This window comes from Stegostoma tigrinum, chromosome 39 (assembly GCF_030684315.1).
Source record: "Stegostoma tigrinum isolate sSteTig4 chromosome 39, sSteTig4.hap1, whole genome shotgun sequence".
Classification (NCBI taxonomy): Eukaryota; Metazoa; Chordata; class Chondrichthyes; order Orectolobiformes; family Stegostomatidae; genus Stegostoma; species Stegostoma tigrinum.
Window position 1 is genome coordinate 10,973,613 of NC_081392.1, and position 110,431 is coordinate 11,084,043.

Sequence of the window (110,431 nt, forward strand, 5' to 3'; positions counted from 1 at the left end):
TGTAATGACTTCAACTAACTTGTGATTTAAATTTCACCAGCCGTAACAGTGGGATTCGAACCCACATCCCTATGGCCTTTAACCTGGGGGTTCTGAGTGACTAATCTAGTAACAGGACCATCTCCCCTGTAGCATTTCCAATGTTGGAAAATGGTCAAACTGAGTCCCAGGAATCCTATTCAATAACATTTCACACCAAGCCATGTGAGAAGGTTACCTGAACCTAAAACACAGAGGATCAATGGATTCGAAATGTTAACTCTGTTTCTTTTCTTCGCTTAACAGATGTTGAGTTTCTCCAGCAATTTGCTGTAGCAGATGCTGAGTTTCTCCAGCAACCCTATTTGCTGTAGACTAGACCAGGTAAGGTTGGTAGATTTCCTTTCCTGAAGGGACGTAAGTGAATCAGATGGGGTTTTTACAACAATCAACATCGTCAAACAACCCTTCATTCCAGACTTTTTTTTTAATCAGATTCAAGTTCCACCATCTGCCACAATGGGTTTTGAACTCTGGTCCCCAGAACACGACCTCAGTCTCTGGGTTAAATAGTCCAGTAGCAGTATCACAAGGCCATCGCCTCCCCTTAAACGATGAAATGATGGAAATCGGGGAAGTGTAAGGGGCCAGGATTGTAGGAGGGCTGATGCGCTGGAGAATTTTGGGACTGGGGGAATGTTACAAGGAAATGGAGGGATTTGAGCAAACTGACAAAGCCATTTGGCAGTGGGCCAGGAACACTGTCTAAGGCCTTTCTGCAGAAGTTTAATGAGGGTCCGTTCAGTTATCAGACCCTTTCGTCACTTCAATGTATGTGAATAGTGTCTTGCATAAGTAAGAAATGTCTTTGTATTTTGCAACTGCAGATATATCAAATTCCAAAGTCTGGCTTTCTTGAAGCACAAAGACTGTACAGAATGGTTTTAGAACCGTCAATGTAGATTATTTTTAAACAAATAAAGTGTATTTTAGCAATAAAGAAAGGCTGGTCTCCTCTCTTCATCAGAGATGGTCATCAGGTGTGAGGCACTGTCTCTGTTGTTGCATGTGGCCCTGGTCTGGCCTATTCCCTGAACCTGCAGCGTTGAGGTCACCCAAGCCATATTCCACTTCATCTAGATGGATCTTGTCTGCAAGGACACCATGGACAAAGCTCCGAACAGAATATATCCAACGCCGCTCTCATCCTGATGGGCCCCTGTGTGTGAAGCCACATTAACCTGTGCGTAACTCTCATTACACAAACACTGAGTGTCACCACCTACTGTGGTTCCTACTCGTCCCCGCTGTTGCGAGGGATGGGACTGGCCTCGTTGCCACAAGATGCTCCAAGCAGTTGGACTATTCCATATCACCTATCGATCATGGAGAAATTTGCAAAGTAAAGTACCTTTGACCACAGTCTATCAGGAAGTGGTCAGTGTGTAACATCCTGGAGACCTCGTGGGAAAAGGAGAGGGTGGATATTACCGAGGTGATTCCCGAGCAGAATGTCAAAGTCATTTTGGCAGAATGCCTCATTGCCAGAAGTTTCCAACAAACACCAGGACATGGATTGGCTGGTGGTGTGGGAAGGGCACTTACCTGTGAGATCCTTCATGTACATCTTGACTCTCTGTCCCCCCTACACTCTTATCCTCGAAACAGCTGCAGGAGGGTGTGAGACACCCACACATCTCCTGCAGGAGGGTGCCTTTGCGAAGGAAGTCTGCAGAGAGATGCACTGGCTTTTGTAGAGGTTCATCCCAAGCAGGTCTATGAAGCGGGACTCTGTGCTCTATGGGCTGTTCGCCAGGACGCACACTAAGACAAATATCGACTGCGCCTGGAGGACCATCAAGCTGTTGAAAGACTCTCCTTGGTCTGCCCAAAACTTGTCATTCTTCCAGAGCAAGGAGTTGATCCTGACCAAGTGTAGCAGACTGGCACACCCCCAGGTTCAGGACAATGTTCCAAGGGACACACTAAAGCCTGGACCTTGGGGTGTGGGGCAGTTTCTTGGATAAATTAAAAGTCCACCCTCTCAGCTTGACATAAAGGATCGCAGGTATTCACTGCAGTGGCCATTGCATATCACTCAATCAACATCACTCCAGCAGACTACTTACATGCCAAATAGCGAAAGCAGCAAGTGAGAGACAGAGCTGAGCAATCCCACAATTAATAGATCAGACCTAAGCTCTGCAGCCCTGCCACAAACAGTTGTGAATAGTGACGGACAATTAACTACTCACTGGAGGATGAGGCTCCACAAAAGGGCAGTGGGGAACGGCCACATCTTTTGGTCAAAGTGTAACGAGGGGCCCTTCAGTTATATAGGAAGCTGTGGTTGCCTCAACACGTGTCGAAAGTGTTGCATGAGTAAGAAATGTCTTTGGCTTTTGCAACTGCGGGGAATGACAAATTCCAATGTTTTGTTTTTCTTCATTCACAAAGACTGTACAGAGCTGCTTTAGCACCTGTGAATGTGGAAAAAGTTTTAAGAATAAAATTTATTTTTGCAATAAATTCTTCAGAAGAAGGGTCCAGGCCCGAAACATCAGCCTTCCTGCTCCTCTGCTGCTGCTCAGCCTGCTGTGTTCATCCAGCTCCACATCTTGTTATCCTCACATGCACATTCTCACACAGGCTGATCGTAGACATAGTTAAGGTAAGAATGTGTTGCATTTGCCAGAAAGTGTTCCACATCAGAAACTGCTCACTGCCCAGGCTCATCCCAATCTCGAGAGGTGATGCATATAGCACTGGGCACACAGTGCACAGTCTCACTCACGTATTACAGCCTGATTGGCCCTTTCACCAATGATAGCTCTCTGTGGATCAATGCAATCAGTCCCCTAACTGACAGCAGAGGATGTCAGTCACACGCAGCTTTCGTTGAGAATTCATTAAGTCCGACTGGGCTCGGAACAGGAGTAGGCCATTCTGGCCTTTGAGTCTGTTCCACCATTCAGTAAGAGCATGGCTGATCCTCTATCTCAATGCCACAATCCTGCTTTCTCCTCATACCTTTGGTATCTACAGTTTTAATCAATCACTTACATCCTCAGTGACCAGGCCACCACAGTATTCTGTGGTCAGCATTCTTTAGTTTCCTCAGTGAAGAAATCATAGGAAGTATGGAAACAGGCCATTCAACCCATTGAGACCACAACGACCCTCTGAAGAGCCTGTTGACGAGACCCACCGCCCTGTCCTAGACATGAAACCCTGCATTTCCCATAGTTAATTCACCTAACCTGCACATCCCTGGGCACTATGGACAATTTCCCACGCCAATCCACCCCAACCTGTCACCTTTGGACTGTGGGTGGAAACCAGAGTACCTGGAGGAAACCCACGCAGACACGGGGAGAATGTGCAAACTTCACACAGACAGTCACCAGAGGCTGGACTAGAACCTGGGTCCCTGGCACCGTGAGATTGCAGAGCTAACCACTGAGCCACCGTACCGCTCATTTCTGAATCAGACAAATCACAATCTGGTGTCGTGTGATTTCTGACCTTCACGAGATGATTTCCAGAGATGAAAGGCTTGTCTCATGAAGAGAAATTGAGTAATTTAGGCCGTTAATCTATAGAGTATAGAGAAATGAGAGGAGATTTAATGGCAGTCCATTAGGGCGTTGACAAAGTGGACGTAGAGAGAATGTTGCTTCATGTGGGGCAATCTAGAACAAGAGGTCATAGTTTTAGGATAAGGGTTGGCAGATTTAAAACTGAGGTGAGGAGAAATTACTTCTCTCAAATCGCTTGAATCTGTGGAATTCACTCCCCTGGAGTGCAGCAAATGCTAGGACTTTAAATAAATTTGAGGAGACAGACAGATTTTTATTGAGAAACAGGTTAGAGGATTATGGAGAGCAGACAGCAAAGTAAAATTGAGACCAAGATGAGATCAGCTATGATGGTATCACATAGCAGGGCAGGCACAAGGGGTTCACTGGCCTATTCCTGCTCCTAGTTGTTATTGGGATAATGCGATTCTATCAATTAAGGCTGAATGGGAAGGGGGTAGTTTTGATGATTGAAGTATCTGAGTGAAGGGACAAAATGGGTCAGGGTTGAGTTATCTGGAGTGCGACACTTTCATCTGGAATTTCTTTAGTGTTCGATGCAATGGTTGAGAGACGAAATCTGTTTGGTTTCAGTTGCCAAAATAGCCTGGAGGAAAGAAAAGTTTAATTTGAAATGAAACGCATCTGGCTAAATCCGTTACAACATGTTGCAACTAACTGCCCCTCTCCCGGACAGCTTTCCATAACTCACATTACGAGATTTATTGGAATCTGAGTAATTTTTCACAACAGCTGTTCCAAAACACATGGTAACCCTTGGTGGGCCATGCAAAATTTGAGAGGTGGGGTGAACAGATACCCCTGCACTCAGAACACCACTTATACATGAAATAAAATATGGTTAAATCAATTACAGAGTTATATAGTGTGAAAACAGACCCTTCGGTCCGACCAGTCCATGCCCACCATAATCCGAAACTAAACTAACCAGCATTTGGCCCATATCCCTCCAAACCTTCCCTGTTCATACACTTATCCAAATGTCTTCTAAACATTGTAACTGTACCCACATCCACCACTTCCTCTGGAAGTTCATTCCACACATAAACCACCTGAACAAAGTTGCCTCTTGTGTCCTTTATAAATCTTTCTCCTCTCACCTTAAAAGATATATGTAATTATAAATTCCAGGCCAACAGGCCTGTCCCTTTAATATGACATCACAACATGTGACCTTCTAGTACAATAGTGCCCACTTCACCATCAGTCATTCCCTCTCATGATGTCACAGCAGTGCCTTTGATAAAATAACATCGGAGAGTTCAGACCTTTTGTGTCAGCCTTTGCTACACCACAAAGGATTAAGATTAGGCCCTTCGGCCCTTCAAAGCTTGGTCTGCCATTCAATAAGGTCACACTTTAACTTCAACTCTATGTTACTGCATATTACCAACAACCTTTCATCCCTCAATCATGTCTTAGCTGGGTAAATGGGTCAGTGTCATAAATAAACTCCAAGCATCTATCTCAAGCAGAACCTGGCTGATCCCTCAATCCAGCAAAGCCTCAATTTTGGTCCTTGCTTTTGCAATCTCTCCATGGCATTGAGCGCCCCCCATGCCCCACTGTCTCTGAAACCTCCTCTAGCCCCACAGCCATCTGAAAAATTGGCAGTCCCCCCATTTTGACCTCTGCAGCATCCCTCATTTCCAATTCATCACCCCCCTGGTGCTGGCCCCTCCATCAACCACATCCTCTTCCCCTTTTGAGGACCATGGGATGCCCTGCAGTACAGAAAGAGGCCATTCAGCCCATTGAGCATAGACCCAGAGGAAACCCACACAGACATGGGGGAGAGAACATGCAAACTCCACACAAATACAGGGGGTGAGTTTGAACCCAGGTCCCTGGTGCTGAGAGGCAGCAGTGCTAACCACTGAGCCACTGTGCCACCCAGATCCTCCTATTCATCCTAACTTGGCCCCAAGTGGCTCTGGCGTTCTGATAGCCATATGCTTGTTGAAGCAGTGTGGACCAGGCAGGATCTCAGCAGATCTCATGGGAATTGTGACTGGAGATTCCAATGGGCATTGCTCTGGCCTCTGGAATTTTCTGGAAGAAGTCGAGAATTTGGAGATTTCCAATCCAATGAAGCTAATAGTTGCCTGGAAAATGTTCTCTTGTGTAGGTAATAAATAAGTGCCCAACTGGCATTTCACAATTTGCCCCCACAAGCCACGTACCCTCCCTCCCATTCACCCCCTGATGGCATACAAGTGGCAACCAGACCCCCAACCACCACTCACTCAACATGATTTCAGCTTCTGTACTCGTCCCTCTAACCCTCTCCACAGGATCTGGCATCTCCCGTCAATAACCAACTCCACTCCCAGACATTGCACCCTTCCCTGAAACCAATATCATCTTTTCCTGTCAGCCCTGATATCCTTCCAGACCCCTGTCACCCACTACCCATCTCGCCCTAACCCTAACCGGGCACCCTGTACACCTACCAAAGTTTGAGTGCTCCCTCACCCACTAAATCCCAATGTCCAACACACCCTCCGCCAACCTGACAGCCCTACCCCTGCAGTGATTGCCCGACCTGGTACCACTCCACCCTACCAGCTTGACCTTCCCCAACCCCTACCCATCCCTGGACCCAACAACTCACCCCCTTCCACGGACTGACACCCACAAAGTCCCACCATCAAATCACTCCCACAGCCTCCAGCCCTGAGCTAACCAGAGCACACCATGCCTTACCTGGTACCTTAGTTTCATTCCTGCAAGTGTCAGGAAAAGGACATTATTTATTGTTGAACACTAAAATAGAGCCACTACCCATGGTGTATGTGGACTAGTCCCAGTTCTACCGAACATTCCCTTACTTTGCTTTTTCTTTTAAGACAATTTTCCAACCAACCGATCGGAAGTCACATGATGCCAGGTTATAGTCCAACAGGTTTATTTGAAATCACAAGCTTTTGGAGTATAGCCAGGTGTGGTCAGGTGAAGTGAGACAGAAGCGCACAGGCACAGAATTTATAGGCAGAGAGATCAAGGGCAGAGAGACCATACAACCGAGTGGAGTGTCAAATAACCCATCTCGTTCACTAATGCTCTTTAGGGAAGGAAACAGCCATCTTTACCTGGTCTGGGCTACATGTGACTCCAGACCCACAGCAATATGGTTGACTCTGAACTGCCCTCTGGGCAATAAATGCTGCCTGGCCAGCGACGTCCTCCTCCTGGTAATAAATAAAGAGGGAGAAAACATAAACCTCTGCAGGTGATTAGAAGTGTCAGATGAATGTGGGTCAAGTGTCAACAGCTGAATAACAAGTTGAAGGGATGACGTAAAACCTGATCAGTTGAGGCAGAGAGATTATTACTAAAAATTAAAAATAAGGTGATGCTGGAGACAAACCAAGTAGCTGGAATAACATGAGATAACAAGGTGTGGAGCTGGATGGACACAGCAGGCCAAGCAGCATCAGAGGAGCAGGAAAGCTGACGTTTCAGGTCGAGACCCTTCTTCAGAAAAAAAGAAGGGTCCAGACCCAAAACATCAGCTTTCCTGCTCCTCTGATGCTGCTTGGCCTGCTGTGTTCATCCAGCTCCACACCTTGTTATCTCAGATTCTCCAGCATCTGCAGTTCCTACAATGGCTGGAATAACATGATAGGTATAAGAGTCTCATGCCGAGGGTCTAACCAAAGTAGTAAATAATTCCAAACTGTACAAACCAACTGGTTCAAAGATGCAGTTGCAACCTTCTGGAAGAGATGGGACTTAGAACCCGGGCCTCCTGACTCACAGATGGGGATACTACCACTGTGCCACAACAGCCCTGCCCTAGGTCTGCTTTAATTTTTTATTTTATACACAGATGTTTAATCACAATAGGTCTGCTTTATTACTATTTTCCAATCAACCTGTTCAGAGATGCTTTCACACACCACTGCAGCAGGTGGGACTTTAACTCAGGCCTCCTGGTCCAGAGGTGGATACACTACCACCAAAGCACTTGGAGGATGAGTTCCACCTGGGGCAGGCCCATTCCCAAGGGCACCCGTACTCAATGAGCTCCAATAGGGAGATTAATTAGTGATTGCCCAGGAGCCGTGCAGGGGTTATCACAGCAACCCACTTGCCCAGCACCATAGCAAACTGACACGAAACCGGCCTAGTGCCTAACTAACCTTGCGCTGTACCAATGGGCCCTGCCACCTCACCAATCTGACCCTGCACTTACCTTCCACATTTAACACTTCCTCCGGCACTGCGCTGGACCTTTTGGTTATCGGAACCACAGCTCATGGACTGCCACAAAACAGACTCTTGGTTTCCACTTCATCTCCCCTTGCTCCTGGATGCACAGTGTTCCCCAGCAAATGTTCACCCCATGTGGGAATCCCTAGCCCAGAGGCTGCAGGCAAGCAATGGCCCAGTGGCATTATCGCTAGAGTATTAATTTAGAGAACCCGGTAACATCCTGTTTTGGATCCTGCCACAGCACATGATGGAATTTGAATTCAACAAAAATCTGGAATTAAGCGTCTAATGATGACAACAAAACTTTCATTGATTGTTGTAAAAACCCATCTGGTTCAGTAACATCCTTTAGGGAAAGAAATCTGCCATCCTTGCCCGGTCTAGGCCTACATGTGACTCCAGACCCACAGCTATGCAGTTGATTCTTAACTGCCCTCTGGGCACTTAGGGATGGGCAATGAATATGGCCTAGCAACATGCACACCCTGTGAAAGATTTTTTAAATAATCAACAGTTAAGTGGGGAAAAGAGGGTTCCTAACACTGGTGGCTCGGTGGCTCAGGGGTTAGCACTGCTGCCTCACAGCATCAGGGACCCGCGTTCAATTCCAGCCTTGGGTGACTGTCTGTGCGGAGTTTGCACATTCTCCCTGTGTTTGCATGGGTTTCCTCCGGGTGGTCCGGTTTCCTCCCACAGTCCAAAGATGTGCAGGTTAGGGTGGATTGGCAGTGCTAAATTACCCTGCAGTGTTCAGGTGGATTACAGGGGGATGGGTCTGGGTGGGATGCTCAGAGGTTACATGTGGTCTTGTTGGGCTGAAGGGCCTGTTTCCACACTGTCAGGGATTCTATTTCAGTCCTTGAAGGGTGCTACAGAAATATAAATTATTGTTGTTGTCTGCATGAACAGCTGCTGTTTAACTAAGATCCCACAGAGGGGGTTAGCAGCAGGACTGTAATAAAGGGCTGAATGTACCTGACTAAGACTGGTTGCCTTCAGGGGTGGGAGAGGGAAACAGAATGACTTTGACTGGGTTTAGGTGATGTCAGCTGCAGCTGGAATGCATCTCATTAGTTTGTGGAATGAGGTTTTTTTAATGGATCCTTAGACCTCGGTCTCTGTTTTCCCTCACACTCGCCCTTGATGCTGTCCAGACCCCAGAGCTGATAACAGCTGAAGGCTTTTAGCTGCTGATCCTGGGCTTTGGGCAGCTTCGTCAGGGTCAGGCTGCGTGCCGAGACCTGGGGAGGAAAGCTGCTTTGCACAGCTCGAGTCTCATACCCCTCCCTGCCAAAGAGTTTTACTCCCTGTGCCAATTTTCTCACCTGACCATAACACCCCACCCCAACCCCCACCTTTCCCCTTCCTTTCGTTTAACCCACTAGCCACACCACGTTTGTTCTGAAGGCCAGCAGAGAGACAATGACTCAACAACAACTTGCATTTACATGGAGCCATAGGCAATTCTGGTCACCCTGCCTTAGGAAGGACATTATTAAATTGGAGAGGGTGCAGAAAGGATTTATGAGGATGTTACTGGGATGGGAGGGTTTGAGTTAAGAAATATTTGGACACGTGCATGCATGGGATAGGTGTGGAGGGATATGGACCAAATGTAGGCAAATGGGACTAGTTTGATTGTGAAAACTGGGCAGCATGGGAAAGTTGGGCTGAAGGGCCTGTTTCCCTGCTGTAAACCTTTATGTCTCTAAGAGTTCTAAGGAGAGGCTGAATAGGCTGGGACTTTTTTGGCCTGAGTGTAGGATGCTGAGTGGTGGCCTTAAAGAGGATTATAAAACTATGAGAGGCACAGATAAGGTGAATAGCAAGGCCTTTCCCCAGGGCGAGAGAGTTCAAAACTAGAGGAATAGGTTTAAAGTGAGAGGAGAAAGGGCTCTGAGGGGCAACTTTTCACAAACTTTTTGTGATTGGAATGAACTTCCTGAGGAAGTGGTGGATGCAGGTGCAGTTACAATGTTTAAAAGACACTTAGGTAAGGACATGAGTAGGAAAGGTTTGGAGGGATATGGGCCAGGAGCAGGCAGGTGGGACTAGGTTAGTTTGGGATTATGGCCGGCAAAAGATCTGTTTCCATGCTGTATGACTCAATGACATCAGCGATCTGCCTCGGAGAGATGTACTGAAGTACTTTACCGCCTTGCGTTCTCTCTCTTTTTTTCACATATCCTTTCTTTCTTTACTCTCTGTAAGTTGTCAGGATCCTCGATTAAATCTTCATTGTTTCCTTTACAGCCATTTGTCAACCACCCTCATCCCTAAACCCACTTTCAGAGCCTCCTCACTCAACTGGCCTTTGATTTCTCTCTCTCTCTCTCTCTCTTGCTTTCCAAATAATGACACTGAGCCCTCCCACGGTGTAGGAGTTCCCAGTTCCCACCGGGATCATCTTCCTGGCCCGCTCCCCTTGTTCCCACTCTTGACCTTTGCCCTGCCTTTATCCTAAACAATGAGGTAATCCTCTTCTGAAGCAGGCGCTCTGGGTAAAAGGAGATGCCAGAGTTCACGGGAGTCATTCACGAAAGCAGTCCAGCAGCAACTTGGCCTCGTTGTCACAGTGACTGGACTCGGTTTTAACCACTTCGATCCTTCCACGTGCTGAAACTTATTTGCCTGGCAATGAAGGCCAGCAGACAACCTAACGGCACGAAACACAACCCAGCGACTCAGTGGTTAGCACTGCTGCCTCCTAGCCCCAGGGGATCCAGGTTCGATTCCACCCGTGGGCGATCACCTGTCCACGTTCTCATTGTGTCTGCGTGGGTTTCCTCTGGGTGCTCCGGTTTCCTCCCACAGTCCAATAAGATGTGCAGGTTAGGGTGGATTGGCCATGCTAAATTACCCCATAACGTCCAGGGATGTGTACGTTGGAATAAAAATGCAGGGCTATGAGGACAGGAGGTCAGGTCTGGGTAGGATGCTCTGCAGACGGTTGGTGTGGACTCAATGGGCTGAATGGCCTGCTCCCAAAGTGTAAGGGTTCTATGATTTGATGAAACACTACCCCTCCCTTCTCCAATCCCAAACTAATTGATTCCTACCTGGCTTAGGGGACCCTCTGAGCCCAGATCCACATCCCAAGCCAGGAGAAGCACTGAGGCCTGTGATTTCAGTCTGTGCACTGGGGTACACCTGGAAGGCACTGAGATTAGAAGCTCCTTGGGCTTTGGAGTACAGGTGACCCATGCACAGGATTATAAGATATGTGGCTTTCAGAGCACAGGAACCAGGTACAGGATTACAAGTTACAACCTGTTTTGAGTACAGGTGACCCAGGTATGGGATTACAAACCCACACAGGGAAAACAGACAGAGGATTATAAATCACATAGGCATTGGGAATACAGGCAACATGGACACCGCAGACTACATGTGTACTGCAATATGCACCTTTCATACAGTCAGCGTGGATACAGGCCAAGTCAGCACAGGTTCCATGGTATTGGGGTACCAGGAGACATGAATGTCAAGGGGGGAATGAGGCCACAATGTACAGGCGGATGATGTGTGCTGTGTCAACGTATCCTTTTTACAGGTGTACTGCACTCTGGAGCTGTGCCTAGTGATGGTGGAGACTCCAGCGTTCTTTCCATTCCATTGCTGGCCTGGCATCTCTCCTGCTCTTACTCCTGGCCTGGGTTGGAAGGGCTTGCAGGTTAAACCTTGACCTGTTTGGCTGCAGTTATGAACGTACCTTTCTTAGGTCACCAAATCCTGAAGCCGGAGCTGAACCACAGAATTCTGATTCAGAGGCAGGGCCACGACCCAATGCCCCGCAAACAAATACATCTTCAAATCAGAGCTAGGCCATTCAGGAGAGACATTGATTACCCTTGAGCTACAGGGCATTGCGATGGCTCAGCGGTTAGCACTGCTGCCTCACAGCGCCAGGGATCTGGGTCCAATCCCGCCCTCGGGTGACTGAGTGGAGTTTGCACATTCTCCCCGTGTCTGCATGGGTTTCCTCAGGGTGCTCTGTTTTTCTCCCACAGCCCAAAGATGTGCAGGATAGGTGGATGGGCCATGCTAAATTGCCCAGAGTGTTCAGGGGTGTGTAGATTAGGCGGGTTAAAGGGGGAATGGGCGTGGGTAGGATGCTCCGTGGGTCAGTGTGGGTTAGCCCTGCCAAATTACCCATAGTGTCAAGGATGTATAGTCGAGGTGGATTAGCCATGGGAAATGCAGAATTGCAGGGATTGGCTAGAGGTGCAGGTCTGGGTGGGATGCTCTTCAGAGGGTCGGTGCAGAATTTTTGGGCCAAACGGTCTCTACTTGCAATGACAGGGCTCTGTGGATTGAGTGATAATGCTCTTATTGGACTTGAGCCGACTTCCTTGTGGTTTCCCACTGAAGAGAGTGGGAATTATCTTGCCTGAAGTAATTCCCTCCCTCTTCCCGATATCGGGTTTCCCTTTCATTATTAACACTTCATGGTTGCTGCTCCTCACACACCACAGAGACTTTTCACACAGGACCGCTGGTGAACTTGGCTACCACAGAGCCTTGTGAGAAAGTTTACTTGAGTCTGATCCCCGTCAGTGGGAGGAAGGCAGGGGGCCACAGGCAAGAAACCTGTCACAGGTTCTGATGTACTACATCTGTGTGTACGAGAGAGAGAGAGAGAGAGAAGAGTGTGTGTGTGAGACAGGGAGGTGACTGACAGAACAGGGGTGGGGGCGAAGGGGAATTCCTGCTCTATGGCGACCAGCTCAGCTGAGGCTAGTCATCATCAGCATTGAAAGAGGCCATTTGACTCATCATCCCTGTACTGGCCCTTCGAGCTATCCAATTCGCCCCACTCCATCTCATCCCCCTTTGGCCTGTAGATCCTTAACTTTTCAAATGTTTATCCCAATCTCTTTGGAGAATCACTATCCCACAGCCCCTTTCAGCCCGTTCTACTTTGTCACATCTCAAATTTTCATCCACCCCTCCTGGCTATCTTGCCTCCTAACTTGTCCCATGTCCCAAACATCTGTCCTCCTGATATTCACTGACTTCCATCGGCTCTGCTCAATTTTACGCACGCTCTCAACTTTAATTATAAATCCCTGCCATTTCCACACTCTTCCCCTCTCTCTGGAACCTTCTCCAATCCCACAGTGCTTGGAGAGACCTGCTCTTCTCCAAATCCTGCCTCTCAAGTATCCCCGATTTTAATGGTTCCATGACTGTCTGGACTTGGCCAACCTCTGGGATTCTCTCCCCAGAACATCCCTGATGCTCCACCTTGTTTTCCCCCTGTAGGCTGCTGTCAACATTGGCTCAGTTGGGTGGTTTGCACTGTCAAGTGATCCCAACAATGCCAGTTCAATCTGTTGTTACCGTGACAACCCTTACCCTTCACCTTTCTCTCATTCTTTCACGGGATAAGGGTGTCACTGGCATTTGCTGCCCTTCCCTAATTGTCATTGAGTCAACCACATTGCTGTGGGCCTGGAGTCACATGTAGGCCAAAAACAAAGTTTTGCTGGAAAAGCTCGGCAGGTCCAGGAACTCCGTTTCTGTTCATGATTTACAGCATCTGCAGTTCCTTCGGTTTTATTTCGCACGGTACCCAAGCCAGTTAGGAATTTCAGATTCCCTTCCCTCAAGGACATTCGTGAACCAGACAGGTTTCTTTGACAACTGGTTTCATGGTCGTCATTAGATTCTCATGGAATGAGCTGCCAAAGTCAGAGATAGAGGCAAATACAATTACAACATGTAAAATACATTTGGACAGGTACATGGATAGGAAAGGTTTGGACAGATGTGCACCAAATGCTGGCAAATGGGACTGGTGCAGTTTAGGGAAGCTGGTTGGCATGGGGAGGCGATGGCTTAGTGGTATTATTGCTGGACTGTTAATCCAGAGACCCAGGTAATGTTCTGGGGGCCCGGGTTTGAATCCTACCATGGCAAAGGGTGGAATTTGAATTTTAAAAAATCTGGAATTAAGAATCTAGCGATGAGCGTGAATCCATTGCTGATTGTTAGAAAAACCCATCTGGTTCACTAATGCCCTTTAGGAAAGGAAACTGCCATCCTTGTCGGGTCTGGCCTACATGTGACTCCAGACGCACAGTGATATGGTTGACCCTTAACTGCCCTCTGGGCAATTAGGGATGGACGAAAATGAAGGCCTAGCCAGCTTCGCCTTCATTCTGTTAATGAATAAACCTATGGACAAGTTGGGCTGAAGGGCCATGCTGTACAACTAACTGGAGTGGTGTTACCCTCAACCCTCCGTCGAGTGAACCGGATACACCAAGTGAAGCCATCTTTGCGATCTCTACAAACCCACAATGAGCACTGGCTTACAGCCTTTAATTAGGCCCTCATCTAACATAGTGTCAGGTTTCACAACATCCTCCCTGGTAATTTAACACTGGAAAGCTGTAAGAATTTCTCTCCCCCCTCCCATATTAACACTTCATTCAGTGTCTGTACAGAGGATGGGGGGCGGGGTGGGGGCCCTCACCTCTGATCTCTGTGTGTTCTCTGTTTAATTACCCCGGCTTGTAGTCACAGCTAGCTTGTGATGGGGAGGAAAAACAATCAAGGCCCCGGGAGAGGCCTGTTTATGTTCAAACAGGATGCAGTGAGCGATAATGAGTAGCTTCTCAATCATTGCACACTCTCTGATAAAGAAAGGGTCTTAAACAAAACCCCTGCCTTGAGGGGCCCAGGTGACAAACCTCCCATTATTTTCAAGGAGGGACTTAGTTCAAACAAGCATGCACAGGAATAAGTGAATCTCAATCAACAGACACAAAAGAGCAGTTGGAAGGCAACTGTTTGCATTTCATTTGTTGGTTTTATCCAAAAGGTTGCTTGTGTGTGCCTGCCCGTATTTCTGCACTGTCCCCACTTTGGCTGGATTTCTCCCACCTTTTCCACCCTCTCTCCCCACCTTCCAACATTTTCTGTCACCTCCTCAGGCCTGGCTAGCCTTCCAAGAGTTCCATACCCCCTACAAATTCCCAATGCTCTCTCATTGGCAGACCTTGCCTCTGGCTGCCTGAGCCTCGGTCTTCCCCCCACCCCCTCCAAACTCTCCATGACTTTTAAGGGAAGAGCAGCAAGCTGGATGTGCGCAGTTAGATCCCATAGATAACCCTGTTGGGGGTGGGGGTGTTGTGCAGGTGTAAGTGACCCTGGGTCACCTGGTTTCAATTGAGGGGTTTGCCATCACCTTTGCCTGAGAAGGGGCCGTGGATTACCGCTTGACGGCACTCCCTCTCTGAAGCAGGCCACTCAGCCCATCGAGTCCACACTGACCCTCCACAGAGCATCACACCCAGACCAAGACCCCTTCCCTATTCACTTGACCCCGCACTTCGCACAGTTAATCCACCCTAACCCGCATCTCTTTAGAATGTGGGAGGAAACCGGAGCACCCGGAGGAAACCCACGCAGACACGGGGAGAATGTGCAAACTCCACACAAACAGTCGCCTGAACCTAGTTTCTTGGTGCTGTGAGGCAGCAGTGCTAACCGCTGAGCCACTGTGCAGGAGTTCCTCAGGGTAGTGTCCTGGGCCCAACCATCGTCAGCTGTGTCATCAATGACCTTCCCTCCATCATCAGGTCAGAAGTGGGGATGTTTGCCGATGATTGCACAGTGTTCAGCACCATTTGTAACTCCTCAGGTACTGAAGCAGTTCATGTTCACATGCAACAAGATCTGGACAATATCCAGGCTTGGGCTGATAACAGTTGGCCATATAAATGTCAGACTAATGACCATCTCCACCAAGAGCAAATTCAACCATTGCCCCATGCAGCATTGTCATGACTCGATCCCCCACTATCGATGTTCTGGGGGTGGGAGGGAGAGGTTATTGGGATTACCAACAGAACTGCACTAGCTCAATAATATAGTGGCTACAAGGGTAGGTCAGGGTCTAGGAATGCTGCAGTAAGTAACTCAGCTCCTGGCACCTCAAAGACTGCTCACCTACCTACTGTTAAATTCAAGACTAAGAAGTACTTGTGATGCAAAGGTTTAATGGTAAGGACAGGGGCAAAGAGTCAGGTTTAGGATTATTGCTGTTTTCAAGGCATGTATGTGGAGTTTGGTCACAGGCCAACCTTGCTCAAATTAGATGGGCTAGATGGCCTCAGCCATTTAGATGATGAAGTAGTGGGAGGAGAAAGATTTAAAGGAGACTTTGACGGCCAATGTTTTTGCAGAGAGGGTGGAACGAGCTGCCAGAGGAAGTGGTAGAAGTGAGTACGATTACAACAAATAAAAGATATTTTGGACAGATGCATAGACTGTAAAGATTTAGAGGGTCAAACGCAGTCAAACAGGATTAGTTCCGTTTAGAAAATTTGGTCAGCATGGACAAGTTGGGCCGAAGGGTCTGTTTCCGTGGTGTACAACTCTATGACTGTAAACCAATTACAAATTCTTGTAAAAACTCAACTGGTACATGACCTGCTCCATATCTCATTCCTCCCTTAAGATGCCCCTTTGGGGAAGGAAATCTGCCAATCTTACCAAGTCTGGGGTCTACGTGACTCCAGACCCACAGCAGCTGAATAGGCTGGGACCTTGTTTCTCCTGGAGTGTAGGAGGCTGTGGGGTGGCTTTATAGAGATTGATAAAATCATACGACGCACAGATATGGTGAATAGCAAAAAGTATTTTCCTTAGAGTGGGAGAGTTCAAAACTTAGGGTCATATTTTTAAGGAGAGAGGAGAAAGATTTAGAAGTGATCTGAGGGGCATTTTTTTCACACAGAGGGTGGTTCATTTGTGATAGATGCAGGTACGGTTAGAGTATTCAAAAAACATTTGGATAGGTGCATGAATCGGAAAGGTTTAGAGGGATATGGGCCAAATATAGGCAAGTGGGACTAGTTTAGTTTGGGAAGTTTGGTCTAATTGGGTTGAAGGGTCCATTTCTATTCATACGACTATATGTGTCTTAACTACCATCTGGGCAATTAAGCATGGACAATTAATACTGGCCCTGCCCATTTCCCATGGGAATTCTACTTTAAAAGTCTGTGGATTTTATAGATCTTGAGCAACTGAGCAAACAACAGCCAATGTGGTGTAATTAAAATTGGGGATGTTTTACAGAGGAGTGTAGGGGGACCTGGGGCTGGATATTGGGATTGACAAGGCCTCAGTTGGGTTGGAAAACAAGAATAAAGATTTTGATGTTGAGGTGCTGCTGGATGGGGAGCTTTTGCAGTGCTTGTGAGTTCAGGGACAACAGATAAACCGCATGCAAGCACACATATGTTTCAGGAAACCTCAATCTTACTGAAGGTGCAATGTAGGAGGGAGGCTGGAGGCTGTTGGAATAGTTCTATTGGAGAGGCAGCAACGATGCGGGGTGGGCAGCTGAAGAGTCAAGGCAGGAGCGGAATCGGGTGATGTTCTGGAGGCCGAAACAACACCGCTCCAGGAATGTGCTCAAATCTCTGGATGTGAAACCACTGACTCACATCTTCAATCTACCCGTGGGCCAGGCTGACACATCAACGAGTGTCCGACAGAAGATAACACAGTGTGGAGCTACAGGAACACAGCAGGCCAGGCAGCAATACAGGAGCAGGTGTTTTGGGTCTGAAGAAGGGTCCTGACCTGAAATGACAGCTTTTCTGCTCCTCTGATGCTGCCTGGCCTGCTGTGTTCCTCCAGCTCCAAGCTGCGTTATCTCAGACTCCAGCGTCGGTAGTTCCTACTATCTCTGACAATGTCTGGTTGAAGGTATTTTTCTCATTTCAGAAGGCAAGTGCTATTAGTCATCATCTAAAGTACATGAGGAAGACGCAGAATTGCATCAAAGTTTCCAGCACTGAAATAGGCCATTCAGCCCAATTCATTTAAGCCAGTGTTAATGCTTCACCGAGCCACCTGCTATCCCTCTTCAGCTCCTTCTATCCTTTGGTTACTTTACCGAACCTTCCCTTAGAGAGATACAGACAAAATTGGAACTACTCTATAACTATTCATCTCAAGTGCTCACTGTAAGGTTAGATGATGGCATAGTGGTGACATCACTGGGCTAGTAATCCAGAATATCGGGTTAATCCTCTGGGGGTTGTGGCTTCAAATTCCACTGCAGCAGCTGGTGGAATTTAACATTGATCTAATAATCTAGAATTGTAAGTCATCTGCTCTGCTTACCAAGTTTGGCCCATCCGCGATTCCAGACCAATAGAAACACAGTTAACTCTCACCTCTGAAGTTAGCTAACTAGCTACTTTGTTGAAGGGCACGTAGGGATTAGCAACAAAAGCTGGCCTGGCCTATTAATAAGAATCAAATGGGAATAAAACTTGTTGGGAGAAAGATTCACTTTCTGGCCGAATAGGATGTTCCTGAATTCCCAATAAGATTAATTTATGGCTATCTTAGGTCAGCATTTATTGCCCATCCCTAATTGCCCAGAGGGTGGTTAAGAGTCAACCCCATTGCTGTGGGTCTGGAGTCACATGTAGGCCAGACAGGGTAGGGGTGGCAGGTTCCTTCCTTAAAGGATGCTACTGAATGAGATGGGATTTTACAACAATCAATGAGCATTTCATGGTCATCACTAGACTCTTAATTCCAGATTTTTTTTAACATTGAATTATCTGGGTCTCTGGATTAACACTTCACTAAGCCATTGCCTCCCCCTATTTACTAACTCTTAGGAGATACTTCCTTTGATGCAGTTAACCAGTCTTGTGTAACCTGTGATCTTAGAACAGGTTGTTGTGATAAACTGCCTCTTGTTACTTAACTACATGCCCAAAGATTTATTCATGATTAATCCTTCACCACTAAGTACAAGTGAGCTTTGTAAACTAAACTTACAAGACGGCTTGGTATCAATCCAGAGAAGATCTCAGCAGAACTCAGGAGCCAGCAACAGGCATCTCTTGCAACAAGTGAGAAAGGTGGCATTGGGCAGGGGTTCAGGATGCATGTCAGGCCAGAAGACGTGGGCAACAAGCATGGGTAGAATTTCCACAGTGTGGAGCTGGTTACTGAAGCTCATTTCTGAAGAAGAGTCCCGACCCAAAACATTGACTTTCCTGCTCCTCTGATGCTGCCTGGCCTGCTGCGTTCCTCCAGCTCCACACAGTGTTATCTCTGATTCCAGCACCGGCAGTTCCTACTATCTCTGGGATAGAGTTTCCCTTGCTTTTCCAGTGGCAGGAATCTCCAAAACCGGTCAGTATGCCCACTCTTAAAGCAAATGTAGAAGGTTGTAAAGGGTCCTCACAGCGGTTAACTCTCAGTCAGGTCTCCGTTGTTGCCCCAGAATTACTCCTGTTCCGATTTCTTATGGCCTTATTTATCACCCCAGCCTCTTACCAGTAACGTCATGCCTACCGCCTGGGAACCCCTGTGCACACACTGCCTGTCCCTGTTCTGGTTGTGTGGCTTGGTTACAGGGTGTGACTGGTCTATGCCATTCTGCACTATTGATTGCAGAGGTTGGTATCAATAGGCCAAAGAATCCTCTCATGGTTCACAAGGTTTGATCACATGAGATCCAGGGAGTGTTAGCCAATTGGATACAAAATTGGTTTGTAGGTAGGGGGAGACAGAGGGTTTACTTTAGAATTCGACCCCCTGCTTTCCCTACCCCAAGGGTGTTGGTGCGGCGGAAAAACAAGAGGGGGGCTTTTTTTTGTTTATTTATTGACTCTTGTTTTTCCAGAATTGAAGGCATTTTCATTGTGGTTTGACAGTCGAGGAAACTCTCCCTTCTGATTAGATAGGGTAGAGGAAAGTTTACTTTCTATGGTATCTGCGCTGTCCCCATCCCTGGAGTGTTTGATGGAGGTGGTTTCAGGGGGTGGTCTGCACATTTTTTTTATTTCTATCCTTTGTTTAAAAGAGTAGAGGGTTTCTATTTGGAGTGGAGGCCTGAGACCAGAAATGTTCCACAGCAATCAGTGCTGAGTCCACTGCTTTTCATCACTGATATAAACAATTTGGATGAGAATTTGGGAGGCCTGGTCAGTCAGGGTGCAGATGACACCAAAACAGGTGGTGTAGTGGACAGTGAATAAGATTATCTCAGAGCACAATGGGATCAGGGAGTGGCAGATGGAATTTAATTTAGATAAATGTGAGGTGCTCCATTCTGGTAAAGGTAAACCGTGCAGAATGTATACACTTAATGATAGGGCCCTGGGAGTGTTGCCAAACAAAGAGACATGTGCATAGTTCCTAGAAAGTGGAGTCACAGATGGAAGGCATTTGATACGCTTGCTTTCACTGGTCAGAACATTGTGCTTAGGAGTTGGGACGCCATGTTGCATCGGTACAGGACATTGGTGAGGCCACTTTTGGAATACTGCATACAATTCCGGTCACCCTCCTATGAGATGGATGTTGTTAAACCTGAGAGCGTGCAGAAAAGATTCACAAGTATGTTGCCTGGACTGGACAGTTTGCCTCATAAGGAGTGGCAGAATATGCTGGGGCTTTTATCCCTGGAGCGTTGGAGGCTGAGGGATGACCTTATAAAGGTTTATTAAATCATGAGGGGCATGGAGAGGCTGAATAGGCAAAGTCCTTTTCCTCAGGGTGGGGGAGTCCAAAACCAGAGAGGCATAGGTCTAAAGTGAGAGGGGAAAGATTTGGAAAGGACTTGAGGGGTAACTTTTATACACAGAGGATGGTGCTCGTAGGGAAAGAGCTGCCAGAGGAAGTGATGGAGGTATCTAGATGGGTATATGAATAGGATGGTTTTAGAGGGTTACGGGCCAAATTCTGGCAAATGGGATTAGATCGTAATGGGATATCTGGTGGGTATATCCAAATTGGGCCGAAGGATCTATTTCCATGATGTATGGCTCTATGACCCTCTTATTACACACCTACCCCTCTTGGTGCAGGTTAGATTGCCTAAATGCCCTCAGCATGAAAATCAATAAGGTAACCATAATTTGGGTTGGCAGTGTAAGACTTCATATTTCAGGTAGCTTTCCTCAACATTGCACACTCCCAGGTCAGGGTTCCCTCTACCTTATCAAACATTCCTGGGGCAGGTCCAGGCTCAAAGACAGTTCATCATCTACAAGTCAGGAGCATGATGGAAATACTCCCCACATGCCTGGATGGGCGCAGCTCCAACAACATTCAAGAAGCTCGACACATCCGGGGCAAAGCAGCCCCCACTTGATAAACACTACATCCACAAAGATCCAGTGATACACAGTCGCAGCAATGTGTACTACCTGGAGAATGCACTGTAGTAATTCACCAAGGCTTCTTCAACAGTACCTTGCAAATCTTTGACTTCTATCACCGAGAAGGGCAAAGGCAGCATTAACAGTGGAGCAGCACCACCTAAAAGTTCTCCTGCAAGCCACTCACCATCCAGACTTGAATATATGTTGGCATTACTGGGCCAAACTGTCTCCCTAACAGCATTGTGGGTCTCCCTATGCCACATGGACTGCAGCGGGTGAACAGTGTAGCTCACCACCACCTTATCAAGGGACAATTAAGGACAGGCAGTAAATACTGACCCAGTCAGCAAAGCCCACATCCCGTCAAAGTACGTGAGAGAAAAATTGCTGGCTCCGCATTCACAGTGAGAGTTGACAGGACAGTTTCAATCTCAGCTCCCACTGTTCAGCTCAATTAGACACAAACCCCGTGGCTCAGCACTCATGCCATGAACTTACAATGGAAGGAGTCGCTGTGGTTAACACTATTCCGTAACCGTGCCAGCAAGGTGTCATGAAAACAATGAAGGACCCCGAGAGGTCGTTAGCACTTTTGCCTGACTGAGTTTTTCCCACATTTTCCCAGCTCGATTTGTCATGGGCTGGGGCATGAAGGTGATTGAAACTATTTTGTGTTACTTAATTAAAAGGGATTTCCATTAATCGGTGCCTTCAGGCCAGTGCATCGCCTGGTGTGTTGTTCAATTGCACACAACAGGATAGGCCGCAGGCTTTTAACTCCTAATTTTCTTTCTTTCTTCTCTGTAAGGGCAATGACTTTCAAGTTTTCAAGATATTAGGGAACACTAATGAGGTAGATGGAGGGAAATTGTTTCCACTGGTTCCAAGACCAGGCTGATTAAAACCAGGCCCTTGCGGACAATTGAGAAAATATTTTTACGCACAAAAGATGGTTAAGTTGAATACTTCACCAATTAATGGCAATTTTTCTCAATCAATCATTAATTTTAAATCAGATATGTCACGTTTTTGTTTACCAGATGTATTGAGGAATAAGGGGAGATGATAGCGTAATGGACTAGTAATCCAGAATCTCCAGACAGTGCTCTAAGGACAGGGTTTCGAATCCCACCATGGTAGATGATGAAATTTTAAAATTAGAATCAGTTTTATTCTGACGTGTAATTAAGTTACAAAAGAAAAGTACAGTGAAAAGAGTACAATATCACAAACACATGGCACTATCTTTGATTTAATAATAGGTACAAAATATAGAGAAAATAAAGAAATACATTACACCACATTACAGATATACATTGTCATTTTCTGCAAGGTCTGATTTAATTAATACAATAAAAGATTCAATACAAATCTGGCCTAAAGGTGACCAAGAAACTGTTGTCAATTGTCATAAAAACCCCTGCTGGTTCACTAGTGCTCCATAGGAGAGGAAATCTGCCGTCTTTTTGGGCGGTGGTTTTAAAGTCCACTTCAGTCTAGAAGAAATGTATCTAAAAGGAAACCTCCCTGGACGCCCCAAATTGTTAAATCCCAGATGAGGAGGGACAAATGGCCTCCCCACTTTGTTATTCACACACCTGCCCTAAATTGTTTGTGATAAGGTTAATTCAGAAAGGATTCCTTCCTTTGTGAACTCTTTAAAAATTCATTCACAGGACGAGGGCATCACTGGCCAGGGCAGCATCTATTGTCCATCCTTAATTACCCAGAGGGCAGTTAAAAATCAACCACATTGCTGTGGGTCTGGAGTCACATGTAGGCCAAACCAAGTAAGGATAGCAGTTTCCTTCCGTAAAGGACATTAATGAACCACATGGGTTTTTTTCTGACAGCCAACAATGGTTTCATAGTCACCATTAGATTCTTCTTTCCAGATTTTTACTGAATTCAAATTCTACCATCTGTTGTGGCAGGATTCAAATCCGTGTACCCAGAAAATTACCTGGGTCTCAGGATTAACAACAAAGCAAGAATTCCAATTGGCCAGAACCTCCCCGTGTACTGCTTTTGTCATAAAATGTCCCATATGGAAATTCACAAGATTGTAATCCAAGCCACATTAGGACACATTAGGAATGTTTAACTTGATGAGGTGAAGTTATGAAGTGAAGGGATCCTGTGATGACAGTTCCATTCAACAATCTCCTGAGGCTGAGAGAATAAATTGGCATTTTGTATTTCCACATGTCAGAAAGATTACATCACCTGTATCCTGGGTCTCGCCCTTTTGCTGAGGGAGGTTGGGGACGGAAGATTGTTGAATTCAGAGAATGTGGTCTCTGCTCTCCAATTTGCAAACAGTAAACTCTTTGCCGCAGCCCCGGGCCTCTATGTAAAATTCGCCCATCGCTGCCAACCTTTGTTTGTAATCCTGTCTGCTCGTTGAATGAGGAAAGGAAGGCTCAAGATTTCTATGAAGACCACCTAGGCCGCAGTCAACTTCCATCTCACCTCCCCTCGTTCAGCGGCCTGGGGCTGATCTAAATCCTTTAAAAGCTCTCCAAAAGGAAATGTTTTTGATATTTCTCAGACTAGTCGTCCTGAGGTTTGAAGACAGATTCTGTTTATTGCATTAACAGTTCAGGGCTGTTTTGGCCTTAAAATGGTATCAGCTATCGGTATAGCACCTCAGCCTGTATAGGCTGTATAACATTTTCCACAGTGATTTTGATATGAATTTGATTTTATTGTGATGTGTACACAAGTACAAGGCGTGCAGTGAGAAGTGTATAATATCGCCACACAAGGTACCATTTCAGGTACAAGTATCTGGGTACAGAATCTTAAGAGTAAAAGTAAAAAGAAAGAACAAAGTTAAAAGCTAAACATTGGAGCGATTATAGTGCAGTACTTCATAACTAAGAAATGTTACTGTTCTAATATAGGCAACTATGCAGCCAACTCCAGCAAAGGAAGTTCACACAAGCAGCAACGTGATAACTGTTGTAATTATTTCACAGGACATTGAGTCTAAAATGCGCAGGTTTGGGTGGACTGGCCATGCTAAATTGTTCCCAGTGTCCAGGAATGTGCAGGCTAGGTGGTTTAGCCATGGGAAATACAGGGTTACACAGATGGGGTGGGGGGGGAGGTGGTGTGAATCTGAGTGGCATGGTCAGTGTGGACTTGATGGGCTGCTTCCAAACTGTAGGGATTCTATGATTCTATTTGTCGCCCGTCCCTAAGTGCCCTTTGAATCGAGTGACTTGTCGGGCCAGTTCAGAGAGCAGTTTTAGAGTTGTAAACCACAAAATCGCTGAGGGTCCAGAATTATGTGTAAAGCAGACTGGGTAAAGGCAGCAGATTTCTCTCCCTGAAGGGCTTTAGTAAACCAGAGGACTGCTTTTTAATGGCAGCCATTGTGCCAGAGAGGATGTGTCACGTGAAGGAAGGTCTGGCCACCTGTCGAGGTGGAGCCAGGTTCAATGTTTCTGCAAGCGGCTGCTTCCAAGGAGCCACTGCGCGGCATCTCTTAATCTCCTGTCACTGATGTGGTTTGGATCAAATCACACTGCTCCAGCTCAGCTCCCCGTGACTGGGTCAACGTCATTTTGCCAACATGGCTGGCTTCTCCATGTTACAGCGCACTACCGACAGTACACATCGCACAGCGAGAACGCCAGTTTGGTTTCATGAGCAGAAATAGGTTCCTTTCCATCTGTGATCATCAGTGTCTTCGAAGGCTGTATCGGGCGTCATCTAGGGAGCTGCCATGACACCTGTATCCTGGAGAACTCTCCTGTTTCTGTGTCATTACATGGGCTGGCTGCCTTGCAAGAATGCTTACTGACAGTCAAAGGCTACCCTCTGCAGCTACACAGCCCTCCCCTCCACCCACCCTGACACAGGGCGGGAGTAGATACATGGCAGCCATCTTTTCCACTGAGGGTCACAGTGAAGATGATGATTGGCCACGCCAGGGTGAAGTTCCAAGGTTTGGATGTGTCTGTGACGGGACGGGGGGTGGGGGGGGTCCAATGCAGACAAAGTGTACCACCCAATCCAGGCATGCTGTGCTCTGCGCAGCTGAAGCAGGGAAAGAGAGGATTTGACAGTCAGTGGAGTTGCTGGGAGAACGGCTGTAGTCTTTCCAAGAGATTGAGCTGGAGAAACGTCACCCTCTACTTGACAACACCCAGCCGTTTCAGATGCAACTAGACAGGCAGGACTTAATCGACACATGGTTAACATCCCAGGAGATAAAAGCTGGCTGCAGTGATCACTTATTGACTGCAAATTTTGGTACATCTGTTAAAACCTCATAAGAACCAGGAGTAGGAGTAGCCGTCTGGGCCCATCGAGCCTGCTCCACCATTCTATAAGATCATAGCTGATCTTTTCATGGACTTAGCTCCACTAACCCGCCCACTCACCATAAACCTTAATTCCTTTACTGTTCAAAAATCTACCTTTGCCTGAAAAAAATTAAAGAATCTTACCAATTTTTATTGGTGCACCATAGAAAGCATTCTATCCAGATGCATCACAGGTTGGCATGGCAACTGCTGTACCTAGGGCCATAAGAAACTCCAATGAGTTGTGAAGACAGCCCAGTCATTCCGACAAACCCACCTTCCATCCATTCACTCTGTGCTTCTGTACTACTATAGCCACACTTCTCACTAGCTCGGGAAGGCAGCCAACATCATCAAGGGCCCCTCCCACTCCCAGTTATAACCTCTTCCAACCTCATCTGTTGGGCAGAAGATACAAAGACTTAAACAGTCACACCAACAGATTCAAGAACAGTTTCTTCCCTGCTGTTATCAGACTTCCTGATTGGACCTCTCAAATTAAATTAAATTTAATTTAATGTCGATCTCACTCTTTGTACACCTTCTCTGCAGCCTGTAACATTGTATTCCTCGCTCAGTTCTCTTACCCTAATGCACTTTGTATGGTATGATCGGCCTGTACTGCAGGCAAAACAAAACTTTTCACTGTAACTAGGTACATGTGACAATAACAAATCAAATCAAATTAAATCAAATCAAATCTGCTGGTGTTTTAAAGATAAACAGTGCCAGTCCGTTTCTGGGGCAAATGAACATTCTGTTTATTTGTTTCTTCATCACTTTTACTGTTGCTGAATAAAAGTGAATCATTTTGACAGTTTGAAGGCTTTCCAGTCAGTGATGGTCTCACATTGAACAATGAGGAGATGTTGAGCATTAGCAAAAGAGTAATTTTCCCTTAGACAGGATTCCCCAAAATCTGGCCTTGGGCACATGGTCCATTTTCACCGGCCCTCCATTGGCAACTGTGCCTTCAACAGTCTGGACCCTAAACACGGAAATTCCCTCTATAAACATCCCCAATCCATCTCCCTCCCTCTCTTCCTCCTTTAAGAAGCTCCCTAAAACAAACCCTGTCAATCAATGTGGATCGCCCATCCTGAGTCCCCCCCAGTATGTGGCTCAGTATCAGTGTTGGGCCTGATCATTTCCTGCAAAGCAGCCTGGGAATTTTACAGAGCTAAAGGATGCCAAGGATAAAAGTGAAACTGCTGTTGTAGCATGTATCTCAGCACAACATGGGTCTTCCCCCACCCCACCCCATTCACTCCTACGCCACACTGATTGTCAGTGGTTTACTCACAAACAGAAATGAATTGTGAAATATAAACAACAATGAAAAAAAGCCCCAGACAGAAAATAACAGGCCCAGCCCTTGAAAATACAAACCGCACAGTCCCTAAAATAGTAATTTCCCCGGAAGAACGCGCTGTTTACAAACCAGGCCCACCTGAATTACACCTGTGTGATTGCTGTCGACATGTTGGGTCACCAGAGAAACGTGTGCGTGTTGCGTACACACATGTGCATGGGAGCACGTGCGCTCATGAATGTGTACCCTTGTGGGTATGCGGGGCAGCACCTGAGTGATGAAGGTGATGCCTTCTCCTCACAGCCTGCCCCCACTATATGGCAGACCTTGCCTTGCCCAAAGTGGGTGGGCCGCCATTGCCAAGACGGCTGCAGATGGTTCCAGCGATGTCACCCCGGCTCAACATGTTGGCGCAGATGAGCAAAGAACAAGAACAAAGAACAACACAGCACAGGAACAGGCCCTTCGGCCCTCCTAGCCTGTGCCAGCACGTTTTGCCCTTCCGTACTAAAACTGTCTTCACTTCACACAATCTGTATCCCTCTATTCCCTTCCTATTCATGTACTTGACCGGGTATTTCTTGAATGTCACTACTGTGTCTGCTCCTCCTCTGGGAGCTCATTCCAAGCACTCACCACTCTGTGTGAAAAACGTGCCTCACACATCTATTTTAAACTCTCCCCAGCTACACCTTGAGCCTGTGTTCTCTAATAATTGACCCCTCCACCTTGGGAAAAAGCCTCCTACTTTCCACTCTATCCATGCCACTCACAATCTGATAAACGTCGATCAGGTCGCCCCTTAGCGTCCTGCATTCCAGTGAAAACGAACCCAGTGTATCCAACCTTTCTTCATCGCTAAAATACCCCTTACCAGGTGACATCCTGGTAAACATTTTCTGTACCCTCTCCAAAGCATCCACATCCTTCTGGCAGTGTGCTGACCAGACCTGTACACAATTAATGTATGCTGATGTCGCCTGTGGGTGCCTAAGGAACCCTCATTCCCCTCACTCTGTTCAGAGCACCCACACCTGCGTCCGGCTTTCCCACTCTTCTCGGTCCGCAAACTCCACACTCTCACACCCCAATCCAGTATCCCACTCTCCTCTGTCCTCCAAATTCCCTCTCCCTTTCCCCTCTTCTCTCACCCACTCCTACTCTTTTAAGTCCCCCACCTCCACTCTCCTGCTCCCCACTCCAAGGTCCCTTCCCACCACTTCCTACTCCACTCTCTCACTGCACTCTCACACCCCCGATTCCATTGGTAACCTCACTTTGAACCACTCCATGTGCCCTTGGTGGTGGTTTAATTGAGATCTCTAGACAACTCCTGGGATCAGTGAAGAACACTGCCATAGAGAGTCACAGTACAGAAACAGGCTCTTCGGCCCAACACATCCATGCTGATGAGGTTTCCTAAACTGGACTAATCCCATTTCCCTGCGTTTGGCCCATATCCCTCTAAACCTTTCCATCCATGCGCCTGTCCAAATGTCTTTTAAATGTAATTGTATTCACCTCTCCCTCTTCTTCTGGCAGCTTGTCCTACATACGAACCACCCTCTGTGTGAAAAGTTTGCCCCTCAGGTCCCTTTTAAATCTTTTCCCGCTCATCTAAAACCCATGTCTAACTCAAGATGTCACGTGACCAGGAGAGGAATCTGGGAGTGAGTGCATTCCCATTAACTCGAAACACTTGATGTTCTGAGACAACAAAGTGTGGAGCTGGATGAACACAGCAGGCCAAGCAGCATCTCAGGAGCACAAAAGCTGACGTTTCGGGCCTAGACCCTTCATCAGAAAAGGGGGATGGGGAGAGGGTTCTGAAATAAATAGGGAGAGAGGGGGAGGTGCATCGAAGATCAATAGAGGAGAAGATAGGTGGAGAGGATTACAAGAGAGTTGCAGTGGGAGAGAGATCCCCTGAGGTTGGTCCAGAGAGAGGAGGGTAACCTCTTCAGGTTAAACATCCCTGGAAGAAGCTTCACAGCGAGGTTAAAATTGTATCAGAGATAATGGGAACTGCAGACACTTGACATTCTTGTTGGTCACATGACTCCCATTTATCCATCATCTTCATGCTCGTTAACCAACATTCCACTTCCTCCACCCATTCCGTCCATTTTTAGGTTATTGTCCTTGTTTGCAGATCTCTAAAAGGCTACTCCATCTCCATAAGCTTGTTAGTCCTGTGACCCTCCAAGATCTCCATACTCCACCAAATCTGGCCTAGCCCTTGGCCAACATCCAAATCCATTGGCGCACCATTACTAGCAGCACCTTTAGCTTGCAGTCCTACTTCTCTATTTAAGGCTAAACGACCATGAGAAATGGCAGGCCACAGAGCTGTTGAATATTGTTAGTGCTAAATCTGACACTGTCCTCAATTCCCACTTTCCTCCCTGTTCCCCAAAACATGGGAACACCACCCTCTGCAAATTCCCCTCTGGGCCACTCACCATTCTGATATATCGCTGTTCCTTCTATGTCACTGGGTCAAAGTCCTGGAACTCTCTCCCTGACATCATTTTGGGGATTTCAACACTACGTGGACTGGAGTGACTCAACTTGCCAACACCTTCTCCAGGGCAAATAGGGAGGGACAATATATATTGGCCTGACCAGCAATAACCACATCCCCTAAAAGAATAAAAACAAGTTGCATCCTAAGTTCTAACATGAATGTTGTCAGGAAAGAGACTGTCTCTAGCGTCCTCCTTGCTGTACTCTTTGATCCTAAACTTCAACTATGTAAGAAGTAATTGTGAGATTAAAGGCAGTGGTACATGGGTGGAGATAACAAAGTGTAGAGCTGGATGAACACAGCAGGCCAAGCAGCATCTCAGGAGCACAAAAGCTGACGTTTCGGGCCACACTTTGTCATCTTGGATTCTCCAGCATCTGCAGTTCCCATTATCTCTGGTACATGGGTGGAGATCAGTAATGGAAGGGGAGGTGCTTAACCTTAAATTTTATTTGAGAACTTTTGCGAATCTCAGTCCTACCCCATGACATTGGGAGTATGGGTTATATCGGATCTGCTCACTGTAAGCCTGGATCACACAGCAAAGTGACAAATTAAAATTTTACAAGCTACCTGTCTGGTTAGTGTGAGTCAGTGTCTCGGCAATGAGTGGGGTGTAATTAGATTGCGGTGTGGCAAAGGGGAGCCATCATCCCAAAATCTGCTTTGTGAACAATTCCCACTCCCATCCCGAGGTTTCTCACTGTCTCGAGTCTCTGCCAGCTGAGTGCTGATGTTCTGTGCTGATTTGGCTACCGTCCAACAGCTCCAGTAAGTTAACGCATTCCCCTCCACCCCTTCCCTTCCCAGTCCATGTACCATTGTCTTTTATCTCACAATTACTTCTTGGGGGTCTGGTAACAAAGGGGATCTGGTACAGCATGGAGGACATTAGAGGCAGGCTCTTTCCTGGTAATGTTCACAAAAAAAACAGAAGATAGGAGTAGGCCATTCAGCCCTTTGAGCCTGCTCCACCATACAATATGATCATGGTCGATCATCGAGCTCAGTCCCCTGTTCCTGCTTTCACTCCCAAAGCCTTTGATCCCTTTAACCCTAAGAATTACAGCAAACTTTTTACTAACCGGTCCATACAGGACCAGGAGTGTTCCGGTTGATCAAATATTCCGGTCAATCAAGAGGTCCACATAATCAATGCAAAAACACACTCAATAATCATAGATCACAGAATCCCTACAGAGTAGAAACAGGCCATTCAGCCCAACAAGTTCACACTGCCCCTCCAAACAGCATCCCACACAGACGTATTCCCCTACCCCTGCAGTTCTCCCCTAAGTGTGAGGTCATCCATTTTGGTAGGAATAACAGCAAAATGGACTGTGTTTCAAATGATAAAAAATTGCAGCATGCTGCTGTGCAGAGGGACTTGGCTGTCCTTGTACATAAATCGCTGCAGGTAGGATTGCAGGTGCAGCAGGTGATTAAAAAGGCAAATGAAATTTTGTCTGCCATTGCTACAGGGATGGAGTTTAAAACCTGGGAGGCTATGCTGCAGCTGTGTAGGGTCCTGGTGAGGCCACACCTGGAGTACTGTGTGCAGTTTTGGTCTCCTTACTTGAGAAGAGATATACTAGCACTGGAGGGGGTGCAGAGGAGATTCACTCGGTTGATTCCAGAGTTGAGAGGGTTGGCTTATGAGGACAGACTGAGTGACTGAGATTATACTCATTGGAATTGAGAAGGATGAGGGGAGATCTTATAGAAACATATAAGATTATGAAGGGAATAAATACGGTGGAGGCAGGGAGGTTGTTTCCGCCAGCAGGTGAAGCTAGGACTAGAGGGCATTGCCTCAAAATAAAGGGAAGCAGATGTCGGACTGAGGTCAGGATGAACTTCTTCACCCAAAGAGTTGTGAATCTGTGGAATTCCGTTCCCAGTGAAGCAGTTGAAGCTACCTCGGTGAATGTTTTTAAGGCAAGGCGAGATAAATTTTTGAACGGGAAAGGGATTAAGGGTTATGGTGAGTGGGCGGGTAAGTGAAGCTCAGTCTCAAAAAGATCAACCATGATCTTATTAAATGGCGGGGCAGGCCTGAGGGGCTGGATGGCCTACTCCTGTTCCTAGTTCTTATCTTCTTATGTCTAATCACCGAATCTAAACATCCCCTAACACTATTGGCATTTTAGCACGGCCAATCCACCCTAGCCTGCACATTATTGGACTGTGGGAGGAAACCGGAGCACCCAGAGGAAACCCACGCAGACACAGGGAGAATGAGCAAACTCCACACAGTCACCCAAGGCTGGAATTGAACCTGGATCCCTGGTGCTGTGAGGCTGCAGTGCTAACCACCATACAACCCAAAGGTTTTCCTGGAGATGACATGAATTCAACCTCAACACCAGCTGCTATTAATTTTCAGTAAGTCAAACTACCATTTTTAGAGAAACACCTCAAAAGTGACTTGAACCCTGAACTTTCAGATCTAGAACTGAAATGGTCTGCCAACGGAGCTATCCAGACTCACTTTATTATCAATTCATCTGCAGTCCGAAGCATTTGTTCCTAACAAAGACAAGAGTAACATTAGAAACATAATTCAGGGGGTATACGCTTCACGGTTATACTTTACTCACAGGATAAATTACTTAAATAATAATGCAACTTTGCCTTAAAAAGAACTCACCAGGAAAGATAACAAGGTGTGAAGCTGGATGGACACAGCAGGCCAAGCAGCATCTGAGGAGCAGGAAAGCTGACGTTTCAGGTCTGGACCCTTCTCTCACCCACCTTCCTGCGAAAAGAGTTCATCCACTTCACTAGCGCCTTCCACCCCAACCTTAAGTTCACCCAGACCATCTCCGATACCGCTCTGTCCTTCCTGGACCTCTGTTTCCATCTCTGGCAACCACCTGGAAATTGACATCCATTTCAAGCCCACCGACTCCCACAGCTACCTAGAATACACCTCCTCCCACGCACCTTCCTGCAAAAATGCCATCCAATAAAATTTAACCTCACCAGGAGACAGCCTTCTCATGCACACTCTCAACCAACTACCTGTACATTGCAGTAAATTACGATAATACAGTAAACCTCCGGAATGTGAGGTGTAAAATTTTTATCGAGAGTGCCAGTTAACTTAAGGTGCTAGTTAAAACAAAGTTTGCTGTATCACTAAGTCTATCTTGAAAACATTCAATATTTTGGACTTAACCGCTGTCTGTGACGGAGAATTCCATCGGCTCCCCCACTCTCTGGGTGAAAACATTTCTCCTCATCTCAATTCTACCCTGTATCCTTATACTGTGATCCCCCACCGCACCCACCACCCCCCCTCTGCCCCCACCCCAGTTCTGGACTCCCTGTTCACGGAAAGCATCCTTCCTGTGTTTACCCTGTGTAGTTCAGTCCCTCCCGCTACCATGTTACTATTTCAATAAATAAGCCCTTGCCCATTCACTTTTTCTGCTCTTCTCTTCAATGCCCAAGTCACCTGAATGCCATGTGACTCTGCCTTGCATTTATATAGCAACTTCAGCATGACAAAACATCCCAAGGTGCTTCACAGAAAAGCTACAGAAATATGACACCAAGCCACCTATTAGAATAGGTATCCAAATCTCTAGGTCAGAGTGGTCAGTTCTGAGAAGGGGTGTAAGCATGGTGAGGTGATTGAGGGCCAGAGGAACACTGTGGGGTGGCATGGTGGCTCAGTGGTCAGTGTTGCTGCCTCACAGCGTCAGGAATGTGGGTTCAATCCCACCCTTGGGCGACTGTCTGTGTGGAGTTTGCACATTCTCTCTGTGTTTGTGTGGGTTTCCTCCAGGTGCTCCGGTTTCCTCCCACAGTCCAAAGAAATGCAGTTTAGGGTGGGTTGGCCATGCTAAATTGTCCATAGTATCCAGAGATGCGCAGGCTTACCATGGTTAAGGCAGGGTTATGGGGATTAGGCAGGATGCTCTTTGGAGGGCCAGTGTAGACTTGATAGGCTGAATAGCCACTTTCTGTACTGTAGAGATTCTATAATGCCAGAATACAGGGGACCAGGCAGCTGAAGGTGCCACCATTTCCTGCGAGAAAAGGGAATTGGCAGACTGCATGAGGCCAGAGTTGGAGGGGTGCAGAGATCGAGGGTTGTTGGGAGGATAAGATCCTCAGAGATAGGGAGCAGAGAAGACTGTGGGAGGGACTCAAACATGTGGCTGAGAATTGTTAAGTCAAGTTGTTACTGGGAGTGGGGACCAATGCAGGACTGCGGCGATAACAGTATGGGATAGAATGCGGGGATTTGGGGAATGAATGGTGGAGTTCTGAATGAGCTCAGGTTTCTGCCTTCAAAGTAACAAAGCGTTCCCCAGGATGTTTTGCAGGTATCACAATGCTATGACATGTGCAGAGAATAATCACTCACTCAAGGCAAACAGTGTCTTGCATTCTGAATCAGAAAGGTGATGGTTCGAACCCCAATCCAGAAACTAGAGAGCAAAATCTAGGCAGTGATACAGGAGTGTCGCAATTTCAGCAGTGTTTGAAATGTAAACAAATGCCCCCAATTGCCCTTTCAGGTGGATTCAAAAGATCCCACAGCACTTTTACAGGGATGGCGGCAGAAAGATTAAAACCCAGAAACCTAATGGAGCAGCATGGTGCCTCACTGGTCAGCACTGCTGCCTCACAGCACCAGGGACCCAAGTTCAATCCCACCCTCAGACAACTGTCTGTGTGGAGTTTGCACATTCTCCCCGTGTCTGCGTGGGGTTCCTCCGGGTGCTCCAGTTTCCTCCCACAGTCCAAAGACATGCATGCTAAGTGGATTGGCCATGCTAAATTGCCCCGTAGTGTTCAGGGATGTGTAGATTAGGTGGGTTTTAGGGGGATGTGTCTGGGTGGGATGCTCCAAGAGTCAGTGTAAACTTGTTGGGCCGGAGGGCCTGCTTCTACACTGCTGGGATTTAATGATCTATGATAATGTCCACTCTGCATGTGTGAGGCTGCATGATTAAAACAATGTGTTCAAGCACGTTTCAGAGCAGGTGGGTACTTAAGCCTTCTGGGTCAAAGGTAGGGACGCTACCACTTTGTCAAAATTGCTTACCCACAGCGCTTGGGAATGGTGCACTCAGGGAACTGAAGAAGCAATTTTTTTAATAAAAAGTCATTCATTCAATTCTAGGCTTTGAGAGACCAGTGCTAGATGACTGCAAGCTGGCAGAAATAACGAGGGATAAGACCATGGAAAGATTTGAAAGGAGGGTGGGAATGTTAAAAGCTCATGTGCTACTTGACCGGGAGCCAGTGTAAGTCAGGGGTCACAGTGGGTGGCGGGTGATGAGGACAAAGGTTAGTGGAGCTTTGATTGAGTTCAAGTTTTACACAGGGTGGAATGTGAGGGACCAGCTGGAATAGTTAAGTCTAAAAATTACAAAGGGTGAGGGTTTCCACAGCAGCCAAGATGAGGCAGTGGCGGGGGGGGTGCAAAATTACAGATTTGAAGACCACGGGCATGGTGTGGCTATGTCAGACAATGACAGATACTGAAATGGCTGTGCAGTACACGTCACTACTTTAACTGGATGCTGTTGACACTAAGAACAACCACAAAACCTCTAGTGAGCTGCAAACTGCCTTATGTGATATCTAGTGGTGCACTTGCTAGACTATGAAGGCCCAGGTAACGTTTTGGAGACTTGGGTTCAAATCCTGTCCGTGGCTTGATCGTGGAGTTGATAATTCAATAACGTTTAGAATCATAGAGGTTTAAATCATGGAAACAGGCCCTTCATCCCAACTTGCCCATGCTGCCCATGTTTTCACAATTAAACTAGTCCCATTTGCCTGCAGTCGGTCCATATCCCTCCATACCTATCCCATCCACATACCTGTCCAAATATTTCTTAAATGACAAAACTGTACTTACTTCCACTACTGCCTCTGGCAGCCAATTCCAGACACTCACTACCCTCTGTGTGAGACAAACTTCCCCTCTAGACACTCTTCTATCTCTCCCCTCTCACCTATGCCCCTTAGTTTCAATCAAAAGTCTAAGATGACACTAAAACTATCATTGATAGTTATTAAAATCATTTGGCTCATTACAGAGAAAACAAAGAACACTACAGCACAGGAACAGGCCCTTCGGCCCTCCAAACCTGTGCAGACACATTTTGCCCTTCTATACTAAAACTATCTTCACTGACAAGATCTGTATCCCTCTATTCCCTTCCTATTTATCCAGGTGCTTCTTGAATTAGGTCCTTCAATTAATGTCCTTCAGGGAAGGAAATCTGCCATCCTCACCTGGTCTGACCTACATGTGACTCCAGACCCCACAGCAATGGCAATTAGGGATGGGCAATAAATACTGGCCGAGTCAATGATGCTCACATCCCATGAACAACATTTTAAAAAAGGACACAGGCTATTGTTCTGAAGGTCATGAATTAAAATCCCATGCTGGCTTTTGGCAGGTTTCAGAATTTGATTAATTAAAAACTGTGGTTAATGAATGAATTTTTTAAAATATTGTTTCTTTGGTGATATGAGTTTCCTGAGTGCACAATTAGGTTGTGAGGTTAAATTGGGATTGTTCATGGTGCAAATGAGGGCTGGCAATTTCAACAATATAGTGGAGTCCCTAGCTCTGGCCCAAAAGGTAGAGGTTCAAGTTCCCAACTGCTCTGGAAGGTTTAAAACTCATGCCTTTAGTTATGCAGCCTCACACATGCAGAGTGGACATTAAGGTTTCTGGAGGGTGAAAACTGTGACCCAGGTATCTTTGAGGTATAAAGAAAATTGCAAAGAAAAATTTTGAGGGTTTTAAAGCATGAAGACCTTTAGTGACACCTTCAGGTCAGCAAAGGTAGTTCAAGAGAGGGTGGATAGGTACCCGAGGGTAGTCATGATCTGCCCTCTGCTGGTGTGATCAATAAAGGACGTTTATTGTACAGAGGAAAAAAAGGTGCTATTATGCACAAAAACAATCAGTTGCATTATTACAGCACCTTTGAATAGATAAAGTGTCCGAAGCTGCTACAAAAGGGCATTATAAGGCATCATTTAGCACTGTGCAAATATTGCATCACTTATAAGATGCACTACAGAAATTTACTGAGGCACATTAGTCAGCACCTTCCAAACCCACAACTACTACTTATCAACAGCTGCAGATGCAAGGGAGCACCACCCCTTGCATGTTCCCCTCCAAACTACACACCAGCCTGACTAGGAAACATATCACCGTTGTTGCACTAAGTAAAAGTTACATAGAACACCACAGCGCAGTACAGGCCCTTCGGCCCTCGATGTTGCGCTGACCTGTGAAATCAATCTGAAGCCCATCTAACCTACACTATTCCGTTATCATCCGTATGTTTATCCAACGACCATTTAAAAGCCCTTAAAGTTGTTGAGTCTACTACCATTGCAGGCAGAAGAGAAGGTGGTGGAAGTCTTTAGTGCATTAAGGTAGATAAATCCCCAGAACCTGGTGAACTTTGTGGGAGGTTAGGGAGGAGATATTTGTATCATTCAACTGCCATGGGTGAAGTGCCTGAAGATTGGACGGTGGCTAATACTGCGGCATTATTTAAGAAAGGCTGCAGGGAAATGCTTGGAAACTGCTGACCAGCGGCCCTAGCATCCATGGTGGGTAAGTTGTTAGTGGGAATTCTGTGAGACAGGATTTACAGGCACTTGGAGAGGCAAGGACTCATTTGAGATGGTCAGCATGGTTTTGTGCATGGGAAATAATGTCTCACGAATTTGAATGAGTTTTTTGAAAGGGTGACCAAGAAAGTAGATGAAGGCAGTGGGGCAGACTTTGTCTACATGGACTTTAGCAAGGCCTTTGACAAGGTATCGCATGGTTTGTTGAGTAAAATTATATCTCATGGGATCCAGGGACAGCTAGCCAATTAGATACAAAATTGGCTTAAAGGTAGAACACAGAGTGTGGCGGGAGAGGGTTGTTTTACACACTGGAGGCCTGTGACCAGCAGTGTGCCACAGGGATTGGTGCCTTGCCCATTGTAACTCATTGTTTATGTAAATTATTTGTATGAAATCTGAGGTATGGTTAGGAAATTTGCAGATGACACCACAATCGGTGGTATACTGGACAGTGAAGAAAGTTATTTGAGAACACAGTGAGATTTTGATCAACTGGGCCAGTGGGCTGAGGAATGGCAGATGGAGTTTAAGTTAGATAAATGCAGTGCGGTATTGCATCTTGGTAAGGCAAACCATGACAGGACTTAGACAGATAATGGTAGGGGCCTGGGGAGTGTTACAGAACAAAGTGATCTAGGTGTATAGGGTCATAGCTCCTTGAAAGTGGTGTCACACGTAGACAGGATAATGCAGAAGACTTTAGATATGCTAGCTTTCATCAGTCAGAGCACTGAGTATAGGAGTTGAGATGTCTTGTTGCAGCTGTACAGATGTTGGTGAGACCACACTTGGAGTACTGTGTGCAGTTCTGGTTGCCCTACTACAGAAAAGATATTGTTACCAGAAAAGGTTCACTGGGCTGGTACCTGGACTGAAAGGTTTGAGTTATAAGGAGTGGTTGGTTAGATTGGGACATTTTTCCCTGGAGTATGGGAGACTGAGGGGTGACCTTATAGCAGTCTATAAAATCATGTGAGGCACAGATCAGGTAGATAGCTGACAGCTTTTCCCCTGGATATGGTCTAAAACTGGAGGGCATAGGTTTAAGGTGAGAGGGGAAAGATACAAAAGGGTCCAATGGGACATTCTTTTCACACAGAGGGTGATGTGTGTTTGGAATGGGTTGCCAGAGGAAGTGGTGGAGGTGAGTACGATTTCACAATTTTAGAAAAAACTTTAGCAGGTACAAGGGTAGGTATGGGGAGGTGGGGAATAATGGACTAAATACAAGCAAATAAGACCATAAGACATAGGAGTAGAAGTAAGGCCATTCAGCCCATCAAGTCCACTCCACCATTTAAATCATGGCTGATGGGCATTTCAACTCCACTTCCCTGCACTCTCCCCGTAGCCCTTGATTCCTTTTGAGATCAAGAATTTGTCGGTCTCTGCCTTGAAGGCATCCAATGTCCCGGCCTCCACTGCAGTCTGCGGCAATGAATTCCACAAGCCCACCACTCTCTGGCTGAAGAAATGTTGTCTCATTTCAATTTTAAATTTACCCCCTCTAATTTTAAGGCTGTGCCCATGGGTCCTAGTCGCCCCGCCTAACGGAAACAACGTCCAAGCGTCCACTCCTTCTAAACCATACAATGGGAATAGTTTAAATTGTGAAAACTGGCAGCACATTGTGCCAAAGGGCCTGTTTCCATGCTGTAGGGCTCTATGACTCCAAAGTCCTAAAGCTCCCTCCTTAGCTACATTGTGGAAAGGAAGAAGCACTGAAGAAGTTATTCTGGACTTGAAACATTAACTCTGTTTCTCTCTCTCTCTCTCCAAAATTACTGCGTGACCTGCTGAGTCTCTCCAGCACTATCCACGTTTGTTTCACAACGCACTGTACCTGTGGCTCACCACCTCCACACTGCACATTAGGTGACTGTTTTGTGGAACCCTTCAGGAACTCACCAGTGGGCCCCTGAGCTTCCAGCTGCCTGTCAGTGAAATTCTCTTCTTCGTACCTCTGTGCCTAAGTGGCGACTTGTGACAATAAAGCTAATTCAATTCAATACTTCCAAAGTTCAAAAAAAGTTTGTTCTGGGCCACACCAGACCTGCAACGGTAGTAGATTTGCCAACTTTAGGTACATTTAAGTTGTCATTGGACAAGCATATGGACGTACATGGAATAGTGTAGGTTAGATGGGCTTCAGATCGGTATGACAGGTCGCACAACATCAAGGGCCGAAGGGCCTATACTGTGCTGTAATGTTCTGTGTTCTATGTATGTTAGACCTCCTCAAAATGTATTAAGAAGTCAGTCTAACCTCCAATATTTTCTTATTTTAAAAGGCAAGTTCCACATGCAAGTCGATTGGTCAAACTACCAGGCTTGAAGCAAAACACACATGATTCTTACACTTCAGTTAATTACAGACATAGTATGAATTTTAAAAATTAGGTTAACGACAACTCTATCAACATGCTTAACAAGACAATATATATGTTAATTACCACTGATTAGCTGTTCCAAGACTAAACACACCCTTGGCAAAAACAAGTTCAGTAACATTGATTGCCTCACATGCAATTCCCCAGGCCAGGAGGAAAGAACATAGAGAGAGAGAGAGAGAGAGAGAGAGCAAGAGAGAGAGAGAGAGAGAGAGAGAGAGAGAGAGAGAGAGAGAGACCGAGAGAGACCCCCAGTAAGTGTTGAAAGTTAAATCTTGATTCTGTGAGAGCTTGACCCCCACCCAAACAGGCTGCTTCTCTTGTTTCAACCTGAGATAAAAACCCGAGGCCTCACAAGCTATTTACTTTACTGGCTGAGAACAGACCGCTCTGTATCACTACCCCAAACTCTCTTCACATAAAAAAACAAAATACACACAACAACAACAGAAATTGTTGGTAAAGCTCAGCAGGTCTGGCAGCATCTATGAACAGAAATCAGAGTTAACATTTCAGATCTGGTGACCCTTCCCAAAGCAGGTAAAATACATCACTAAAAGCCATTGTTTCATCAATTGAAGATTCAACATTGAGTTGAACAATGTCAATGATATTGAGGTTGGTTGGCTTGCTGAACTGATTTGTTGTTTGGCAGACGTTTTGTTACCATGCATGAAGCGTTGGTGTGTTTTCCCACCTGGTTTTTAAACTCTGGGGTCCATTGAGGTAGACTGCCTCACTTCTGGGTTTCCTTCGTAGTGGAATGTATATGGGGTCAAGTTCAATGTGTTTATTAATAGCAGACTACGTGGAGTGCCATGCTTCCAGGAATTCTCGTGCCTGTCTCTGCCTAGCCTGTCCCAGGATCTTGGTGTTGTCCCAGTCAAAGTCATGGCTCCCCTTGTCCGTGTGGATTGAGATGAGTGAGTATTGGTCAGGGCTTTTTGTAGCCAATTGGTGTTCATGTGCTCTTGTCGTTAGTTTCCTTCCTGTTTGTCCGATGTAGTGTTTCTTGCAGTCTCTGCACGGGATCTTGTAGATGACATTAGTCCTGTCCGTGGCAGGGAGTGGGTCTTTAGTTTGAGTGAGCAGTTGTTGTAGGGTTGATGTGGGCTTATGTGCCTATCTGATGCCCAGTGGTCGTAGGAGTCTTGTGGTGAGTTCCGACTCATTCCTGATGTAGGGTAGTGTGATGAGTGTATCAGGGCGAGGAGTCTCTTTCTGATGCTGTTCGTGTAGGCATCTTCTGACCCAATTCTTTGGATATCCATTATCTTTGAAAATCTGGAAGAGATATTCTTCTTCTTCTTGGCGTAGTTTCATGTTGCAGCAGTGTGTTATTGTCCTTTTAAACAGCACGCAGTTCGCACACAGCTTTGTTTGTGCGTGCTGGCATGGTTACTGTTGAAGTTCAATACCTGGTCTATGTGTGTGGCTTTTCAGTGTCCTTTCGTTTGCAGTTCCCCATTTGTCCTGCATTACACCATGACGTCCAGGAATGGGAGCTGTTTGTTCTTCTCCTCCTCTCTGGTGAATCTTCTTCTGGTGAGGGTGTTGTTTATGAGTTTGTGTGTCTCTTCTAATTTGGTCCATTTAATGATCACAAAGGCGTCGTCCACGTAGTGTATCCACAGTTTAGGTTGGATTTGTGGAAGGGCGGTCCTTTCCAGTCTTTGCAACATTGCTTCTGCTATGAGTCCGGATATAGGTGACCCCATGGGTGTCCTGTTGATTTGTTCGTACGTTTGGACGTCGAAGGTGATGTGGGTGATCAGGCATAGGTCCAATAGTTTAAGCATGTTGTCCTTGGGGATGGTTTCACTGGTGTCATGTTCTTGTTCAATATCAATGATAAAACAAAGAACTGTGGATACTTGAGATCTGAAACAAATATAAACAGAAATTGCTGGTGAAACTCAACAGGTCTGGCAGCATCTGTGGAGACAAACAGAGTTAACGTTTTAAGTCCAGAGACCCTGCTTCAAATGATCACTTCAGCCAGCCCAACTCACCCATAATAATGATTCAAATGATTCCCTCTTCACCCAGCACCCAGCTCCCTCCTATCTCAGAATTAGAGAATTGTTCCAGCACAAATGGAGGCCACTTGGCCCATTGCAGGGTCCCTACAGTGCAGATTAAGGCCATTCAGCCCATCAAATCTGCACCAAGAGCATCCCAACCAGGCACGGCCCCTTAATCTATCCCCATAACCCCGCATTTCCCATGATTAGTCAATCTAGTCCGCACGTCTTTGGACTGTGGGAAGATACTGGAGCACCTAGAGGGAGCTCGCCCACCCACAGAGAGAAATGTGCAAACTTCATATAGATAGTCACCCAAGGCTGGATTTGAACCCAGGTCCCTGGCACTGTGAGGTAGCAGTGCTAACCACTGAGCCATCTTTTATGAGCAGGAGAAGCTTTTCCCTTATCTTCTCTGTCCTCTTCAGCAGCACAGTGGTTAGCACTGCTACCTCACAGTACCAGGGGCCTGGGTTCAAATCCAGCCTTGTCTATGTGGAGTTTCCACATTCTCCCTGTGTCTGTGTGGGTTTCCTCCAGGTGCTCTGATTGCCTCCCACAGTCCAAAGATATACAGGCTAGGTGAGATTGGCCATGCTAAATTGGCCAGAGTGTACCGGGATATGTAGATTAGGTGGGGTAATAGGGGGATGGGTTTGGATGGGATCCTCAGAGGGTCAGTGTGGACTCGTTGGGCTGAAGGGCCTGTTTCCACCCTGCAAGGATTTTAAGATCCCAATCCCCTGATGATTTTAAAGACACTGAGATATTTTCCTAACCAACCTGCTCAGCGGTGTTATGGGCTTTTGGAGCACTCTGACAGCATGTGGCTTTAAATAAACCTATTCATCTATAATGTGGTGCCATGTGACTTCTGACTTTGTCCACCCCAGTCCAACACTGGTGTCTCCACATCAGAGAAGCTACTGGGACTTGAACCCAGGCCTCCTGGCTCAAGAGTACGGATGCTACCACTGCGCCCTAAGAACTCTCAACAGTGACAGATATATTTCTAATCAACCTTTTCAGAGATGTTATTACACACTTCTGGAATCAGTGGGACTTGAACCCAGGCCTCCTTGGCTCAGAGATAGAGAACACTACCACCATTCCAAACAGCTTCCTTTGAAAATATCTATCAAATCTCCTGCTTGCCTTCTCCGCTCCAAGGAGAACCGCACCAAACTCTCCAAAATATCTCTGTAACTTATGTTTCTCATCCCTGCAACTATCCTCCTATGCCTGATATCAACGTCGTTTTTGACATTCAATTTCTCCAGTCTTCCCCCTTATTGCAAAGAGAAAACAACTCCAGAATTCACCCCATCATAAGACTGTGGGTGTCCCGACACCACACAGACTGCAGCGGTTCAAAAAGGCAACTCACCTTCACCTTCTCAAAGGGCAATTAGGGACAGGCAATACATAGTTTTTATTCTTTATTCATTCACAGGGTGAAAGCATCCCTGGTGAAGCAGCATTTATTGCCCAATCAAGTTCCGGAACCAAGAGGTTATGGTGAAGCTGTACAAAACTCTGGTGCGGCCGCACTTGGAGTATTGCGTACAGTTCTGGTCACCGCATTATAAGAAGGATGTGGAAGCTTTGGAAAGGGTGCAGAGGAGATTTACTAGGATGTTGCCTGGTATGGAGGGAAGGTCTTACGAGGAAAGGCTGAGGGATTTGAGGCTGTTTTCATTAGACAGAAGAAGGTTGAGAGGTGACTTAATTGAAACATATAAAATAATCAGAGGGTTAGATAGGGTGGATAGGGAGAGCCTTTTTTCCTAGGATGGTGATGGCGAGCACGAGGGGGCATAGCTTTAAACTGAGGGGTGAAAGATATAGGACAGATGTTAGAGGTAGCTTCTTTACTCAGAGAGTAGTAAGGGAATGGAACGCTTTGCCTGCAACAGGAGTAGATTCACCAACTTTAGGTACATTTAAGTTGTCATTGGATAAGCATATGGACGTACATGGGATAGTGTAGGTTAGAGGAACTTCAGATCGGTATGACAGGTCAGCACAACATTGAGGGCCGAGGGGCCTGTACTGTGCTGTAATGTTCTATGTTCTATGTTCTATCCCTAATTGCCCAGCAAGCAGTTCAGAGTCACCCACATTGCTGTGGGTCTGGAGTCACATGTAGGCCAGACCAGGTAAGGATGGCAGTTTCCTTCCCTAAAGGACATTAGTGAACCAAATGGGTTTTTCCGACAATCAACAATGGATTCATAGTCATCATTAGACTCCTAAGTCCAGATATTTATTGGACTCAAATTCCACCATCTGCTGTTGTGGATTATCTGGGTATCTGGATTAACAGTCCAGCCATAATAGCACTAGGCCGTTGCCTCCCCCGATAGTGATATGAGCGCCTCATGAACAAATCAAAAAGGAAGACTCCTCCCTTGGAACTATTCCATATTTAAGAATGCTAGCGAAAGACCATAAGACTATAAGATAATAAAAGCAGAATTAGGCCATTCAGCCCATCCAGGCTGATCTGCTATTCGATTGTGTTCCTTACGCCTGTTCTCCTGCCTTCTCCCCATACCAGTCAAGAACAGAACTATCTCTGTCTTAACTAAACTCAAAAACTTGGCCTCCACAGCCTTCTGTGGCAAAGAGTTCCACAGATTCACCACCCTCTGACTGAAGAAAGTCTTTTAATAAACTCAAAATGGAATGAAAGAAATAAAAGCAAAATACTATAGATGCTGGAGATCTGAGAAAAAAAACAGAAAGTGCTGGAGAAACTCAGCCAGTCCGGCAGCCTCTGTGGAGACAGATATGAAGTTAACATTTCGAGTTCAATATGACTCATCTTCGGAACTGAAGGGAACGATGATTTTCATGTTGTTGACAAAGGGGAGGAAGATGCAAATGCCACTGACGGTGCAGTTACCCAAAACAAAAGCCAAAGGGAGTGGTAATGGTAGTGAAGGAGGAACTGGGATGTAAAACAGGTATTAACAGTAGGCGTGATTAATAGCAATAACAGTCATCAAGCACCTGTCCAGTCTAATCCAATTTTCCAACACATAGTCCATTGTCTTTTCTTCTAAGGAGTTTTGAGCATTCAGTTAAATAATTCTTAAATGAAATAGGTCAGTTTTGATGAGGGCAAAGTAAGAAACTTGCAGATTCCTAGACGCTAACGTTGTCTTGGGGTTTGAGGAGAAAGAAGGGGAATGGTGCTAAAATGAGGGTGAACTATGACCGGGTTGAATTGTAGAATGGGCCTAAAGGGCTGAATGGCCTTCTGCTGCTCATATTCTCAATTCATCTGCATATTTCCTAATCAAATAGTTCAAACATGTTACGACACATTTCCAGAGCAGGTGGCACTTGAACCTAGGTCTCTGCACCATAAGTACCTTCCTCAATGTTTTACAGCTATTTTCTAATCAACATGTTCTGAGATGTCACGACACACCTGTGGAGAAGTTGGGCCTCCTGGCTCATAGGAAGGGACATTACCACTGCACCATAACAACCATCCTTTCAAGCTCATTTTTTTTACACCAGAGTTGATCTTACATGCGATTGAACACTTTTTTCTGCCTGTCACCAAATCACTCAGCTGGATTTTTCAACTATCACCTACCACCAGCACATCAGCCATGATGTCCAATTGATTAATTTACATGCAAAGCCTATTATACCATCACTGACAGTTCCTCGCAGATGAAGGTGGCTCCCTCCCCGTCTCAGGGTGAGTCTGTAGGTGGCTGTGCAGACCAATGGGGCTACCGCAGGCTCTGTTATACTTGGGGTCAGAAGGAAGGCATGGGAAGGGGGTGGGTGGGGCGTTGGTGTGGCAGCGCGCCCCTTTCCCAGGTTGCCCCCTGGCTTCTGCTTTTTCCTGACAGTGAGTCTCCAGGAGCACAACACCTTCCCCGATGCTCCTTGAGACTCCACTTTGGACAGTCTTGGGGCCGGTGATTCCCAGGTGTCTGTGGCACTTCCCCGGTGAGGGGTCGAGGGGGATCACTGAAACGCTTCCTCTGTCCACCTGGGGCTGGCCTGTCGTTTCAGAGCCAGGGGTGGGGCAGCGGCTCAGGGAGTCTTGTGTCGGATATGCGGACGGTGTGCCCAGCCCATCGCAGCCAGTCAAGGGGGAGGATTTCAGGCCTTGATGATGGGGATGTTGGCCTGGTCGAGGAAGCTGGAGTTGGTGGGTCTTTCCTCCCAGTGGATTCACAGGGTCTTTCACAGGCAGTGTTGGTGGAACTGCTTCAGTGCCTTGAGGTCTGTGATGTAGACAGTTCCAACATCTCAGAGCCATATAGAAGGGAGGGAACCACCACAACTCTATAAACCAATATCTTGGTGTTGCATTCTCAAGCAGCCGAAGGCTATGCGAGCACTCTGGAAGCGCTGCTGGATCTCTTCATCAATAGCTGCTTTGGCTGATAGGACAAGGTATTGGAAATGGTCAGCGTTCTCTAAGGCATTCCCGTGGACCTTGATGACCTGGGGTTTGCCCCACAATGCCAGGCCAGGTTGGTGGAGGACCTTTGTCTTGCGGATGTTCAGGGTGAGACCCATGCTCTCTCATGCCTCCATAAAGGTGCTGACAATGGTCTGGAGTACATCCTCTGAGATTGTACATACACACAAGCATCACGTGCGTACTGCTCAATGACACTGATTGGGGGGGGGGGGGGGGGGGTAGTTTGGTTTTGGTTTGAAAGTGGTGGAGGTTGATAATTCCCCACAGGGTCTGGAAGTTAGCTCCACTCCAGCAGCGGGCTTGTCAGGGTGGTAGTTCAGCCATGCTTGACACTGGTCCCAACAGGGACCGTGTCAATGGTGGAATCATCTGTCATTACCACGACTTCCATGTCATTGTGGAGCAGGCGAGGGATGGTGGCAAACTTCATGGTGCAACCAAAATGGAGAAGGACACTGCATAATGCTTTCTGGTGTCAACAGCCTTTGCAAGCCCATTAAGGGGTAATGCAGGCCATCACAGGTGAGCAAGTGGTAAGAAGAAAGCAGAGTCAAAACAGAGTAGGGAGGGGTATTTTCAATCAACTTGCTCAAACATAATTTGAGACCAAGGGGGAGTTGAAACCACATGTACCTGACCAGAAAAATAAGGACCTTCCCTAACTACACGCTCCAACCACCCCACCCCCCGCAGTTATAACTACCTGCCTAAGGAGTCAGGTGGCACCTGGGAATGGTGCAGCTGGATGTATGGGCTGTGGATCGAGCGTAGGTTAGAGCAATGGCAGCCGATCAAGGTGGGTCAGTTAGGTGGCGAGAGTGGGCCGGTGAGGCAGTGACTGTGTGAGCGGGGCTGGTGAGGCAGTGACAGTGACAGGGGAACAGTGAGGCTGTGACGGCAAGAGCGGGGCAGTGAGGCAGTGACAGTGAGAGCAGGGACAGTGAGGCAGTGACAGTGAGAGCAGGGACAGTGAGGCAGTGACAGTGAGAGTGGGGACGGTGAGGGTAAGGACTGTGAGAGTGGGGACGGTGAGGATGAGGACAGTGAGAAGGGTGAGAGCAGGGGTGGTGACGGTCAGGGTGAGGAGAGAGAGCGAGGATGGTGAGAGCAGGGGACAGTGAGGGTCAGCAGGAATGGTGAGGGTGAGGACAGTGAAAGTAGGGACAGCAAGGGTGAGGTCGGTGAGACCGGGGGCAGAGAGGTTGAGGATGGTGAGAGCGAGGGTGGTGAGGGTGAGCAGGAACAGCGAGGGCGAGGACGGTGAGAGTGGGGATAGCGAGGGTGAGGACGGTAAGAGCAGGGTGGTGAGGATGAGGATGTTGAGAATGGTGACATCGAGGGTGGTGAAAGAGGGGTGGTGAGGAGGAGGAGAGTGAGATCGAGGGTAGTGAAGATGAGGACGGTGAGAGGGGTGGTGGCGAGGGTGAGGATAGTGAGAGCGAGGACGGTGAGAGTGGGGGTAGTGAGGATGAGGACGGTGAGTGCAGGGGGCGGTGAGGACAGTGAGAGCAGGGGTAGTGAGGGTGAGGATGGTAACAGTAGGGGTGGTGAGGGTGAGGATGGTGAGAGCGGGGGTGGTGAGGGTGAGGATGGTGAGAGCACGGGCGGTGAGGGTGAGAGGGAGGGTGGTGAGGATGAAGACGGTGAGAGCGGGGGAGGGTGGGTGAGGATGGTGAGAGCGGGGGGTGATGACGGTGAGGGTGGTAAGAGCGGGGGTGGTGAGGGTGAGGGCGGATAGAGCGGGGTGGTGAGGGTGAGAGCGCGGGCGGTGAGGGTGAGACCAATGGTGGTGAAAGCAGGGGGTGGTGAGGATGAGGGTGGTGAGAGCGGGGGGGGGGTGGTGAGGATGAGGATGGTGAGAGTGGGGGTGGTGAGGGTGATGGTGGTGAGAGTGGGGGTGGCGAAGGTGAGGATGGTGAGTGGGGGTGGCAAGAGTGAGGATGGTGAGTGGGGGTGGTGAGAGTGGGAGTGGTGAGAGTGGGGGTGGTGAGGGTGAGGATGGTGAGAGTGGGAGTGGTGAGGGTGAGGATGGTGAGAGTGGGGGTGGTGAGGGGGACGGTGGTGAGACTGGGGGTGGTAAAGGTGAGGATGGTGAAGGTGAGGATGGTGAGAGCGGGGGTGGTGAGGGTGAGGGTGGTGAGGGTGAGGGTGGTGAGGGTGAGGATGGTGAGTGTGGGGGTGGTGAGTGTGGGGGTGGTGAGGGTGAGGATGGTGAGAGTGAGGATAGTGAGAGTGAGGATGGTGGGAGTGGGGGTGATGAGGGTGAGTATGGTGAGAGTGAGGATGGTGAGAGTGGGGGTGGTGAGAGTGGGGGTGGTGACAGTAGGGGTGGTGAGGGTGAGGATGGTGAGAGTGAGGATGGTGAGAGTAAGGATGGTGAGTGTGGGGGTGGTGAGGGTGACGATGGTCAGTGTGGGGTTGGTGAGGGTGAGGATGGTGAGAGTGGGGCTGGTGAGGGTGAGGATGGTGAGAGCGGGGGGTGAGGATGGTGAGAGCGGGGGGTGATGAGGGTGAGGGTGGTGATGGGGGGGTGGTGAGTGTGAGGATGGTTAGAGCGGGGGTGGTGAGGGTGAGGGCGGAGACAGCAGGGGTGGTGAGGGTGAGAATGGTAAGTGTGGGGGTGGTGAGAGTGAAGATGGTGAGAGTGAGGATGGTGAGTGGGGGTGGTGAGAGTGAGGATGGTGAGAGTGAGGATGGTGAGAGTGGGGGTGGTGAGAGCGAGGGTGGTGAGAGCGAGGGTGGTGAGAGCGAGGATGGTGACAGCGAGGAGGGTGAGAGCGAGGATGGTGAGAGTGAGGATGGTGACAGTGGGGGTGGTGAGAGTGGGGGTGGTGAGAGTGAGGATGGTGAGAGTGGGGGTGGTGAGGGTGAGAGTGTGGATGGTGAGTATGGGGGTGGTGAGAGTGAGGATGGTGAGTGTGGGGGTGGTGAGGGTGACGATGGTCAGTGTGGGGTTGGTGAGGGTGAGGATGGTGAGAGTGGGGCTGGTGAGAGTGGGGCTGGTGAGAGTGAGGATGGTGAGAGTGGGAGCGGTGAGAGTGGGAGTGGTGAGGGTGAGGATGGTCAGTGAGGGGTTGGGGAGGGTGAGGATGGTGAAAGCGGGGAGTGATGAGGGTGAGGGTGGTGATAGGGAGGTGGTGAGTGTGAGGGTGGTGAGAGCAGGGGTGGTGAGGGTGAAGATGGTGAGAGTGAGGATGGTGAGAGTGGGAGTGGTGAGGGTGAGGATGGTGAGAGTGAGGATGGTGAGTGGGGGTGGTGAGTGAGGATGGTGAGTGGGGGTGGTGAGAGTGGGGATGGTGAGGGTGAGCATGGTGAGTGTGGGGGTGGTGAGGGTGAGGATGGTGGGAGTGAGGGTGGTAAGAGTTGGGGTGGTGAGAGTGAGGATGGTGAGAGTGAGGATGGTGAGAGTGAGGGTGGTGAGAGTGAGGGTGGTGAGAGTGAGGGTGGTGAGAGTGAGGGTGGTGAGTGTGGGGATGGTGAGGGTGAGGTTGGTGAAGGTGAGGATGGTGAGGGTGAGGATGGTGAGAGTGAGGATGGTGAGTGGGGGTGGTGAGAGTGGGGGTGGTGAAGGTGAAGGTGGTGAGGGTGAGGATGGTGAGAGTGAGGATGGTGAGATTGAGGATGGTGAGATTGAGGATGGTGAGATTGAGGATGGTGAGTGTGGGGGTGGAGACAGTAAGTATGGTGAGAGTGAGGATGGTGAGAGTGGGGGTGTAGAGGGTGAGGATGGTCAGTGTGGGGTTGGTGAGGGTGAGGATGGTGTGAGCCAGGGGTGGGGAGGGTGAGAGTGAGGATGGTGAATGTGGGGGTGGTGAGAGTGGGGGTGGTGAGAGTGAGGATGGTGAGAGTGAGGATGGTGAGAGTGGGGGTGGTGAGGGTGAGGATGGTGAGTGTGGGGGTGGTGAGAGTGGGGGTGGTGAGGGTGAGGGCGGTGAGAGTGAGGTTGGAGAGAGTGAGGATGGCGAGGGTGAGGATGGTCAGTGAGGGGTTGGTGAGGGTGAGGATGTTGAGAGCAGGGGGTGATGAGAGTGAGGGTGGTGATGGGGGGGTGGTGAGTGTGAGGATGTTGAGTGTGGGGGTGGTGAGTGTGAGGGTGAGGACAGTGAGTGGGGGTGGTGAGAGTGAGGGTGGGGTGAGGGGGTGTGGTGAGAGTGAGGGTGGTGAGAGTGGGGATAGTGAGAGTGAGGGTGGTGAGTGAGGGTGGTGAGACGAGGATGGTGAGAGCGAGGAGGGTGAGTGTGGGGGTGGTGAGGGTGAGGATGGTGAATGTGGGGGTGGTGAGAGTGGGGGCAGTGAGAGTGAGGGTGGTGAGGCTGAGGACGGTGAGGCAGTGGGACCTGGCCTTTCCGTAGCCACAAGCCTGGCGCCTGCACCATTGTGATGATGGGACACTCAGATCTGGACTTTGTGTTTTTCCTTGCTTACCTGTTGGCTGTGGTAAATCTTTTAATTGTGTTTTTTGTAACCAAGTGGGCGCCAGAGAATGGCGACTTTATGCACTTTTCGCCGTTCTTATGTATTCCTATACTCAGTACACGTAACGAACAATCACATCAATAAGTAATGCACATCTCAATCTCTGCGGTGTTCAACTCATACTCGCAGCATCTGCGCCATTTTGGTCACACGTGATGACACAACGAGGAGCCTGTTACGCCTTGACGTTGACGGCGGTCCGACTTCGCGCCCGCCGACGTGATGACGCAGCGCGTTGGTCGCGGAGGGCGAGGACGCCGCCGCCGCCATATTGAGAGTGAGCTCGGGAGACACCGGCTCCCTCCCCATAGCAACATGTCTGAGACTTACGGTGAGTCAGTGAGAGAGACACGGCCTGTGCCCTGAGGTCGTCGGTTACCGGCCTCTGATTGAGATTGAGCGAGGGCCTTTCGTCTCCTTGACAGGCGGGCTTGCCCTGCAGCCTGGGACGACAGGCCTGCTGTGTTACGGTGTGAGTGAACCCCAGCCCCGATACCCCGGGAGGAGGTTGGGAGGGGTATTGGCGCCTGCGGCCCGGGAAAGCTGCTTGTTGATAACCCAGAGGAACCTCGGGCCTTACTGCATCGCACCCCACCCGCCCCCACGCAACCCTTTCCCCTCTCCCTAACCTCTGCCCTCTTTCCTCCCCTAAACCCCGACCATGACCACTTCCCTAGCCCCGACTCCCCCATTTCCCTGATCGCCCCCTCCCCAACTTTTGTACACCCTCACAGTAACAGATCCTCCTCCTCCTCCTCTTGCCTTCCTCAACTTCCCGGCTTGCCGCACACTGTTTGGTCCCTCCTGTTATTTCTCACTTTTTTCTAGTATTTTTAGACTTAGTATTTGCCACGCAGTACGGAAACAGACCCTTCAGTCCAACTAGCCCATGCCGACCATAATCCCAAACCAATGATAATGGGAACTGCAGATGCTGGAGAATCCAAGATAACAAAGTGTGGAGCTGGATGAACACAGCAGGCCAAGCAGCATCTCAGGAGCACAAACGCTGGGGTCTAGGCCCGAAACGTCAGCTTTTGTGCTCCTGAGATGCTGCTTGGCCTGCTGTGTTCATCCAGCTCCACACTTTGTTATTTTGGTTCTACCTGCCTGCGCTTGGCCCATATCCTTCCAGAGATTCTTTATTTATGGACTTATCCAAATGTCTTTTAAATATTGTAACTGTTTGTCCTCGTTCACCACTCTTTCCCCCCGTCCCCCTGCCTTCTCCATCACCTTTTCTGTTTTTACCTTAAGAACACTTCTTGGAACTTGGTTCTTTGGCCAGATTTTTTTGCCTTATAGTCAAATTTGGCTTTATAATACTCCTGTAAATTGGCTTTGGGGAATTTTATAATCTTAAAGGTGCTGTAGAAATGGGTGATTGTGATATTGCATCAAAAATGTGTCTCCAAATAATTCCCACAGTAGGCTGTTTGAAAGTTTATTGGTTTCTGTAGCTCAATGCAATGTTTTTACCACTTTAGACTTTGCCTTTGTGTTTTAGTTTGTTTTTCTTGTGTGAGTCTTTTTACTTAAGCTCCTGACACCAGAGGACATCGTGGAATTGCTAACCTGGTGATGATCGTGGATGAGATGGTGTTGTCTCCCTGGTATGATACCATGGAATGTATCAAAAAGCTGTGGAGACTTCTCCTGACTGAAATTCATCTCAGTACCAGGCTAGCATTTAATTCATTTGCCACTTGGGCCGCAATCTACCAGCAAATTATCTGCTTTGTTTCCCAATATAATATTGACTCCCTTTTGAAAGGAACTGGACGTGGAGAGTATCCGGGCCCCCTGATGTAATGTATTCTTTATGGAGATTCAGCTGTCTTGCTTCTCAGATTTGGTGGTTCCTTCTGACCCATTCTCTTAATGAGATTGATGAACATTTAGAAATGGACATTTGAAAGAGAGGGGAAAAATAAGTTTTATCAAGAGCTGAAGTAGGTGAGCATTTTAACTCCTGTAAAGGGAGACACATTGCCAAAGCTTTTCATCTTGGCATTCTTACATATATTCTGATGAATGCAAAACACAGATAACAATTTTTAATACAGATAAAACAGTAGTAATTGGCAATTTACTTGTGGGCTGGCTGATAGTTTCCCATTACTTTCTCCATGGTGACAATAAACTCCTAGGGGCTTGTTCTCTGCAAACAAATCAAATATGTCCAAGCTGTGTGTATTTTATCAAAATACCCAGAAGCTTGGGGAACTTAGTTTCCCAATTGTTTTTTTCTCTGGCAATGCCTCAAACAATCCGGGTTAGCTTGCCAATCAGTCGACACCCTGTAGTGTAAGTTGCTGTGATTTTTTTTTTGAAAATTAGTATTCTTGTGTTTGTCCTGATGAATGCAAGATGCAAAAATTCAACAACACATGTCTCAGCAAGATTTATGTTCTCTACTACAAGCAGTATATTAGAATAGAAAAGCTTTTATTCTCATATGTACTCAATGAGTATAGTGAGAAGTTTATATGTTGTCAAATACAGCACCAGCTTAGATGCAGTCATACCTGTTGCCTGCTTGTGTTGCACACTGTAACTGTGCACTGTCTCCTCTCTAAGATAATAAAATGTGAGGCTGGATGAACACAGCAGGCCAAGCAGCATCTCAGGAGCACAAAATCTGACGTTTCGGGCCTAGACCCTTCATCGGAGCTCTGATGAAGGGTCTAGGCCCGAAACGTCAGCTTTTGTGCTCCTGAGATGCTGCTTGGCCTGCTGTGTTCATCCAGCCTCTCATTTTATTATCTTGGAATTCTCCAGCATCTGCAGTTCCCATTATCACTGTCTCCTCTCTAATGGCTGCACCATTTATGTATCGCCTGGTTTGCGGGAAGCTTCGTACATGTTCTGGAAAAAACAGATTGGGAAATGCCCCTTCTGTTTTTGACTTACCAACACAATGGTGAAGTTGGTAATCATTATTATCAGTGTCCTGTAAATGTTAGCTATGAAATTGACCTGCTGCACTAATCTTCGGACAATAAGCTTTGCCGGAGGGTACGTTATATTCTAAATCTGTGATTCTGTCATTTGTGGCAGCCATCATCCATTTGTATTGTGGGCTTGATTGAAACATCAACAGCAGCATCCAATAAATGGCGAAAATGAATGTTGGCAGTCTGTCCCTGTCATTTGTCACAATTTGGCTTGACACCCCTCCCCCCACCCGAATTGGAACCACAGTCAAGTTTGGCTGTGATATGATGCAATCATTACTTCCCACGTGATCACCTCTGCAAACCTCGAAAAATATCTAGTCGTCTTAAAATGGGCAACACTAGCTTTTTAAAAACCCAGTTTGCTGGAAGGATTGAAAAAGTTAAAGTTTTCCCTCCCACCAGAAAAAGTATGGCAAGGCTTCTTGGTGGAATTTCTGCAGGTATCTTCACCGCAAGGTGATATCTAATACATTGCACATTAAGGTGTTAGAAGTAAAAAGTTTTTAATTTTAACAATGCCAATGATTTCCTATGAGGAGAAATATAGTTGGCAAAGCTTGTGTTCCCTCACATTCAGAAGAATGTGAGACCATCTTATTGGGACAAACAGAATGCTTTGAAAGGAGGCTTTGACTGAGATGAAGAGTTTTTTTAATCCCAATGTTGTGAAGTTTCGAAGTCTTTATCATGGGGACTTTGGCTGTTCAATTGTGTGTATTCAAATCGGATATAGATGGGTTTTAAGATATCAAAGGAATCAAAGCATGCATGAATTGAGCGGCAGATTGAGGGAGTGTTTGTTCTTGTTTTCTAAATTAGCTGTCAACCTGTAGCACTGTTAGTCTTGAGTTTGTTGAAGGCCGGGCAATTTATTTATCGTATATCTATTTCAACATTCCGCCTTTATTGCCACTTCTGCTTTCTTGATGCACTGTACAGGATAGCTTTTAATGTGATCTGGCAAATATTTCCTTCCCCAGTGTGACTTTCAACCTGCTGAGTATAAGGAAGTAAATATAGGTGTGCTAGATCAGTTGGAATTCAAGGTCATTAGCTCAACTGAAGGACAGGATGAAAAGCCAGCCTCCAACCGCAACTTTCATTCTTTTTTTTTAAAGTTTATAGATTTTCAGTAGTTTAGTTAACTACAGAGCAGACTTTAGAGATTTCTGGCAATGAATGTAGCTTGTAATTCATTTAAGACTTAAATTAGTTTCAACAAATACTTGTATTTTGTAGAGAAGGACCAGAAATGTATGTTTTTTCTGTATTATCTTTCACGACCTTGGGGCTTTACAGTCAATGCAGTACTTGTGTTTAAATAGTCGCTGTTGTTACAACAGCGTGTGCACTGCTAACTGCCATGATCAGCAATGTATTAATGACCCAAAATAAAATTAGAACACGTTGGAGAAGCTCAGCATGTCTAGAAGCATCTGTGGAAAGAAATAGTTAACAATTCCAGCCCAATATCGGACTTCATTGAAACAAGTGAGTGTTTCTGTACTTCCTAGATACGTCCCACTGTGTGTCACTGTTCTAGCACTTTCTGTCTCTTTTCATATTCTCAATGTGTACAGTAGTTTGCTTTGCTTTTTTTTATGCTGACGGTTGTCAGGTAGGAATTTGAGTGGGGCACTGTTGAGGACCACCCTGCTCTTCAAATAGTGCTGTGGCTTTTTAAGATTTTTGAGTGGAAAAGTGCCTTGCTTTAACTCTTACTCCAAAGGAAAGTACCCCTGACAGCACTCTCAATGCAACCGGTGCCAGCCTGGCCCATGCAATCAGGTTTTTACTGAGGAAATGAGCCCCAAAATGTTCTAATTCAGAAACAGGCTGCTGTCGAATGAGCGATTTCTTGTTCTGTGCAAACCAGTTCTCAGTAATAGTCAGAGGTAGTAAGAACTGCCGATGCTGGAGTCAGTGATAACTGCGGGGTTGGAGGAACACAGCAGGCCAGGCAGCATCAGAGGAGCAGGAAAGCCAATGTTTCTCGAGTTGGACTCTTCAGAAATTTCTGCTTCTCCAGCTCCATACTATGTTATCTCAGTAATAGTCATCCTGTTTGGGCTGGTGTTGGGGAGGCGAGGGTATTGTCCAGTTCTTTACATTCTAACTTGTGCATCAGTTGCAAAATCAAGACAGGTGCCTGCGAGATTGGATCCTTTATCATCCACTGTTGCTACATGGCATTGATCAGGAAATTCATTCACTGTCCCAATTTGCAAGGTTTGCTGATCTCAGTTGGGCTGAAATTAGCAATATTGCAATAGATATTATTTGGTGCTCTTTTATCCAGTGAATTGGGTGGGGGTGGGGAGATCATAGAATCCCTACAGTGTAGAAACAGGCCCTTTGGCCCAACAAGTGCACACCGACCCATCCCTCTATAAGCCACCTAAGCTCCACATCCCTGAACACTATGGGCAATTTAGCAAGGCCAGTCCACCTAGCCTGTGCATCTTTGGACTGTGGGAAGAAACCAGAGCATCTGGAGGAAACCCACGCAAACATTGGGATAACGTGAAAAGTCCAACAGTCACCTGAAAGCGGAATCAAACCCGGGTCCCTAGTGCTGTGAGACAGCAGTGCACACCAGTGAACCACCATGCTGCCCCTAAGAATAAAAAAAAGTTGTAGCCAGGGGAAGTGAACTTGAGTTGGTAGAGGATAGTGATAATGGTTATAAAATACTCATGTGGACAGTTCAGTTGCTGGCACGGTTGGGCTTTTGTAACCCTGTCTTGTGTCCCCATGCCTGGATAGCTTGGCTGCCGATGCTGTCAGTTCACACTGGGTGAGGTTTCTGCTGTACTTGCTGGGTGATGGAGTTGTGATTCATAACCTTTAAGTGGAGGGTGAAATTGTCTTGTAATGAGAACTTCTGATCTGAGCAGCACAAGTTTTGTTCAAAACCATTTGGTTTACAGCCAGCCACTGGCTGGGAACAAATGACAATAAAATATCAATTGCCTTATAGAGTACAGTGTGTCCCTGTGGACATTGTGTGCTTTGTACTGATTGTCAGCATTGAGGAGAGTGAGGCTGGTACAGGGCTGCACTTGCTGGATCTGACAGCTGAGTGTTGGGGTTGGGTCGCAAGCACTGAGTCTCTGCTTTCAGGCTTGGTTTGCATCATGTTCCTGCAGTGCATGGACCATCTGTGAGCTACTTTATACCTGTATTGGGTGACAGCAGCCTGCTGTTCTTATTTCCTGAATGGATGTCGAGAAATAAAAGGCTAATTTTTACTGTGTTGGCTGTGTAATAGTTTCCCTGATACAGTTGTTTAATTTTCTTCTCTGCCTCCGTATTGATCCAGTCAGTACCACTGTGGTGAAGCTTTTGATCACCTGTCCCAATAGCATCTAATGTAGCTCAGTGTCACACTTTTTCAAAACACTTATGTGAACGTATTTAGATGTTTTATTATGTTGAATGTGCTGTATGGATTTATAGGGATAGTAGGAGCTGCAAATGCTGGAGAATCTGACATAACAAGAAATTCTGTTTCTGAAGTAGGGTCCAGACCTGAAACATCAGCTTTCTTGCTCCTCTGATGTTGCTTGGCCTGCTTTGTTCATCCAGCTCTACACCCTATTACCCCTACTCAACAGGCCGAATGGCCTTACTTCCACTCTTATGTCTTATGGTCTTATAATGACGTATGTTATGTCAGAGTCTTGTGATGTGTGGTGTATACTGTTCTTTTGCGAATTGAGTCACTGTTTCTCGACCATCTGGTTGGGGAGGAGAGGAGGTGGAATCATCACCACACTTTCTTCCGTACTTCCCTCACTTGCGCATTCTGGTAGGATTAATTCGACAGGGTCCAGACACAGCTGGCTCTCTTCTCTAGACCTGAGGCACTGAGTTCAGCAGTATCGCCCAACTCTTTAGCAGATTAGAGATAGCAGGAACTGCAGATCCTGGAGAATCTGAGATACCCTTCTTGAGTCTGGGCCCGAAGCGTCAGCTTTCCTGCTCCTCTGATGCTGCTTAGCCTGCTGTGTTCATCCAGCTCTACACCTTGTTATCTCTTTAACAGATTACTTGATTTGAGATTCAAAATAAATCATTAGTTCCCAGTTGTGAATTATTCCTTTGGTGACGTGAGAATTTCCAGTGAGTTTGAGGTATCCTCAGGATATCTAGCATTTACAGGTATCTTGTTACGTAACAGTGAATATGCTGTTCTCTCTTCAGGCTACAAATAGGAATGTAAACGACACAGTTTACTTTGTACAGGAAACAGGGCACGTTGATTTTCTTTTTGTGGAACACCTACGCTCGGTTCACACTAAACAACTGCACCTCCCAATCACGAACCATTTCAGTTCCCCCTCCCACTCCTCAGACGACATGTCCATCATGGGCCTCCTGCGATGCCACCCGAAGGTTTGCGGGAACAGCACCTCATATTTGGCTTGGGAACCCTGCAGCCCAATGGTATTAATGTGGACTTCACAAGCTTCAAAGTCTCCCCTCCCCCACCACATCCAAAGACCAGCCCAGCTTGTCCCCACCTTCCCAACCTGTCCTTCCTCCCACCTATCCACTCTTCCCACCTCAAGCCCCAATCCCATCTCCTACCTACTAGCCTCATCATGCCCCTTTCACCTGTCCATGCTCCCTGAATTGAGCTATCCCCTCCCTAATTACCCAACTACACTCACCTTTACTAGCTCCATATCTGCCTCTCCTGTTCACCTATCTTCTCCTCTATCCATCTTCTATCTGCCTCACCCACTCTCCCTATTTATTTCAGAACCTGCTTCCCCTCCCACATTTCTGAAGAAACATCAGCCTTCCTGCTCCTCTGACGCTGCTTGGCCTGCTGTATTCATCCAGCTCTGCACCTTGTTAGCTCTGATTTTCTTTCTCATTGGCATTAGAAATTGCCGACAGATTCTGCAATCCTGCTTCCACCAGAGGATTGGTGAAGGACAATGAGACCTGTTTGCTGGAGGGAAGGATAGAGAGAGCAGGTTACCACTTGCTCACAACCGGGTGACTAAAGCTGTATCAGCTGACCCTCAATTAGAGGACAAAGTTTCTGCCTTGGATCTTCCTCAGGCCATTCTTAACCCGCAGCTCTTTGGTGCTGGAGGACTTGCGTGCCATTGGGTAGTGGGATTCAGAGTGCAGGATCTGTTTCCTTTACTTACCTTCTCTGCTGCCCCTATGCATTGTGAAGGCTGTGGTCCTCAAAATGTGATGAAGTGCAATGAGCAAGTTGTCACTGCTTTGAGTGACCACACTTCAAAGAGAATATCGAAGTATCATTGTAGCAGTTTCTTGAGAACTCCAGTGGAAACGTGCATGATTTTATTTTGACACCGTCATTGTTTGACTGGTTGGTGGTCAGCATTTATGAAATTCCATGATGACTTGGACCACCTTTGCATGGTAGTTTTCTTTCATCATAGCTAGTAAGGTGCCTCATCTTTGTTCGCTTTTTCTGCTGTTGATGAATTTTGGACCTTGTATGGCCTGTTAATTCTCCTTCTCCCTGTCTCTTTTCCACCCCACTCTATATTTAATAACTAATTCCCAAGTGTGAGTGCACACACCCATTCCTCATCATCGTGGATGGCCTTACCCTGTCAGTACAAGGAGTTCCCAATGGCATCTTGTAAGGGATCATCAGAATATAAAAGGCTCCCTGACACATCAGTCAGTGCGCCAACAAACAAAGTGACCATTGCCTTGTGCTAATGTTAACTGCTGCGGCTGAGGTGATTTGAGCAAAATCTGCTTAAGAATGTTGCCTTCTGCACACTGTGGGAAATCTATTGCTTATTTGAAAGTGAGGTAGCATTGCCAGCGAGATTTCAACATTGAGCTGCTGGATGAATGAACTTCAATGCTGTTTAACTTTCTATCTGCTCCCATGATGCTGTCAGAACATTTACTGCCCATCCCCTGGTCAAGATGAGGTATGCAACTAAGTGGGTTGCTCAGTAAAAACAACTTAAGCAACCTTGTAGTGTTAAGTAGAGTCATATAGAACATAGAGCAGTACTGCACAGTATAGGCCCTTCAGCTCATGCTGTTGTGCTGAACTTTTACCCAAACCTAAGGTCTATCTAACCTCCACCCCTACCTTATACTATTATCCATATGCCTATCTAATTGCTGCTTAAATGCCCCTAACGAGGCCAACTCCACCACAATCTCTGGCAACGCGTTCCATGCCCGTACCACTCTTGAGTAAAGAACTTAACTTTGACATCTCCCCTATATCTACCTCCACTCACTTTAAAACTATGCCCCCTCATAATAGCTACCTCCACCTGAGGAAAAAGGCTCTGGCTGTCCACTCTATCTACACTTCTGATCACTTTGTACACCTCAATCATATTACCTCTCATCCTTCGTTGTTCTAAAGAGAAAAACGCTAGGTCTCTCAACCTTTGCTCATAAGACCTTCCTTTCATTCTGGGCAACATCCTGGTAAATCTGCTCTGCACCTTTTCCAACACATCCACATCTTTCCTATAATGAGGCAACCAGAACAAACTACTCTAGATGTGGCCAAACCAGGCTTTTGTATCGCTGGAGCATAACTTTACAACTCTTGAACTCAGTCCCTCTATTAATGAAAGCTAACACACCATATGCCTTCTTAACAACTCTATCCACCTGGGTGGCAGCTTTCAGGGAACTGTGGATGAATCCCAAGATCCCTCTGCTCCTCCACATTGCCAAGAATCTTTCCGTTAACCCCCATATTCTGCTTTCAAATTTGTCCTTCCACAATGAATCACCCCTCACTTTTCAGGGTTAAACCCCATCTGCCACTTCTCAGCCTAGCTTTACAGCCTGTCAATGTTCCTTTGTAACCCAGAACAGCCCTCTGCACTATCCACAGTGCGACCCACCTCCATATCATCTGCAAACATATTAATCGACCCTTCCGCTCCTACATCCAAATCAGTCACAAAAATTACAAATAGGAGAGGACCCAGAACAGATCCTAGTGGTACACCATTCATAACTGTAAATAGTTTCTGCCCATTACCACCCTTTGTCTTCTAAGGCTCAGCCAATTCTGAATCCAGTCTGCCAGATTTCCCTGTATACCATGCCTCCTTACTTTCTGCATGAGCCTACCATGGGGAACCTGATCAAATGCCTTACTTAAATCCATGTATACCACATCCACTGCTCTATCTTCATCCACATGTTTGATCACGTCTTCAAACAATTCAATAAGATTTGTGAGCCGTGATCTACCCCTCACAAATCCATGCTGCTATCATGAATCAAATTGTGCCTATCTAAGTGAGCATAAATCCTATCTGCCAGAGCCCTTTGCAATAATTTACCCACCACTAAAGTAACAATATACTGAGAATTGACAGCTGATTTATTCCAATGCTTCATTGCCTGTGTTCAGGCTCCATGCAAGGTTCTATCCACCTTACATTGGCGGATTTGCTACAGCAAACTACCCAACAACTGTCATGTTATTTGTTGAATAGAAGCACAGGTAGTAATGAGGAAGTGGGAGGCTGCAGAAGGATTTGGGCAGGTTAGGAGAGTGGGCAAATAAGTGGCAGATGGAGTACAACATGGGAAAGTGTGAGGTCAAGGGAAGAAAATTCAGAAGTCTAAAGTGCAAAGAGACTGTGAGAAACCTCGACTAGAACTCCAAAGGTAAACTTGCAGGTTGAGTCAGTAGTCAGCAAGGCAAATGCAATGTTGGCATTTATTTTGAGAGGACTTGAATATAAAAGCAAGGATGTACTATTCAGGGTCTATAAGACTCTGGCCAGGCCACATTTGGAGAATTGTGTGCAGGTTTGGATCCCATATTTCAAGAAGGATGTACTGGCCCTGGAGCAGGTTCAGAGGAGTTTCATGAGAGTGGTCCCAGGAATGAAAAGCTTAACATATGAGGAACGTTTGAGGATGCTGGGATTACACTCTTTGGAGTTTAGAAGGATGAGGAGGGATCTAATTGAAACTTACAGAATACTGAATAGCCTGGGTAGATTGGATGTTGGGAAGATGTTTTCATTTGTAGGAGAGACCCGAGGGCACATATTTAGAGTAAAGCGAATATCTATTAGAACGGACATAAGGAGAAACTTCTTCTGCCAGATAGTAGTGAATCTGTGGAATTCCCTGCCACAGAAGGCAGTGGAGGCCAGGCCATTGAGTACAATTAAGACTGAGATAGATAGGTTCTTGATTATCAAATGTCATGGGGTGAAAGTGGCAGAATGGCGTTAAGGAACCTGGCAGACATGATTGATTGGCGGTGCAGACTCGATGGGCCGAACAGCCTAATTTCTGCTCCAATGTCTTATGGTTGTATGCCAAGATTGGGTCTGACCTTATGACATTTCTGTGATAGTCTAGTACTATTATAATCTGTCCCCAAGAGCAGGGTTTATTTGACAATCAGCTGTCTGGTCTTTATGGCTTGGCAAATAACAAGGAAGCAGGCTTCCAGCCTGTATTCTCATTGGCCTTAGTTGTAGCATTGTTCACTAGTGACTTGCATTTTGGACGAGCTCACAGATCACATGGTTGCCAGTTGCCGTGTTGACATTGTTCCCTGGTTAGATTAAGATAAATACAAGCTGGTAATAAAGAAGAAACCAAGACAAGGCAGTCAAACTGAGTGCAAAGTCAGAGACCCTGTAAAAAAAAATCCCTTTTAATCCATTTGTGAAATGACATTTAAACTTTACTTCCGCTCAGTCCGCAACAAACAACTGCACCTCCCAGTCGCAAACCATTTCCACTCCCCCTCCCATTCTCTAGATGACATGTCCATCATGGGCCTCCTGCAGTGCCACAATGATGCCACCCGAAGGTTGCAGGAACAGCAACTCATATTCCGCCTGGGAACCCTGCAGCCATATGGTATCAATGTGGACTTCACCAGTTTCAAAATCTCCCCTTCTCCTACTGCATCCCTAAACCAGCCCAGTTCGTCCCCTCCCCCCACTGCACCACACAACCAGCCCAGCTCTTCCCCCCCACCCACTGCATCCCAAAACCAGTCCAACCTGTCTCTGCCTCCCTAACCGGTCCTTCCTCTCACCCATCCCTTCCACCCCAAGCCGCACCCCCAGCTACCTACTAACCTCATCCCACCTCCTTGACCTGTCCGTCTTCCCTGGACTGACCTGTCCCCTCCCTACCTCCCCACCTACACTCTCTCCACCTATCTTCTTTACTCTCCATCTTCGGTCCGCCTCCCCCTCTCTCCCTATTTATTCCAGTTCCCTCTCCCCATCCCCCTCTCTGATGAAGGGTCTAGGCCCGAAACGTCAGCTTTTGTGCTCCTGAGATGCTGCTTGGCCTGCTGTGTTCATCCTGCCTCACATTTTATTATCTTTAAACTCTACTGCTAAGTCTGTGACCAAAATTCTGGCTGCCACTTATTGAAATGTGCGCATTTTTGGTTTGCATTTTTTTTCGTTTGAATTGAAATATCAAACCTAACCCACCTACCTTTAATGTCGGTTAAGAAAGTTAACTTGTGATCACATTTGGCTCTGAAGTGCTGTCGTCATCTCCCAGCTAGTGGGCCCATCCATTAAACTTGGCCATGTGATGACCAATTATTTGTTCATTTACAGGAGACAGTGCCCCTTAAGTCATTGCTGTACACACTGCCACCTCCTGTGGGAGAGGATGGAAAGTTTCAAAGTTGGCAAAAGGAGGAAAATCAGTTATGCTTGGCTATATGCCCCTTGTGACCCTTTTACGTTTGTAACATTTTGTACAAAACCACATTGCAGTTTCATTTGATGAGTTGACAGTGGTAGAAAAACTACCCGCTCCCTCTGAGATGAATTGCCACACTGCAAGACAAGAGCAGCATCTTAACTAAGCCATGAAGACCAATCTGCCAGTTTTCTAAGCTTGATTCTAATATTTGTTTTTAGACATTTTGTATTCAGTCTCAAGTGGGCATCATTGGCACTTATTGACCATCTTTGGGGTTGCCCTGGAGATGATGATAGCATGCCAATTTCTTAAATCCTTTCAGTCTGTGTGGTTGGTAACCTTTCCAGATGATAGAGAGGGAGAGTACTGTTGAATGTTTTTTACTTGATAATTTTGAAATTCTCTTGATTCATCAACTGGCAGTTAAATGCAAACGTCAAGTAATTTTTGGAATTATTTTAATTGCGGTTATGAGACTAAGTTAGGAAGAAACTTGGGCTGATGCAGATGTTATTTCTAGATTCATTGCATAGATTAAAAATGCTTCTTTCCAGAAAGGATCTGCAAGTTAATAACATCAAAAGTTAATCACTTTGAAAGGCCAAGAGGGTTGTTAAACCTGTGTTCCATGCGTTGCTGCCGGCCTAATGCTATCAGGTTAACTGCAGAGCTCTTCAATGGCTTAGGGCAGAACAAAAGTTTGATCGAGGAGTGTACCTTAAGGGAAGAGTGTGGGGTCTAGGAAGGTATTTTCACAGGTTAGTACACAGTGGCTCAGTGGTTAGCACTGCTGCCTCATCGGGCAGGCAACCAGGTTCGATTCTACCCTTGGGTGATTGAGTAGAGTTTGCATGTTCTCCCTGAGTCTGCATGCGTTTCCTCACATGCTCCAGTTTCCTTCCACAGTAGTTAGTGTAGGTCAGGTAGATGCTAAATCATCCAGTGTCCAGGGATCTGTAGGCGAGGTGGATTAGCCATGGGAAATGCCAGATTAGGGGATTGGGTTTGTGTGAGACACTCTTCAAAGGGCTGATGTTGTGGGTGCGGGTGGGATACTCTTCAGAGGGCTAGTGTGGACTTGATGGGCAGAATGGCATGTTTCCACTCTGTAGAGATTCTTGATTCTGTATAAAATAGTGGATGCAGCTGCTCGTGGGAGAACCCAAAACTCAGGGCTGTGGGGACCAAGAGCGAGGGTAGGGGTGGATGGGTGATCAGGATTTGGTGCAAGTTTGGATTTTCACTGCAGTATGTTGGATATCTATGGATTGATGAGTGATAGATGCAAGGTTGGTCAGCAGAGTTACGAATAATTTTCAGGGGCAATGGATAAGGAGCTAAGCAACAATGTAAGTTGAAGGCACAAGATTTTTGAAGTTAAGCGATAGTCTATTACTGGAAAAGTTGCTGATTAGCTTGATGATGCCCCCGATCGAACTGTATGTTAATAATACACCTTATGGAGATGGATTGGGCCCCTGTCCTACCCCTGACAGCTTCTATGAAGCTATAGCCAGCAAGGATCCAACTCCATAACTCGAGGTAATCATTGAAAATGAATGAAGTCAGGGGCTGCAGAGAAGCACAACCAAGTTGTTTTTATGCTATACAGTGTGCAGAATAAGTTGTATTTTTATTTGTTTATAAAATCATATTTTAGATTATTTTAACTCCAATGGAAGCAGATTAGTTTATGTAGCTCAGTAGACAGTAATTGTAAATAATCCAACCTGCCGCCCCTCTCACCTTTTGTGCTTTAACAGTAAGTCATTATCTGAAATATTGGTGACCTTAATTATGGTTTATAAATTGCCTTTCAGTGTAATTGATGTAAATATACATGATCAGCCTAAGTACATAGTAACTGTTTCCTACCTGTACTCCCTACCCCTTCCAAAGGTGCTGTCTCATTTGCTCCCAATGTCTTCTAGGAAACTCATCACAACCCAGACCAAAGATCCCATGCTGTATGACTGTAAGACGCTATGCTATCACTCAACTTCCAGACACTCATTCCTGCATTCAGTAAGAGGAGCTGAGGGTGGAGAAGACATGTACTTGGCTGGTTAACCATTTGCCACCATTTACCATCCTATCTACCACTAGGGATCACAGCTCTGAGTTCAGGTAGTTTGTGAGGTCATACTGCCCTGTGTGTCAATTCAACAGTGGGTAGTGAGTTCATCAATATGTGAGTGGTAAACTTGTGTGACTCCGTCCCTGAGGCTTCTTTAAAGTCATTCATGAGTTGTGAGTGTTGCTTAAGGTCTGTATCTGTTGCCCATCCAAAGTTGCCCCTCAGAAGATGATGGTGAGCCAACTTCTTGAGCCTCTTCCATCTGTGATGCCAGTACACGCACAGTGTTGCTGATCAGGGTATTCCTGGAATTTTGGCCAAGCAACTGTAATGGTATTCAGAGTTCCAAATCCAAGTGCATGGTGGGGACTTTGTGCAAATAGCATTTCCTTGTGTATGCTGCCCTTATCCTTTTTAGGTATCAGAGGTTGTGGTTTGCAAGGTGCTGTTGAAGGAACCAGTGTGTCTTGTTGCCACTGTTTGTAGATAATGAGAAGCCAAACATGGCAGCACTGGTGGTCTGAAGTTATTTATTTTAATGCAAGGAGTATAACTGGTAAACTGGATGCTTGGAGTCAGGATTAGTATGGAACTATGATGTAGCCATTCAGAAACTCGGTTGAGAGAAAGATAGCATTGCAGTTTGACATTTCAGGCGCGATAGAGAAGGATGTAAAAGAGGTGAAGGAGTTGTATCACTGATTAAGGGGAAAGTGCACCTCTAACAAGGAGAGGACAACTTGGAACGTTCAACCAGTGAGGCCGTTTGGGTAGAACTCAGGAATAAGAAAGGTGCAATCACTATTCAGCCAGAGTGCAGTATTCTGTGGAATTCATTGCAGAGGGATGTGGAGGTAAAGTCACTCCAGTGTAATTAAGACTGAGAGAGATTCTTGATTGGTAAGGGAATCAAAGCCTACGGTTGAATGCATCTTGTATGTTCTTTCCATGGTCAACAATTCTTGGTCGGCACTTGAAACTTGAGTTTCTGACCTGGAGGTAGTCCACTGTGCCACAAGATCTTCATTCACAGCTGAAATTACAGGAAGGCTGTGAAGCTTCTGGGTGAAATTTGATTAATGATTGGATTATTGTAAGACTTATTGGCATTGGCACAACTGACAAGCCCCCAGTTACTAGAGCAATTGGACCTTTTGTTTTGATTCATGCGCGCGACCTGGGTGTCCCCAGCTGGGCCAGATTTGTTATTGACTCTCATCCCTCAGATGGTGATTGTGAGCTACCTCCATACACTGCTGAAATCCATTTGGCATAGGTATGCCCACAGTGCCTGTAAGGAGGAAGTTCTGGGATTTTGACCCAGTGACAGATAGCAATGTATTTCCAAGTAAGGAACCTGATTGAAGGGATTTTGTTGGTGAATGTGCTGCCGTATCCATCTAGATAGCTGCGGTTGTGGGTTTAGAAGGATCTCTGGATTTCTGCAGTGTAATTTGCAAGTGGAACACATGATTACAGTTGAGAGGCAGTGGTGGAGTGAGTGAGTGGCAACATATCCACAAACAATCAGATGACCTGTTTTGAATTTGTCCTGCATTTTGTGTAGAGAACGTACCTGAACTATATTTCCTCATTCAGGTAGATGCCAGTGTTGTACCTGCAGTGGAACAGTTTGGAAAATTATGTGGGAAGTTCTGGAGTTTGTCTTTGGTAAGATTGCTGGGATGTTGTCAGGGCCCACAGCCTTCACAGTACCCAGTGCCTTTATCCATTTCTTGATGTTATGTGGAGTGATTCATATTGGCTGAAGACTTGCATCTGTGATACTGGGCATGTCTGTAGGAGGCCAAGATTGGTGATGCATTAGACACTTTTACCTAAAGACTGATGCAACTGCTTCAGCCTTATCTTTTACATTGATGTGCCGAACAAATCCTTTGTATGGATGTATTTGTGCAGCCGCCTCCTGTGAGTTATTTAACTGTGTATGGCTGTTCATGACTGGATGTGATAGGGTTGCAGAGTTTAGATCTGATCGGTTGTGAGGTCACGGAGCTCAATCTGTCACTTGCAGCTGATGTTATTAGGCACAAGTAGTTCTAATTTGTAGCTTCACCAAGTTGATGCCTCACCTTTAGGTTTGCCTGATGCTGTTCCTAGAATACCTTCCAGCACTCTTCATTGAACTAGGGTTGACTCCTTGTCCTGATGAGAATAGTAAATTTGGATGATATGCAATCCATGATGTTGCATTGACTTTGAGTACGATTCTGTTGCCACTGATGGTACGCAGCACTCACGGACACCCAGTCTGGAGTTGCTAGATCTGTTTGAAGTCTGTTCCATTTTGTGTGGTGATACTGCCACAGAACACAAGGCTATTTTTGATGTGAAGGCGGATCTTCTTCTTCACAAGGATTGTGCAGCAGTCACTTTCTCCAATATTGTCAAGGACAGATGGACCTATGGAAGACATTGGTGAGCATAAGGTCAAGTGTGTTCCCTTGATGTCTGCCACAGACCTAATGAGCAGCTACATTCTTTAGGACTCTCATCAGCTTGATCAGTCATGGCACTGCCAACCACTCTGGATATTGAAGTCTCCCAGCTAGAGTATATTCTGCATGCTTGCTGCCCTCCGTGTTTTCTTCAGGTCATGTGTAACATGGACACTGATTCGTCAGCTAAGGCAAGGAGGCACAAAGCAGCAACAGGAGGTTTCCTTGCTCCAGTTTGAAATGGTGCCATGAAACTTCATATTGAGGACTCCCAGGGCAACAACCTTTTGACTGTATATCACTGTACCTCAACTTCTGCTTGATCTGACCAGCCAATGAGACAGGACATATGGTGATAGTGTGTCTGAGGAATTGTCAGTAAGGTGTGATTCCATGAGTATGACTGTCAGGTTGTTGATCACCTAGCCTGGAGACAGTCTGTGGTGTGTTCTAATTTTGACACTAGCTATCAGATATTAATGAATAGGACTTTGCAGGGTAAACAGGGCTATATTCTCTGTGGTTGCTTCTAGTGACTTAGGTTGTTCATCTGGTTTCATTCCTTTGTTTTGAGATTTTCTTGTGGTTGATACAAATGAATGGCTGGCTAGGTCATGTAGGAGAGCGGTTAAGAGTATACCACATTGCTGTTGGTCTGGAGTCATGCATGGACCAGACTACGTGAGGATGGCAGTTTCCTTCCCTAAAGGCACTAGTGAACTAGGTAGGCTTTTATGACAATCGATAATGATGTCTTGAGCATCATAAGACTTGCAATTTTTACTTTCCAGATTTTAATTAATTTCAAATTCTGTCATCTGCCGTGGGTCATTACCTGCATCTCCAGACTGCTAGTTCAGTGACAGCCTCACTGGGTCATGGGCCGCCCTTTGACTCATTTAGATATATTTACATTTTCTGATTCAAAGTGCTCTGGATTTATTCCTTGCTCCAACTGATGCCAGTGGTGGAGAAACAAGCGTGTGGTTGTGGATTTTGCTTGGCTACCCAATAGATTGTTGCCTGTGAGTGGCCTTTTGGATGCAGAACCCTCTTATTAAAAGAGCTGCTAGTGCCAGTACGAAGGCGTCACCTTCCCATCACAGCCAAGCAGGCTGTTCGCCTGTAAAACCTTCTGTCACTTGACAGTGCTCTCTAAGGAGGAGCATGAAGCTATGTAAACAACCACTGTGGTGCTTTTGGGGATGAGGCAGCAAGTCACAGGTCTAGAAAACTAGGCAGGTGTGAACCAAAGCTGGCAACAAAAGGCAGGGACAACCATTCAACAAATACATGTAATAATACTGTTAACACTGTAATTAAACAAGGGTGGAGGTAGAGGGCAAGACCTAGCACTGACCTCAGGAATGACTGTGCAACTTGGATAAATAGAAGTGATTCGTGGTTGTTTTGGGAGGCATGGGGCAGGCTGCATGACATCATGTTCTTTTTTTGGGCTCTAAAGTGAGAGTGTAGATTTGTTTGTGTTTGCCTTGAACAAATGTTTGCAGATGCCCAAAAAAATTGCAGCAATGACACTTAACACTTGCTGTAATGTGCTGCTGTTGGATTTGACATTGGTCCGTTTACTTGGCAGTCATAATAGTAAGGAATGTAACTTTATGCACACATTTTAGTGTCCAGACCACACTCCAATTTTAATCTAATTTTTAATGTATTGATTGTTTGTCTTTCCTCCCCAGATTTCCTTTTTAAGTTCCTGGTAATTGGCAGTGCGGGAACAGGGAAATCATGTCTCCTACATCAGTTTATTGAAAACAAATGTAAGTTTTGGAACTTTCTTTTGTTGCCGGCTTGATGACAATTTGAGATGTTTAGATGCATGTGCTGTGGGGCTTTCCTGGGTAGATCTAATTTAGGTCATGAGGGTGGTAATGTAGATTTGGGGAAAGGGCATCCACTCTCCTGTCCTTGCACAGTGCAATACAACCATTTGATGTAATTGAGATTTCCGTGTCAACAGTTTTCACTCCATTTCTAGAGTAGCTCGTTATGGTCCCAATACAGTGGTTCACAATCATATCTCACCACATAATTATATTTCATGTGCACCCAGGTACTGACAGGTCTAATGGACTGCATTGGCAGGTGTGGTTTTATCATAACCAACCTGGAATGTATCTCTTTCTCTCTGTAAATGCTGCTGAGTATTTCCAAGTCTCAGCAACAACATTTTGTGTTGTGTTACTGGTTTTTGCTATCCTTGGGAAAGTGAGGTGATTCAAACATCCTGCCTCTGACCAGCAACTTCCTTCTGAGGAAGGGCCACTGGACCCAAAATGTTAATTCTGATTTCTCGCACAGAAGCTAGCAGACCTGCTGCGCTTTTCTAGCAATTTCTATTTTGTTTCTGAGGCATCCGCAGTCCTTTTGGGTTTTCACTTAGTGCAGTTCAATTTATAAACAGACATAGATGCAATGGGCCAAATGGTTCACTTTTTATGAATTGCTAATTTTCTTGAGGTTGCAGACCTGATAGAAACACAATCTGAGTGAATAACAGATATAAACCTGCAGCTGCCAACCAATAACTCAATACGTTTGGTTATGGTTCATGGTTTCTAAGTTACAGTCCTTCAATTTAAGGCCACTGTTTACTAGGTGATCTACTGTTTGAGCAATACAACACAAGGAAACAGTGCAGTCAGATTCCAAGACATGCTGGCCTCATACTGTTAGTAATTTTTCAGCTCAGTTCCAGAATGAAATGTCCTTCTAATGTCAGCATACCTATCGGAGGGAAAGCAGTCTTGTTATTTGGCCCAGGTCTGCTAAACAGTGCAGGCTGATAACAAAGTGTGGAGCTGGATGAACACAGCAGGCCAAGCAGCATCTTAGGAGCACAAAAGCTGATGTCTCAGGGCTAGGCCCTTCATCAGAAAAGGGGGATGGGGAGAGGGTTCTAAAATAAATAGGGAGAGAGGGGGAGGTGGATCAAAGATGGATAGAGGAGAAGATAGTTGGAGAGGAGAGTATAGGTGAGGAGGTAGGGAGGGGATAGATCAGTCCGGGGAGGATGGACAGTTCAAGGGGGCAGGATGAAGTTAGTAGGTAGGAAATGGAGGTGCGGCTTGAGTTGGAAGGAGGGGATAGGTGAGAGGAAGAACAGGTTAGGGAGGCAGGGACGAGCTGGGCTGGTTTTGGGATGCAGTGGGGGGAGGGGAGATTTTGAAGCTTGTGAAATCCACATTGATACCATTGGGCTGCACGGTTCCCAAGCGGAATATGAGTTGCTGTCCCTGCAACCTTCGGATGGCATCATCGTGGCACTGCAGGAGGTCCAGGATGGACATGTTGTCTAAGGAATGTGAGGTGGAGTTGAAATGGTTCGCGACTGGGAGGTGCAGTTGTTTATTGCGAACTGAACATAGGTGTTCTGCAATGTGGTTCCCAAGCTTCCGCTTGGTTTCCCCAATATAGAGGAAGCCACAACAGGTCCAGCGGATGCAATATACCACATTGGCAGATGTGCAGGTGAACATCTGCTTGAATTGGAAAATCATCTTGGGCCCTGGGACGAGCGTGAGGGAGGAGGTGTGGGGGCAAGCATAGCAGTTCCTGCGGTTGCAGGGGAAAGTGCCGGATGTGGTGAGGTTGGAGGGGAGTGTGGAGTGGACACGGGAGTCCCGGAGAGAGTGGTCTCCCCGGAAGGCAGACGAGGGTGGGGATGGAGATGGAAAAATGTCTTTAGTGGTGTTGTCAGATTGTAGATGGCAGAAGTGTCGGAGGATGATGCGTTGTATCCGGAGGTTGGTGGGGTGGTATGTGAGGACGAGGGGGATTCTGCTTTGGTGGTTATTGCGGGATGGGGTGTGAGGGATGATTTGCAGGAAATGTGGGAGACATGGTCGAGGGCGTTCTCGACCATTGTGGGGGTGGGGGGCGGGGAGGTGGATGTTGCGGTCCTTGAAGAACACAGACATCTGGGATGTGCGAGAGTGGAATGCCTTATCCTGGGAGCAGATGCGGCGGAGGCGAAGGAATTGGGAATAAGGGATTGAATTTTTGCAGGAAGGTGGGTGGGAGGAGATGTATTCTGGGTAGCTGTGGGAGTTGGTAGGCCTCATCCCAGGGCCCAAGATGACTTTCCACATCAAGCAGATGTTCACCTGCACATCTGCCAATGTGGTATACTGCATCCGCTGTACCCATTGTAGCTTCCACTACATTGGGGAAACCAAGCGGAGGCTTTGGGACCGCTTTGCAGAACACCTACGCTTGGTTCGCAATAAACAACTGCACCTCCCAGTTCCGAACCATTTCAACGCCTCCTCGCATTCCTTAGACAACATGTCCATCCTGGGCCTTCTGTAGTGCCACAATGATGCCATCCGAAGGTTGCAGGAACAGCAACTCATATCCCGCTTGGGAACCCTGCAGCCCAATGGTATCAATGTGGATTTCACAAGCTTCAAAATCTTCCCTCCCCCCACTGCATCCCAAAACCAGCCCAGCTCGTCCCTGCCTCCCTAACCTGTTCTTACTCTCACCTATCCCCTCCTCCACCTCAAGCCGCATCTTCATTTCCTGCCCACTAACCTCATCCCGCCCCCTGACCTGTCCGTCCTCCCCAGACTGACCTATCCCATCCTTACCTCCTCACCTATACTCTCCTCTCCACCTATCTTCTCCTCTATCCATCTTTGATCCACCCCTCCCCCCCTCCCTATTTATTTCAGAACCCTCTCCCCATCCCCCTTTTCTGATGAAGGGTCTAGGCCAAAAACGTCAGCTTTTGTGCTCCTAAGATGCTGCTTGGCCTGCTGTGTCCATCCAGCTCCATACTTTGTTATCACAGATTCCCCAGCATCTGCAGTTGCCATTATCTCTGAGTGCAGGCTGATAGCCAGGTTAAGTCTTTTTTTGAATAAACCATATTCATTGTTAACTTATTAAATGGTTAGTGAAGCGCCTTGGTTTAGCTTCTGTTAGGTCCTTTGGTTATCATGTCAATACTCTGTCTCCAGTCAAACAGGATTCGAACCATACGATTGGTGTGGAGTTTGGGTCGAAGGTAGTTAATGTAGGGGGCAAGACAGTTAAACTACAGATCTGGGACACAGCGGGACAGGAACGTTTCAGGTGAGTTGATCAGGTGCTCTCTTTATTTTTGTTTGTGGTTGCTGTGGTAGCAAATTATATCATTTGTAGGTTATGTAAAGTAGCTGAATATTAAGACTCAGCCTACTGTTTTTTTCTGTCGTTTTCATTATTTCTGTCTGATGCTAATTTTGTTTGGAAATACTGTCCACAACAAGGTAAAGAAACTAGGCTGTGGTGAGAGTGATTGCTCTTGACCTAAAGGCTCCAATCGGCTGAGTGTGCATCAAGGAAGCCTAGCATTAGAACTCTAGAATTAGGGAAAGGCCTCCACTGGATCGATTCATACCTAGTACAGAGGAAGATGGATGTAGTTGTTGCAGGTAGTCTCCTTAGCTTCAGGCCAACTCTGTAGGAGTTCCTCGGGGTATATGCTTCCTCATCAGTCTGTACAGAGGTATTATTACCTACCTCCAGAACAGGTGAGACTTGAACCCAGACCTCCTGACCTACAGAGAGGTTACCAGGCCAACGATCTTCAGCAGCTTTGTCAATTGCTATCCTGCTCATGAGATCAGTGGTATGGAAATTGGCAAAAGGACTGTATAATGTTTGCATCATTCACAACCACCACCTTCAGTGCTTTGTCCAAATGTTGCTCAACGTGGAGAAGTACTGGTTCATCAGACCAGGGAAGGAGATGGAAAATGGTAATCAGCAGGAGACTTCTTTTGCCCATGTTTGATCTTGAAATTTCATGGAGTCTGAAATCAACATTGAGCACTTCTTGAACAAATCCCTCACAACTGTATACCACTGTGCCGTGATCTCTGTTGGGTTTTTCCTTCCATTTGGGAGAAGACATACCCGGGGATGGAGATAGTGCTCTCTGGACATTGTGTTTAAGATACAGTTCCTTGACTGTCATGCTGTTGCTTGACTAGTGTGAGACAGCTATCTCAATTCTGGCACTGGTTCCCAGATTTTATTCAGGAGGATTTTACATGGTCGACGGCCAATTTTTGCCGTTGTCATTTCCAATACTTTCATCATGTCAGGTGGTCCGTCCGATTTCATTCCTTTTTTCCTTTCTAGTGATTGATACAACTGAATGGCTTGCTAGGCCATTTCAAAGGGCAGTTAAGAGGCTACCACATTAGGCTACCACATTGCTGTGGGTCTGGAGTCACATGTAGGCCAGGCCAGGTAAGGACAGCAGATTTCCTTCCCTACAGGATGTTAGCCAAGCAGATGGGTTTTTAACAACAGTCCACAATAGTTTCATGGCCATCATTAGCCTTTTAATTGCAGATCTTTGTTGAATTCAATTTCCACCCTTTTACAGTGGTGGGATTTGTACGTGATCCCCAGCACACAACCCGGGTCTCTGGATTATTAGCCCAGTGACATTATTGTGAGATCTCCCAAAATTAACATGTCAGGAGTTGTTTTTAAAATCTGTTGGATCCGTCCTTTTCTATTTGAGCATTGTGTGGCATTTGATCGCGACTAATGACTTTTACTACGAATTAAAATGAATTAATTCTGGATGTTAAAAATTATCTAAGTGTATTGTAGATTGTATAGTAAACATTGTTCGTTCAGAACCATGGAATAAGGTTGTTGGCTTGCTTGCTGAGTTGGCTGTTTATCATGCAGATGATTTGTCACCATGCTAGGTAACATCGGTGTGGCCTCCAATGAAGCAATATTGTTCTACTCTGCTTGGTATTTATATGATTCAGTCTGTTGAGTTGGTTTGTCATTTCCAGTTGTGTTCTGCATGAGTGTATATATATATGGGGTCTATTTCCACATGTTTGTTTATTGCGTTACGGGTTAAAAACCAGGCCTCTAGGAATTCCCGTGCATATCTTTAGTTGGCTTGAGCTAAGATGGTCACTTTGTTCCAGTTAAATTGATGGCAGTGCCATGGTGAGCCAGCCAACAACCTCATCCACAACCTGAGGTACAAATCTTTACAAGAGCTGTGGAATCTTGTGGTTTTATTCTCATTGTTCACTGGATCTCATCTTTTGTCTGCCTTAAAAATAAAGATTATTTAGTATTAAGTTCCTAATCAGATCATGACATAAAGTTGGGAGTCTGGTCATAGCATTGGTGAGTGATGGAAACATCAGATCAGATGGCCCTTTTGGAAACTCTGCACATATGAGTTTCTGGTGAGAGGAAGGTTGAGCTTGGCTTTGCTTCTGACAGATAAAGACACCTGTCCATAATTTTAAAAAAGTCTGTTGGAAAGGTGCGCACATTCAGAATAGGCCCACTAAAGAGCCCTGAATCATATATTGGTGTTTTGTGGAAGGTGGAAAATGATAAAATATAATTAACTTCGCAGCTAGTGTTTCTCTAGTTCTGTTTCTTGACCAGTTTAAACAGTTTTCCTACACAATCTACCAATGCTTCTCTGAATGCAGTTGATAGGCTTTATGACTGACAGGACAGCTGATTTGTCGTAATATTCCAGAACAATACTGGGTTGCTAGAATAAGGTGACAAATTTATTTCCCTTCAGGAGTTATACCAGCTTTCAGAGTCGTTGTCCTCAATATTGTTCGATATTTAGCAGCAGAAAAGTGTGAGACAACAGGCATGCTACATCGAACAATGTCCAGTTCAATAAGCAAAAAGCACCTAAGTTCACACCTAGTGTTAGAGGCCAGTGTTGATGAAGATTAGACAATTCTGCATAAATTCCCCACTCATTCCCTCCCCACCAAACCCAAGACTGGAACCACTCATTATTCATGAGCCTCCTATTTCCTCTAATACCTAAAGGTAGTACCTACTTGTATTTTATGAATCCTGTGAATGCAATCATTCTTTGGTTTGCTGAAATGACCACTTTGCAATTATAAACTTGCAGTCAATAGGCAGTGAACATAGGCATTTGGTTATTATCTCACTAATTGGGACCAATTATGATACCCTTATTGCTGCTCCTGCTGAGACAACTTAGCTCAGCATCGACCTATTTGGGTTGTGTTATTGGTCTGCTGAACCCAACACAGTTTTTTACATTTGCTGACTTCTTTCAGAGGGTATTACCTCATCTCTGTCTGGTCTCTTTCAGATCGGTAACACGGAGCTACTACAGGGGAGCTGCAGGTGCACTTTTGGTATATGACATTACAAGGTGTGTACACAAGTACTTTTCTGTATAAAATGCATAATCAGGTGTAGTTTAACTTTCAAGCTATCTGTTTGAAAATGGGAGTGAAACATATGCCAGATTTCGTGACACCCGCGTGAACATGAATAAATTTCTTTCCCCTTCTGTCCTCTTTTTGCTTCCATTGTTATAGATTTGGGCAGTGGCCATGCCTAACTGGTCATTCGATAAGAGTGTTAGCCAGCAGAGGACATCAGTCCCATGGGTGAACACATCAGTGAGAATCCCTGAATAGTGATGCAGAGTGGTAATACAGATGTTGCAGGAATAAGCACTGGCTGTAAAATCAGATTGACTTTGACTTTGACTTTGACTTTGACAGAGGATGGTTGCAGCACAGAGCATGGAGTGAAACAGGGATACCTTGATTTCAAGAATGAGTGTGTTATTTTATAAGGAAAAATTGGACAGGCTGGGCTTGTTTACAGTAGAATTCAGAACCAGGAGTGATTTGATTAAAATATAGAAGATCCTGAATAGTCTTGTCAAGGTGGATGTGAATGGTGTTTACTTTTTTGGATGAGCCTAGACAGAGGATTGAGACACTTTGGAACCCCGTGCCTCAGAATGTGGCGCGGTCATGGTCATTGAATTTTTAAAGGCAGAGATAATTAGATTCTTATTAGCCAGGGGAGTCAAAAGTTATTGGAGCGAGGCAGGAGTATGGAAATCAAAACACAAACAAATTAGCCATGATCTTATTGAATGGCAGAGCCAGTTTCGGCAACATGACCATAAGACATAGAAGCAATAGTGGGGCCCTTCAGCCCATCAAGTCTGTCTGCCATTCAGTGAGATCTTGGCTGATCTTCAACTCTTCCTTCCTACTTCCTCCCTATTAGCCTTGATTAAAAATCTTTTAAATTCAATATTATATATACTTAGCAATGTACACACTATAGACACTGATAAAGTATTTAGTAGATTAATTACCTTCAGAAGAAATTCTCCTCACCTCTATCTTAAATGGTGACCCTTTTAGTCTAAGAGTTTGCTAAATGGTCCTAGACACACCCATGAGAAGGACGCAGCCTCTTAGCATGTATCTTGTCAAGCCCCCTAAGAATCTTTTATTTCAATAGGCTCACCTCTCATTCTTCTCCATTCCAGCGAGTATGTGCCCAACCCATCCATCATCTCCTCACAAGAAAATTCCTTCAACTCTGGGATGAACCTAGTGAACCTTACCTGGACTACCTCGAATGCTACTATAACTAAAATAAGGGGACCAAAATTGTTCATAGTATACTTGGTTTGGTCTAATTAGTGCCTCAAATACTAGAGTCTTACAGAATGGAAACAGATCCTTCAGTCCAACTCATCTGCAGTGACCAGACATCCCAATCTGACCTAGTCCCATGTGCCAGCATTTGGCCTGTATCCCTCTAAATCCTACCTATTCATATACCGATCCAGATGCCTTTTAAATGTTGTAATTGTACCCACCTCCTCCACTTCCTCTGGCATCTCGTTCCATATACGAACCACCCTCTGCATGAAAAAGTTGCCCTTGAGTCCTTTTTAAATCTTTCCCCTCTCACCCTAACCCTATTTCTTCCAGTTTTGTACTCCTCCAACCTAGGAAAAAGACCATGGCTATTCACCATATCCATGGCCATCATGATTTTATAAACCCTAGTAAGGTCAGCCTCTAATGCTCCAGGGAAATAAAGACCCAGCCTATTCAGCCTCTCCCTATAACTCAAATCCAAGACTTCCCTCTTTAAATGATCCATTCCCGTTGAAATAAAGACAGTCCATTTTCCTTCTGTATTGCCTGCTGAATTTGTATTCTAGCTTTTTCACAGCTTGTGCACTGGGACCCCACATCTCCTTGAGCTGCAGTTATCTGCAGTTTTTCTCAATTTATTCAATAGTATTCGACTCCTCTGCTCTTCCTGCTAAAATGAATTAAATTATAGTGGGCCAGCATTGATCTTTGTGGTACCCCTACTCGTTACAAATTGCCTCCTGAGAATGCTACACTATTCTAACTCTGTCTTCTGCTAGTTAGTCAATTCTCTATCCTAGGTTAATTACTACCCCTAACACCATGGGGTCTTAATAAGCAGCCTTACACTAGTACATTATCTTTTAAGAAATCCAAATATATTACACTACTTGTTCCCCTTTATCTTGCTTGTTCACTCTTCAAAGAACTGCAATCACTTTGTCAGGCAAATTTTTCCCTCTTGAAGCCGTGCTGATTTTTGGTTATATTACGTATTTCTAAATGCGTTGCCATTCCATCTTTTGTAAAATACTCTAGTATTTTCCCCAGTGACAGGTGTTAAGGTAACAGTCCTGTGGTTACTTGTTTTAATTGAATAAGTGTGTTTATGTTGGCAGTTTCCCAATTCTCTGGGACTTTCCCAGAATTTAAGGATTCTTGGAAGATATAATGGGTAAGGGTTGGAGAAAAGACAGGAGATTGGCACAAGATAATTCTAATTCGAAGAGCCAATGCAGAAACGATGAAATGGATAGCTTCTTCCTGCATTATAATAATTCTGAGATTGTGAACCCTGGCATTGGGCAGCCTTTGAGACTCGCACTGAGATAACAGTATCTATCCTGCCCCTTACGGCTTTTACATTCCCTTCTCCTGCATGCTTAAATGGCTGACTATACCCATAGTGTTGTGGTCAGTTTTCTCACCCTTCCTGCGTTCCTGCTCTTGTTCATACAGTGCAGAATGGCCTACTTCTGCTTTGAATTTGTAAGAATGTATGCACAGACTCTTCCTATTTATATGGCATTATGTCATTCTGTTCGTTGTAGTTAATTATTGAACTACCAGAAAAGCATGTGCCTCTCCTCTGGAAAAGGGTATCTGAAAGGTAGTCCAATAAAGGTTTTTAAAATTATGAAATAATTCAGGAGGGTAGACTTGGGTTGGTGTCTGTCTTTTTGCACATTCCTGACCATCAGTCTACCACTGGCCACCAGGCCTTAACTGTCTGTGTCTTGACTCTGGAATTCCATACTAAGCATCTTTTCTGTTCGCTCCTTTGAGACTCACCTTAAAACAAACTTAAATATAGTGCTTTTAATGTAATGACAAATACCAAGGCTCTTCACAGATATCATGAAACAAAATGTCACGTAAGGAGTGTCAGAAATCTTTATCTTTAACTAAACCTCTCGGTCAGATATCCCAAAATCTCCTCCTGTAGTTGTGTCAAAATGTAGTTGTTACAGCTGTAATGATGCACCTTGAGATTGTTCACCATGTTAAAATAACCTTTTAAATGTTATGGTATCTAGAGCCACAGGATTATGAATGAAAAATATAAACAATCTGCTAGAAGTGTTCAGACAAACTGGTAGCATCTGTCAGCGCAACCCACCATCAAAATACTGCTCCCATTAAAAGGGTCCAACCAGTCTCCATCTCACATGATGTCCCTGGAATCTTTCTAACTTGAGTTTACCACCACATTTAAACAACTTCTTCACTATTGTTCCCTTTAGAATCTCAGAATCCCTACACTGTAGAAGCAGGCGATTCAGCCCATTGAGTCCACACTGACCCTCTGAAGAGTATTTGATCAAAATCGTCTGATTTCCTGTGGCTAACCCACATAGCCTGCACTTGCCTGAACACTACAGGCAATTTAGCGTTGCCAATCCACCTAGCCTGCACATCTTTGGACTGTGGGAGGAAAGCAGAACACCTGGAGGAAACCCACGTAGAGACGGGGAGAATGTGGAAACTCCACAAAGACAATGGCCTAAGGGTGGAATCCAACCCGGGTCCCTGGTGCTGTGAGGCAGTAGTGCTAATCAGTGAGCCACTGTGCTGTCCAGATAAAAGATGTTCTTCTGGGAACTGAGATAATGGGAACTGCAGATGCTGGAGATTCCAAGATAATAAAGTGTGAGGCTGGATGAACACAGCAGGCCAAGCAGCATCTCAGGAGCACAAAAGCTGACGTTTCGGGCCTAGACCCTTCATCAGAGAGGGGGATGGGGGGAGGGAACTGGAATAAATAGGGAGAGAGGGGGAGGCGGACCGAAGATGGAGAGTAAAGAAGATAGGTGGAGAGGAGAGTATAGGTGGGGAGGTAGGGAGGGGATAGGTCAGTCCAGGGAAGACGGACAGGTCAAGGAGGTGGGATGAGGTTAGTAGGTAGCGGGGGAGGTCAAGGAGGTGGGATGAGGTTAGTAGGTAGCGGGCGTATGGCATCAATGTGGACTTCACCAGTTTCAAAATCTCCCCTTCCCCTACTGCATCCCTAAACCAGCCCAGTTCATCCCCTCCCCCCACTGCACCACACAACCAGCCCAACTCTTCCCCCCCCACCCACTGCATCCCAAAACCAGTCCAACCTGTCTCTGCCTCCCTAACCGGTTCTTCCTCTCACCCATCCCTTCCTCCCACCCCAAGCCGCACCCCCTGCTACCTACTAACCTCATCCCACCTCCTTGACCTGTCCGTCTTCCCTGGACTGACCTATCCCCTCCCTACCTCCCCACCTACACTCTCTCCACCTATCTTCTTTACTCTCCATCTTCGGTCCGCCTCCCCCTCTCTCCCTATTTATTCCAGTTCCCTCCCCCCATCCCCCTCTCTGATGAAGGGTCTAGGCCCGAAACGTCAGCTTTTGTGCTCCTGAGATGCTGCTTGGCCTGCTGTGTTCATCCAGCCTCACATTTTATTATCTTCTGGGAACTGACATGGCTCCTAGCTCTACCTGACTGTTTGTACGAAATCTGGAAAATTCCTTGTTCCAGTCCTATTCGTACCCTTTCTTGCCTCTTTTTTTCAATATGTTAACAACTGCATTCATATCATTTCCTGTCCCTGCCCTGAGCTGAAGCATTCTGTGATATTTGAGAAATCAGTTATAAGAAGCATCGATCTGTAATGGTAACTGTTTCTTTCTGCATTGATGCACCCAGACCAACTGAACATATTGATTGCTTTGATTTTATTTCAGATTTCTAGTATGCACGGCACTTTTCTTTGGTTATGAACATAAGAAAGCCATTAACAATTCTAAAGAGAAACTCACGGACAATTTCTTGGCCCAAGAGTAATGATAGTATGAAACTGGCTATTGATTGGAAAAGTTGCAGCGAATAGCTTTGGTCCCTTTTCAGGGGAGGCTGGATAAACATACAATCACTAGAGGAATGGCAAAATTTGTTAATCAGTTGATATAAAGTAAGGTGTGGGGGGTGGTTATGAAGCATAGACACTGGCATAGGCAAGTCAGCCATTTCTGTGCTGTAATTTCTATGTAATAAAGGTTTATTAGGGAGATTACATGCTGTACTAATATCACATGAAGGATAAATTGGGACTGAGAGCTGCAATGTCTTGGCACTCATTCCTGCTGTTACTTGCTGTCAATTCTGCTGCATGTATGTGTTATCATGTGGTCAAAACAGGATTGGGCCTGAATATGATTATTTCCAGCGGCTTAATCATTATCTGTACTTTGCCCTGGTGCTAAACAGCTGAAAATGTGTTTTTCCAAATACTGCTCGGAATTTTGATGACTCACATACCAGCAGTTGATACATTGGGATGATTCTTGCTTTGCAGGGTGTCTCATTTGAGAATCCGCAGGCTCAAATACTAGATGAGACCTCATTTACTGTCAGTTTTTGTACTGGTTGTTTGTGTTTAAAGGACGCTTGTGACTCGGTGGTGGTGTTTGTACCTCTGGGTCAGAAGGCCTGTTTTCAAGTCTCTTTTTGCTGCGGAAGTGACACAACTTGTTTGAAGAGCTAGTTAAAAATCATTCTATTTCAGATGGACATAGATTGGGCAGTAATACATTCCACCATTGTACTGCACTGGAAATGCCCTTCAGACGTTGCAATGTATCAATGGTAATAAACCCAATGACTGCAACATAATCTGCAAAAGATATTGTTAATCTGGGGGGAAAAAAAGCCCCTTCACTCATAATGCACTGAATAATTTTAACACCAGCTGTTGTTGTCAACGAGTAGCTAAAAACTCTTGAGCAAAACTCTAGGCTTTGGAGCGGCGCACGTGGAATTCTGTGACTTCCGAACCAAATAAGCTGCTTCAATCAGTAGCTTGAGTCGAGAAATATGGTTGTCCTCGTAGTGAGAGGAAATTCTTCATGCAGGAATCTCAACCAGGGCCCCTCTGGGGGAGAAAAAGCATCAGCATACTGATCTTCTTGAGGCTTGTATTGGTACCTGTAATAACCTTACTACACCAATTCACTGTCAGCATGAATACTGCCTTTTGCATGATAGCTTTATCCATTACCTCTAATGATTCCCTTGACAGACACTGGCTGCTTTTCAGTAGTGTTATCTAGTTCAGAATGATGTAGTGCTAAAATTTTTCTCTCCAAAAAAACCCACCCTTTCCATAAACAGTTGAATCTCCGAAGTAATTGAAACTTCAAGTCGTCTGTAATGTAAATGGAGTAACAGTGCCAATAATTGCTCTCCCACCTTCCTGCTGACTGTTAAAGTAGTAAAACTGTTGTTAGACCATATCATTGAGGCTAAATCTAGTAGCTGAATTTATTTGCACACACACAATGTCATTAAGTCGTAATGCATAAGAAGTGCATGTGATATAATTCCCCTTAAGTAAACATTTCCAAATGGTAAAAGGTTCTTTTATTTTCAGCCCTTACAATAATGTTTATTCAAATTAGTCTTTGAACTATATTATAGGAAAGACTGCACAGTACCTACCAGTCTGTTTGACTGCCTACCATGCGTAGGAAAATAAAGATCGTAAGCAAGCCTCACCAGTACCTGAGCAGGTTTACTCTGTAGATAAAGTTCTTTAATAGCAAAGTGCTTGATTATAACAATTTCTAATATTTTAAAGATAAACAAATGAACTGTGTCCTTTCAGTCACTTGGTGGATTTGTTTGTCCTTTTGCAATTATTCTTTGTGCCTTTGGGGCCATTTTCACTTAAAAATATTCATTGTTCTTTCAAGAATCAGCGGTCAATTATCCTCCTCTTTTGTACAAACTGTATCCTAACCAACCCATATCAAACAAGCTCCTCTTCTCTTTGAAACTGGGGAGTATCTGAATAGTATTTTGCACTAAACACCAGTTTAAATCATCTGTTATAATGACTCAGCTCTGGTGCCACTTTATGCTGTCGTTTTATAAATCTCATTCTGCCTAAATTTTTCTCAAGCACATAGTTGAATTCTGTTTCTGACACTAAATCTAGGTGTTTTTCATTGCCTTTTTAAAAAAGACATTGTTTACTCAAACCTACCAAATGCACTGCAGTCCTGGTGTCAGCTATACAATAGTAATATCTCCAATTCTCTTAACTTGTTCCTATTCTTATCAGTGCTTCATTGTGTATGAAAGAATTGTTTAAGCCATTAGGTACTGAAGCACAATTTGAATAACCTAAACTATGGTAAAGATAAAATACTGCAACTGAAGCATAAACAGAATTACTGCAACTACTGTTGCCAGGCAGCATCTGTGGTGAGAGATGGCTGCTGGCATGAAATGTTCATTCTGTTTCTCTCTGTAGATGCTGTGTGACTTGGGTATTTCCAACTTTATAAGTCTGTTTCATAAATCCTGGACATTACTTTGTTTCCAGTCAAATGAACAAATGTGGTCACCCTCAGCTTACATTTGTCTTCCTTCCCCATCACTCCCTTTCTCCCAAATCACCGTTAGACACCTACTGGTTTGTTTTAGATTTCCATCAGTCCAGTTGCTCGTCAAATTGTACTAGTTTGACTTGTATTTGTATGGTATCTTAAATGTAATAAAACATTCTAAAATTCTTTGTTAAGCTACAGATCCGAGGAACTCGTACTGAGTCTATACAGTCTTCCAGTTATGTCTTCTCTGAAGTCCTGTGCTTGGCCTTGGTCACTAAGGCATTTTAGGATTATCCTGGCTTTAAATGCAGCGGAGAGAAGTTCAGGAGACTTGACTTATTGTGTTTACATGACGATGAATCGCAGGCTATGAAACCTCAGGCCACTAAACTTGTAAGAGGACTTCATAGAAATTGTGGTCCTAAACAGAACTGAGCAATGGAGCTCAGAGATAATGGGAACTGCAGATGCTGGACAATACGAGATAACAAAGTGTGGAGCTGGAAGATAACAGCAGGCCGACAGCATCTAAGGAGCACAAAAGCTGATGTTTCGGGCCTAGACCCTCCTTCAGAAAAGGATGAAGGGTCTCGGCCCAAAACATCAGCTTTTGTGCTCCTAAGATGCTGCTTGGCCTGCTGTGTTCATCCAGCTCCACACTTTGTTATCTCTTATGAGCAATGGAGCTGGTGCATTTACAGCTAAATTGAACCTCAGGTGTAGGACAAATAGTTAGGAAACTGATAAAAGCAAAACTTCCCAAACTGATGGCACGAAGCATTTCAGCATGATGAACTGCATGTGGAGCGGCCTGTAGTATTAGAGGCAACATTGGAAACATTGAAGTTTAAGTGCTGTGACGGGAAGACTGTTGGCTTTATTAGAAAGTGAGTAAGATTGACCAATTGGCCTGGCAACTGCACAGATGTTTTCTGAACTGGTGAAGATAAACAATATGATTCCACACTTGTAGTTGAGGGAGGAAAAACAAGTGAAGCCATTCAGCCCATCATGTTCTGCAATTCATTTTTTGGAATGCACTTGAGCCAGATAGCCTGCTCTTGTGCTGTTTGTTAATGCTTTGTATCATTTATGCGCCTCGGTTCAGGAGCTGTTCGTACCCTTGCCCAACAAAAATAATTGTAACTATTGCCCTTTGTTTCCCTGTTATGTGAAGCCGAGAGACCTACAATGCGCTTACAAACTGGCTGACGGATGCCCGGACGCTTGCCAGTCCCAACATAGTGATCATTCTCTGTGGGAACAAGAAGGACTTGGATGCCGATCGAGAGGTCACGTTTTTGGAGGCGTCACGCTTTGCACAGGAAAACGGTAACTATTTACCCAGTCAAGCTGAACATTTTCGTTTTAATCTGTACAAACCAGTTGTTGGTTTTAATCTGGCTAAGCCAAGACCTGCCATCTGGAGAAGCCTGTGACAGAGCGTGGAAAAGCTTTCATAAGGATCAAATTTTGTTCTGTCCCAGTCCCCAGTTTTCATCCCTTCTCATGCAAGCACTATCTTACCCAAAGGACTTTCTTCAGTAGCCATAGGCATTACAGTTGAGCATTAGTTTGGCTCTTTTCAATGTCCACAGAAGTCACCTTTCCAGCATCAGTCATTAACTAATGACCTGTTGGGGGTGCTGGTAACCATGGTGGGTGTTTTATGGCTTCTATCCAAATTAAAAGCGTTTGTTTTTGTCCTGGCTCAGATCAGGAGTAGAACATGGGACCACTGGAAAACTCCTAATCAGGTACTGGAGAAAAATAAACACATAACCAAAGCACCCAACCCAGTAAAGGAACAAAATCTGAGCCCTGTTCTTGTGTTTTACGTTTTGCTAACCTGCGATTCTAGGCATTCATCTTGTCAGTCCTTTTGCAAGCCAGCCACCAGGAGGTTTACAATGAGTAAGACATGAACCTTTATTGTCCTGTGAAGAAAAATCTTTAAGTCCCAGCAGTCAAATAGCTACCATCAATTACACATTAACCAGTTTGTGTCTGTATGTGAATTGTTTTTTTGGAAATTTGTTTTAATGGGGTGTATGCGTTACCAGCAAGGCCAGTGTGTTTCCCATCCCTAATTGTCCCTTGCATGACTGACTGCTACAGCATTTCAGAAGATAGCTCTGAGGGTCTGGATTCACATGCAGACCCAAACGAATAAGGGCAGTTGGTGATCTTCCCTAAACAACATTAGTAAACCAGGTGGGTTTTTACAACAATTGATAATTTGGTTACCATTATCAAGGTTAATTTTCAATTGCAAATTTATTAACTAAATTTAAAATTATATGATGAGATTTAAGACCATGTCCCCGGAGCATTATTAAAAGCTGGATAGACTTGTTGGAGTGATTCTAGCAGATTTAAAGGTCACAACCTGTGGAAGTAGGGAAGTAGTCATCAGGAAAATGCTAGAACCAAATAAAAACTTTAAATAAAAATTGGTAAGATTGACCAGCATCAGCAAGGGATTATGAAACGGAAATCAACTTTGACAAATTTCTTGGAATTTTTTTGAGGATGTAGTTAGCAAAGTAAATAAAGAAAAGCTAGTGCATGTGATCAATTCCTCTGTTGTAAGGAGTTTTACTAAATGGATGCTTGGAGTAAGCAAATGATTTATGGGGATAGCTTAGACAGTTTGGGCTTGTTTCTGCTGTAGTTTAGAAAAGTGAGGAGTAACTTGATTGGAATGTATAAGGTCCAAAGTCAACCTGGAAAGGTTGTTTTCTTTCGGCATCTAGAAGAGAGGTCTGGCCTCATTTAAACCTTGTTCTCAGGTACAAGTGTCTTACAGGACTTAACAGTGTAGATATGGGAGGGATGCTTCTCATGCCTGGGCATGCCTAAAATCAGTGGGCACAGTCTAGGAATAAGGGAAAGGTCATTTGAAAATGAAATGAGATTTCTTCACTGAGAGGTATGCGTCTGTGGAATTTTGTGCCCCAAAGGGCTGTACAAGGTCAATATTGAGCATCGTTCAAGACTGAAATGTCTTGTTTCCTTGCTGTATGACTTTATGACTCACAAGGTCTTTTGATTTTCCTTACACAGAGCTGATGTTTCTGGAAACCAGTGCACTGACTGGAGAAAATGTGGAAGAAGCATTTCTGAAGTGTGCTAGGACCATTTTAAATAAAATTGAATCAGGTAAAAAAAAAATTACATGCCTTTTGTTTAAACCTGCTTTTAAACCACCATCTGCACCCAGTTTCTCCTCCCTTGGCTTTGCTGAAGAGCAGTGACAGTTCTCGCTTAGTCAAAAGTGCTCATTCTTTACTTGTTAGTCCAGATGCCACATTATTTAACTACAGCAAGTATCACAGTCTGATATCCAGGGTAAGTAATCTGGTTGTGGATCCTGACCAGTAACAATTTATAGCATGTATAATGTACCTGACTGCTAACATTGTCTGTCTGCCACCATTACCTCTGACTGATCCAGATCTTGCATGATAAGAGACTTCACTTTCTTTTCTTCAGCTGAACAATTAAAGAGGTGGAGCTGCATATTTTTGGATGAGACTTTGAACCAGGTCTTCTGATTCTAGTGAATTGTTAAAGATCATGCTATTTGAAAACAGCCATGGAATCCCACTGCATCATTGCTGTCTCAACCCAGTGGCAAAATGGCTGCCACATGTGCTTAATGGCCTTGTGATTCAGAGTAATTCATGTGAAACAGAGATTTTGGTGCTTTACTGTTTGACATTCCATCTTCTTTCTTCTAAGCCTGAGCTCAGCAAAAACTCTGCCCACGTTCTAACTTGCACCTCATCCTCTTCACCCCTATACTTGCTATCCTCTGTTGGCAAGCATCATCTTAAAATTCTCATCCTTGTGATGGGAGAGTGAGGCCATGAAGGAATTCTGTGTATAGATTTTCTCACATTCTTGATTCACTTCACTCCCAGTATTGGCTGCTCTGCCTTCAGCTTTCGAGACCCTGATCTTCCCTAAGTCTTGGCTTTTCTACATCCTTCCGGTCTTAGAGTAGTTCATAAGATCTACCTTTGCTCAAAACTTTTAACCTACTGTCTCAGTGATATGCTTGTACTGCATTATAGGTGTAAAATAAATAGGTGGTTAGATCTTTCAAGGAGGTGAAAGAGGATGCTGTATAAACACATGCTTTTTAATTATATTTAAACCATCAGCAAGATGATGGGATAATGGGAACTGCAGATGCTGGAGAATTCCAAGATAATAAAATGTGAGGCTGGATGAACACAGCAGGCCAAGCAGCATCTCAGGAGCACAAAAGCTGACGTTTCGGGCCGAGACCCTTCATCAGAGAGGGGGATAGGGAGAGGGAACTGGAATAAATAGGGAGAGAGGGGGAGGCGGACCGAAGATGGAGAGTAAAGAAGATAGGTGGAGAGAGTATAGGTGGGGAGGTAGGGAGGGGATAGGTCAGTCCAGGGAAGACGGACAGGTCAAGGAGGTGGGATGAGGTTAGTAGGTAGCTGGGGGTGCGGCTTGGGGTGGGAGGAAGGGATGGGTGAGAGGAAGAACCGGTTAGGGAGGCAGAGACAGGTTGGACTGGTTTTGGGATGCAATGGGTGGGGGGGAAGAGCTGGGCTGGTTGTGTGGTGCAGTGGGGGGAGGGGACGAACTGGGCTGGTTTAGGGATGCAGTAGGGGAAGGGGAGATTTTGTTTGCTCCACACTGCCCTCCAACCCCACCACACCCGGCACCTTCCCCTGCAACCGCAGGAAATGCTACACTTGTCCCCACACCTCCTCCCTCACCCCTATCCCAGGCCCCAAGATGACATTCCACATTAAGCAGAGGTTCACCTGCACATCTGCCAATGTGGTATACTGCATCCACTGTACCCGGTGCGGCTTCCTCTACATTGGGGAAACCAAGCGGAGGCTTGGGGACCGCTTTGCAGAACACCTCCGCTCAGTTCGCAACAAACAACTGCACCTCCCAGTCGCAAACCATTTCCACTCCGCCTACCATTCTTTAGATGACATGTCTATCATGGGCCTCCTGCACTGCCACAATGATGCCACCCAAAGGTTGCAGGATCAGCAACTCATATTCCGCCTGGGAACCCTGCAGCCATATGGTATCAATGTGGACTTCACCAGTTTCAAAATCTCCCCTTCTCCTACTGCATCCCTAAACCAGCCCAGTTCGTCCCCTCCCCCCACTGCACCACACAACCAGCCCAGCTCTTCCCCCGCCACCCACTGCATCCCAAAACCAGTCCAACCTGTCTCTGCCTCCCTAACCTGTTCTTCCTCTCACCCATCCCTTCCTCCCACCCCAAGCCGCACCCCCAGCTACCTACTAACCTCATCCCACCTCCTTGACCTGTCCGTCTTCCCTGGACTGACCTATCCCCTCCCTACCTCCCCACCTATACTCTCTCCACCTATCTTCTTTACTCTCCATCTTCGGTCCGCCTCCCCCTCTCTCCCTATTTATTCCAGTTCCCTCTCCCTATCCCCCTCTCTGATGAAGGGTCTAGGCCCGAAACGTCAGCTTTTGTGCCCCTGAGATGCTGCTTGGCCTGCTGTGTTCACCCAGCCTCACATTTTATTAGCAAGATGATGGGACTGTCTTATTTCTGATGGACCATACTGTTAGGTTGGTAAGGGGTGATTTTTTGATGAGTGAGATTCTGAGCTTTTGGGTTCCCCACAATTCTTGGTTTACTGAGGTTGTGAGGCTTAGTTTACCTGGGAGGATCTCTCCTGTGGACATGCTGTCCAGCCATTCTGGTTTACTGACTCTCAGAAAACGTTGGGAGTGAGTCAGGTCTTGTACTGTTATGTGACTTCATCTGTTCCATAGACCCCTCCTGTCCCTGGAAATTAACTGAACCCAGCAAGTAACCATCTCTTCACATCTTACTAAGGAAAAGAACTGGCACTAAAGATCACACATGCTTTTAACATAAGTTAGCATGATTCAACCTGCATTCAGTGTACGTTTGTAGCAATGTCTTTTGGCAGCGTAATATTCCAGTTCTGCAACCAGTCTGGTTTGGAAGAGTCACTTCTAACTCAACATTATTTCTGCTTTCTCTCTACGTGTGCTGCCAGACCTGCTGAGTTTTTCCAGCACTATGTTTCTATTTGAGGATTGAGAGCCCTGCCCCTTGCTAGCTCAAGAACATTGTGACCAGATGAGTTGTCCAACTACTGTCTAGTCAGAAAGTAGCTAACTTTGCACAGCTAGCGCAGGTGGAGCTATTGTATCAGGTGGCACATTTAACTCACATGTATCCAAGTTGAACTTGTAGGTGTCTATTTTTGTGTTAAAGGCAAGTTACCGCATTCATTTATGCTGGAGTTTAAAGCGCTCATTCCCCATGTGTGCGTGGTGAACAGTGCAGCTGTCTAATGAAGAACAGAGAAAAGAAGACCAATGTTTTCTGTTCTTACAAACCTATAGGTGAGCTTGACCCTGAGCGCATGGGCTCAGGAATCCAGTACGGTGATGCCTCGTTACGCCAGCTGCGGCAACCAAGGGGTATGCAGGCACAAAACAAACAACAGTGCAATTGCTAGGCATAGTGGCAGAGACCTGATGCTGCAGAGCTCACGATAAAGGAGGTAAGTTCACCAAGCACTCGGCAGAGGCATTTCTCAGTATGGGAGATCATGATGGGTTTGAGATTGGCTGCTAGTGGGCTGATGGCGATAAGTTGTTACATAGGTTGCACAGACTAGTCTTGTGTAACTGTGTGAGTACAGAAGACTAAGAGCTTAGCTAATTGATGAGTTTAAGGTGGTGTAAGAGTTGATACAGAGAAACCCATTTCCTTTAATGAGCAAGAGGCCATAACTTTAAGATTTAAACCAGGTAGTTCAGGGGTAATGTAAGACAGCACCTCTTCGGATTAAAAATTAGTGGAAATCTGAACACTGCTCTCCCCCCACCATCTCTAAACCAAAAAAACTGGAGGTATGGGTCAGTTTATAATTTCACACTGAGATTGATGGGGTTTTGTTAGGCAAGGATATTAAGGCAAGTGGTGATAACCATTTGCCTAACAGCGTTATTACATAGCAGAACAAATTCTGGGGTTGAGTGGTCATCTCCTGTACTTTAGCACTTTGTCAGAGAGTTGGATTTGAATCCTGGAGCAGTTCCTGGGGTGATGGATTTTCAACCAACACAGGGATCATGTGTGAAGTACACTTAGCAAGGCTCCTGTGTCTGGGGCACTCCACAACACGAAAGGACTACTGCAGAGCGAATTATAATTTCTGAGAGCCAGAAGAGGAATTGGTGTCATTGTCTATTGAACATGGTCACTTTATTCTGTATTGATTCTTGTGTATTCTACCACCCACCACCCCCCCCCCCCCCACAGAGAGAGACACACACACAGAGAGACACACACACACACAGAGAGACACACACACACAGAGAGACACACACACACACAGAGACACACACACACAGAGACACACGTTAGGTGGATTGGCTCTGGGAAATACAGGGTTACAGAGATCAGGTAGGGGAGTGTGTCTGGATGGGATGCTGTTTGGAAGGTCAGTGTGGATTTGATTGGCCACATTGCCTGCTTCCACACTGGAGGATTCTTTGATTCTGACTCTATCTGGAAAGTATTTGGTGGAACCAGTGTCAGGGAGTTTTATTTACACTTTTTTTTTGTTTCAAAAAAGTAGAGAGAGCTTTACTCTATATCTAATCCTGTGCTGTACCTGTCCTGGGAGTGTTTGATGGGAACAGTGTAAAGGGATCAGTATTAATGTTGCTCGCAACGCTGAATGTGCCTATACTAGATGGACTACAGCGGTTCAAGAAGGCAGCTAACCACCACCTCAAGGCAATTGGGGATGAGCAATAAATGCTGGCTCAGCCAGGTGTTAGGATGTTCTAGAGTCATACATTAAATACTTTAGGACTGTTTACATAATTATGCAAATACATTAATCTAGTATTAATTGTTAGATGCATTAATGCATGAACGTACATTATTTTTACATACTACATATTAGAAGTGCTTCAGACACTGAAAACCTTTGAATGCCCTAAGGATATTGAGAGTTCGAGGAAGGAAGCTTTTCCAGTTTACGTGTCAATACCTCTGACCTTACTTTCTTTTTTTCAGTAGTGTACAACTCGATCAGTTTGATGGAAACCTTAGAACCAGAGGATGAAGCACCGGCCTTGGCTTATTTTTCTGGGCTTTGGTGACTTGCCTTGAGGTCTAATGATCCAGAGCTGCCACATGTACAATATAATGTGTGTCATCTGCCTGTTTAGTGAGCTATCCTTACAATTCCAATGTTTTATATAACTGTATTCCTTTCGGTTGACCTTCCTAGCCACGTAACTCCACAGGATGCAAAGAGGAAAATATAATTTCTGCTTTATAAAACAAAAAAGTTGAAAGTGCACACGAGATGACGTGAAGCAGTTGATCTCTCTTGTTGGGCTTATTGTTAGTGAAGTGATATTCAACTCATAGCATATTGGCCGACTCTGTGCAATAGACTATATTCATCACTGCCACTGAGTATGTTTATTATTCAAAGTGGCTTTTGTATATAGAATCCATCATTTCCCATATAACATAACTGTATTGCTACTGGCTCAATGTAATTTCTAATTTAACTTCCTTAACCAAGTACATGTTCATTTGATCCCAATCTATCTCTAGTGTTGGTCAACACATCCTTTTTGCACTGGATGATTGGTCTGTTTGCTCTTATTTCAATCACTAAAGCCTGTCCTGGTTTGTGTTCTAGTCATCTGCCTCCTCCCCTAACGTAGCCCTTCCCTTGCATCAAACTATTTTGTTTGTCTCTTGACATCTCACTTGGCATATGTGTTGGAGTAACAGTGCATTTTCTTGAGAGTTTTACAGCTGGTCTCTCAGTATTATCTTTGCTTCTACCTCACTCCGCTACCCTCTATGTAGCGCTGTGCCTCATGTGGGAGCTTAGGAAACTATAGAGCCAGAGGTGTTCCATTCTTCCCCTCAAGCCTGCTTCACAATTCAGTTAGATTCTAGCTAGCCAATGCTGTAAATCCATTTAGCTGCCTTTGCTCCATGTCCTTCTACCTTTTCCCAACAAAATCTGACACTCTTTTGTATTTTGAATGACCCAGCATCCACAGCCTTTTGGGATAGTGTTCCAGATTTCCCCCATCCTTTGCATGGGAGGAAAAGTGTTTCCAACTTATATACTTTGAGGCAGGTGTTCGTGTTTGGTGGGTAGAGTTTGCAGTTTGGGTAGAGAAGTCATGTGAGTGGAATGCCTGTTTTCACCCCCTCCTGTGTTGCATTGTCTTTGTCTTTGTCTGCTGACTTTGGTTACAAACTGAACCTAAGAGTTCAGCTTCCATTGTCGTTCTGGTAACAGGGTGTTAAACCTTACCTCCACTCATTTCCTGTCTGCGTCATTGGAGGTGAGCTGCTTTCCTGTGCCACCTCATTCCCTCGTATAAAATGTGTGCTGGTCACATGCATTGAAAACCCAGTCTAAATATTTAGTGAATTTAAAAGGAAGTCACCTTGATGCCTAATGCAATGTTTGTAGTTCCTTTGCTGTGTTATTGTGCCTTGGAGCATCAGCCAAATGCTGTGAGCCAAGAACGCCACTGACTGAGTAAATCTTGAGTGCAGTTGGCTACTCTGGCTGGGGTCAGTGGTGACTCATCAAGTTATTACACCCAACGTTGTTGGGAAGAAAGATTTTGTCCATTGAGACCAAAGCAGCTTCAGACTGTGCAAATTGGTAGGTTTGGATCTGACCTTTGTTTTAAGAGCTGTTGCACCTCGTGTCACAGACCACCACCCCCACACTCAATTCCCCAGCCTCTGTGCTTGCCAGACAAGGAATTTACATTGCTCTATGTTCCTTTAAGACCTGAATGTGAGCCTGACTGTTCCTTCAATAATCTTCCTGCTTCTGGATTGAGCAACAAGCTCATGTGTTGAAGGAAGTTTTGTAATGGTTACTGCTTTGATGCAGTGGTCACATTGTATTAACCCTCAATGTATCCATCCATAAAGTGTCTCGAAACTGCCCTCATACCCAAGAAAAACCGTGAATCTTTGAGATTTCATTTATCAAGCCACAGCAACAAGGGCTGATAAATGAAGCCTGCATGGGTTCTGAGACAGTAGTGAACCGTCAGCCTGGAGCGGTAAATACATTTACACTTCCAGTCAGCAGATCAGACAGCACCAAGAACCTGCTGCATTATCACCTCTCTCCGAACAGTTGGCCTCTGTATCGTGAACCAAAGTTGGAGTTCTGCACTGATGGCCATCTGCTGTGTCCTCTGTGAGCAAGGGGGTTGGGCAGGATTGAACTTGACTCGTAGTAAATCACTCCGCCTCAAATCAAGCTCAGTCTGCCTCACGGAGAGAATGTTGATTCATTGCAGTATCAGAGTGGCTTTTGTTTCTTGAGTTCCACCAATTAAAGTTTTCATAGTCCAGTGAAATTGGAGACATATGTATTGACTGTACTTTTTTTTGCCTGTATTGTTTGCACATCTACCTACTGATGTTTGCAAATGTCCTTGCTGGTCTTTCCATGGTCACCTTTTTAACTTAGGATCAGAAACAAATGAGGGCACTTAGTCATAGAACAGTTTTACTCCTTCACAGGTAGGAAATGTCCACAATTGAACTATTGCATGATGCTTCTTGAATACAGTCTTGCCTCATCATTCATCTGTTCCTAATTTTCCCCAGCTGAGCAATGCAGCCATTGCTGGAACTCGGTCTGGATATCAAGTTTGAGCTAATGCAACTTTTAATTAGAGAGGTTGGTCAATAAACATGCCAAAGTTCTACAGAACTATGCTGCTACCCTACATGTATAATCCTGGTGGACTACATTCCATACAATACTGTTTTACAACTTTAATGAAACTTTACAAAAAGTTTCCTTCTAATCACGTCATATAGAGCTGTCTTCAGCTTGACCTGATCTGACTTGAGTTCTCGCCAGCCACAACAAGTTCCACTCATCTGGACTCAACGCAGTTGAGATTAGTTTCCCAGATTGCACCAGGCTGAGCCTGAGCCAGACTCAACCAAACTCAACTCATCGAAAAGGAACTCAAGCTTGACTCTGAACTTATCCTGCCTTGCCTGCTTTGTTCAACATCCTAATGATTAGAACCAACTGTGTTTTCTCCAGTGATAAAGGTGAAAAACTTTTTTAAAATATGTATAACAATTGAGATAAACATTACCTGCTGTAAAACTCCAGGCTTGTATTTTTTGTGTTGTTACAAATGCCCTCAGTGTAGAAAATGTTGGTTTGCTATCTCCCCTCATCTGAAAAAAATTTGATAATTAGAGACTTGAAGCCAGTTGCAGAATACTGGAAGGGTAACATGTGAATGACTGGTGAGAACATTATTGTACAATGAACCTGTTTCTGCTCTCACACATGCATGCTTTAATATGTAATGATTTATTCAAAGCACTATTGCTGTAAAATAGGGCACTGTTTCCTCAGTGAGACTGTTCCCACTTTAACCTTGATTCCTTTGGTCTTAGCCTATAGTTTGAACCCCTTCCGTGCAAATCTCTGCAACAGGTGTTGGCGGTTACTGTGGCCGAATAAGGAAATATTTGCGTCTGTGTTGGATCGAGATATTCCAGGGTTAAACTTCCTATTGGGAAAGTACAAATGAGGCAAATGTGAGAGAATTTTAAAATGCTATAAGCATATCAGGGGGTTAGGATAATGATTAAGCCACACTGTTCCATGCTCCTGGTTTATGATATCGCTTGATCCTCTAGTATGTTACAGAATTGGTTCACACAGGCCCAATGAGATGCCCAACTCTGGAATGTGGCAAACCAGGTGGCACTTCTGAGGTTCCTCAGGTGACCTTCCTCCATGCTGTTCATCTGCTTTCCCATCTGAACCTTGACTTTTGGCGATGGAGGTGCCAACCTGTGGTTGCTGTGCAATGTTCTGTTTTGCTCTTCCACACCCCTTCACCTTTCACAAAGAGCACAGGAATTCTGTGCCAGCATTCCTTAAAGAAAGGGCCCTTATTTGTGTGAATGGTATTACTGTCACCTTGTTTTCTGTAATTGTGGAAAAGCATTTTGCTCTGAAGTAACAGGTTCCCTGTAAGAACAGTTGAAAGCAGGTATCTGACAAGTAGAAATGGCAGGTGTGGCCCTCGCTGGATGTTGCACTGTGCCCAGAATTGAGTTGGTGGCAATCATCAGAAAGTTGATTGCACTGCTGTAGATGTTGGTACAAGTGGATGCTTGGCATTTTTCTTAGCTTTCAGGTTTCTGGGGATATGATCCCAAAGCTGTGGAATAGCTGAATTTGTTGTTCTGTTGCTATACCTAATGAGGAGGCTTTCTCACCAGGTTGGCTGCCGAACATTTGAGGCTGTTGGCTTTCCTACAACAGCCAGCATTAATGTTTTGTCACTTTGTGCAGAACCAAGTTGGGCAAGTTCCTTCATCTGGACCCAACTCCCTGTAACAGTTGAGTGTACGGTCAGCTCTTAACCTGCTGGTGAGTTAATGAATGGCTCGCTGCCCTATTTAAACCCACGAGGTCTGATGGAACTTAACATGAAGTGCTTCCTTGTGTTTTCAAGAGCCCATTTAAATTTAGCGCTGGGCCCCTATCAATATGACACTCCCATTAACCATGAGGCTTCTCCCAGTCCTTCGTAAGTAACTTTTTTTTGTATCCATCACAACCAAAGAGATGCAGCCAGTTCTTTTCCTTGCCCTGTCACCTGTTACCTCTCTGCACACCTTCTACGCAGTCTTTTGTCTTGAATAAAAATGCAGCCGATCTCTTGAAGCTGAACTCCTACTATGTCCCTCAATCTTGGAGTCAGAGGAATGGGATCAAAATGGAGTCTTTGGATAGCTAGCGGTGAAAGCAGCTTCCCTTAACCTAAAAAAACTGTGCTAGTATGCTTCCCTCTCTCCATTCATTGGATTATGATGCTGAGTTTTGAAACCGATCTTCTGGGTTTCCTAATACTTTGAATTATATCTAACAAATGTATAATGTGAGCAGCATTTCATTTTTATAATTGATAGTGTCTTTTTCTGTTCTCTGAATAACAGGTACTGTTTTCCCCCAGTTTTTTTTTGCCTGATGCAGTCAGTAATACTGGAATATCATTGATATACTCCTGTAACTTGGCCTTGTCAGGTCTCCCACACAGTTTCCCCATGCACCTTGGGATTGTATCCACTGTCCAGTCATTTTGACAGCCATCAGGAATCATTCCACCCCCCACGCGCGCACGCGCACACACCGATTTATATTTGCACTGCATCTGTAGCATATCACTGGAATACTCATCTGGCTGAAGGGCAGAGCCCCTAGCAAACCGTCAGGAAATATTAACATTTTGCACTTGGGACTAAACACTTGCTGCTTCAAATGTGTCTTGCAGTGGATTGGTTAGGGTGAAGGCCCACTTTGTCCCACCCAGCAGTCTGGATGTGTGCATCATGCAGTCAGCTGGCAGGCTGTGTCTCAGTTCTGTGGGTGTGGCCTGGGGCAATACAGTTTCCTTGCTGGGAACAAAAGGCTGGAAGACAGGCTCAATGCTGGAGAGTTAAGTACTACATTTCTTATAATTGTTTCTCTGTAAGTGGAAAATGGAGAATGCAAGAGGGGAAATGTACTCATTTGTTTGGTGAGCATAGCTGGCTCCAGGCCACACCACTACACTTCCTTATGCTGTGTTATATTGTCTGTAGAGTTGTAATTGTCTTGTTTTCTTGGTGAGTTTGGGTCTGTGCCATTTTGTACCCCCTCCTCTGCAGATGTTAAGAGTTGTGTCAACTCATTGCACATTAAGGTTAACCTGGGTTACACCAGAAAGTGCAGTTGGCCTGACCAACATAACTGTCAGTTCCCCTAACCTAAGTCCTGCCTGTGCTTTCTGAAGTCACTGTGCCCCTTTAACTGGCATACAGTCACATTTCCATTTATTTTCTCTGGCTGAGTGTAAGTAAGCATGTTTCCTCATTATTTGGTAGTAAAGCATTGTAGATGTGATCTCCCATCTAAGTTGTCATTGGCTGCCAGGCAGGGTGTTATAAATTGGTTCTGGTACTAGATATGGTGATGTTGATTTATAAAGGAACGGGACTGGTTGGAGCTGTTATTGCCCCAGTGATGGAGCAGCCAGCTGACTTTCTGTGCTCACACATAAGTAATGGTAACTTTGCTGACACAGCAAAATGCCTTTCAGCCTTTGGCCCAGAATTAAGATGCATATGGGCAGAGGGTATTGATGGCCTGTATCAAAACTGTTCATTTCTTGTTTGAGTACTGGAAGGAAATTTATCGCAGCCACACCCAGGCTAAAATAATCTGCCACTCCAGTGTCCCCTCTTGTGTTATATCAGTCTTTACTTACAAGTAAAAGCCTGAAAACTGGATCCCTACACCCACTGTGAAACAGTCTCTCACTTGCAAACAGCACCTATTTTTGTTGATTGTGCTTGTGCTGCGTTCCCAATGAATTATTACAACATTTTATTTTTAAAAAGGATGTGAATGAGACAAATGCAGTTGTCTTAATGGCCAGTATGTATATCTGGAGCCCAGTCTTGGTCAGTAAATAGATTAGGTTTTTGATTCTGTCTCTTGTGTTTTATGCTTTTTTTTGGTTAATGTTATTTATTTGTGTGTATGTTTTTGCTTGTTCTTTGATCATAAACTGCACCTCGAGTGCTTGTGTCCATTTGAAGGAAGAGGTCTGAAATCCAGGCTACCTGACCTCCAAATCTAACTGGGTATCAGAGCACTTAAGGCTGTCATTTTGCTGACTGAGTGGACGCTAGTTACTACTGCTGCTCCAATTAATTCACGGGTGGGTGTAAATCTCCTGCATTGTTGTACAAATCTCATTGGCTTCTTTCTTCGTTGCGCCATCCTTCAGGTAGGCCCAGCTCGTCATCACGTTGTTGAGGTGGGGACCATGGTGATTGTAGCGGACCCTTTCTGTCAAACCCTACCGCATTTTTAAGTCATCTCTGACAGGGGTACCAAAATGAATTGGCAGCTTTGAAAGACCCTGGCACTCCCCTTAACCCAGGACCACTCTGTGTCTAGGAGGGGCAGCAGTTGGGATTTGGTGTCACAAACTGAGAGACAGCCAACCGTGACCTCCCAAACAGGTCCTTGTGGTCAGTCTCATCCTTGGGACTTTCATTGCTCTAATCTGTTAGTTTGTTGTAGGTTGGGAATTCTACTGAGCCCTGAGAAATCATTGCGTCCTAACTCATAGCAACAACCACTTGATTCCTTTAACCGTATCCCTGTATTTAGTGCACCCTGATGCTAAGTGCATTAACTTCTTGGGCACCCAACTTGTGTTGCCCGTTACCTTCTTGGGCAACACAAGTTGGGTTGGAGAGGGTGTGATATTGCAGGAGTGCAGTTGGTGATCGGAGAGGAGAGGGAATAGCCACAAAACAGCAAGTGAAAGGACCCCATTTAACCCAACAAGGCTGCTTTCTAGAATGCGCCCAAGTGAGGGGCTTTTAATGTCAGTCACTGAGCCCAGATCTTCCATGTTCCCAGTAGCCATAGCACTGCATGGTGAAGTGGAGAGATATAACAGAAAAGTAAGTTGCTGCTCCTTCACCCCAGCCACAGTTGATCAGTCATTGAAAGATTGTGTAATTAGAGCTTTTTGTGTGCCCCATTCTCCCCACTGCCACCTTGCTCGCTGTCATCACTGGAGACAGTGGAGAAATGAGTACCTGTCATGTGAGATGTTGCAGGCAGTCAGGCTTCTGAGTGTTCACCCCACCCTTTTACCACTCAAAATCAGTCCCAGAGCTTATCTCTGTGCATGGTCCATGTGGCCAAGGGATCCCCCTTGCACAGACCCTGGATAGCAGCAAGTTGCTCATTGACCACACCAGAGCATACAGTTTGGAGGAGGGTACTTCCTGGGAACACTGCAGCAGAGTTGTCCAGAAGTTCATGCTGCATCTCGAGCTGCAATCTGTGCATCCCCACTGACTCCCTGGAGAGCAGGATTTCTGTTCACTGTCTGCACTGCCCTCAGCAAAACTGTGTCCTAGTTTTCACTTGGATTAAAAGCCTCATGACACGTACTCCTGTTTCCTGGGTTTTGCTTCCTGTATTGCATGGGAATGTTGGGTGGGCCCCATGGCTCCACTTCTGCCACCTGCCCTAAAAGGTTGTTGTGTTGGTGATGTTTTCGCTTTGCCATTGTGAAGTGCGACAGCCTCATTAAACAAAAGGCAAGAGGGTCAGTGAGTATCTTCGCCTTTTGTAACATCCAGTATATTGGTGTTCCATTCCTCTCCCCACTCTGTTTGTGGTTCCTGTTCTGTCAAGGTTTACCAAGAAGGACATACGATGGGATGTTGCTTTTCTGGTACCTATTAAACCATATCCAAGGACCGAGTGTTTCACCACTGTTCAGTGAACGCAAAATAAAAACCTTTGTCTGTTTGTTTCCCCACTCCCCTTTCTGCGGTGAGATCTGTGTGATTTGAAATGTTTTCTATGCCCTTTGCTGTCTCATTGAGGTGTAGACCTGTTTTATTTTGCACTTAGCCTTGCAAATGTCTACACATAGGTGAGGTTGAAGTTCGCGGTGCGAAAGGTTCCTCTCTGGTGACACCTGAGACTCAGCACTCCCGCAATCACCCCACTACCCATGACAGTTGTTAACATCAATCTGGTGACAGGTGTGGGCTTCAGTTCTGGGTCTGGAGGCGTAAGTGCCCAAAGTCAGCTGACGAGTTCTGATAGTCCCAGCAGAAAGGTGCCTGGCATAGTCGGTCCTTCTGGAGACCAGAGTCATGCTCTTCATTTCTGCTTGTATGTTCATCACTGTCGCTGGGTGAGGGATGAAGACTTCATACAAACACATGCCAATGACACTCCTTGTGGATTCTTGTACCTGTGTCTTAAAACTGTTTTCATGCTGAGAGTTCAGCCTGTGGCTTAACTCTGTGGTAAACCACCCCCTTTATACGATGGTACAGACTAGGCGCAGTGATAATGTACAGTTTTCTTCTTCCTAAGCAAAATGTCACATATCCATCCCTGTGTGTGCAAACCGTCCCACAGACTGAAACGTGCAGGCAATAAAGAAGCTGATTGATTGGCCAGAAGATGATTCACCCCTCCAAGGGGTTGAGTGAGAACTGGGGTAAGATTCCCAGCTCTGGTTGGGTGATTAATCCCCAGTTCCACTAAGCCCCAGTGCAATCGTGGGTGAACAGAATAAACTGTCTGGTCTCTGTGGCCTTGAGCTCCAGCCTTTGATGGGGCAGTGAGGGAAACCAGTCCTTCCCCAGTTTCTCGCACCAGCCAGCAGCCCCTCATCAGCACCTGGAAATTAAGCTGCGCAATTTAATGATTTGAGCACATGTACTTAAAATCTTCAAAGAGAAGTTCCTCTGCTTATTTTATGCTAAATCTTTTCCTCGCCATTATTGTAATGTACTAAAATGTGAGGGTGGCGGTGTTTTGGAAACTTTCACTGCAACGGTAGCTCAACACATGCAGCTGAAGATGAATCTAGATGACGAACAGTGGAAGCAAAATGCAGTCACCTCTTGGGGCTAACATGGCTTTAGTATAAATAACTTGATGTGTTTTGAAGGCTGTACAGAGACTGTGCTGTAAAACCTAATGAATAGCACTACTGTGATTTGGGGGAAAAGAGTAAATCTGCAATAATTCCTTGTGTTAAATTGTTTTTGGATTTATTTTTGCTTATACATACATTCATACATAAATTGCAACTTGTTTTTTTAAACAGCACGTTGCCTCAGATGTACCAGATTCCTGTAACAAAGTCATTGATTTAATTAAAACATATTGACGAATACCTTGTGCTGTGTCTTCTGTCTGACCTTTGTGTGCATGCCGGCAGGTGACAACAAGGTTGGGTTTATCTCATTGAATTCCCAGCAGTGCAGAAAGAGGCCATGAGGCCCATAAAGTCTATAATGACCCTCTGTACAGCAATCCAACAAGATTCGAAACCCCCCCCCCCCCCGCCCCGCCCCATGACTTATCCACACATCTTTAGATGGTGGGAGGAAACCCACGCAGACGCGAAGAATGTGCAGACTCCAGACAAACTTTCACCCGAGGCTGGAATGGACCCCGGGTCCCTGGTGCTGTGAGGTGCCAGTGCTGATCACTGTGCTGCCCAAACAGTCTCGCATGGTTTGATCTCCTAACTGAGAGAGTTGGCACTTACGCTAAAACAGGACTTTTTGTTCTACCTGGTGCCCAAGTGTTGCTAACAAGACCAGCATGTGTTTCCATCTTTTATTTTCCCCAGCCGTGGGATGATGGTGCCACGGGTTGCTAGCCAGACCAGGAAGAGATGACATATTTCCCACTACAATGGACAGTAGTTACATGGTCAGCATTTGGCTAGCTATTGACTCCTTTGTTTTGCACCATGCTTTCTCTTCTCCACTGTGATCAGAACCACCCACAGGGAAGGGTAAATAGTGGGTGACTGACTCTGGCCTTGTGTTTTTTGGGGCAGGGTATCCCTTGCTGGCACCCTGGGCATTTGGTAGAAACTGAACACCAGCAGCTCCAGGGTGGGGAGAAGCCTTTGAAAAGATGTGAGGAAATCTGTATGAACTTCCATTTCTGATTTAGCTTGAACGTGACAGTGTCATTCAGGCAAAGGAACTTTATGGAATTCTCACCCACAATCCCATGAGGATTGTAGAGGTACTGGGAAATCTGGAACATAGAATCCCTACGGTGCAGAAAGAGCCCATTTGTCCCATCGAGTCTGCACTGATCCTCCGTAGAGGCTCCCACTCCATCCCTGTAATTCAGTATTTTCCTATGGCTACTCCACCTAGCTTGCATGCTCGTAGATACTATTGGGCAAAATCCCGTGGCCAATCCACTTAATCTCCATATCTTTGGACTGTGGGAGGAAACCCACCACAGGTGCGGGGACAATGTGCAAAGCCCATAGAGACTGCCCCCTGAGGGTGGAATCGAACCTGGGTCTCTGGCCACTGTGAGACAGCAATAATAATAACTGAGTCACCAAGCTCCCTATATTTTGTGGCAAGCACCTCCTCCTTGGCACCATTTAGGGCTTGGCCACATTGAAGTGGATCGATCTATTGCAATTACACATAACCAAAAGTGAGATATAACTCAAATGGGTGAAGTTGCCATAGTCCTACTGGACCATAAGCTGCTGTAATTAGAGGGCCACTTCATCCAGCAGTGCCTATGCTGGGCTGGCACGGTGGCTCAGTGGTTCGCACTGCTAACTGACAGCACCAGGGACCCAGGTTCGATTCCACCCTCGGGCGACTGTCTGTGTGGAGTTTGCACATTCTCCCTGTGTGTGTATGGGCTTCCTTCAGGTGCTCTGGTTTTCTCCCACAGTCGAACGATGTACAGGCTAAGTGGACTAAATTGGCCATAGTTTCCAGGGATGTGTAGCTTGGGTTGGTTATGGGGGATGGGTCTGGGTGGACTGCTCCAAGAATCAGTGTAGACTTGTTGGTCCAAAGGGCCTGTTTCCACACTGCAGGGATCCTATGAGAAACCTCAGGTGAGGGTAGAAGTTGAGAAGGAGAGATCTTCTGGTGTAGCCCAGTAGCTCAATGGTTAGCACTGATCGGCCGGGGTTCACGTCTAACCTTGGGTGACTGTGTGGGGTTTGCATATTCTCCCTGTGTCAGCATGGGTTTCCTCCCACAGTCCAAAGATGTGCAGGTTAGGGTGGAGTGGCCACGGGAAATGCAGGGTTACTGGGATAGGATGTGGGGTTGGGGTGCTGCCTCTGCGTGGAATGCTCTTTGGAGGGTCAATGTTGACTTAATGGGCTGAATGGCCTCATTCCACACTCTAGGGATTCTGAGATTCATGGCCACCTCAGCTGGTGTGGGAATTGAACCCATGCTGTTGGCATTTCTCTGCATTGCAAACCAGCTTGCTAGTCAACTAAATAAACAACTTGATAGGAAGAACAAGAGCAATGCAACTTGGGTGCATTGGAAATAGGGTGCAGGAATAGAAATACCAACCAAGAGAGGGGTGCAGAAAGCACTGAGGGTGACAGGGCCCATTGGGAGGATGGCATATGAGAGCCTGGGATTTATAAATGGAGAACAGAAAGGAAGTGATGATAAGCAGCTATAAAACATTGCTTGGGCATTAGGCAGAATACTTTGCCCAATCTGGATGTAACTTTTGGAAGGTTTAATAAGTGCAGGACAAGATTGAATGGTTCAATAGATTTGTAACTTTAGTTACGCAGATAGATTGAAAAAGCAGGGATTATACACTGGAGAAGAAGGTCAAGAGGAGATTTGATAAAGACATTGAGTCTCGAGGCATCTGCGCAAGACGGAAAGGAAATGGTGAAAGGGTCAAGAAACACAGGACACAATTTAAATTAGTAGGAAAAAGAACCAAAGGCCACCAGAAAAAATTTTAACACGGCGTATGTTTTTAGTGAAGAGTGAAGGCAGATTTGGTTGTGACTTACATAGGGAAATTGGATTAGTAGCTGAAGGCAAAAGAAACTACAGGGAATAGGAGGATCTGGTTTATACTTGTGAGCTGGTACAGGCTCGATGGGCAGAATAGCCTTCTGTGCAGTAACTATCCAAGATCTAGTCATTATTGTGTTATTGTGGAAGATTGATGTGTAAAATTGACTACACTTTGAAAGTACTTAATGGGCTGCAGAGCAATTTGGGACTTCCTGCAGTGGTGAAAGGTGCTATAGAAATGTAAATTATTTTCAACACTCTTCCCCCCCCCAAGTACAGTGAGTATCTGCGTGGGTTATCACCTTGCTTTGAACTCAATTTTCCCACTTACTGAATTGATTACACTTGGATAGAACACTAAAAAAAGTTATGGACTTCTGGAAATCAGAAACAAGCACAGCAATTACTGGAAAAGCTCAGCAGGTGTGGCAGCATCCATGGAGAGAAAGCAGTGTTAGGGAGTATGGTCGGATAATAAATATTGCATCTTCTTTCTCTCACTTTGCACTTCTTGCTGTTTTTAATTCTGATTTTGGAAATTGCCTCACTTGATCTAAACCTGCCCCAAATTTCTTCTCATCTGTCACTGCCTAGCTTTACTGGGACGTCATAGGTTGAGACTGAGTAGTGACGCATGCCTGGTTGATCAGCTTCTTGATACTCTGCTCAGTTATAAGGAATGGCCATTCATTGAGGATAATTGCTTCATCTTGTCCCAAGCCTACCTGCAGGACATGCAAAGGAATGGGTTAACTTAGTAACACCCAATAACCTGACTTAAACTCCACTTTTGAGAGAGATTTTCATGGAATTGAATGATGAATGTATCTTTCTTTAAAATTCAGTCATGGGATATGGGTGTCTGGTCCAGCATTTATTGTCTGTCCCTAACTGCCCCTTGAGAAGGTGGTGGTGAGCTGCCTTCTTGAGCTGCTGCAGTCCACTTGGTGTAGGGACACTCCTGTTAGAGGGTGTTTCAGGATTCTGACCCAGAGACACTGAAGGAAGGATGATATATTTCCAAATCAGGATGGTGAGTAACTTGAAGGGGAACGTGCAGGGTATGGTCTTCCCATGTATCTGCTGTCCTTGTCCTTCTAGGGGATAGAGGTTCTGGGTTTGGAGTTGTGTACATCAGTGTGAGAGTGGGTAATAGGAATATCTGGGCGTCTGAATGAGTAACCTGAGGCCTCTTGGAGTGATTTTGTCTCCTGCTTTGAATCACCACATCCCACAAATGATTTAATTTACAATGGTCCAACTTTCCTGGGGTGCAGGGCAGGTTTGAGGAAGTTGAGGGTGAATTCTGAGCATTGGTAACTCTAGATAACGCACTCACTTTGCAGACATCTGACTTGACAGCGTACCGACTGTAATGGCAAGTATTTCCTACAGAGGGCAGTAAAATGTCATGTATCCAATGAAAGCTGAGACAGGATAAATATTACTTTTGTAATTGATACATTGGGTAGGTGAAACTTGTAAGCAGCATTTATTTTGTTTTGTTTGAAAGAAACTTATGCTGTCTTAAGGGTAGGTGTTCCACCTTGTATGGTGGGGAGTGACTCAGTGACAATCAGAATGGTTACAGCACACAGAAGGCCTTTGATCCCATCAGGTCTGTGCTAGCTCATTGAGAAATTGTGCTGGTCCCACTTCCCCAACCCCTTGTCCCAGATTTATTGTTTCTTTTTTTCTCTCTCTTCAACTTCCTTTGGAAGGCCTCGGATGACACAAGTACAGGAGCAGGGATAACGAAAACAGAAATTGCTGGAGAACCCTTTCTGAAGAAGGGTCACCGGACCCGAAACGTCTAACTTTGTTTTCTCTCCACAGATGCTACCAGACCTGCTGAGCTTCTCCAGCAATTTCTGTTTTCTCGTTCCTGGTTTACAGCAGCCGCAGTTCCTTTGGTTGTTTGACAGGAGCAGAGATTGCTGGAATTGCACAGGGCCTTGGTGAGACCATACCTAGAGTATTGTGTGCAATTTTGGTCCCCTCAACTAAGGGGAGGCATTGGCCCCAGTTGTTTTATGGCTACACTGTTAATCCAGAAACTCAGCTAATGTGCTGGGGACTCAGGTTTGAATCCCATCATGGCAGATGATGTTATAGGGATATGAAAAGCTGAAATTCAGAAGCTAATGATGACCATGAATCCATTACCGATTGTCAGGAAAAACCCATCTGGTTCACTAATGTCCTTTAGGGAAGGAAACTGCCATCCTTACCTGTTCTGGCCCACACGTGACTCCTGACTCACAGCAATGTGGTTCACTCTGAAATGGTCTAACAAGCCACTCAGTTGTATCAAACGAAGTCAAGAAAGAAATGAAGCTGGCAGACCACCCAGCTTTTTTTTTAGATTAGATTCCCTACAGTGTGGAAACAGGCCCTTCAGCCCAACAAGTCCACACCACCCCTTGAAGCATCCCACCCAGACCCATCCCCCTCTAACCCGGACACCCCTGAATACTACGGGGGCAATTTAGCTTGGCCAATCCACCCTAACCTGCACATTTTTGGACTGTGGGAGGAAACCGGAGCACCCAGAGGAAACCCATGCAGACACAGGGAGAATGTGCAAACTCCACACAGACAGTCGCCCGAGGTGGGAATTGAACCCGGGTCCCTGGTGCTGTGAGGCTGCAGTGCGAACCACTGAGCCACCGTGCCACCCCAAGGAACCAGAAAAGACAACGACAGAAACGACCCTGTCAACCCTGCAAAGTCCTCCTCACTGACATCTGGGGGCTAGTACAAAGATCGGAAGGGATGTCTCACAGACTAGTCAAGCAACAGTCTGACATAGTCATATTCACAGAGCCAAACCTTATAGACAATGTCCCAGGCACCACCGTCACCAATACCAGCCGGACAGACAGAAGTAGTGACACAATGAGATACAGTCAAGAGGGAGATGCCCTGGGAGCCCTCGACATTAACTCTGCAGCCCATGAAGTCTCATGGACAAGGAAATCTCCTGCTGATTACCACATACCGTCCTCCCTCAGCTGATGAAACAGTACTCCTCCATGTTGAACAACACTTGGAGGAAGCACTGAGAGTGACAAAGGCACAAAATGTACTCTGGGTGGGGGATTTCAATATCCACCACCGAGAGTGGCTCGGCAACAGTACTACTGATCGAGCTGGTCGGGTCCTAAAGGGCATCGCTGCTAGACTGGGTCAGCGGCAGCTGGTGAGGGAACCAATAAGAGGGAATAACACCTGACCTCATCCTTACCATTCTGCCAGCTGCAGATGCATCTGTCCATGACAGTATCAGTAAGAGTGACCATCGCATAGTCCTCGTGGAGACGAACAAAGCAGCCCCTGCTTGATTAGCGCCTTGTCCACAAATGTTCACACCCTCCATCACCGAGGGTCAGTTGCAGCAGCGTGTACCATTAAAAGAAATTCACCAAAGATCCTCAGCCAGCACCTTCCAAACCCATGACCACTTCCATCTAGAAGGACAAGGGCAGCAGATACATGGGAACACCACCAACTCCTAGTTCCCCTCCAAGCCACTCACCGTCCTGACTTGGAAATATATCGCCGTTCCTTCACTGTCACCAGGTCAAAATCCTGGAATTCCCTCCCTAACGGCACTGTGGGTGTCCCCACAGCACATGGGCTGTAATGGTTGAAAAAGGCAGCTCACCACCATCTTCTCAAGGGGCAACTAGGGACGGGCAATAAACAATGGGCCCAGCAGTTACACACACGTTCCACAAGTGAATAAATAAAACAAAATCACAGCCAATCTCATACTTGAAAGCCATTTTGCTGCACTTATCTCATAGCCTTCAATAACTTTGAGAGCTAGATGTTGGTTGTTTAGCATTCTTGCAATGCAGTCTCTGTTGTCAGGTAGGAAATGTGGTCCCCTGTATGTGCATAGCAAACAATGATCCGATAACCTGCATACTTCTTTCAATGATATCGTTTAATAGATAAATACGAGCCAGATCAACCAAGGAGAACTCTCCTCCGAAATGCCACATCTACCTGAGTGGGAAGACAAGGGTTCGTTTTTAACCTCTGGAGGGTTTGAGTTGTAGAGGCTGAATAGACTGGGGCTATTTTCCCTGCAGTGTAGGTGGCTGAGGGGTGCCCTTATAGAGGTTTATAAAATGATGAGGGGCATGGATAGGGTGAATAGTCAAGGTCTTTTCCCCAGGGTAGGGGAATCCAAAACTAGAGGAGCTTAGGTTTAAGGTGAGAGGGAAAAGATTTAAAAGGGACCTGCAGGGCAACTTTTTCACACAGAGGGTGATGCATCTGTGGAATGAACTGCCAGAGGACATGGCAGATGCAGGTACTGTAAACATTGAAGACATTTGGAGAGGTCTGTGAAAATGAGGGATATTGGCCAAATGGGACTAGTGTCATTTGGGAAACATGGTTGGTATGGATGAGTTGGGCTGAAGGGTCTGTTTCCATGCTGTATGACTCTGATTCTATCTCACCTGAAAGGCAACCCTTCTAGCTGTGCCACACTCCCTCAGCAAAGCACTAGGTGTTTCTTCCCCGGGTCTCTGGGGCAGAAAGTTGCACCCAGAACAGTCAGAAGTGACAGTGCTAACCATAAGCCACCATCAACAGACAGAGCTGAATAAAGCACCCAAATTAATGTGGATCTTAAACTTAATGTTAGAATTTAATTGTTTCTTATTGGAGTGGGAGGGAGAATGAAAACAAGACTTTTTTTCTTGAATCTACACAATGTTGTTTCCCTCGAGAACATTTCTTTGTTAGCTTCGAAATGAACGGAACAGTTTGTTCTTTGCTCACAGGCTGTGACCAGCCTCATCACGTACATTTCGAACCCCTGCAAGGTCAGGCCCCTGTGACTCTGTTCTGAAATGAAAGGAGCTCAGGGCATGGATAGCTGAGCTCGAATCAGGGGTAACAGCCCTTCCTGCTGGGGTCCCAGTAAAAACCTTCGATGCTTCCTGACTAGCTGAGGTGATGTTTGCCACACTTCTGTTTGTAGTCTCGCCTTGGAGCCAGAAAGTCCAAGAGCCCCTCCAGACAATTCGACAAAACTGTCCCTCCCAGAGCACCACTCTGTCAGAGGTTCAATACCGAAGTGGGGCCACATTGTTGGAGGGTCAATACCGAGGGAGGGCCACACTGTTGGAGGGTCAATAACAAGGGAGGGTCACCCAGTCAGAGGGTCAGTACTGAGGGAGGGTAACAGTCAGAGGGTCAGTACTGAGGGAGTGCTGCACTGTCGGAGGGTCAGTACTGAGGGAGTGCCGCACTGTGGGAGGATCAGTGCTGAGGGAGGGCCGCACTGTCGGAGGATCAGTGCTGAGGGAGGGCCGCACAGTCGGAGGATCAGTGCTGAGGGAGTGCCGCACTGTCGGAGGGTCAGTGCTGAGGGAGGGCCGCACTGTCGCAGGATCAGTGCTGAGGGAGGGCCACACTATGGGAGGATCAGTGCTGAGGGAGCGCCGCACTGTGGGAAGATCAGTGCTGAGGGAGTGCCGCACTGTGGGAGGGTCAGTGCTGAGGGAGGGCCGCACTGTGGGGGGATCAGTGCTGAGGGAGGGCCGCACTATGGGAGGATCAGTGCTGAGGGAGGGCCGCACTGTGGGAGGGTCAGTGCTGAGGGAGGGCCGCACTGTGGGAGGGTCAGTGCTGAGGGAGGGCTGCACTGTGGGAGGATCAGTGCTGAGGGAGGGCTGCATTGTGGGAGGATCAGTGCTGAGGGAGGGCCGCACTGTGGGGGGATCAGTGCTGAGGGAGGGCCGCACTGTGGGAAGATCAGTGCTGAGGGAGGGCTGCACTGTGGGACGATCAGTGCTGAGGGAGAACCGCACTATGGGAAGATCAGTGCTGAGGGAGGGCTGCACTGTGGGAGGATCAGTGCTGAGGGAGGGCTGCACTGTGGGAGGATCAGTGCTGAGGGAGTGCTGCACTATTGAAATGATGCTATAATCTGGAAATGGAACAGCCAATTTGCAAACTGCAAGCTCCTATAAACAGCGGTATGGGATTGAGGGAGTGGTTTGTGAATTAATAATATTTGTCAGGACACATGGGATAATGCCATTGTTGTTTTTTGAAATAGTTTCATGGAAACTTTCACTTCCAGCAGTAAGTGTCTGCTCCCATCCAGAAGGACAAGGGCAGCAGATATATGGGACAAATACCTCCTGCAAGTTGCCCTCCAAGCCACTCCCCATCCCGACTTGGAATATATCGCTGTTCCTTCAGTGTCGCTGGGTCAGAATCCTGGAATGTGGGTCTACCTACAGCACATGGACTGCAGCAGTTCGAGAAGGCAGCTCACCTCCACCTTCTCAGGGGCCAATTCAGGACAATAAAGGCCAGTCCAGCCAACGATACCCAGTCCCACACTTGTTTTTTTTTGCCTCAACTGAGCCACCTCCCATAATTCTGCCCCCTTCCCATCATCCCCAGAGCAACGATTGGGTTCATCTTATCCTCACTCTCTGCCCCTCTAACCTCCACATCTGAAGGATTATCCCCTCCGCTATGTCCATCTCCTCCAGAAGGACATCACCACCAAACACACAGTGTCATAGAGTCACAAAGTCACACAGCATGGAAATAGACCTTTCAGCCCAACTTGTCCGAGCCAAACTAAACTAGTCCCACCAGCCTGCTCCTGGCCCATATCCTTCCAAACATTTCCCATTCATGTGCTTATCCAAATGCCTTTTAAATGTTGTAACTGCACCCACATCCACTACTTCCTCTGGCAGTTCATCCCACACATGAACCACTCTCTGTGCAAAA

At 45.9% G+C, this 110,431-nt stretch overlaps 1 protein-coding gene across 3 annotated transcripts; it reads left to right on the plus strand.

Annotated features, from left to right (window-relative positions):
- Nucleotides 1–50,315: 50,315 nt before the first annotated feature.
- Nucleotides 50,316–100,989, plus strand: rab4b (RAB4B, member RAS oncogene family). 3 transcript variants are annotated; one of them, XM_048522213.2, is made up of 8 exons: nt 50,316–50,423; nt 68,985–69,065; nt 72,270–72,384; nt 75,437–75,499; nt 84,305–84,459; nt 86,194–86,289; nt 89,551–89,711; nt 91,241–100,989. In XM_048522213.2, exons 1-7 carry the CDS (start codon nt 50,408–50,410, stop codon nt 89,664–89,666), a joined length of 642 nt encoding a protein of 213 aa, XP_048378170.1. In that variant the 5' UTR covers nt 50,316–50,407; the 3' UTR covers nt 89,667–89,711; nt 91,241–100,989. The 3 variants fall into 3 exon arrangements, with proteins under 3 accessions (XP_048378170.1, XP_048378169.1, XP_048378168.1); XM_048522212.2 differs by lacking the exon at nt 50,316–50,423 and adding an exon at nt 53,395–53,492 and having other exon boundaries at nt 91,244–100,989; XM_048522211.2 differs by lacking the exon at nt 50,316–50,423 and adding an exon at nt 53,396–53,492.
- The last annotated feature ends 9,442 nt before the right edge of the window (nt 100,990–110,431 follow it).

Coding starts and splice junctions, on each gene's coding strand:
- rab4b (XM_048522212.2), top strand. CDS start 53,462: ATGGCAAGGCTTCTTGGTGGAATTTCTGCAG. Junction 69,066..72,269: donor TCAGTTTATTGAAAACAAAT/GTAAGTTTTGGA, acceptor CTCTGTCTCCAG/TCAAACAGGATTCGAACCAT. Junction 72,385..75,436: donor GCGGGACAGGAACGTTTCAG/GTGAGTTGATCA, acceptor GGTCTCTTTCAG/ATCGGTAACACGGAGCTACT.